At 41.8% G+C, this 144,179-nt stretch overlaps 5 protein-coding genes across 5 annotated transcripts; 3 read left to right on the top strand and 2 right to left on the bottom strand.

Annotated features, from left to right (window-relative positions):
• Window positions 1-59,267: 59,267 nt before the first annotated feature.
• LOC121405436 lies at window positions 59,268-64,631 on the bottom strand. Its single transcript, XM_041596105.1, has 2 exons — window positions 63,588-64,631; window positions 59,268-63,302 (listed from the first exon to the last, which is right to left on the bottom strand). Exons 1-2 carry the CDS (start codon window positions 64,629-64,631, stop codon window positions 59,268-59,270), a joined length of 5,079 nt encoding a protein of 1,692 aa, XP_041452039.1.
• An 11,898-nt stretch (window positions 64,632-76,529) lies between these two features.
• On the bottom strand, window positions 76,530-79,898 carry LOC111077308 (RNA polymerase-associated protein CTR9 homolog). The gene is made up of 5 exons (XM_022371526.2): window positions 79,779-79,898; window positions 78,166-79,709; window positions 77,646-77,862; window positions 77,131-77,588; window positions 76,530-77,077 (listed from the first exon to the last, which is right to left on the bottom strand). The coding sequence occupies exons 1-5, from the start codon at window positions 79,830-79,832 to the stop codon at window positions 76,639-76,641; spliced, it is 2,712 nt and encodes a 903-aa protein (XP_022227218.2). The 5' UTR covers window positions 79,833-79,898; the 3' UTR covers window positions 76,530-76,638.
• A 6,625-nt stretch (window positions 79,899-86,523) lies between these two features.
• On the top strand, window positions 86,524-87,050 carry LOC111077313 (the record flags this gene model as incomplete). The annotated part of the gene is made up of 2 exons (XM_022371532.2): window positions 86,524-86,610; window positions 86,675-87,050. Coding segments are annotated over 2 exons (456 nt in total), but the record flags the coding sequence as incomplete, so codon positions are not given.
• A 16,565-nt stretch (window positions 87,051-103,615) lies between these two features.
• On the top strand, window positions 103,616-105,062 carry LOC111077311 (actin-binding protein IPP). Its single transcript, XM_022371529.2, has 2 exons — window positions 103,616-104,262; window positions 104,330-105,062. The coding sequence occupies exons 1-2, from the start codon at window positions 103,648-103,650 to the stop codon at window positions 104,867-104,869; spliced, it is 1,155 nt and encodes a 384-aa protein (XP_022227221.2). The 5' UTR covers window positions 103,616-103,647; the 3' UTR covers window positions 104,870-105,062.
• Window positions 105,063-127,436: 22,374 nt separating this feature from the next.
• Window positions 127,437-133,219, top strand: LOC111077309. Its single transcript, XM_041596141.1, has 3 exons — window positions 127,437-127,555; window positions 132,416-132,480; window positions 132,546-133,219. The coding sequence occupies exons 1-3, from the start codon at window positions 127,542-127,544 to the stop codon at window positions 133,076-133,078; spliced, it is 612 nt and encodes a 203-aa protein (XP_041452075.1). The 5' UTR covers window positions 127,437-127,541; the 3' UTR covers window positions 133,079-133,219.
• Window positions 133,220-144,179: the final 10,960 nt, after the last annotated feature.

The following is a 144,179-nucleotide window of genomic DNA, read 5'->3' as shown; positions in this document are numbered from 1 at the left end:
ATTATATTATAATTATTAAGTTTATTGACGCTAAAATAACCAATATTAAAAGTAGAAACCACAATTCATAAATGCTTTCGGTGTGGTCAACAATTTGGATTTTATTTACCACATTGGCGTTTGGGTTTTCCACTTTCGACTGTGTTTTTCCCATTTTTGGTTTTTTTTTCTAACTTCTCTTAAATGTGGCTTATTAAATTTGTATACCCGTACTCAAAAAAGAGTTAAGGGGTATACTAGATTTGTGGTAAAAGTGGATGTGTGTAACGCAGAGAAGGAAACGTTTCCGACCCCATAAAGTATATATATTCTTGATCAGCATCAATAGCGAGTCGATATAGCCATGTCTGTCTATCCGTCTGTCTGTCTGTCTGTCTGTCCGTCTTGTTGAGCGCCTGATCTCAAAGACTATAAGAGCTAGGGCAACCAAATTTGGTTTCCACACTCATGTGATATCACACTGCTACAAGTGTATTTCAAAATTTCGCCCCGCCCCCTTCCGCCCCCACAAAGGACGAAAATCTGTGGCAGGCACATTTTAATCAAGAAAAAAAAAAAAAAAAAGGAGTGGGGGGAGAGCGCCCCCATAAACAAATCGCCGAATCTAAATCAGATCGGATCATAATTATAGCCAGAATGAAGAAATTAATTTTCAGTTGCTTCCCCTGTCCACCCTCGGCAAACGACAACGCAACTCATTTTCCTTCTCGCTCGCACACTCTGCCGCGTTCAGTGCGCGATCAACCCCTAGCGGAGGAGATGTAGAATCAAATGAACATGTACATTGTATCTATAAATATGTAGATGTAGATGAAAAAATTTTTTTTTTTAAAATTATTTATCCCGTTTATATGTACCGGGGCTCGGCCACCGGCAAGGAAAGACGAGATTACGTTTTAAAGTTTATTACCGGCACGACTGGCTCGGTCAAGTATGAGATTAATTCTGAAGTACAAGAAATGAAATATAAAATGATATTCTTAAAGTTGCCCCCCAGACGGCAGCGCTGCCCATGCAGCGGGCCGACGTTCTGCAACCTCAGCGCCTCGAGCCGACGGTCCGCTCTCCAGCGGATGTTTATGCAACAATGTAACTTGAGGACCCCCGTCCACTTGAGTCAGCATCAGAGGTCTTCCACTTCTGGAATTCCGCTGATACCCTGCAGCTGGTGGGGAGTGTTAACTACTCCCCCTCTTAAAGAGCGGGCGTCCTCGCTGCTCTCAATCCGTCTATCATCTCCTTGATTTGCCTCGCATCTCTCTTCCTATTGAGGTGGAATCTGAGGTAGATGATTCCCCCCAATGCTCCGCACAGAGCCATGCCCAGTCCAAACGCGTGGAGCGGGCTGAGCTTGGCCATGGTGGCCTGCTCGACCTCCTTGATGTAGTTGAGGTTGTCCTCGCTGAGCTGGTGTAAGAACGGGAGGCTCAGGATAGTCTCGTGCCCGGAGATGTTCAGAGCGGGTACTGATGCGATGCCTGGAAATCGCTGTTGGATGTTATTGCGATTTCGGAATCGGGTGCCATTTACGGTTGCGCAGTCATTGAAGGTGATGAGCTGCGTTCCGGCGGTCGTAACCACCGTGTCCGAGTCACAGCTGATCTTTGCCGGCCGGTTATTGACGATGATCATGCCGTCGTCGACGAGGGTGATGGGCTCCAGATGGCTCGGTTGCGAAAGGCAATGAGCGGTGCCCCCGGAGTGTAATCCCTGGGCACAGGAACCTCTTACTTCCTTTTTGCAGAACGTGGTGGTGGTTGTGGGGGCGCAGCTCGTGACGGCCCACACCTGGTTTCCGCACTCAGCTACAATGTTCTCTGTCAGCTGCAGTACCTTTCCGTCGTGCTCAACCGGGAATATCGTCACCTTTCTACAAGCTATGCTAACTCTAGGGTATTCTATTATAAAGTGGATTATGTTATTAGATTGTAGGATTTTAATCTTAGATACTTCTAGTAGGTTTGCTACTGTGACCCCTGTGAATTGGTCAGTGAGAACAGATTCTATGTCAGTGTGATCTAAAATGGCCGGGTTCACTACGTTGGCCTTTGCCAGGGTTATAGTGAGCATCAGGTTGCCTATTTCTGTAATAAGAATTCTGTTTCTAGCGAGCAAAGTCTCGTACAAGTGGGCTGTGTCGATTTGTGCCTTTTTTTCTATGCTGATGATCTTGTTTACCAAGCTAGTGAGTGAATTTAATTGGTTCTGAACCTTGGTGTTTATCTGAATTTGCCTATTGTTTGCTTGCACCAGTTGTGCTTCTGTAAACCTGGTGTTTTCTAAATCGGACGCGTCTGGCGTGCCGGCCACTACTTTAAGGGCGGTTCCCAGGAAGTCTAGACTTCTCGCCAGCCTGTGGTGGATACTGATATCGGACAACATATCTCTAATGTGATTGCAGTCCGCGTCTAGCAACTGTCTCCATGTGCGATTTTGGGAATAGGTCCGCCATTTTGGCGGTTTCCTCGACAATGCGACCATATTCGGTCAGATTTGCCGTGTGCTTGACGTAATCAAGCCCTTCCCATATCAGTACCGTTCCGTCCGTGATGGGAATGTAATTTGAGTTTGAGTAGTCGGTGACGCGAGCCGCGACTATGGTGAGGATGTGAAGTACCCAGATAACCCTGTAGATAAAAATACGTATGAAATATGGGGAATAAAACTAACACAACACCGCCACCAATCGTTTTCCTTAAGCCTAGTCGTAGTGTCTACCAATAACAGCTATAATTCCTTCACCAAATTAACTTATATTTAGTCGGGATACTCTATCTGAGGTTGTCCTTGTGGACCACCCTCCCTCTAATTAGGACTGTTGTCCCCAAGTCCGCTTCAATTGTTTCTTCGACATACAAGGGGGAGAGCTTATTCCCCAGGCGTCTGTTGGTTTTAACCAACACCTTCTCGCCTACACTGAAGTTTCTGTTTTGCCGTGCTTGGTTGACTCGATTGTTTTGTACAATCTGGGCCTTTTGCACTTTGTTCTGAACTTCTTTGTTACTTTCTGCAGCCACTGCATGCAGGATGTCGATGGGTCTTTTGTCGGTGACCGAGTGCACCGATCTATTGTATTCCGCCGTTGCTTGAAGGAATAGGTCTACCGTGTCGGTGATTCCCTTGGCCATTTTAAGGCACCTGGCGATTTCCACGAGTGTACTATGGAATCTTTCCACTTGTCCGTTCGATGTACTGTGGAGGGGTGGCGCGTTAGCGATGCGGACCCCGAAATTGTTGTGCAACAGCGATCTGATGGTCTCTGAACTTAGTGATGGTTCGTTGTCACAGTAAATCTGTTTGGTGTTGGGAAAAATGTTCATGAGTTGTAAGAGGGGAGTCTTAATATCCGCTATGGTGCGGGAAGCTATAGGCTGTACTATGGCAAATTTGGAGAATTTGTCCACACATGTCAGAAAATATTTTCTGTCCGTCGAAAATATGTCGACATGAAGCATTTCTCCCGTGAACGAGGGGACCGGTGTCGGCCCTAGCTCCTGTTTCTTAGGGTGCCTGTCGTATTTTGCTTTGGAGCAAATTTTGCAATTCATGACCACTTCGCTTGCGAGTTTCGTCATTTTTGGGAAATAGTAGTCGGACATGATTTGTTTGACGTTTTCTTGAGCGGCTCTATGGGCCCGGTTGTGCTCGACGTTGATAATTTCTCTTTTTTCATTATCGTCGACATGTCGGCGACAAGATTCCTGCAATGCCAGAATTTCGTCGCCGGAAAAGATTTTACTAGTTCATGCTGTATGAAAGCTAGAACTGGGAGTTCGCAATGGATTGCGTTCACAACTTGTGGGTTCACCAGAGACTTGACGGTCTCAATTAGAGCGTCCCTGTTTGGGAAATGTATTATGTGGCGCGTTTTTTCCCCAAAGAGCACAAACATTTGCTTCAGGGAAAGCGCGCCTCTTCCAGAATGATCTGGTTCCTGAAGCAGTTTACAGGTTTTTCAGACGATTCTATCGTGTAAGTCATTGAAACTTCACTGTGGATCGTTGCTGCGTCTGAGCGCGGTGCGCTGCTTCCCAGCGCGTAAATATTCTGCCGGGACAGTGCGTCCGCGACGAAGTTTTCTTTCCCCGGCTTGTAGAATAGCCTGGCGCCGATTTCATCGATTCGCGCCTTCCAACGCTTGATTTTTGCGTTGGGGTTCCCCTCTGACACCGCGAACGTGAGCGGCTGGTGATCAGTAAATACGTTTATTTCTTTGACGCCATAAATGTAATGGCGCAACTTTCCCAAGGCCCATACAATCGCTAACAGCTCTCGCTCGTTAGTGGCGTAGTTCAGCTCACAGTCCTTGAGGGTCCTCGAGATCATTGTGATCGGTCGACCCCCCTAGACAGTACCGCTCCGATGCCGTAAGCAGAAGCGTCGGTGGTCAGATCGAAGGGCTTTTTGTAATCTGGGTACATCAGCATTACGTTTTCCGATGCCAGAATGTTCCTAAGTTTCTGGAACGCCCGTCTTTGATCTTCGTTGAAGATAATGGGGGTTTTTTTAGACTTATATTTGCTAACTGAACCGTTTTCCCCTTTTAGGATGTTTGAGAGAGGGCGGGCGATCGCCGCGAAATCTTTCACAAAACATCTGTAGTAGCTTGCTAGGCCTAAGAATGATCTTAGCCCGAATAGCGTTGTTGGCTCGACGTACTCCTGGATGGCTTTCACCTTTTCCGGGTCCGTTCTTGTGCCTTCGCTAGTTACAATAAAGCCAAGGTATTCTACGCTTGTCTTAAAGAACTGCGACTTCTCTTGAGCCACTCTCATGTTGGCATCATAGAGGCTTTTCAGTACCCAGTCGACGTGTTTAACGTGCTCGTCCTGAGACTTGGAGAATATGATTACGTCATCGACGTAAACATAACATGTTTTGCCGATTTGTTCGCGCAAAACGTCATCGATTGCCCTCTGGAAAATGCTGCCAGCATTTCTTAGACCGAAGGGCAGTCGGCAAAACTCATACTTCCCTCCATTTACGGAAAAGGAAGTTTTTTCCCTGTCGCGTTCCGCCAAAGTTATTTGGTGGTACCCGGATTTCAGGTCAAGAGTAGTGAAGTACTTTGCAGTACCTAAATTTGCCAATATCATTGAGATGCATGGCATGGGGTATTTGTCGGCTATCGTTTTCTGATTGAGCTTCCGAAAGTCCATTACGAGACGTTTCTTCTTATTGCCCTTCTCATCAGTGCCTTTTTTGTCGACCACCCATATCGGGTTGTTATATGGCGACCTTGATTTCTGTATGATTTTGTCCTTCAAGAGGCTTTTAACCTCGGCATCGACAAAATCAGCTACACCCATCGGGTAGGGGTAAAGCTTGGAATAAATTGGTTCGTCGTCCACTGTGCGAATAGTGGCCACGACCGAAGTGTTATAGGGCAGCGACCCGTTAGGGTCGGCGAAGGCCTTGTTTCTTTTCTTCAGCATTTGCATGAAGCTTGCCTTTATGGCAGCAGGTGCGTCGATGTCAACAACGTTAGTATGGTTGACATCTGTGCACTCATGGAACTTGATTGTCTCGGTTGTGTTGCCGAAAGTGAGCGTTCCATTTCTCAGAGATAGCGTGGCCCCTACCTGCGTGAGCAGGTCCAGGCCAATGATGCCATCAAAGGTTGTTAATGTTTTTAGTAGAAAAACGGCGTGATTTTGCCGAATATTGACAGGGGACATTTCTGTGTAATGTTGTTGGACCCGTTAATAGAGTGAACGGGGAACGGTGATTCAACCGGGTAACGCCAGGAAGCCACATGAATGGCTTGATGTAATTTTTGGACGCACCCGTGTCGATCAGAAGTTTTATGTTGACCCCTGCTACTTTCCGCCAAACGAATGGCAGCAGGGAGCATCCCTAAAAAATTAACCGAGTCGCTCTCGTATCCGAGTTCGGCGTCGGCCTCTATTTCTGCGACCGCCTCAGCGGCGGCCTCAGTGTAGGCCGCCGGGGACCGGTCACTTGAGGTGGCAATGTGTTCCACCCTCTGCCGCCAGTTTCCTGACGTGCGCTCTGACGAATTTGGTTTTCTTCCGAAACCGCTGTCGCGCTTACCCGTCCCCCCTGGCTTTTGGTAAGCCGTGGCCTGTCTAAATTTGGAGGATGAAGGGTCTACGTCCATTGGCTCGGGGGCCTGGCCCGTAGCTCTTTGTTGTTGATTCGAGTTGCCCTGGCTCCTAACATAATGAGGGCTCTTAAACGAATTTGGGTCTTGCGGTCTGTTTTGCCTCCCGTTACCCTGTTGTGGCGCTTGGTAATTGCGCTCGCCTGTTCGGAAGGATTTTTCTTCTATGGCCTTTGCGTAGTTCGCAGCCAGAATGCTGCGATCTTCGCTGGATTCCGCCGACTGGGCTAAGGCCAGTGCGGTTGGCAAATCCTTTGGCCTCGCCGGAAAGACTGCTGCCTTCAGGGGCCTTCTCAAACCTGATATGAACACCTCTAAGGCGTCTTCCCTAGCTTTTTGGTTGAGCACATCCGCTGCTTCTGCGGTGCGCATCATCACGTTTTTGTTGGTGATGAGGGAGACCTGTTTCTCTATTGCGTCATAGTAGTCAGTTAGAGACAGGTTCCCTTGTCTCATGGTTGCCAGCCTCTGCTGGATCACCCCTACAGGCGTCTCTATCTGAATAAGAGCTGTCTAGCCTGTTTATTATGGCCTTAAAATTGAGCACTGTGTTGAAGGACGACAACACATTGTTCGCTGCTCCTTTAACCTTATTCCTAATGATGCCCGTGGCCATGAAGTGTTTGGAGCTGCCTTGGTAAGGCTCGAACACCGAATACGCGGCCATAGCTGCCTGGCGCCAACCGACGTATTCCAGCTGTTTGCCGTCAAAGTCTGGTAAAGACTTGACCATGTCCAAGCACTGATCGCATTGGACCCCGGGAAGAATTTCCGCACTCTTAAAAACCTCTACTACCGGCACAGATGGTCCTGCGCTCGATTGGTTAACTTGTTCCCGCAGTGCGAGCATTTCCGCACGAAGTGCAGTAGCTTGGCCCGCTAGGGCTGCAGCCTCTTGTGCTTGGGCTGCAGCCTGGTTTGCTTGGGCTGCAGCCTGGTTTGCTTGGGCCACCTCGTCTTGTAGTCGCTCTAAGTGAGCCTGAAAACCTTTGGCTTGATTATCTAATGCGGCCTGTAAGGCATTGTTGAATGACGTCACGTCCATGTCTTTTGGTTTTTCTTTTGCTGGTCGACTGTCCAGTGCTGTTAAATCGAGCCCCTCTATGAGGGAACTAAGGCTATCGTCACTGTCGCTGTCGCCCTCCCTATGGCTCATGTGGTGCGATTTGTTTCGGCAGAACTACCCTATAAAGGTTTATCTTACGTTCCTAATTCTTAAAAACGCGGGTCGAAGGGTGTTTGCTCATTCGCGGTTTACTTTAAATTTTGACCAAAATTTGCCAAAAATAGCGGATCTTTCGCTGTTATCGATACTTATTGCGTTATCACTGACATAGGAAATGTTAACACATGAAAAATTCACTTACATGTTCTCTGATTGTAGGGTGAAGGGAGTCTGATCTAGCCCCTGCCTATTGGTCTTCGGTTGAGCGTCGGGAGCCTTTCACGCTGAGATGGTTGGGCTGGGCGAGGGAATTCCCTGCAGCCCGCGTAGACTTTTGTTGATTTTTGGTAAGGTGAGGCGAGGGAGGGCCCTTCAGCCTATTTTTTCCTTCGTAGATATTGGGTGGAAGCGAGGGATTTCCCTACAGCTCCTTGTGTTTGTTCCTCTGGTGTCAGCTCCCGCGTAGTTGGGTGTTTTTTTGTAATTTTTTTTTTTTTGATTCTTAATGCTTGGTTGTAGCGCACATGAAACAGAAGTATTTTTCAGTAGCCCTTTTGGTTTTGGCGAAGAACAAAAAAAAATTTGCACACACTGATGTATTTTTTTGGGCGGGGGGGTTTGACAACCAAAACTTCTCACTTATTTTTTTCTTTAATTTTTCATTCCTTTTCTGTTGATTTGTTTGTGCCCACAGGGAGCTTTTTTCTTTTAAGGGCCACTAGGGTTTGACAACAAAAAAAAACTTCTCACTTATTTTCTTTTTTAATTTTTCATTCTTTTTCTGTTGATTTGTTTGTTCCCACCGGGAGATTTTCTTTTGGGCCACTAGGGGTATCTTTCTTATTTCACTGACACAAGTAAAAACATGAGATGCACTCGTTGGTATGTTTTCCACTTTTATTATTTATTTCGAATTTTCTTTTGATTGTTGAATTCTTCAGCACTTTTTATACTCGCGTTAACTTGGGTTCTTTTGACCCGTTGGGCGCCAATTAAATATTATTTATCCCGTTTATATGTATCGGGGTCGGCCACCGGCAAGGAAAGACGAGATTACGTTTTAAAGTTTATTACCGGCACGACTGGCTCGGTCAAGTATGAGATTAATTCTAAAGTACAAGAAATGAAATATAAAATGATATTCTTAAAGTTGCCCCCCAGACGGCAGCGCTGCCCATGCAGCGGGCCGACGTTCTGCAACCTCAGCGCCTCGAGCCGACGGTCCGCTCTCCAGCGGATGTTTATGCAACAATGTAACTTGAGGACCCCCCCACTGAGTCAGCATCAGAGGTCTTCCACTTCGCCCGGGCAAAAAAAAAGAAGGGGGGGGAAGAAAAAAAAAAAAAAAAAAAAAAAAAAAAAAAAAAAAAACGCGACGAAAAAAGCGACCCACACCTTCCTTTTCTTTCTTAAAAAAAAAAAAAAGGGGGGGGGAGGGAAAAAAAGGAAAAAACGAGGGAAGAAGGGGGGAGCAAGGAAAAGTTGGGAAAAAAAAAAGAAAAAAACAAAAACAAAAAAAGAGAAACCAAAAAAAAGTGGGGGAAAAAGGCCCAACGGCAACCGAAAAGGCAAACCTCAAGGAAATGGTGAAAAAAAAAAGAAAAGCCTTTGCCGACCCTAACGGGTCGCTGCCCATAATACTTCGGTCGTGGCCACCATTCGCACGGTGGACGACGAACCAATTTATTCCAAGCTATACCCCTACCCGATGGGGGTAGCTGATTTTGTCGATTCCGAGGCTAAGAGCCTCCTGAAAGACAACATCATACAAAAATCAAGATCGCCGTATAACAATCCTATATGGGTGGTGGATAAAAAGGCACTGATGAAAAGGGCAATAGGAAGAAACGTCTCGCAATGGACTTTCGGAAGCTCAATCAGAAAACAGTGGCCGACAAATACCCCATGCCGAGAATCTCAATGATCTTGGCGAATCTGGGTACTGCAAAATACTTTACAACTCTGGACCTGAAATCCGGATACCACCAAATAACTTTGGCGGAACGCGATAGGGAAAAAACTTCCTTTTCCGTAAATGGAGGAAAGTATGAGTTTTACCGACTGCCCTTCGACTACCCTGCTTTGCGTTGGAAGCGAGCCGTTCGACCTACAGCACTCAGTGTCGACATCAAACCAGCCGGCCTCATCTACCTGTCAACTCTGGAAGAGAATCGCTTTTCGTCACCGGTGCCAACAGCCTGTTGTCTGGGCCAGGTAGACCTCGAAAGTTTGCAGGTGTATGGATACTTCAAAACTCACAACACCGAGGCACCAACTTCGGGAACTGCTCCGAAATGCTCAACGGAGCAAGAAAAATCTTCCAAGCCCTCTCCCAGTACGAACCCCAACAACCAGAAAACATCGGAGTCTCGTTCAGTGAACAAAGGCCCGTCAGTCACGCGGACTCGGTGTACAGCGTCTGTTCCGTTACATGGGCCGAAGAAGTCAAACGAAAAGCCCGAGACGACCTCCCTGCCGCTCGACAAACAGATGCGTATAGGCGGTTCGCAGCAGGAGCTAAAAACACAGCATGCGCCACGATTGCAGAGTAATTGCACAAAAATTTCGATTCTGCCATACAAAATGTCAGCGACTATTAGTGACCTGCTTGCTTCCCTCACCCGACAACGTGTGCGTTTCGTTTCATCGGAGGAATTGCTGCAATCGGTTGACCATGTGACCGCCATCTTTTCACCTGAAATACCTATGCCATTGCCTTACCCAAAAGTCGTCGCTCCGCGTTCAACACACAAACGTTCGGGTTCAATTGCCAACCTCCAGCATTGGTACGACATGGCCTTCCCTGACGCAATCGGAGTTGATTACTTCCCATGACACAGACATCGTTCAAAATTCCGACATAAAGATAGCCGTTGAAAACATTGTGCTGGATTGTGACCGCGCCAATTACCTTGCTCCTCTTTTTGACGCGCTGCGACCATCTCTTCGAACAATGATGTCAGCTCGGCGCCCTGCCACTCAACTTGAAACGATCTTGGGGTTTTCCAAACGCAACGGTAACGTCCCAAAACTGGCTGTGGGTTACCTCCCCAATACATTGCTGACCAGTTGCTTGAAAATTACATTGAGAGCGTAATCGATAACCGGACCTTGTTTGAAGACTTCATCAACTACCCAATCAAACCCTCCGTGGAATCCCTTGACAACTGGATCGCCACACAAGACAACCCAGAAATTCTCCGGTTTCTGGCTCAGTCTGTTGAGCCGGTGGAGACACGCGTGTACAATGTTTTTAGCTACATGATAAAGCAAGCGGTCAAGGCGCCTTCCTTGAACTCAGACGCCCTCAAATACCAAAGTGTGCAGACGATCGCTTTCCAACCCAAAGACGTTAACATCATATTTTATCCCATCTTCGTGGAGTTGCGCAATCGTCTATTGTCCGTAATGAACCCGAAATTCCTGTTTTACACTGGCATGTCACCCGATGAATTCGAGACGGAAATAAATTCCCGTTTCGATGCCGAAACCTTGTTTTCCTATGAGAGAGTTATAAACGATATCGGTAAATACGACAAAAGCATGCCAGCGTATTACCTGATCTTCGAGATCGTGTTGTTTATGAAGCTCGGACTCGATCCAAGCCTTGCGAGATCAGGTACAACAGTCACGTTAGGAGTCTGTACACGGACCGTAGCACTGGTTTTGCCGCTGTGGTCGACTTCCAAAGACGTTCCGAAGACGCCAGCACCTTTCTGGGAAACACCATCATAAACCAAGCCGCTTGTGTCGCAATTTACAACCCGAAGAACATCGGTTTGTACGCCGGAGATGATCATCTGATCTTCGGACACTACATCTCGTGTGACACCGCCGGAATTTTCGCAGATCTGTTCAACTTTGAGGCAAAAACCCTGGCTACACTCAAGTACCCATACTTCTGTGGAAAGTTTCTGCTTCAGTCCGGCCCGTATGTATATGTAGTGCCTGACCCCATCCGAACTGTGACAAAAATGGGCAGACGTGACCTTCGGAACTCTGATCATGTCGAGGAATACCGCACTTCCCTTACGGACGTGACTATGCCCCTAAATAATATACTTGTTGAATTCTCTCTCAATAGCGCGATCACTGAGAGATACAAAACAGAGTATGCAGACATAATATACTCGTCGATTCAATCCTGTATCTTGTCGACAATCCGAAAGAGTTCCACCAACTTTACAACTGTGAAGGTCACTTTGTTCTTAACTTCGACCCCTCGCGCCACGACATCGACATCTAACATCAGCATGTCACAACTTGAGAAGTTCATAGAGGCCACCATTTATTTTGAATTATTTTATATTAATTATTATATTATGCTGTCGGTCGGGTCTTCTGGGATCATTCCAACGCTGGCATAAGCGGCAGTCTACCTCTCATGCATTTGTATTTAAATTTCCTTGTAGTCCAACGTAGGCAGAAGCGGCGGTCTGCCTCTCATGCATTTGGTTCTGTAGATGTTGATATGATTTGTTATGTTTCGAAATCTAACGAGTGTTTCTTTTTTGGAATGCCGAGTTTGAATTAAAATTTTTTTGCAAATATGCCAAATATTTATTTATTCGTACTTCGTCATCGGCATCTAAATTGCCAGTTATTATTATTTTTACAATGTTTCCTAGTTATTTGTTGGGATCAAGGTATTTATTCTTTGGGTAACTTGGTCTATTTTCTTGTGTAAGGTTAGTTTTAGATCTTCGAAGTCTTTACTGTCTATAACCTCAATTAACCTTCCTAAATTATCTTTTACCAATGGTTGGTCCTTGTCCAATATATAGAATATAAGTCGTTGTCCGTGCCCTAGCGTTAGCCTGTACGAAATAGTGTTTTATATAAGTAATCGCGGGACGGGTGTGTGTGAGTTATGTAGTATTCGGTTGTTTTGTGAGTCTCCCAATTTTTTTTTGTGTATTTTCTGTCCTTTTATGGTATGTAGTGTTATTCCGTTATCTTTTAGGACCTAATGTTTACTGAAGCGAGGTGTTATTTTATTTCTCCTATTCTCCTTCCGAAATATTTGGTTGCCTGTTGGTAAGTCGGGGGGGAGGTCTGCTCTTGATTCGTTGAGGTGTTCTGTACGTTTCCAAGTCGTGTTTACCATTTGTTCCTTAACAGTGGGGTAAAGTGAAGTTTGAAATTCGGTGAGTTTTTGTAAATACTCATGTTCGTTATTGAATTTGACTGTTTTGTCGAAAATGTGCGTACGTCCGTTGAAGAGTTCGAACGGTGTAAGGTTCGTGCTAGAGTGAATGGCATTGTTGTATGTTATTATGCTTTCTGAAAGTATTTCATCATGGTCTTGTGTCAAATGCAGTTCTCTCTTTAGTTGAGAACTATTCTATAGATTTCTGTCAGGGTTGAATGAAAGCGTTCGACTGTCGCGTTACTACTTGACTGTTGAAAGGAAGTGACATGAAGTACTGTAATGGGATTATATAAGATGTAACGCACTGGCACGTCTGTAGAAATGGCCATGGCTGTAATGGCAATGCGGTGAGTATAGGGGTCCCTCGCAGTCACCGGGGCATGTCTTCTTTAACGTTGGTATTTCCTTTTTCTCGGGTGGTTGAATTTTGATTATTATTTTATTTATATTTTGTATAGCAGTGTAGGTGGTTGTGTGCAAATTAATCCAATGCTGTCCCGCGTGGTCTCTGATGGCGTAGCTCAAGTAGATGACACGTCGGGTGCGTATGTGGACGTCGTTGATGGGCAGGGTTAGCTGCTATGTTGGGATGTTGGCAGAGTTATCTGCTGTGGGGTTTATTATTACGCGTGTTGCTGGCTAAGGCTCAGTCAACATCAATAACTTCAATAATTAAACGATTACGGAATTCACCGGAGTACGAACTTTTATTTGGCAAACGAACTGTTTGGTTGTATTGTGTTCTTAAGACTGAAGGCTACAGAAAATATTCGAACTTAAGTTAGCCCTGCAAAGTCAATGCATCACGCCATTCGCTCGAGTCGGCGTGCCGACTCAGCATTCTTGCGCAAGCAACACGGTGTCCGTTTACAGTTGCTGCGCGCAGAACTCTTAGTAGCGAGTCAGCATTGTTTACAAAATACTACTTTGTTGCTGAGGGCAAACAGAATGCTTAAGGCTGTGTGTTAAGTGTTGTTGTAATTTGTTGCTGAGGGCATCCAAATTACTTATGATCGAGTGAATGACAATGTATGACACAAAAGAGAATAACTTATGTACTTAGTTCTTAACTACCCCCCCTCAGAATGATGACCGTCCTCGGTCATATTAAAGTTGTCCAAAGCCTTCTGTATCTTCAGTGATGCTCGCTTTCTCCTTAGTGCCATAAAAAGGATGAATGAGCAAATTAGTCCGACGTTCAGGACTGCACCAACTGCGAACCAAAATTTAGGTGAGCCAGCCGCAATTACCTCCTCCTTGAAGTCCAGAATTGACTGCAAGTTGTTGATGTTCATACGATGCAGGAGTGGTATGCTTAGTGCCGGGTCATGTCCGATGATGTTTAGGAGTGGCGACCTCACGGTGCCAGGCTGTTTGCTTGGTGCTTTGCGCAAGTTTATGAACTCCGTGCCATTGATAGCTGCAGACCGTTCGAAAGTTATCAGGAAGGTTCCTGAGACGGTTACTTCCGCGCCATCGTCAGTTCTGACGCGCGCTGTCGCTTCGTTGATTACCACGACGCCGTCATCTATAGGCATTATTGCATTCAGGTGGCTGGGTTGAGTGTGGCAGTTGGCGGTGTTTCCCGCATGAAGGGAGCTAGCACAGGTTTCGCGCCGTGCCCGTTCGCAGAAGGTGTTATGCGTAGTCACAGTGCATCCAGTAACTGCAAATGTATCCCTTTCGCATTCCGCCAGCGTGTCCTCGTCGAGTCGCAGAATGGTTTGTTGATGTGAGACGGGGTAGACAGAGACCTTTTGGCATTTAAATTCAACTTTGGGGTAAGCTATTAATATGTGGATAATATTCTCGGACTGAAGGACCTTGATCTTAGAAGCTTCTAATAAGCTAACTATTGGGGTATCTTGTTCAATAAGTGATTTCAGATCGGCATGATCAAGGATTGTTGGATTTACTATGTTTGCTTTTGCCAACGTTATCGTGAGTATTAAATTTTGAATTTCTGTATTAAGTATTCTATTCCTTGCCAACAGTGTCTCAAATAAATGAGGAGTGTCAACCAAATCGCCTTTGCGGGAACTGATAATTTTATTGATAGTGTCTGTCAATCTGTTAATTTGCTTTTGAGTTTCGGAATTTATTATGATTTGTTTGGAGTTAGACTCCACCAACTGAGCCTCCGTAACGCGGACCTTTAGGAAATCTGAAGCATCAGGGGTACCAGCAACAACCTTCAAGGCAGTGCCTAAGAAATCGAGGCTTCGTGCAAATCTGTGATGCACTTGAAGAACGGACAACAAGGTTCTAAGGTGATCTGTATCTACGTCTAGTAATTTGCGCATATGCGACTGTGGAAAGGAATCGGACAGTTTTTCGGTCTCATCTATCATACTAATGAATTCAGAAATGTTACTCGAGTGCCTCAGGTAGCTACGTTGATCGAACACCAGTACTTCCCCGTCTAGGACCGGAATGTAGTTGGCATGCGAGAAGTCGGTGATCCGAGCATTTACCGCTGCTAGTACTACAAGTAAAGTGAGTGCAAACCTGAAATGGATAAACAGTATAAGACGTTGTTCTAACTCTAATTTGACTTACTAGCTAATTGTGGTGGGACACCTATTTCAGGTTGTCCTTATGGACCACCCTCCCCTTAATGAGGACAGACGTTCCCAGGTCTGCTTCGACCTTTTGCTCTGAGCATAAGGGAGTTAATTTGTTCCCTAACCTCTTGTTGTTCTTCTGGAACACCTTTTCTCCTACCTCAAAAACGCGGTTTTGCCTGGATGCATTGCATCTTTTGATGTTGTCTTGCTGTGCTTTAACTAGCCTGTCTTTGACGATTTCGCGACGATCACCGGCTGCTGCGTGAACAACCTCAATTGGTTTCTCGCGGGTTACTGAATGCAAACTTTTGTTGTATTCTATCGTAGCCTTTAAGATTAACTCTGTAGTGTCGCTGATTTTCTTGTCTAGCTTGAGGCATCTCGCAATTTCGGTCAGGGTGCTATGAAAGCGTTCCACCTGGCCGTTTGAGGTGCTGTGAAGCGGGGCCGCATTCACAATGCAAATGCCGTAGGCGTTCCGGAGCATCGAAGTGATGGTCTCGGAATTAAAAGCTGCCTCGTTATCGCAATAAATTGTCTTGGTAGCGGGGAAAAGGTTAACAATTTGTAGTAGAGGGCCTGTGATATCGATTATTGTTCTAGACAATATCGGTTGGACGATTGCAAATTTGGAAAATTTGTCTATGCAGGTCAAGAATTGTTTCTTGTCTGTCGCGAAAATGTCAATATGCAACATTTCACCAGTATAACTTGGTATAGGCGTTTCCCCGAGTTCTTGTTTCTTCGGGTGCCTATCATACTTGGCTTTAGTGCAGACCCTGCAGTTCGCCACCACTTCTTTGGCTAAATTGCCCATGTTGGGAAAATAGTAGTTACGGAGTACTTGCTTAGTATTTTCCTGAGCTGCTCTGTGCGCTCGATTGTGTTCGGCAGTTATGATTTCTAACTGGTCGTTTTTGTCCGTTACATCCTGCACTAGATTTTTGCAATGCCAAAACTGGGTAGCAGGGAAAAGTAAAATCAGGTCGTGTTGGAAACTTGCCAACGTGGGGAGATCGCAAAGTATTGCATTTACGACTCCAGAATTCACAACTTCTTTGAGCGTATCAAGAATTGTGCTTTTGTCAGTGTAACTGATGAGGTGGCGAGTTTTGCTGCGAAACAGCAACAAGTTTCGCTTTAGTGGAAAACGCGATTCCTCCAGGACAATCTGGTTCCTAAAGCAATTCAATGGTTTGTCTGTTGAGTCGACCGTGTAGGTCAGGGAGAGTTCGCTGTGAACGGTTGCAGCGTCCGAACGGAGCTCATCTTGTAGAGCATTAATGTTTTGTCTTGAAAGGGCATCCGCCACCAAATTTTCTTTGCCTGGTTTATAAAACATTTTGGCATTGTGCTGGTCAATGTAAGATTTCCATCTTTTAATCTTGGAATTTGTGTTCTTGTCTGCCACAGCAAACGTGAGCGGCTGATGGTCTGTGAAAATGTTAATTTCCCTAGAGCCGTACAGAAAGTTCTGCAGTCTGCCTAAAGCCCACACAATGGCCAGCAATTCTCTTTCGTTGGTGGCATAGTTTTGTTCGGCTTGTTTTAAAGCGCGAGAAATCATTGTTATTGGCCTATTGCCTTGGGAGAGAACCGCACCAATTCCACTGGCCGAAGCATCCGTGGTTAAGTCGAATGGTTTCTGAAAGTCTGGATACATTAGCATGACATCTTCTGATGCCAAAATATTCCGCAGACGGTGGAATGCATCGCGTTGAACTTCGTTGAATTCAACAGGGATTTTCTTTGATACGTGCTTGCTAACCGAACCATTTTCCCCTTTAAGTATGTCCGATATCGGACGAGCTATAGCGGCAAAGTCTTTAATAAAAACCCTATAGTAGCCGGCTAACCCCAAGAAGGACCTAACACTGTAGACACTCTTTGGTTCAGGGAATTCCTGAATGGCTTTAACTTTTTTGGGGTCGGATGTTGCTCCATTTTTGGTTACAATGAAACCCAGAAATTCAATGCTTTCCTTGAAGAATTGAGTCTTTTCAGGACCTACACGCATGTTGGCGTCGATTAGACATTTTAGCACAATGTTAATGTGCTGAACGTGCTCCGTTTCATTTTTAGAAAAGATTATGACGTCATCAACATAGACAAAGCAAATCTTTCCTATGTGCTCCCTCAGGATGTCGTCTATTGCTCTTTGGAATATGCTGCTTGCATTGCGCAGGCCGAACGGCAGGCGACAGAACTCGTACTTGCCGCTGCTTACCGAAAACGAAGTCTTTTCGCGGTCATGCTCCGCAAGGTAGATTTGGTGATACCCAGACTTTAAGTCGAGGGTAGTGAAGTATTTTGCCTTTCCTAGACTTGCTAAGATCATAGGGATGCTCGGCATGGGGTAACGGTCCGGTATGGTTTTTTCGTTCAGTTTCCTGAAGTCGATTACCAACCTTTTTTTTGGGTTACCGCAAGGGTCAGTGCCTTTTTTATCAACCACCCATGTTGGGCTGTTATAGGGCGATCTGGAGGGCCTAATTATGCCATCGTCCAGCAGTTGTTTGACCTCTTTGTTTATGAAGTCAGAAACACCCATGAGACTCGGGTATCTTGAATACACGGGCTCGTTGTCTACTGTTCGGATTGTAGCGACGACAGCAGTATTAAAAGGGAGAGCTTCATCTGCGTTTGAGAAAGCTTTTTTGTTTCTGAGTATCATGTCCCTGAACTGTTTCTTTACGGAAGGGGAACTACGATGTCGTTGACATCGGTGAAGTTCACGTCAGCACATTGATAGTACTGTAGCTTTTCGGATATACCCTGGTATTCCAGAGTATTTTTTTCCAAGTTCAATTTGACCCCGGCTTGTGTTAGCAAGTCGAAGCCTATGATCGCGTCGAAAGAGTTTAGGGTGTCGAGGAGAAAAAATGGGGAGGTATGTTTGAAAATATTCATCAAGCATTTGCGCTTGATTTCGGTAGACCCGTGGATCGAGTTTACCGAGAATGACTTGGCGACCGGCGTTATGGTTCTTAGCTCTGTTAAGGGCTTAACATAATTTTTTGCCGCGCCAGTGTCAATCAACATCTTCAGAGTTCTCCCAGCCAACCGCCGTTCAATGTACGGAAGCCGGGAGTGTTCCCTAAAAAATTAACCGAGTCGTCACCAGGTGCGTACTCGTTCTCACTCTCTAACTCTTCAACTGCCTCTTTGGCTGCCTTCTCGTACTCTGTTACAGCTTCTTTGGAGTCTGTTTGTACAACATTGTTAACGCGTTGGCGTCTTTGACCTGTTGAACGGTCTGACGAACTCTTGCGTTTTGGTGCGTTGGATTCGTTAGCCTGACGCTTGCTATAGTCGGTTTTTTGTCTATATCTGGAGGAAGAGTCAACTTCCATGGGCTGAGGAGCCTCGGTTTGATTGTCTTTAGGGGCCTGGGGCTGGGGACCGCCCTTTTGGCGCTTCACAAAATGGGGATTTCTCTCCTGATTTTGATCATCTTTGTTAAATCTGGTCGGTTTGCCTTGGGCACGGATTTTGTTACCCTCAGCAATTTGCGCTCGGTCCTGCAAGGCTTTAGCGTAAGAGTTGGCAAACATGCTTCTCTCAATGCTAGCTTCTGCTTCTCTGGCCAGGGCCAGAGCGGATGGTAGATCTTTTGGTTGTGCAGGAAACACAACCGCTCTCAATGACTTTTTAAGCCCGGAGATAAAGGCGTGTAAGGCGTCGTCTCTAACCTCCCGGTTGAGCAAATCGGCGCCTTCTTGGTCGTGAGACATTACGATTTTGTTGGTAACGAGCGTGAGTTTCTTTTCAACGTCATCGTAGTATTGCATGAGGGACATTTCGCCCTGCGAGACTAACTCCAAACTTTGTCTCAACAAACGCAAGGATGTTTTATCCGAGTATGTGCAATCTAACCTAGCTAGTATTGCATCGAAATTAAGGACAGTATTGTGAGACACTAGTAAGGCTCCAGCTGGGCCTTTGATTTTATTCCTAATGATCGCAACCGCTTGGTAGTGTGCAGTGCTCTTTGGAAAATTCTTGAATAGTTCGTACGCGTAGATGGCTGCTTGCCTCCACGCTACATACTCGTCCTGCGCACCGGTGAAATCCGGCACAGACTTAATAATGTCTAAGGGGATATCGCATCTAGCGGTGGGATCGACGGAAATTTTCTCGTATGTGATGATTTGGGGCGCTTCTACCTGCAAACTCTGTACTTGTGTAGCCAAAGCGGATATTTGTGCTTGAAATTGATTCTGTTGTTGCGCTAAAGCTTGCCTGACGGCACCCTCAACGAGAGCCTGAATTTGAGCTGGCTCCATTTCTTCAATTACAGCGGTGTCTGCTGGAGTAGGATCTACTGAGCAATTAACTTCCCCCTCCCAACTATCGTCACTATTATATTCAACTTTTACCTCTCTATAATTCCAACTCATTGGCTTATGGTTGGCACTTTTCAAAACTTAGGCCGATCGTGAAAGGTCGGCATGTAACACTGTTGGCAATAATAGAAAGTATTGTAACTTGGGGTATGCAGCAAAAAAATGTAGTGCTGCCGAAAGTATGCAGTAATTACTTGTGTAAGGTATGCAATGCTTTATCAAAAGAGCGCTGGTAAAAGTATGCAACGATTTTTAACAAAAGTATGCAATAGTTTTGTTTACGGTATGCAATGTTTTTTGAAAAATAACGCTGGTAAAAGTATGCAACAAATTTTAGCAAAAGTATGCAACGTTTAAAAATGAAATGCTGGCAGAAAAAAGGCAGCAATATTTACTTTACTTGTTTTTTGTTTTTTAAGATCACACGTATCGGTAATAATTTCTTCAAACCGAAATCACTTATGAACTTACATGACAATGGGTTCTTATTTATTGGTTGGGCGCCAATTAATCCAATGCTGTCCCGCGTGGTCTCTGATGGCGTAGCTCAAGTAGATGACACGTCGGGTGCGTATGTGGACGTCGTTGATGGGCAGGGTTAGCTGCTATGTTGGGATGTTGGCAGAGTTATCTGCTGTGGGGTTTATTATTACGCGTGTTGCTGGCTAAGGCTCAGTCAACATCAATAACTTCAATAATTAAACGATTACGGAATTCACCGGAGTACGAACTTTTATTTGGCAAACGAACTGTTTGGTTGTATTGTGTTCTTAAGACTGAAGGCTACAGAAAATATTCGAACTTAAGTTAGCCCTGCAAAGTCAATGCATCACGCCATTCGCTCGAGTCGGCGTGCCGACTCAGCATTCTTGCGCAAGCAACACGGTGTCCGTTTACAGTTGCTGCGCGCAGAACTCTTAGTAGCGAGTCAGCATTGTTTACAAAATACTACTTTGTTGCTGAGGGCAAACAGAATGCTTAAGGCTGTGTGTTAAGTGTTGTTGTAATTTGTTGCTGAGGGCATCCAAATTACTTATGATCGAGTGAATGACAATGTATGACACAAAAGAGAATAACTTATGTACTTAGTTCTTAACTTGTATAAGTAATTTTATATAATTATTATTACATTTTTTTTCTTATGCCCATGAAATGGTGAAAAAGAACCAATTGTTTATATTATATTTTCTTTATATACTTTTAATCTATTTTTGTTTACGTTGGTGGTTTTATTTCTATCCTTTAATATGTAGTTATTCCTATCGTCTATTCCTATCACCTTATATGGGCCCCTATATTGGTTATCTAGTTTATGACCTGTGTCATTTTTAACTAATACTAAATCTCCTATATTTATTTGTATGCTATTTAGGTTCCTGTCATAATATGCTTTTTGTTTTGTTTTTGCTTTTTCTAATAATAATTTTGATCTACTGTTTTTAATTATATTTTTCCTCCCTATGGTGTGTTCATGGTTGTATACTGAACTAACCTTACCTTCTTCTAGAAAGTCATACGTTTGTGGTTTTTTACCAAAAACCAGTTCAAATGGGCAATACCCATGTACTGTTGATGGTGTTGTATTGTAGCAATATGTAAAGTACTTTAGCCATTCGTCCCAATCATGCTTTTCACTAGAGATGTACGAGCGAACATACTCGTTGAATGTTCGGTGTGTACGTTCTACTGCACCGAGTGTCTGATGGTGATGGGCTGTCGATGTTCTATGTTTAATTTTTAATAACTGGCATAATTCGGAAAGAATGCTGTTTTTATATTCTGTACCCATATCCGTTATGAGCATCCTCATAGGACCAAAGATAAGAATAAAGTTATTAAAGATACTACTGGCTACGACCTTAGCATGCTTGCTAGGGTTCGGTATTGTAATAAGGTATTTAGTCAAATCGCATAGAATTGTAACGGCGTATTCATTATTATGTAGTAGACAGAGGACAGAAGAACCCGGGTAGTGTAGTACGCTTGGATGTTATAATTGTTATGATTGATTTTTATTTAAATGAAGCTTATATTTATACAAAATCGTTGGGGCGAGTTGCCTCCATGCAGGTGGGAAACAAAGCCCTGTTGCGTAAGGTTCCCACCGTCAATATGCAATATGAGGCGTCAGCTTTCGGTCAGCGGTGGTACCTGCCCAATGCCCGTTACGTAAGGTTCTCACGGTTTAGATGCAGACGCATCACTTTTGGGCAGCGACAATGACCGCCGCCGAAACTGCATCATATTGCAACTTGGCCTTGGGGTGGTGTTTAAATTGGTTAGGCCAAGCACACTGCATGAATACACTACAATTATTTTCTGACCTTGGTAGGGGTCCGTCCTATTGTGTCGATCTGAACCGTATCGAATGCTTTTGCTGGCGTTGCAGTTAATTGCATTTCTTCTTTGTTGTGTTTGAGAGTTTTGTTCTTCAAACATTTGTCACAATGTTTGATATACTTTTTTATATCCCTTGTCATATTTTCCAGTTGTATTTTTCTCTAATCTTGGTAATTGTACGATTGACTCCCTGGCAGATGCATTGGCACCCTTGAGATTGGTTTCTCCAAAATATTTGGTTTTTGGTGATTTCTGGGCTGATTTTGGGTGATTCTGGTATAAACGGTTTGGCTGATAAGCTTTCTTGTTTATTATATTATATTATATATCTGGCGCTATAACGCCGCTGATACATATATAATAATGGCAGGAGCGCCATGTAGTACGCTTGGAGGTCTTTCAGTTATAATTGATTTTTATTAAAATGAAGCTTATATTTATACAAAATCGTTGGGGCGAGTTGCCTCCATGCAGGTGTTCTATCGTGGGAAACAAAGCCCTGTTGCGTAAGGTTCCCACAGTCAATATGCAATCTGAGGCGTCAGCTTTCGGTCAGCGGTGGTACCTGCCCAATGCCCGTTACGTAAGGTTCTCACGGTTTAGATGCAGACGCATCACTTTTGGGCAGCGACAATGACCGCCGCCGAAACTGCATCATATTGCAACTTGGCCTTGGGGTGGTGCTTAAATTGGTTAGGCCAAACACACTGCATGAATACACTACAAACTTTTTCTCTTCTCCGAAGGGTTTTTATGAACAGTTGTTGTGCTTTTTAATCGATCGGTTTGGATTCGATCATCTAGTTGAGGAATTGTGAAATTCCAAATAGCAGTGTTTGCAGAAATCAGCCACAGCTTCAACTCAAATGGATTTCTAATTGAAATCGACGATTGTTTATAATAAGGCTGGGGTGGCCGCACTTCCAACTTAAGTGATATCAACGATTGTTTATATTAAAGCTGGGGTGGCCTGACTTCCAATTATGGGAAACCTAAGATTGTTTATAGCATACTATGGGAAGCCAAAGATTGTTTATAAATTGAATAATATCCTTTTAAGAACGGGTACGTTAACTTGTATGTATATATGGTGACATTTGCTGTCACGTTATGCCAAGTCCGAGTTAATTGTTACAGTTATGCAGATGATTATCAAGATTATATATATTGCCGTTACATGACGATATATAACCGCAAGTGCCGTTGATTCGTGGTTCTGAATATCTGCCAAATGGATTTGTTCAAGGGTTAGGTCACCTTTTGTCATTATTATCATTAATAATTATCTTGGCATTTATCATTGTTGTGAGTTTTATGTAATCTTCCTTTCCTTGTGATACTTTATCATCGTATATCTTGCCATTGATCTCTATTATGCAATCTTTGTATTTAATAATTGTTGACCCCTGGATCCTCATGGGTCCACCACATGTCGAGTTTAAACTTTGCTCTTTTGCATTGAACACGAAAATGTGACCAACCTCAGGTGTTAATATTATTTCCTTTGTACCTATCTCCCTTGACATGCATGTTGATGGTTGGTTCAGTAAGATGCTCTTCAAACACTCCTTTCCTTGAATGCCGACACTCGACTCTTCTTCCTCGCATATGAATATGTTATGTACTTTTGGACATTTGTTTTAAAATGAACTTATCTCATAATTATTAATAGCCACATATTGTGGAATTATAACATTTTTTGTGTAATTAATCGGTAACGGAATTACATGAAAAAATTTGTAATTTCTATTTCTAAAAATTGGGGCTCTAATTCTAAAGATTACATCGGTTTCATTTACTACTGCTTCCATTTGCAATAATCTATATAGCTGCTCATCTGATACAATCTCTATATATTGGTTTTTTATAAATTCCGATATCCTTTTTATTTCTTCTTCAGACAATATAAACCTAGGTATTATCTTTAATTTAGATAACAAAATGCTTTCTGCTACACTGTCTAAGTGCATAGATCTATTTTGAAGCTTATCCTGTTCATATATTGTAACATGTGAATCTCATTATGCTCCTGCGTTAGTTTTCCAAAAAAGTTGCTTGTGTAATTATTAATAAAACTTTTAATTAATAATTAATTAATGAATTATTAATATGTTCGGTGATGTTTTTGAATCTGTTTAGTATTTCTTGATTAATATGTTCCTGTCCTACGATCTCCTCTTCCATGATTTCAGTTTTATTATTTATAGTTTTAATTCTAGCGTCTATTTCTTGCGCATCTCCATCATCCATGTTTCCTGTTACTACCTAAGTTACGCATCCTAATCCAATAAAGATTCCTCTCTTTGACCTGTTTTTCGGCATTAGTGTACTTAGCCTTCCCTTTAACTGATTTAACTTTGCACTTTGCCTACCATTTCTCCTGAAAATTTTATGTCTTCAATGGCATCTAAAGCCTCTCCGATTTGTCCAATATTTTTCTCATAGTTCTTAAAATGTATGACATGGTCAAATATTTTTTCTCCCATAACGACCCTTGCCGATCCGAGGTCCATCTTTGCCACCGCTTCTTCCGGTTGTAACTTCCGAATGTCTATGCTCTGCCCATTACTAACGTCCAATCTGTAATGTCGTAATTGCAAAATTATTTCTTTCTAATTCTTTTTCTTATTTTTGATTTGTGTATTTTCTGTTTCCTTTTCGTAACTAAGGTTGTTCCCTTATCCTCATCTACCCTTTGGGTTGTGAATCTGGGCGTCTTATTTCTCCTATTTTCTTTAATACTTACTGTGTCATTTTCCTCAACCCTTATTGGCTCCTGCCTTTCCTCATTCAATTTTTCAATGTTGGCCGTTTTTCGACTGTTAATCATCTCCTTTACCTTACTGTACACTTATTTTTGGTACAAGTTTAACTTTCTCAAATACTCATGTTCATCATTGAACACTACTTCTCCCTCAAAACTATGTGTTCTCCCTAAGAATAGTTCAAACGGTGTTAGCTTAGTGGCTGAATGTATGGCATTGGCATTATACGTGATAAATACTTCATCCATCATGTTATTATGGTCACATTCTAACTTCATGGCCTTTTTAACCTTTTGGATAGCCCTGTATATTATTATTATTGTGCCATTGTGATATCGTGACTGGTAGATACCCTTGCGCGATGCAGTGCTGAAGCGAACCAGGATCTTTGCGCGTTGCAATTATCCCAGTCAAGAGCGGACAGTCAACGTTTTTTTTTTTATGTTTGCACAACTGAGACCAATGACCGTTCATGTTTCTCATTTACAATTTCTATCTTTCGCTTCTGCAACGATTACACTGCCTGACACATTTAATATATATATATATTTTTTTTTTCTTTTTCACTTCAAACTTCCACAATTATCTTTTTTTTTCTTTGTTTTACACTCATTACTGCTACTCATTAATCATTTTTATTCTAATGCATATGATCTTGGTACTTTCACACACCTCACTTCCACACTTTTATGTTAACCACTGTTTAATAACAATTAATATAATGATAATCCAGATCATGGTCCTTCTCAGTACTCCGGGTATCCTTTGTGTTGCTTCCTCCTCTCCTGATGTACTCCAGAATTACCAGCTGTCTAGTTTTTAGTTATTCCGGCTGAGATGACCGGCTGCGCCAGTTATGTTCAGTCGCGAAATAATAGCAAGTCTTCTTGGTATGAGTTTTGTCTTTCGACTGATTTTATTACCATTTAAAGCTTTTGCTTATGCCTTCTTATATCTATGTAGTTTTATATGTATGTATGTAGGTATATATGGTGATATTTGCTGTCACGTTATGCCGAGTCCGAGTCTGCCCCGCATCCGGCTAAATGCTGATGTTTCATTTCTGTTTGGAGCACTGAACTTGTGTTAATCTTCTGCTGTCGATTGCAGGGTAGCTCGAGGAGTTTTGGCCGGCGGGTGGCTGGGTACCGGTACGGTAACTCGCGCGAGTTATGATCTTTGGTTGGGGTAAGATCAGTGATCTTGGAATATTCCTTGTATTATTTTTTGGTCTCATTGTCACGGTCGCCATGTAAATACGAATTATTAAACAGAGACATCCGTCTCCTTCCTCCTTATAACTTTATTCAATGTATTTCTGATATTCTTACAGTTATAGCTTAAGCTAAGGCCGCGCAGCTGCGCTGCCAGGAATGCCGGCAGCGGAGCGGCCGCATTTATATGTTTGTTATATATGCCCAGCGCTGTTGATAGCGGGGGGGCGCGAGGGGAATATGCACATGCTTGTGTGGATCATATTCAAGTGCCGTCGGCTATGCTATACATGCCGACGCTGCACTAATGTAGTACCAGGCATATATGTGTGATCGTATTTCGTCGCACTGAATATGCCTGGGAATGTTTATTGCATAAACACTGCAACAAAGTGTTACAGTGTGTTCCCTTTTAAGTACTCTTGGTACAGTGGGTATTGGCTATATATATGCATACTACACGGTACATATCGCACCCACCAGTAGTACTCCGAGAGCTGCGTACGTTGTTGTAGCCTGTATCACCATTCCGGTTCGCATTCTTCCAATTTCCAAGTTAGTTTTGATGTCTTCCATCTTGAGTTCGTGGACCCCCAATTCTTGAGTTGTTCTGTTTTTCTTCATCAACCTTATCTGTGGAATCTCGAGCTTCAGGTGTATTGTATTTCTCTGCGGAATCATATATCCTTTGTCTCACACTCCGCTGCCTCTCCATTCATCAGACTTCTCAGACAACCTTCTTTGATTCTCTTTACAATCTTATCATTTCTACATGTATAAAGTTTCCTTATTTGTTGACATTTGTTCTTATAATAATAAATTTTGTTGTTGTTATAAGCTACAAAATTAGGTGCTATTACAAATTCTGTTTTATTTATGGGTAATGTTAGTATTCTTTTCAGTAAATACGTTTCGTTATTCAAAATTGGTAGGCTTATTGAAAATATTATGTCAGTACCATTCATTATAGCCTTTAGTTTGTAAATATAAGCTCCAGAGATTTTTAAAGAAAAGACATCCGTCATTTTTGATATAATTTTATTGAATGATCTTTTGTATGTTTCTTAAATTCTACTTGGCTGAGGGCCAGCGTAGCTGCGCCGCCAGCAACGCCGGCAGCGGAGCGGCCGCATTTATATGTTTGTTATATATGCCCAGCGCTGTTGATAGCGGGGGCGCGAGGGGAAGATCCACATGCTTGTGTGGATCATATTCAAGTGCCGTCGGCTATGCTATACATGCCGACGCTGCACTAATGTAGTACCAGGCATATATGTGTGATCGTATTTCGTCGCACTGAATATGCCTGGGAATGTTTATTGCATAAACACTGCAACAAAGTGTTACAGTGTGTTCCCTTTTAAGTACTCTTGGTACAGTGGGTATTGGCTATATATATGCATACTACATCTCCCTCCTTTTGAAAAATAACGTAATATTTATGAAGTTATTTTATAATTTTAATATGATAGTTATTTAGAAAAATATATTTAGAAAAAGAAAAATTTTTTTTTTTTTTTAATTAAATGAATTTAATACTAATACATACATATATATCCCATAGTTCAAAAAAAAATTTTTTTTTTTTGTGTTTTAGTAAAGAAAATTAAAAAGATTTGATATATTCCTATAGATATACTTATGTATGGCCATACTAATTCTATCTATGAGTAAAAAAGTTTTAGTCTATCCTTATGTACTTTTTGTTTTTTGTCTTTTATATTTGAAATTGTTATATTATCATTTTCTCCTATACTATCTACCTTATATGGTCCAGTATATTTAAAATCTAACTTATGACCTGTTTCATTTTTCAATAAAACCTTATCTCCTACTGCTATTTCTAAATCTTTTATTTTCGAGTCATATATAATTTTATTTCTTCTCTTATTCTCCTCGAGCATAGTTCTTGCTCTTTTATAAGCTATTTCTAACCTATATTTACTCTCTTTAGAGTAATCTTCTATGTTATATATAGGTGCTATATTATCTATACTATAAAATTTTGTTGGTATATTTGGTGTTCTACCGAATACCAATTCATATGGACAATAATTATGTGCCATTGATGGTGTAGTGTTGAAGCAGAAGACAAAATATTGGAGCCATACGTCCCAATCAGTCTTATCAACCGATATGTATGAACGTATGTACTCATTAAAAGTTCTATGACTTCTTTCTACTGTTCCTACTGTCTGGTGGTGGTGCGCTGTTGACGTTATGTTTTCTATTTTTAGATATTTACATAAGTCGTTAATGATTGAATTTTTATATTCTGTACCCATGTCCGTGATGAACGTCTTCATTGGACCGTACTTCAGAATAAATTTTTCAAAGATAGCTTTTGCTACCGTATTTGCGCTTTTATTTGATATTGGGATGGCAACTAGATATTTTGTTAAGTCACAGATTAAAGTGACTGCATATTCGTTGCCATTTTCTGATCTTGGTAATGGACCTACGGTATCCACTATCACCCTGTCAAAAGCATGTACAGGTGTATCAGTTATTGTTAATGGAGTTTTAGTATGCGTAGTTATTTTCGCTTTTTGGCATTTTGGACATTTTCGTATGTACTTGGTTATATCGCGAGTTAAACCTTTCCAGAAATAATATCTTTTGACCTTGGCCAAGGTTTTTGTTATGCCTGTATGTCCTCCTTGTATGGGATCGTCATGGTATGTAAACAGTATAGCTTCTTTTTCTTTCTCATTATTTATTTGGGTCACCGGCTTGAGTAGCGCTACTCTTAATGATTTTAGTATCTTATTGCCCATTATTTTAAAAGATTCTATTGAAATAGTTTCAAAGATCTTATCGCTCGGTGCCATCTTGAGTTGGCTAATTTTTAGTATACCGGCTTGTAATTCAAGCCTTTGGAAGAACTGACCTAAATCGAGAATTCCATTGGTGTACATATTGCCAACATCAATTCTTGCTATAACTTTTTTTCCATGTTTTAGCAAACATTTTGAATCTGTTATTCGCAAGGTCACTACCTTTCGTACTTCGTCATTTACAATGACTTCATATACGTTGGGCTGAGAAGCTTTATTTAGAGTTTGCCTAGGCAAATCTAATTTTTCTGTTCCTGCGCAGGAATTTTTCTGTTTACTTTGGTTTCTGGTAGTGACTTTTAGTATTGTTCCTGTTTTGTGTATTTCTTGTAAATCTTTGATGGTTATTCTTGATAACGCATCTGCTACATAATTATCTTTTCCCTTTAGATACTCGACTGTGAAGTCATATTCCTCTAATTCGAGCCGCATGCGTGTAAGTTTTGAGCTAGGATTGACCATTGAAAATAAGTATGTTAGTGGTCTGTGGTCCGTTTTCACTGTAAAGTGTTTTCCATAAATATATGGTCGAAAATGAGTAATTGCCCAATGAATTGCTGCTAATTCTTGTTCTGTTGTACTTTTGTTACTTTCGCCCTTGGTGAATGATCTGGACGCGTATGCAATTGGAAGTTGGAGATCTTTATGGTTTTGAGTTAAAACCGCTCCACACGCTTGCTTACTTGCATCCGTTATTATACAAAATTCTTTTGTGAAGTCTGGGTATTGTAACAAAGTTGGTTTGATGAGTTGATCTTTTAAGTGTAAAAATGCATTTTGGCATTCATCTGACCACTCAAATGGAACATTCTTTTTACATAATCTGGTTATGTGCCGGGAATAGTCGGCGAAGTTTCTAATAAAACGTCTGTAATAATTGCAGAATGCAACGAATCTTCTAGCGCTGTCCGCGTCGTGCGGGACTGGATAATTTTTGATGACGTCATATTTCTTGTCATCTGGCAAGATTCCTTTATCAGTGCATTTATGGCCGAGAAAGGTCACTTCATGCATGAAAAATGAACATTTTTGTGGATGTAATTTTAGGTTGTGTTTCCTACATACCTCAAAAATATCTTGTAAGTTTTTGAGCATATGTTTTTCGGAACAACCAATGACTATAAGATCGTCCATATATAGGAATGCTTGCGAAGCTTCAAGTCCAGAGAATGCAATAGTCATCATTCTCTGAAATGAATTTGGCGCTATTTTTAAACCAAATGGTAATCGCGTGAAGCGATATGAGCCATTGCTCGTTGAAAAAGACGTTATATTACGTGAACTTTCTTCTAGTTCAATTTGATGAAAACCTGACATTAAGTCAAGGCATGAGAAATATTTTGCTCTACCTAGTTGATCCAAAATGTCATCAATTCTAGGTAGTGGGAATTTATCTGACAAGAGCTTCTTATTTATTTGACGATAGTCAACTACTAATCGCCATTTCTTTTGTTCAGTGCCCGGAAGGGCTTTCTTTGGTACAAGTAATAGTGGGCTGTTATATTCTGATACGGACGGTTCGACTATTTTGTCGTCTATTAATTTTCCTACTTGCTTCTGGATCTCTGTAACTTGGCTATGCGGGCTTCGATAGTTTTTGATGTATACTGGTTCGTCATCCTTCAATCTCAATTTTTGTTTATAAAAATTATTTGTTGTTATTGATTCGGTGTCAAGCCCGAATATGTCACTATATTTGGAACATAATTCCGTTAATGGTTGTTTGAATGGAGCTGGAAAATTCTTTTTGAGCTGAGCTAGGACAGTTTGTTCCCTGATTTTAGAAGTTGTTTGAACTACATTGTAATTCGAAAGTGGTTCATATTTTAAATTATTTATATTAATTAATTGGTCGGTACTGGTCGTATTCAGTAATCGGACAAACGCATTTTGCGTGGTTGCAACTGTGTTTGCAACAAAAATACCAGTTTGGATTTCCTGGTTTGGAATTAGAACATTATCTTCACTTGAAGTTAGTTCTATTTTTCGAATAACTTGTGATCTTGCTGGTAGAAGTATTGTATTGTTACCAGAACTGTATGTTATTGGAACATAAATGTGAATGTTTATATTGTTTGGTCGTATTATAAACCAGTCTTCTGAAGGTTTTAGATCAATTTGACAATTTAATGCTTTTATAAAATCAATCCCTATTATTCCATCACATGGGATTGCGAAATTTTTGTTTACTAAATGGAAATTGTGAGGAATTATGTATTTATCTGTCTGTAGCTCTATTGGTGCAAGGCCTAGGGATTTTATAATACCTTCACCTATGCCTTGAATATCTATTTTACTATTTATTTGTATGTCGTTGAAGACATCTGAAGTTTCTTTTATTAGCGATATGTTCGCTCCTGTATCTACTAGGAATGTTAGATGTTTTCCTGTATTGGCATTGTTAAATGACACGAAAATGTTAAGATTGAGATTGATGGTTTGAACCTTTGCTTTTAATAGTTTGGAGTATCTAAAGGAGTTTGGGAGTTTCCCGAAGCCGTCTGGGTAACACGGACATTATTGTTGTGTCCTCTGTTCCCATTTCTGACGTAGTTTTGGTTGTTATGGGATGTGCCGTTACCACGGTTATTTCCTCTATAATTACCACGACCTCTATAATTATTTGGCTGATAATTGTTATTGTAATTGAAGTTCCTGTTTGAATTGCTGTTATTGTAGTAACCACGACCATTTTCTCTACCTCGATAGTTACTTCGGTAGTTACTACCGCGATAAGCTTGTCCTCTACGCGTGTACAATATTGAATTAGCATTGCCAGTCATCTCAGTACTACATTGTATATACTTTGCGACGGCGTCGTTCATGGTCGTAAAGTTACCTGCTTCTAAAATGGTTTTTAGTTTACCATGCTCACAATTTTTAACCATTGTGCTAATGGCTTCTTTTGTACTGAATTTATCGGCATGTTCGGCTGGTAGTCCTTCATCGATGTACGAAGCTTCAAGTAGCTTTCGCAAATTATCGATTTCTGTGGTAAATTGGGTTGCAGTATTTCCTTTTTGGCATACTTTTGCCAATTTTGCTTTGACTACGTCAGACGTTTCACCGACTATAGTGTCTTGTAATTTCTTTATAATTTCATTTATTGTTGTAAGTTCTTGAACTTTGTACAGTGTTGATCCTATAATCTTTGATTTTATTACTTCGATTGCTAAAGATTCATAAGGGCCTTTTGTTAGGTTAACTAATTTAATCGCTGTTATGAATCGCTGCAAATGAAGTTTTTGTCCGTTAAATTCAGGTATGGCGTGCGAAATATCTTTGATATATGCCCGTTGGGCAATTGTGTCGTCTGCCATTCTGATGTGTTTTTGTTCTATCACACTATTCAGTGAATCGGAATCAGACAATTCTTGATCTTGATATTGTGGTACTGTTAATACAGCTTGGATCGTTAGATCGTGTAGATCTTTTTCTTCCACTTCTGTTTCTTGATCAATTGATTCAACTTCTCGGTCAAGTTCTTGAGTTTGACTTGTTCCGGGTTGTTCTATGTCTATTGTCAATGGAGTATTCAAAACTGTTGGAATTGAAATATCCAAATTGAATTTCCTTTGAATCGATATCAAATTTGATCGAAGTCTGATCAAAAATTTTGATACCTGCGACCAATTTTGTTCTTTTATGCGTTCTCTACTTTCATGTATTAACTTACGTGCCTCGTTGAAACACTCAACTAATATGGTCGCATGCCTATTCACTGTAGCTCTTTGTATTGTCCTATTTTGTGTAAGTGATTTGTATGATTTGTCAAATCTACTTTTAGTTTCTTCTAATGATTTGTAAATTTCCTGCCATTCCATTCTTGGTTTTAAGTTTTAAATATTGCAAAGTCAATTACTCTGCCCAGTATCGAATGTTCATTTATTACTGATTTTACTACAATACCTGGAATGGTAGTTAACACAATTGCTTTTTGTGTTTTTGAACAGTCTATTAAGGGCGAAAATTCTAAATGAAATGTACTCATGTACATATATTCGAGCTCTAATATGCTCTTAGGGGTCGTTGAGACCAATTGTTGGATTCTAGCCGAAAAATGGGGGTCCCTAATGTGGACTTTTCTAATGGCCTCTAATGTTGGCATTATTTTGTTTGTTATATATGCCCAGCGCTGTTGATAGCGGGGGGCGCGAGGGGAAGATCCACATGCTTGTGTGGATCATATTCAAGTGCCGTCGGCTATGCTATACATGCCGACGCTGCACTAATGTAGTACCAGGCATATATGTGTGATCGTATTTCGTCGCACTGAATATGCCTGGGAATGTTTATTGCATAAACACTGCAACAAAGTGTTACAGTGTGTTCCCTTTTAAGTACTCTTGGTACAGTGGGTATTGGCTATATATATGCATACTACAAGTTCTAAAAATTCATACATGTGTTCCTCTGATGATATCTGAACTCTTTGGTCCTCTAAATTTTGTGTAATTCTTCGTGATTCTTTTTTATTCAATATGAACTTAGGAATTATTCCTACCCTTGCTAATAGTAAGCTTTCCGTTACTTCGTTAAGATTCAATGCTATCATGTCTATCGTGATTGAAATTCTGTCAATGTATTCTATCCTATAAATTCTACTATCTTCTTCCACAAATGTTTTACTTATCCCGTTTTTATAGTTGTTAATAAAAGAGTTTAGCCTAACCTATTCTTCGTTAATATGTTGAGTTAAGTTTTTAAACATTATAATGAACATATTGTCCATGTTCTGCTGTGTACTTATTTCTTCATTCAACTTTCTCTCCTCCTCCTGTACCTTTCTGATCTCCTGCTCCAATCTTTCCGCATCTTCTGCATCTAGATTTCCTGTGATTGCCAGTAGTAAACTGACCGTAATCCGTTAATCAACCCCGTCTTACTTTTCTTCTTGGGAGTTATCGTTTCTATTTTTCCTTTTACCAGGTCCAATTTGTTTTGAAGTCCTTTGTTTCGCTATCTTCTTGTAAAGTCCTGAGCGTTTGCTCCAAATGGCCAATTCCTCTAGTCGGACTGTATGTATGAAGGTTTTATATGTTTGTATTATCCTGGCTGATCCTAATGTAATTTGTGCAATAGGCTCGTCCTTTTTAAACTCCCTGATTTCAAACGTTCCTTTCGTCTCCATCACTGCAATCGATCTGAAATTATTATTGATCATTAGTCTTGGTCAATTTCCCTAATTTTCTCTTTGTGAATTTTCTGTGGTTTTGTTGTATATATCGTTAAATTATTGTCTGCTATTGTTATTATTGTCCCTTTCCTTTACTCTTGGGTATATTACCCATACAATTGTGCGTTCTTCCAGTGAACAGCTCGTGTGGCGTAAACTTTGTTGCCGAATGAATCGAGTTGTTGTATGTAATAAATGCTTCCTTCACTATATCTTCGTGTTTTATCTCTAACTTCTTTTCCTTTTTCTTCTTTATTATTATCCTGTAAGTTTCTGTTATTGTTGAATGCAGTCTTTCGACTGTTGCATTACTCGAGGACTGTTGAAAGGATGTTGTGTGAAATTCTATTTCGTATTGCTTACAAAAATCCTTAAACAGATTGGAAGAAAATTCTACCCCTTGATTGCAAACAATTGTGCTAAGGATCCCAAAAATCGCCATAAAGTCCCTGAATGATGTGACTACTGTAAGAACATACTCCAGTAATGATGGTTCTTTTAGAGAGAACATCCGTTCTCTTTAGTTATCTTTATTCAAATGTACTTATGAAATATATCTTAGAATTTACTTGGCTAAAGCCAGCGTAGCTGCGCTGCCAGGAACGCCGGCAGCGGAGCGGCAGCATTTATGTATTTAATGTTTATATATGTGTGTATATGCCCAGCGCTGCTGACAGCGAGGGCGCGAGGGAAAATGTATATGTATGTGTGTATGCATGTGCCGTCAAGTCATGGGAATATGTTGACGCTGCACTTATGTCGCTCGAGACATTCTTGGGCGATCGTAATACGATAGCTCAAGTTATGTCTGGGACTTTTTAATTACATAAACACTGCAACAAAGTGTTACAGTGTGTTCCCCTTAAGTAAACTTGGTACAGTGGGTATTGGCTATGTGTGCATACTACACTACGTTTATGCCATCCCTAGCTGGAATGTGTATCCCCACGCATACCTGGAGAATTTATCGATGACCGTTAAGACATACTTTTTGTTTACAAAGTATAAATCTATATGCACTATTTGCATTGGTTTGGCCGGGGTTTCTGTTACACTATATTTTCTTTTCTAAGGTTTTCTATCGTATTTCATTTTCTGACATCTGTCGCAGTTGTTAATCGTCTGTGCTATTATTGGCTTCATATGTGGGAAGTATAAGATTCTTTTGAGGTGGGTTAGTGTTTCCTCTATTCCCCTATGATTATTTTTTTCATTATTACTGCCTTTTCCTGCTGGTCTCTTTCTATTACTTCTGGTAGTATAACTGTGCATCTTATGGCTTTATAAATTCTGCTGTAGGCAAAATACTTACAATAAGCATTCTGTATAACTATAACCAGCTCGTCTGGTATAAAAATTGCCACCGTTATATTGGGCTTCAGTTATCCTCGGTCCATTTTATCCTAATCTTGTTCCTAATGGGGACTTCCTTCACTATTCTAGCTGGAGCTCCCTTTTTTACTACTATTTTAATATTATAATCATTTAATGGTTTCTCCGATATAGGAAATCCGAGGTGTAAGTCTTCGTCTGCAGAATGTATGGTTTCCCCGTTAGTCGCTACTTCTGACATGTTTTCCAGCATGTTAATCTCTGGCTGTATCCTACTTAAGGCGTCTGCCACTACATTGAGGGATCCTTTCTTGTAGAGGATTTCATAATCGTATTCCAGCAATTGCAGTTTCCACCTAACCAACTTTGAATCTGGTTCTTTTATACTCATTAACCAAGTCAGCGGTCTGTGATCCGTGACTATTATAAATCTCTGTCCGAATAGATAGTGTCTGAAGTGCTTTATTGCCCAAATAATAGCAAGCATCTCCTTTTCTATCGTTGCGTAGTTTATTTCCGCGTCTGACAATGTTCTACTAGCATATGCCAACGGTCTGTCCGCTCCCAAGTGTCCTTGGGACAGGACAGGTCCTACGGCATTATTGCTAGCATCTGTTGTAAGAATAAATGGTTTCGAGAAGTCCGGAAACTGCAAAATGGAGTCGATACACAGCAATGTCTTACATGTTTCGAATGTTTCTGTGAACTCTGAGTCAATTTGTACTGGTTTTTTCCCTTTAAGCTGCCTAGTTAGCGGTTTAGTTATGGCCGCGAAATCCGTTACAAACTTCCTGTAATATCTTAAAAGTCCCAAGAATGATTTTATTTGTTTCCTTGTCTTTGGGATTGGAAACTTCTTTATTGCTTCTATCTTCTTGGGATTCGGTTTAACTCCCTCTAAGGTTACTACATGACCTGAGTATTCTACCTCCTTCCTCAAAAATTCTGTCTTGTCTAATTGCAGTTTGAAGTTAGCGTTCTCTAATTTTGCGAACACCCTGTTCAAGTCGCTCATGTGCTCTTGTAAGGATGCGGGGTACACCATGATGTCATCCATATATACAAGTCAACATTTCCCAACAAGTCCCCGAAAAGGTTATTCATTAACCTTTGGAACATCGCTGGGGCATTACTTACTCATTACTCACATATTCAAAGTGACCTCCTTCCGCGGAGAATGCTGTCTTCGGTATACCTTTTCGTCTACCTCGATCTGATGATACCCGCTCGCCAAGTCTAGCGTCGAAAAATATTTTGCTCTTCCTAAACCATCCAATACATCATTTATTATTGGCATGGGGTACCTGTCCTTAATCAATTTTTCGTTCAGTTTCCTATAATCGACTACCATTCTCCATTTTCTCTGCCCTGACGCGTCCTTCTTCTTGGCCACCAGCCACACTGGGGCACTCCATGGGGAGTGACTGTGTCTAATGATCTTTTGTTCTAGCAAGTTTTCTATCTGTCTTTTCACCTCCTTCATACTTTGGTATAATCTCTACTAACTCTATGACTCGAATCGCTTCGAGTAATTTTGTTTTTTGTGTGTGCTAGGTTGGAGGCTGCTGGGAGCGCTTGGTGAGATCAACAAAACGAGTCCTTAGCGTAAAACTCAAGGAGAAAGCACCACGCGTTGAAACGTTGAGAAGTTTACTTATTGAGGCCGAAAATATAGTAAATAGTCGACCTCTCACCCACCTACCTGTTAACATAGATGACCTGGAGCCTCTAACGCCTAACTATTTTTTGCTCGGAACGACCAATTCTAATCAAACACCTGGAGATGTTAACAATTTCTGTCATCGTAAGCAATACCGCATTGCCCAGTAATTAAAGGATCACTTTTGGAGTCGATGGATTAAAGAATACTTGCCGACTCTGACTAGACAAACCAAATGGCATTCAAGGACCAAGCCTATCACCATTGGAGGTGTGGTAATAATTTGCGAAGATAATCAACCTATAGGAAGTTGGAAAAGAGGAATCATAGTCAGCACGATTCCAGCCAAAGATGGTCATATTAGATTAGTAGAAGTTTAAACATCCACAGGCATTCTTAAACGTCCAGTATTAAAATTAGCAGTTTTGGATGTCTTAGGTAAAACATCGGATTAGTTTTACGGTGTGTGGGATGTTGCTGGTTCATTAAATAATTCAAATTCAAATTTGTAATTTCAACGGTCACCATGCTCCTACCCCTAAACTTATAGGCCTGCTATCGATATTTCTGAAAACGAGTAAGAATATTGGCACGAAGTCGCGTCGCCGATCAAGTAGGAAGAACGAATAGGACAGAAAAAGAGAAAACGGCGGCACGACAACACAATTTAATAAATCATAGCTGTAGTGTTTGCATAAATAAATGTATTTCGAAGCATAAAGATTCTATTTGGTGTTGTTGTTGATTATTTGCCACAGGGAGTGGCAACAGTCTTCGTTTAGTATCAAAATCAGAATGTTCTTTTATTCAAATTGTTCCTCACTTGAATGCTGCAAAGCTTAGGGTCTGGTGCACATAATTTATTTGGGTATATGTTGCAAATCCCCCGAGTCAGCTCCTCGTCGGATGTTGGGTCCGAATATGTTTCCATTGGAATCTCTGGGCTGCAGCTCGTGGCGGATTGTCTGGGTTGAACGACACAGTTCAGTGAGAAATTGTCCGCGGGGGTTTGGGTGGGGGCGACGTAACCGCGGCGGCGGTAACTCGCGCCCGTACCATAAAGCGTCAAACGAAAATTGAACGAGCAATTGCTCCTCATGCAACATCTTGGTATTGTATAGTCTTTGGTACCACGCTTTATAATTTAAAATAAAAAAAACTGCCATTTCTTGCACGTCAAACAAAAAAATGAGTTCGGTACCTCTAGCAGCCGTCTGGCAAGTCTCTGTGACTGCCAGCAATCAGTTGATGAAAAAAAAAAAAATATCTGATTTGAATTTTTTTTGGTTTAAGGCCTGTCTCCAGCACCGTGGAAAATTCCTGCCAGGAATTTGCTAGTTATTCCGTGAGGGTGTGGGACAAAGCTAAAGCGGGGTTGATGAATCAGCTGTGATTTACAAACAGTGCTCTGTTGTGAAATTGTGAAATTCTACTAAAATTAAAAAAGGAAAAAACATGCACCCTGACGATGAAGTGATTGGGTTGGTGGCGACTCTACTTTAATACCCGTACTCAGTCCGTATATCAATTTTTTAGCTTATGATGTATGTAGAAATTTAAATTTAAAATACTCTGTAGGAGTGTGATATCACATGAGTCTGGAAACAAAATTTGGTTGCTATAGCTTCTATAGTCTCTGAGATCTAGGCGACAAACAATACGGACGGACGGACGGACGGACGGACAGACGGACATGGCTATATCGACGGAAACGTTTCCTTCTCTGCGTTCCACTTTTACCACAAATCTAATATACCCCTTAACTCCTTTTGAGTACGGGTATAATTATTATGGAGCTTTCACGAGCCCAGTCGGGTCAACCAAGGGCTTCCAAATGTCACTTCCAGTGTCAAACTTTCTGCTCCTTTCCACCCATACAAATGAATCAGCCACAGAGGGAGCTACTACTACTACTACAGTTTTATAGTTCCTGACATAAACCCACTTCAACAGAACCACTGTACAGATACCTTTAACATCAGAGACTTACAGTTTGTGATTCATATATTTTCTGTTCTTTATCAGCTACAAGCTTTTTATACAGCCGGATAGTTTATTTGATAACGATGAACTGCTATTTGTGCTTCCAAGCTTTTGAGCTAGCTTAAAGCCCACCTTCCAATAGCTTGGACAGAGTCTCCAATTCGTAAAGCTTCTAGTGGGGATGGAAACCGGGTTGCGTGGACTTAACGTTTAGAATTTTGAGCGTTGCTAACACTTTTGATAAGTGTAGGGCCCCACCACCTCCTTTGCAACTAAATTGCACTATGGGGAAAGTTCCAATTTTCGGGTATTAATTAATAACTTTTAAACTAATCAAGATTTTCGATGCTGTTTTTTATTAATGTTATGTATACCCCTAGAAACATTTTTGGAAAAGTGGGCGTGGCACCGCCCACATGGGAAATGGGAAACGACAGGGCCTTTACGCTTACTGCTTGAATCAACATTGAGACGTTGCACTCTTGAGCTTTTGATAGAGCTGCTGCTTGTTTTTTTTTTAGCTTATTCACCTTCTAACAATTAAGCCAACATTGGATGTCCAATTTTTCGATTATTGTTCCCATTTGATTCGCTTTTGTATAATTTTGTTGGGCTCAAAACTTTTTCAAAATTTGTTTGTTCTGGATGCATTTTTTCCATTTTGCATTAAAATTTGGGCAAAAAATTTGACTTTTGCTTTTTAAACATGATACATATTTTAAAACATTAGGGCTTTTAGTTAATCTCCTCCTAAAAAAATCCAGAATTGCATTTTATTTCTTGGAGTTGCCTTTTTTTCTTGCGCCTTACATCAAACAGCTCCGCGTTTGGAAACTCGCAATCCCTTGCAAAAAATTAAATTTCGCAGATTTCAAAATTAATAGCTCTACGACATACATTTGGACGTACACTTATGGACCCTTATGATCTTTTTATATGCCTCCACGAGCTTGAAATATCTTGCCAAGAAATAACCTTTGAGAACATTTACTACTGTTACAAATCAATAATAGAACACGCACAGCTACAAAGTATTTGTACAAAAAAAAAATGTTTCGCGTTTAAATATTGGCATTTTTTAAATAGGCTGCAGAAATATTGCAATGCTAAAGCACTGGCTTTTCGACAGGAACAGCCGACTTTAACAGCTGATAGGCTTAACATTGGTCTGTTATATAACATTTTTGGTATTGAACTTTACATTACATTACATACTTTATGTTTAAAGTTTTCTTTAGATGTTAACAAATAAAAAACAACAACACACAAATGTCCAAGCATCCATTGAACACATTCTCAATAACTGTCCATCCCTTAACACCCACAGACTTTCAATATTTACCAACAATAATCCGTTACAAACCTTCGCAAACCCAACTCCTGAAAACATAAACGCCATTCTTTTATTTTTGCAAAAATCTCATGATTACCACTTAATATAAGCTAAGATGTACAAAAAAAAATGTTATATGATTAATACTATTTTAAATTAAGACAAAATAAGACAATATATAGTATAGTAAATTTTCTGTTAATATGTTTAATTAATACTTTACATCAATTGGGACTGAAAACATTATGCCGGCGATGTTCCGGTAAAATTTACTATCTTGTAATTTTATTATTACATATGAGATTTATATAAATAAAAAAAAATAAAACTATTTGGGACTAAAATGACTAAATACCCAAAAAACGGTTCAGCTTCTGAACTGAGCGCTGCCAGATGTTTATGTGTGGGTGGCGCAAGATGATGAAGTTAAGGTGGTGTGATAACTTGTAATATGTGTTAACTACTCCCCCCTTGGGTGATCCCTGTCCTGGGATGCCCGATCTCCCCTGATGACATTCTGGAGCCTGATTGTGGAGTTTCTCCGACTCCAGTAATGGTGAAGAAGCATCAAGCCACAAAGCGCGAAACTGACGGCTACTCCTGCCGCAAACCAGATCTTGGGTGATCCGCCGGATGTCACATCATTCCTTAGCTCTTCTATAACTTGAATTTTGTGTTCGTTCATCCGTCGCAAGAGTGGTAGGCTGAGGACTTCGTCGTGCCCTATTATGGTGAGTAGGGGGGAAGCCGCGGTGCCTGGTACCTTGCTCACGGCTCCGTTGAGATTCACGTATGTGGTGTCGTTTATTGTGGCTTTGCTCTCAAATGTAACGAGATTAGCCCCTCTTGTTGTTACTAGAGGTCCGTTGTCCACGCTGACCCTCGCCGGCCGCCCGTTGATGATGATTATGCCATCGTCCACCAGTGTGACGGGCTCCAGGTGGCTCGGTTGTGTGCGGCATGAGGCTGCGCCTCCGGCGTTTATCTCGCGGGAATTACCAGTCCTGATGGTGGAGTAGATAGAGTTGTTGGTTTGTCCTGGAAGTGTTTCCTTGGTATTCTATAGTTGGTTTGATTTTTAGCTCAATAAATGATCCGTCTCGCTTGTGTGTCAAAATCTGAATGTAGTTTTATTCTTATGCCTCTTCACTTGAAGGCTACAAAGCTTAGGTCTAGTGTACAATATGTATATGTATATGTTGTGAAGCCGTTGAGTCAGCTCCTCGTCGGATGTTCGGTTGCGAGTACGTTTTCCTCGGAATCTCTGGATAGCAGCTCGTGGCGGATTCTGCTGACGCGGCCAATGTCTGGGTTGAACGACATAGTTCAGTAAGACAATGTCCGCGGAGGTTTGGGTGCGGGTGACGGTGACGTAACCGCGGAGGCGGTAACTCGGGCGCAAGTGCTGTGTGCGGCCTGCTTGCAGAATGTCGCGAAGTTGGTGACGACGCATTCGGTTACCGCCAGGATCCCCTCTTCGCATTCTGCTACAACGTTGTCTTGTAGTTGTAGCACGGTGTTGTTGCGCGCCACGGGAAAAATTAGGATATTCTTACATCTACTTTTAATCCTAGGATACTCAACTAAGACATGGATAGCAATATTGGATTGAAAAATGTTAATTCTAGATACATCCATAAGACTAACTATGGGGACCTCCGTGAGCTGTTCGTTAAAGATAGACTTTAGGTCGTTATGATTGAATATGATACGGTTTATTATGTTTGACTTGGCAAGTGTGATAGTCAGCATCAAGTTCTGGATTTCTGAGATAAGCCTTCTATTTCTTGCTAGTAATGTTTCATATAGGTGAGCGGTGTCTACCAGATCACCTTGTTTTTCTTTCAATATTTTGTTAACCGTGTCGGTGAGCAAATTGATTTGTCTCTGTGCCTCTGTGTTGATCACTGCCTGTCTATTGTTTGACTCTATAAGTTGAGCTTCTGTTAATTTGATTCTTTCGAGGTCTGATGCATCAGGGGTACCCGCAACAACTTTGAGTGCTGTTCCCAAGAAGTCTAGGCTTCTTGCCATTCTATGGTGTATCATTAGGGCGGACAATATGTTCTTCGCGTGTTCTATATCTACTTCTAACAGCTTTCGCATATGCGATTGGGGAAATAACTCGGAAATTTTTGCAGTATCGTCTATGATGTTCCCTAACTCGGTCAGATTTGTCGAGTGCCTCACCCAGCTTCTTTGTTCCCACACCAACACATCTCCGTCCCGTACAGGGATGTAGTTCGCCTGGGAAAAGTCGGTAATCCGCGCATTTGTTGTGGTAAGGAGTACGAAGAGTATCGCGGCCAACCTGTGGGAGTGATAGCTAGATTTGTAGTAATTGTTGTTTAGATTATCTCAAATTGCCCTTATGGACCACCCTCCCTCTAATGAGGACAGATGTTCCCAGATCTGCCTGCACCCGTTCTTCCGTGTACAACGGGGTTAGCTTGTTTCCTAACCTTCTGTTATTCTTTGGGTATACTTTTTCACCTACTGCGAAGACTCTGTTTTGTCTACCGGGGTTAATCCTGCCGAGGTTGTCCTTTTGTGCCCTGTCGATTTTGGCTTTAATTGTCAACTTAAGATCTTTGTTGCGTTTGTTGCCCTCGTAAACAATAGATTTGTCCTCTATCGCTTTTGCGTAGGATGCCGCGGATGCACTTCTTTCAATGCTGTTTTCGGCTTCCCGCGCTAGCGCTAGCGCGGACGGGAGGTCTTTGGGTTGTGCTGGCAGCACCAGTGATTTAAGCGGCCGTTTAAGCCCTTCAATAAATGCGTGGAGGGCGTCGTCCCTAACCTCCTTATTCAGGATGGTTGCCGTGTCCGCATTACGGGACATGACTATTTTGTTCGTGACGAGCGTGAGTTTCCTCTCGACTTCGTCATAGTATGCCATAAGGTCGGCATCACCTTGTCGAACCATTTCCAGATTCTGACGTGGTACGCGTAGGGACGTTTTGTCCGCGTATGTGCAATCTAGCCTGGCCAGAATTGCATCAAAATTTAACACGGTATTGTGGGACGTGAGTAGCGCTCGAATTACCAGTCCTTGTCAGGTGGTGTAGATAGGGATGATCCTGGTTCCTCCTGGATGTGTTACTTCGGATATCTACAGCTGGTTGTTGGTTTGATTTGAAGTTGGATTGAAGTTCAATAAATGATCCGTCTCTGTTCAGTATCAAAATCAGAATGTTCTTTTATTCCTATGCCTCTTCACTTGAAGGCTACAAAGCTTAGGTCTAGTGTACATAATGTATTTGGGTATGTGTTGCGAAGCCGCCGAGTCAGCTCCTCGCCGGATGTTGGGTAACTCTCGCGCGGTACCGCAAATTTTATTTTTCAAAATGGCCACAGCCTCGTAGTGTGGCTGGCTACCTACATAAATTTTAAAGACTTCGTACGCATCTACGGCAGATTGCCTCCACGACACATATTCCTCATGGTTTCCGCTAAAGGTCGGCACCGATTTCACAATGTCTAACTTAACTTCGCACTTTATGTTAGGGTCGATGGTCACTCTTTTAAAGGTTTCTACTTGAGGGGTTTCTATAGTTAGGGCTCTCACTTGATTCCTCATACTTTGGATTTCACTGCTGAATTCCTGTGTTAAACGCCGTTCTTGTTCGGTGAGGGCGCTGGCGATCGCGCCGTCTACCAATGCTTTTATCATTCCTGCATCCATTTCTGACCGATTTTGTTTCGGCTCTGGGGAGCGATATCCTAGGTCTAAGCTTTCGTCACTATCGTACTGTACTTTTTGTTCCCTATAATTCCAACTCATGGGCAATTACTGAAAAAAAATCAAACCACACAGCAAGATATCAAATGAACAAACTAGGGCGATCATTTATTTAACCACACAGACGCACTCATTCAGTTTCAAAACGAAAATTTATTGTATTGCGTGACGTTCACACTTGCACTGTCAGATATTTATACTTATTATATTTATATTTTTTTTTTTATATATGAAAAAAAATCTTTTAAATTTTTTTAATTGTATTTCTCTCTTTTGCTTTTTTCAAAATCTATTATCTTTTGCGAACAGTCACTTACATGGTTTTATCTTTTGGGAACGTGGATTCTCTTAGGATATTTCCAATCCCGTTGGGCGCCAATTATGTTTTGATGTGCTGCTGCGGCGGCGGCGTGCGACGGCAGCAGGAGGTTCTCGCGGGGCGAGGGTGGTGGTGGCAGCGACGTCTAGGTGGCTGCCCCTTTGTTGGGAGTGTTTTAGATCCCCTGTGGCGCTGGCCTCTCAGGCTCAGCTGGTGCAATTGATTTTACGACAGAGTCGGAGTTTGAAGGCGAACCACCGTTCGTTTATTAATTCCATTCTAAAACTGAAACTTAACTCCAGATCCCCAGCTCGCGAACCATTCATGCAAGAATGGAATTCGCTGACCCCAGCACATCCGCCAGAATCAGGCGACGGCCGTTGGCCAATGGAGTGAGGGACGGCCCAAAACAGCGTCGAGCTGTGTCAGCTTTCTGAACTGAGCGCTGCAAGATGTTTATGTGTGGGTGGGCGCAAGATGATGAAGTTAAGGTGGTGCGATAACTTGTAATATGTGTTAACTTATAGTCTTTGGTACCACGCTTTATAATTTTTAATCAAATAAACTCCCATTTCTTGCACGCCAAACAAAAAAATGAGTTCGGTACCTCTAGCAGCCGTCTGGCAAGTCTCTGTGACTGCCAGCAATCAGTTGATGAAAAAAAAAACAAATATCTGATTTGAATTTTTTTTGGTTTAAGGCCTGTCTCCAGCACCGTGGAAAATTCCTGCCAGGAATTTGCTAGTTATCCGTGAGGGTTGGGACAAAGCTAAAGCGGGGTTGATGAATCAGCTGTGATTTACAAACGGAGCACATTGTGAAATTCTACTAAAATAAAAAAAAAAAAAAAGGAAAAAACATGCACCCTGACGATGAAGTGATTGGGTTGGTGGCGACTCTACTTTAATACCCGTACTCAGTCCGTATATCAATTTTTTAGCTTATGATGTATGTAGAAATTTAAATTTTAAAATACTCTGTAGGAGTGTGTTATCACATAAGTCTGGAAACAAAATTTGGTTGCTATAGCTCCTATAGTCTCTGAGATCTAGGCGACAAACAATACGGACGGACGGACAGACGGACATGGCTATATCGACGGAAACGTTTCCTGCTCTGCGTACCACTTTTACCACAAATCTAAAATACCCCTTAACTCCTTTTGAGTACGGGTATAATTATTATAGAGCTTTCACGAGCCCAGTCGGGTCAACCAAGGGCTTCCAAATGTCACTTCCAGTGTCAAACCTTCTGCTCCTTTCCACCCATACAAATGGATCAGCCACAGAGGGAGCTACTACTACTACAGTTTTATAGCTCCTGACATAAACCCACTTCAACAGAACCACTGTACAGATACCTTTAACATCAGAGACTTACAGTTTGTGATTCATATATTTTCTGTTCTTTATCAGCTACAAGCCTTTTACACAGCCGGATAGTTTATTTGATAGCGATGAACTGCTATTTGTGCTTCCAAGCTTTTGAGCTAGCTTAAAGCCCACCTTCCAATAGCTTGGACAGAGTCTCCAATTCGTAAAGCTTCTAGTGAGAATGGAAACCGAGTTGCGTGGACTTAACGTTTAGAATTTTGAGCGTTGTTAACACTTTTAATAAGTGTAGGGCCCCACCACCTCCTTTGCAACTAAATTGCACTATGGGGTATTAATTAATAACTTTTAAACTAATCAAGATTTTTCGATGCTGTTTTTTATTAATGTTATGTATACCCCTAGAAACATTTTTGGAAAAGTGGGCGTGGCACCGCCCACATGGGAATAGTGGGAAGGGCAGGGCCTTTACGCTTACTGCTTGAATCAACATTGAGACGTTGCACTCTTGAGCTTTTGATAGAGCTGCTGCTTGTTTTTTTTTAGCTTATTCTCCTTCTAACAATTAAGCCAACATTGGATGTCCAATTTGTCGATTATAGTTCCCATTTGATTCGCTTTTGTATAATTTTGTTGTGCTCAAAACATTTTTCAAAATTTTATTTGTTCTGGATGCATTTTTTCCATTTTGCATTAAAATTTGGGCAAAAATTTTGCTTTTTAAATATGATACATATTTTAAAACATTAAGGCTTTTAGTTAATCTCCTCTTAAAAAAATCAAGATTTGCATTTTATTTCTTGGAGTTGCCTTTTTTCTTGCGCCTTACATCAAACAGCTCCGCGTTTGAAAACTCGAAGTCCCTTGCAAAAAATTAAATTTTCGCAGATTTCGGAAAATTCAATAGATAAACTGCCACATACATTTGGACGTACACTTATGGACCCTTATGGTCGTTTTATATGCCTACACGAGCTTGAAATATCTTGCCAAGAAATAACCTTTGAGAACATTTACTACTTTTACAAATCATTAATAGAACACGCACAGCTACAAAGTATTAGTACAAAAAAAAAATGTTTCGCGTTTGAATATTGGCAATTTTAAAATAGGCTGCAGAAATATTGCAATCCTATAGCACGTGCTTTTCGACAGGAACAGCTGGCTTTAACAGCTGATAGGCTTAACATTGGTCTGTTATATAACATTTTTGGTATTGAATTTTACATTACATTACATACTTTATGTTTAAAGTTTTCTTTAGATGTTAACAAATAAAAAATAACAGCACACAAATGTCCAAGCATCCAAGCAACACATTCTCAATAACTGACCATCCCTAAACACCCACAGACTTTCAATATTTACCAACAATAATCCGTTACAAACCTCGCAAACCCAACTCCTGAAAACATAAACGCCATTCTTTTATTTTTGCAAAAATCTCATATTTACCACTTAATATAAGCTAAGATGTACAAAAAAAAATGTTATATGATTAATACTATTTTAAATTAAGACAAATTTAACAATATATAGTATAGTAAATTTTCTGTTAATATGTTTAATTAATACTTTACATCAATTGGGTCTGAAAACATTATGCCGCCGATGTTCCGGTAAAATTTACTAGCTTGTAATTTTATTATTACATACATATGAGATTTATATAAATAAATAAAAAAAAACAATTTAATCTTGGGACTAAAATGACTAAATACCCGAAAAATGGAAATTTTCCCCATAATGCATTGTATACATGTACATACATATGTGTACATATACACACACTACTACAAAACGAAGCCATGACTTATGTAGATCCCAAGTAAAAGTAAATGTAGGTTGCCCGCTTAAAAATTATATTTTGTTGCTTTATACATAACAGATCCATCCTAAACTCGATGGAATATGAGATAATTTGTGTAACGAAATGTGTGTCATTTGGGAAACTCCCATAGCCGGGTATATTATGCCGAAGCCGCCTCCTGCTGCTTCTACAGCTGATGATGTGTATGTCGCCATGATGATGTTGCTGGTTCTATGGCTTCTGTTGCCATCGCTGTTCCCGTTGCCTAATGGCAAATTCAATGGTGGCCATAATCGTTCGTAACAAGACGCTGCCACAGCAAAAGACCTGCAGAAAGCTGCAGCTGCCACTGTAGCCCAACGACAAATGTCAGTTGAGACGGAAGGATTTCCTCTTCCTTTGCCCATTCTACGTTTAACAAAGCGAAAGGAGGAAAATCATTGCGAAAAAAGTACCCACTTGGCTGTCGGAAACGCTAAGAATCCTCCCTGAAATAAAGAAATGGGAAAATAAAAATAGTTGGTGCCCACACCATTAAATTTGACTTTTTGTTTATATTATCTATTCTTAATGCCAATAATAACCTATTATTAACAAATATACCATTTTATGAATATCATAATTGGAGAGAAGTTGAACTTTATAAAAAGCCGTAAAAGTACATTAAAAATTAAAAAAAATAAAATTTCCCGCCAATTTTCATCATTAAAAATCGATTCCTAGACGCCTTCGATACTTCGATGCCTTCTTTTGATCCGAAAATTATAATTTTCGTTAGGCTGATGTTTTAAAACTAAAAAAGGCAGTTGCTTCGAATTCAAAGCTAAAAGTGCAAATAGTCTAGGCAATCTGTATACATTCCTCCATATATATCCATCCTTCACAGATCATTTATATACGTACAAGCTAAATGAAACAGGCTGGGCATTAAGTGTTTATATAAAAGGCAGATAAAGCACTAAAATTTCCTTGTTAATTGAAACTGTACTATTTCCATGTATCTATAAGCATCTTTATATTATCAATGCACAATGTTCCCAAAGTCGTTTTTTTTTGGCCTAAAGTCTAAAAATGTAGATACAGACTTGAAACTTTGCATATCTGGTAATATTAGGATTAATATTATATTTATTATATTATTTTATATTATTGTATATTATTATATTATTATTATATATTATATTATAATATATTATCTTATATTATATTATTTATTATATATATTATACTATATTTTTTATCCGAAAATAAAGAAAATTGTATTTTCTTAAAGATAATTAAATTTTAAACTTTGTGATAGAGGTTTTTTGGGAGTAGAATATTACTTACCCACAAGGAAGAAAAACTCAAAGGTTTTCGTTTTTAAATATTCATACCTTTTCAGATCGATAAATCAACTAGAACTCTGTATGGAAAAAATCTTTAAGTTAGGGCTGCTTACGCTTTACTCTTTATTTAACTAAAATATGTTTTACGCTGTTATTTTTAAATTTTCCAAACATAAAATCAACTACTTCATCAGCTCTGCGATCGTTATTGCAGGGCTTTACGACGTTTCGTTTCATACATTTTTTGGAATTTTTTGCCAAAAAAATCGAATTTGGGACCATTGTGCAATGCCAAATTTTTTATTCAAAATTTCTGAAAGCCTTTAATTTTGTCAAAAACGGAATCGGAGAAATTGAACAAAGAAAATCCGAGTAATACGAAAAAATTGCATATATTTTTATTATTATCTTCAGCTATGTATGGATCAGACATAAAATGTGCCAAGTCCTTTTAATTCAGTTGGAACTGAAACGGGGAGCATCTCTCCATCCGCAAGCAGCATAAGCTGTCCCACACTTGAGTGGTAATGTCATGAGAAATTTCTTGAGAATAATGTTTAATGCCAATCGATATGCACCTAAAGGCTGTGTGCATAAATCGATAGCGACGGTGATTTTCCCGCAAAATGCGGCAGCTTTTCCCCCTTTTTAAACCCTTGGGGGTGTTTCTCCTTTTATATGCGTTTGCTCGAAAAGCACAAGGGCATATTGTGTTTGAGAGCTTCTATGTAACAGGTATGCATATAAGTAAGTATTTACATACTCGTACATTTGTATACTATTGATCAGCAGCAGAAGCCAAATCGATGTAGCCATGTCCGTTTGCATGCCCCACAGCATTCACTTTAAGCAGGGCTCCTTCCGAAAATTGTTTAAATGAATATATAACTATTATCTACCGATACTCAGTGGTACTTCTAAAAATGTGTATTTAGCTGTCGCCAGCTGTTGTTTGCTTTGCCATTTATTTTCAGACTTTTTTTTAAGATGGTTGGATGGATAGTGCTTTGGTACCGGGTATCAAAGATTCGAGATGTTCAATATACATACATATGTATGTATGTACGAGTACATACATAGTTTTCTTACCTGTTCTCTTCTTTGAGTGCGCTGTAAAATGCGCTCGTTTACACCTCAAGTGGCAATCATTTGCCATCGCCCCCAGTGACGTTATCGTGAGAGCTTCCCGGGGAAGTCTCTCTCCTCCCACACAGCCCCATTTCATTCCCCCTTCTCCTGCTGCCTGCTTTACCGCTAATCACCAGCTGTGAGAGTGTCTTGAGTAGGGGAGACAGAGAGAGAGAGAGAGCAGCAGCGTTGACTGCTGCTGTTGTTGATGATGATGAAGTGCCAGCAATGTGACAGTTACAGGATGAGACAGAGACAGCACGAAGTGGAGAATGGGATGTGTGTGTGGGTGTGAACCATTGTAGCGACTCCAGACACCCACACACACACACACACGCATTTGCAATAACGGGACAGCCAGGAGAGCCTATGAAAAGGAAAATGACAATGACAAGGAAAATGGCTCCAGAGTGGCAAAAGGAATTTCCACAAAACGTCAGTTGTCTCTCATAATTCCCAATCGCACCTACTCGTTCTGTTTCCCCAGCCGTAGCTCTCATTATCCCGGCCCAAAGTAATTGAACAGTAATTACTTTGTTCTTTAATCGGTGGGGTTGGCGGGTGATGAGGGAAAATATCCTAAAAATGGAAACAAATCTTAATGTTGGCTTTGAAGCGGACAAGGATAGAAATATATGTATAAAGAGTTACAGAGGGAGAAAGAGTGAGGTCGATAGACCGAAAGGAACAGCAACATTGAAGAGTGCGGTATACATGTGTACATTGTACATACATATGTATGGATGTGTGTATATGTAGAGTAGAATTTTTGACTTGAAGGGATATGGGATATGGCTATACTGCCAAAGAGAGTATTCCCGACTTTCTCTATGTGTGCAGATGTATTGGCATCATTTATACATACATACGTACTTGTGTATGTATGTATGATGCCTGTATACATACATACATATGTATGTATATCGCTTTATATTTACAGCTACTAAACTGTAATCGGGGCCACACACCGGAAGTTGAAATGACTTGAAAATTTATTGCATTTGCTGCACAACGTCGAAAACGCCGGGCATGGTATGTTGTAGTTGTCGTTGTTGTTGCTGGAGTGCAAACGCTTGGCTGCCTTTGGTGTTGCCATCGCCATCACCATCGTCAACGAAACGGAAGTGGCGCGGCAGTCAATTGGGAAGACAGGCGCAGGATATGGCGGGGACCAAAAGTGCCGGCAAGCGGCGATTGCAAAATTGAATAAGCCCACAGAACCCGATCCCCGAGCTGAACCAAAACGAAACGAAGCGAACCGGTCGGTGAGACGCAGACGGATGGAGAAGGCAGAGCACAGCCAGAGGCCGGAACACACTGACTCTACTGGCCATCCTGCCGGCACCGGAGACGCCACAAATTTACGGCGATTTTGCCGTCACTGGCAGGACATATTTTCCCCCCTCCTGAATTTCCTTTTTCGGCATTGGCTGTCCGTCATTCGGGACGTCGAGCGAGCGAGTGAGTGAGTGCATTCAATCCTTGAAGCGTCCATAAAAATCCATTAAATTATTCAAATTGCATAGCAAAAACAGTTTTCCCCTCTCCCTCCACCCATCTTCCGTACAGTTTTTTCCATTTTGTTTTTGTTTTTATTTATTTTTTGTTGTTGTTTGCCGATGACGTCCACCACACAAGCCGAGATTTCTGCCTCTTTCTCTCTCGGCTTTCATCTGCTCCGTTCTTCCGCTCCAGGTTACCTTGGCCAGGTTTTGTGTTTGATTTCATCCCATTTCTCTTCAACTCCTACCTTCTGCCTTCTGCATTCCTATTTCGGCGTTTTTCCGCGTTGCCTGCTTAAAATAAAAGACAGCCGCAGGTTGCAGCCAAACCCAGGACCAAGGAGGAGCTGAAGCAAAAGGACCACGGCCGGAACCAAGCCCAGCCAGGCATGCATCAACAACAGCAAGAACAAGGAGTAGCAGCAGCAGCAGCAGCCGCCAAAGCAGCAGCAGAAGGGGGAGCATATATGCTTGCGCATGCATGCACTTGACTGCCAGTGGGGCTGGGGCTGATGCTGGGACTGGTGCTGGGACTGGGGCTAGGGCCAGGCCAGGCCATAGCCGGGGCTTAGTGCACACCACGTCAGAGCCACAGAGTCGACCAAACCTGATCCGACCAGACCAGACCATACCAGAATAGAGGGGCATGGAGAAGGGAAGAGTGGAGTGCAGTGTGGTGCAGGAAGGTATCGGTTCCACACTGAAATGCAGGCGGAGATGCTCGCCCACTGGCTTACGGCCCCTCCACGTACAGTTGTGTTCGATGAAATAGTAGTGCCGCACCTCATCAGTTTCAAAACTCTTTTTGACACACTTCCAGTTATCCAAATTAAACAAATTATACCTTTTTTAATAGACTGGACTGTCAGCATTAGAAAACCGAAGAAATATCCATACATTTGAATTCCATCTAGGGATGGGTATCGTCAAGCTATCGTACCCTATCACAAGATATCAACGGAGTGGATCGCCAACGGTCGTTTTTTCGCTTATATTTTATAGTTTATGTTTATTTACGTTTTTATATTTTACTTATATATTATGTTTGATGGGTGGTTCCATTTATTACCTCTTTTTTTCAGACTAGTTGTGGATCCTTTTTGTTTTTTTTACCTATGTTTGCTAACACGTAAGTTACTCAATGTTTTGTCCATCCTTCCGTCCAAACTTTCATGTGCATTTTTCTGGCTTGCGATTTCAGTGTCCGCCAGCAGCGTGGTGTGGCTGCGTGCTCTGGGTTACTCGGCATTTGGGTGACGTTGGCCCTACTGTGGGGTCTTTGGCTGCATGCGGTCTGTGGCTTTCATCCCTTTCGTGATTCTGGGTTGCTGTTTGGGCTCAGTCACCATTTGCCCGGTTGTTGTCGTCCGTCCTGTTTTCTCTGTTTGCGGTGTCGTTCGTGTATCGGTTTTCGGTTTCGTTTGTCTCGTTTTGCTTTATCGCATTTGTCGTTCGTTGCCATATCGATCCCACCCTTCCATCTTCTTGTTTTACATGACATAAGCCGGATACCTATAAAATAGTAATGTTCTTTTTTAGAAAATTGAAAAAACAACGAACCTCAAATAAAAACATATACATGTATATCATGTTCTTCATGTTTCTTGAGCTTTAATATTTAGTTTTTAATCAATTTGAACGAACATGGGTCCTTAATCTCTTGCCAACGCTTCAATAGGATTTTGCTCTGGTTGACGGATTTGCAGTTGCAACAATGTATTTGCTATTCCAGCATAAGATTTCGATGAGTTGGCCAAAATCAATTCCTAGCAAGCTTTTCTGGGTGTTTCAAGTCATAATCCGGTTAAAATATCCTTTTAACAGGAGTTTTTCAACTGTAATATAAATTTAATGTATTCTAAAGTATGCCTACATACACAGTTTCGCTCAATGCCATACTATACTCAAACGCCAGGCTAGAAAGTGCTAGCCCATATGAGCTGGGCCGCATAAGGCTCAGATTAGCATGTCCAATGCTAGTTTTTTCATGATTTTAAGTGGTAATCGGATTTCTGTGTATGTGTATTCTTTTGAGTCTATCTTACCATATAATACAACTATACTATCATCAGTCAAACGCATTTTTGTCACTATGACACAGGCCACTCCACATCCGTTTTTCCAGCCTGTACTCTCAGACCCAATCCCGGAGTTTTATGGCACTTCTTGCATTAAAAAATTGTTTAATCAACAGTCTATGAACTGTCACATCACTGACAGAGCAATTTAAAATTTGTTTCAACATTTTTGAGGATACTTAAGGCCTGGTCTTGCCTTCGACCATCGCCGACCATCCTCTAAAAGAGAAGTTTTTTTGTATACAAAATCGATTTTCAGTCTACTTCTTATAGTTAATTGGGTTAAATACAATGGTTAGAGTGCATACAACTTGGCTTTCAATCCCATTATACATCCTGCCTCAAGTTTTTAGTCTAACTCTTAAGTCTGCTCTTCTGAACCGAGCAATGATTTCTTCAACGCCTCAAAATCAAAAGTACCGCTTTGTCCAAAACTTTCTTTCATAAAATTATTCGATATCGAAATTGAGCTTACGGGTGGTGGCTTATTTAAATTAATTTGCTTTGCTTTTCATTTTTAAAAATTAATTTACCCCGCACTACTATTTCATTGAACAGCAGATAGCATGGGTAGTTGTCTAAAGTCATGAAAAACAAGAAGATGGAATGCAAATGTAACGATGTTTCTTAGAGTTTCTAATGCTTACACTCCAAGCTTTCCGTAAATGTATCATTCGTTCAATTTAAAAGACTGGAAATATCTCAAAAAGAGCTTTGTAAGTGATGAGGTGCGGCACTACTATTTCATCGAACACAGCTGTATATGTAAGTATGTATGTCTGTATGTCTGTATGTGGTATGTGTGGGCGCGTGGGTACAGTGGTCTAGGGCTGGAGTCACCAAGGAGATATTTCCAAAGGATATGGTGGGAGGCTTCGATAAGTTGGGTTGGGCGCTGTGATGCAGGGAAGAATGGTGTCTGAAAGAAGTTGGTAAACTGGTAAATTGAGGAGTACTGCGGTGAGATTTTTGGGTGCGTTTTTTGGGTGAAGTTTAAGTTTTACATAATAGCAGGATCGAGTTCAATATCGGTAAGGTAATTATTTAGCTCCAGTTTAATCAGATTAGGCTCTACGGTTCATTCTCCCACGTTGAACCACTGTCTGTGGACCCGTAGGATGAGCTGCTTCTCCGGCATATCTTTTGTGTGTGTTTAGATGACTCGTGCTTGTGTTTAGATTTCTATTCACAGTCTGGTAAGCCCAGCGGCATATCTAATTATTTACCCACACAGTCGCACATACAGCCGCCGTTCCTGCATCCATTTCCGCTTCCCTCTCTTTACGATCCTTTGTAGGTCTCATTATGGTGGATAGAAAATATAGAAAACAGATTTTGTAGCGCGGACGCCGCCACAGCCACAGCCGCAGACGCAGCCACATGAATAAACATAAATTTTTTAGTAATTACATATTTGCACTGTTATTACCTTCAGAGCGCCCCATCCTGCAGCTACCGCGCGTTCGTCTGCTTTTGTTCTTTATGTATCAGCTGGTGGAGCGGATGGGGGGGGCAGACCTTTGCATTACATATTTAAGCGAATATGAAAGTGTGTAATGGATGCGGGCATAGGGGCTGTCGAGGGAAGCCGCAGACCATGCAAATGGAAATGTTCACATCCAGCATGGGGAAACGGTGATCACGCTTGTGCATAGAAAATTGTATAAGCGGAGCAGCAGACACATGGAGAGAGTAAGAGTTCCATTCAACTGCATGCAGCTGTTCACCTTTCACCGCCAGAAGGCAGTGACATCCCCACAGACGGAAAACTGTCAGGACTGTGGTCACTTCCTTGTTCTTTTGTCGTCTTGGCTTGTGACCCATCGACCGTAGGCAGATTGTGATGCTGTTTCGCATTGTTTCTGTTGTCGTGATTATCCGCTGCTGGCATTTTTATGTCCCTCTTACTGTGCCCCGTTGATAGCCTAGATTTGGCTTAGGGTAATTCTGTCGTTTGGCTGTCCAAAAGGCTTCCTTCAAGTCAATTCTCAGTTGCAGTCCATCTCAAAGTCGCACTAACGACATTATTTTTGTGAATTTCGTTCTCTTTGTGATCCTATCGACGAACGCATTCAGCGGATTAAAATTAATTTTTCAAGCTGCAAATCGAGAAACGCGCTTCAAATAAAATGTATATTTTAAATAAATGAATAAATAACATTTATGCAGTGCTCAGACATATGCCTGCAGACACGTGTGTGTGCTTGCTTGTGCGGATAGAATTACATCCACGTGAGTGCAGCTGCAAAACAGTCAAAGTATCATTCAATATGTGAAGCATAGTATTAACGGCTAAAGAGGGGGAAGGCGACTATGCGTTGCTCTAGCAAAGGGGGATCTGTGGGTATTGTGCTTGGACTTCATCCAGAAAATAATCCTGGTGGGGCGAGAGGAACTTGTGCCACCCTCGAATATTGAATATCAATATGAATGGATGTCATCCTGCTGGAATTTTACTATGAAAGGCCCTAATAAATTGGGCATTACCAGTGTTTTGTGTTGGCACACAAGTGGGAGAAATGTCTTCGAAGAGACATCGGAAATCGGTTCGAATTGGCAGCCCCTGATGGCATACTCTCTTCTCTATTACATAACCAGCCCATATCGCAATGCTCAATTGTCAAGTGCCCGATTTAATTAATAGCCAGCAATTGCAGGTGCCCAGCCAATGCAGTAAATAATCGATGCCTACAAACATACGCACTCGTAGGCATATTCATATATCTTTTTTGTCACGCTGCCATTGGCTCAATTTTAATTAATTCTTTATGAACTGCGTGCGTCTCTCTTTCAATATCCCCAGCTATGTGCACCTTCAGCAACCGTTCCTGCACTAGTGACGGGATTCCTGCGGAGCACAAAAGAAGCCGAATGATGAATGACTGCAAAATGAACATGTTTTGTGTGTCGAGTGGAATTGAGTGGAAAGTCAGGCCAAAGATGGGAACGTCGGAAATTTTCAAATATAATCGAACCGATTTTGTTCGAGGGCTTCCAAATCAAAATACCTTCAACGAGTAGACATCGAATGAACATCAGAACAGTGGGGCTGTCACTGTACCTGATTATTGATGACACGCCAACTGACAGCCAACCAACCAAACAAAGATGCAGCTTACAGGCTGCCTTTATGTAGGATTAGGCATCAACCCAGTCTCAGCCTGCCCAGCCTGCCCAGCCTACCCGCCCTACGCCTCAGCTTCGGCCTCATATTCACTTCCACTCCTCAATCACTTTGAAAGGGAATAGCATTTGCCAAAAATACTGATGATACACATACACATGTAAATGCACACACTGGCAGCTGCAAACTTTTGTTGCATACTTAGTAGGGCAGGACAATGCGCCACTGATTGAATTGCATGTAAATTAGCTTGCTGATCCGATTAGAGCCGTGCAACAACAAAACTAATATCCAATGAGTACACTCACACGCGCACACAGCTCAATTATTTTCATGTACACTGACAGAATAAATGGCTAGAAGGAAAGTTCTCCTCCACTACCTATGTACGTCTTAGATTACTACAGTGTTACGGGGAAGGAGATGGAAACAAAAAACATACAATACATACTACATATACGACATACTAACATTCGCTTATCAGATACTATTTGCTATGTGAGTTAAAGGAACTTGTGATCAGCTGGAACTTCTTGCTTTTCTTTATACAATAAATAAATGATGTACTTTACCATGTATATAATATTATATTCAGCAAAGAACATCTAAATTATGATTATATGTACATATTATGGATTAAACCGCAAGAAATTACAGTAGTAGCTCTGATAGTAGCACTTACCCCTTTTTTTTGCGGTGTATATACGTGAGTCTGGCTGGGTGTGCCGCAAAAAGTGCCCGCAGGTAAACGGTGAATGAACACACACATGCGCGCACACACACACTCGAACGCATGAAGAAGCTGAGCAAACACACTCACAGGGAGTGAGTCCTGGGGCAATTTCATTTGCGGCTTAGCTCTTACACAATTGAAATTTTTGTTGCATACTTTCGAGCAATTTGTTTGCAACTCAAGCCACCCTTCCACTATCCCCCATCCACCACCATTCCCCTTATGGCAGGACCCAAAACGAAACCCAAAACCTCCTTCCTTTCCCGACTCTTTCATCCCAACTTGGACTCGATTTATTTTGATGCACTTTTTATTTTTCTATACTACAAAGCCAGCAAAGGATGCTGGATTGAGCAGTGTGATGTGGGTGTATGGGATTGGGGGACTGGGGGGTAATAGCTGGGAGCGGAAAAAAACTTTTGCATACTTTTCATGGCATATTTTCAATCTGCTGCTTCTTTTTCGTTATGAAAGCAGAGAGAAGGCTGCGTCCACAGTTTGGCTCCGTCCAGTAACTGCCATTCACCCTTCAGCTTTCCTCCAGCTATCCACACTGTTCGAGACTGTTCGAGACTGTTCCGCCCTTCCACAGCAGAGGGATATCTCCTGACCACCTCCGACATAAAATGAAAGAAAAACTGTAGACGAACTTATTTATTTTCATACTTAGAGCTTTGGTTTTGGTATTTATTTTTTGTTAGCTATTGTTTGGGTTTGTTCTCCTTTTATTTTTGGGTTTTCTACAGCATACGCCCCTTTGAGGAAAGGCTCTGAGGAAAAATACGCGAAAAGCGCAACCAAAATAAAGAGTAGAGGAAGTAAAAATCTGCTGAAACTGTCTAATTAAAATGGGAGCACCGAAAACTTAAGTCAAATATGTACTTGTAATAAAATCATTTAAAGGCGGGAGAGTTGGTTGAAGAGTCATCGCGGGTTTTGTCGTTTGTCCCACACAACATTATTTATGCACATAACAATGATGCGCAGGGGGACAAGGAAAAGCGAAAGGATGCCGTGCGTGTGCTCTCGGGATCTCTTCATTCCAGCTGCTTCATTAGCATAATCGCCAATTCATAATCTGCCAGGGCCTGGCCAAAACGACCAGACGCAGAAGGGAATACCAACTTTCACTTTCACTGGGGCAATCACCAAGGGGCAGATACGAAAAATACAAATACACCAGCCTTCAGACAACACACACTCGTCCACACTACTATAAGACACACAAAAGCCGTTCCCATCTGGACTTTCTCTGTTGGAATGAAATTTAATGAAATGTGTCCCTGCCTCGTTTCCATTTGGAATCATTTGAGGAATCCCTAAGAATGCTTAAACCGAGAACAGGCGCCAGCCCAACACACACACACGCATGTGTGTGTAGGCTCGTAGGGGGAAAAGGCAATCGAAGCCAGTTGCCTTCGAAAATGAATTCAGTTTGTGACTTGCCGCCCAACAGCAACGGCTGCTTGGTCAGGCACTGACTTCAATGTCGTTCTAATGATTTCAGGCCTTTGGTCTCGAGCAGACACAACATGCCGACAAACACTACACTACACTACACTCTTCTCGGGCGTAGTCTTGGGCGATGACTTGAAGGATGTTGGATAAATCCCGAAATGGAAGCGGGAAAGAAATAATGCAGTGTAATCAGTGCAAAGCCACTGCTAGGTTTGTGAATTACGACCTATTTCATTATTAATGTGTGGAAACCCCTAAATGAAAATGGGAAATCGTTTTTAAAACTTAAGTGTTAAGTGTTAAGTGTTTTTCAGCAGTATTGGAAAGCAATAAACAGCAGCCGACTGATCTGTGTCAGTGTTGGTAAATATCCGAAAACCAAGCCACATTTAAATCTGAGGCTATGGCTGATAGAATAATTTCTATACCTGTGTGTTTGTAAGGGTATCCCTGGTGACGAATAAAACCCTTCGATGTTCATGGAACACAAATGCTTTATTTCCAAAGTGGACTGTATCAAAAATTCTTCTTTTTTTACGCAGCCAACATGTCCATCATGTTCTGCTTTTGTCTTAACACTTTTTTTTCTTAACACTAAAAAATCTCAAAAGTGCGACGCAGCGCGACCAGAAAAAAAATACCAAACTAATGAGGGAAAATTAAGTGTTCAAAAATAGAAAACGAAATTTAAGAAATTCTTTAACGGCTGCAATGCGTTCGTCAACATCCCGGGCCGCCCTGAAACATAGTTTCTGAATTAGGTAGTACTGCTAGCTTGCTGATGGGTCGGGTCATTTCTCCGGTAGATGTCTTAAGCTTCACGGCGCGAACAAGTCCATCTGGTCCAGGATGAGCTTCCAATACACGGGCTAGAATCCAAGCTGCTGGTGGGAGATTGGAGTCCTTGACAAGTACCACATTGTCAACTGAGATGTTGCGTTGCTTGTTGTTCCACTTGTGACGTTGCTGCAAGGATGTTAAATATTCTTGATGCCAGCGCTTCCAAAATCCTTGGTACATTGCTTGCAAGTGCTGCCAATAGTCCAAGCGATTGATTGGCAAATGAGATAGATCGCCTTCCGGGATTGTTGTGAATGGGCGACCAATTAGAAAATGGGCTGGCGACAAGTATGTGAGGTCTGTGTCTGGTGTATAGCATAACGGTCGAGAGTTCACAACCGCACTAATCTGAACAATTAGAGTTTGCATTTGTTCGAAGGTTAACGTCGTCTTTCCTACAACGCGACGAAGGTGCAGTTTGACGGAACGCACGGATGACTCCCACTTCCCTCCCCAGTGTGGCGAATGTGGCGGTATGAAACTCCATTTGATTCCATCGTTGGCCAGCGATTGGGCTACGGTGTGTTGATGCTCCTGCGAAGATAGAAGTTGCTGCATCTCATCTAGTGCCCGTTTGGCACCAACAAAATTTGTTCCGTTATCGCTGAAGATCTGGGAGCATTTTCCTCTGAGGGACATAAATCGACGAAGACAGGCCAGGAAGGTGTCGGTGCTCAGGTCGGCGGCCAATTCCAGGTGTATGGCTGATGTTACAAGGCACACAAACAAACATATGTAGCCCTTAGTTTTTCGAGGATTGCGTCCTCTCCTTTCCTTTAGTATAAATGGTCCAGCGTAGTCACAGCCTGAGTGCTGGAAGGGCAGAGCTTCGGTGATACGAATGCCTGGTAAATCGGCCATGAATTGGTGCTCTGTGTGATTACGTTGGCGAAAACATCTTATGCAGTTGTGGACTAGATTTCTTATAAGATTACGCGCACCAAAAATCCAATATTTTTGACGCATAATAACAAAGAGAGCAGAGACGCCTGGGTGAAGGTTTGATGCATGTTCATGTTCCAAAATCAGTATTGTGATGCGGTGCGATTTCGGAAGCAGTATAGGGTGTTTGACATCAGCTGGTAATTGAGAATTGCTCAGTCGTCCACCAACTCGTAGGAGGCCATTCTTGCATACAATCGGTGAGAGCTTGAGCAGCTGAGAGCGGCTCCGAAGTGGCTTGTTCTCCAGCAGCAGAATTCGATCCTCTTTGAAACATTCCTGAGCCGTTTGTAGGCAAAGAATGCGAGCCGCCTGGATCTCCTCGAATTTCAGCATTTTGCTACTTGCCAACATGCCTGATTTAGGGGCCCTGGTCCCTTGGATGAAGCGCAAGACGTAGGCTACAATGCGAACCAGTTTTGTCCAGGACGAGACGCGTTGCACCAGTGCTTCGAGCGGTGAAAATGAGTCGTCTTCCTGAGTTGTCAATGCGGTGGTCTTCACTTCTTCGTTGCCATAGTTTTCCGAAAGGGAAGAACAGAATTTTGTAGAGCTCAGCTTTACCGCGAGTTTTTCTGGATCTTGCAGCCATGAAGGTCCCATCCACCACAGGTCGAAATTGAGCAGTTCTGCAGCGAGCATGCCTCGGCTGGCGCAGTCAGCAGGATTTTCCTTTGTATTTACATGATGCCATGCATTGCGTGGTATAGCATCGAGTATTTCTGACGTTCTGTTTGCAACAAATGTTTTAAGCTTCGATGGCTGCTGTGAAAGCCAAGCCAGAACTATAGTTGAGTCGCACCATGCATGTATGTCAATGTTCTTATGCTGTAGAGCAGCCTTGATAGATACGATCAGTCGGCTCAACAACAGAGCGCCACACAGTTCGAGGCGCGGTAGTGACTGCTGCTTCAGCGGAGCAACTCTGGTTTTTCCTGCGATGAGTGAAACAGATACGGTGCCATTTGCCTGTACCAATCTGCTGTAGACGACTGCGGCGTATGCCTTAATGGAAGCATCTGAAAATCCATGCAGTTCGATGCGATCCTCCTTGTTGTCAACAAATCGTGGAAGACGAAGTTCCTGGAGTACATTTAGGTCGTTACGGCATTTCTTCCACCAATCCGCAATTTTCGGAGGAAGTTCCGTATCCCAGTCGAGATCGAGTAACCACAATTCCTGAAACATAATTTTAAATTGCACCACCACAGGCGACAGAATACCCAGTGGATCGAAGATGCGTGCCACGTCCGACAGCACTTGTCGTTTGTTGCTGTCCGGATTCGATGAAAGGCAAACGTTGTACGATAAATTATCTTTTTCTGGATCCCAGTGAATGCCAAGAACCTTTGCTGTAGAATGGAGTCCCTTGCCTGGAGTATTGGTTGAAGTAAGAGTTCCGACAAAAATGCGTGATGAATTGGAGACCCATTTGCCAAGCTCCATGCCTGCACGTTCCATTAGCTGAATTAATTCATCTCGCTTGCAAATAAGCTCTTCCTCTGTGTATGCTCCCGTGAGTACGTCGTCCATGTAAAACTCCTCCTTTAAGATTTTAGCTGCAGTGGGAAACTCGTGTTGATGGTCGTGAGCAAGCTGATCCAGGACCCTCACTGCCAAGAATGGTGCGCTAGACGTGCCGTATGTTACTGTGGAGAGCTCATAGTGCTTGATAGGCGTGCTTTCATCTTCTCGCCATACAATGCGCTGGTAACTGCAATGATTGACAGCCACCCAGATTTGTCGATACATTTTGACTATATCTGCAGAAAAGACGAACTTAAACATTCTGAAACGTATACAAATTGAGAATAAGTTTCGCAAAATACTGGGTCCAATGTGCAGGGCGTCGTTCAAGGCCTTTCCGCTAGTATCCTTAAACGATCCGTCAAAAACCACCCTTAATTTTTGTGTAATTACGGGATGATGTGGCAAGTAAAAGCATGGCTTCTTGTCAATGTCTTCTGGCGATAGTTCTCGCATGTGACCCAAATTAAGATAATCACGCATAAACTGTACATACTGTGCGTGCAGGTCGGGATCTCGCTCCAAGCGACGTTCAACACCCCTGAATCTTGCGAGTGCTCCGTGTAGTGTATCCGAAAACTGTTGATTAGGATCTTTGAACGGAAGCTCGACGATGTAACGCCCCTTGGAGTCCCGAGTGTGTGTCTTCATAAAGTGTTGCTCAACTTCATCGTCCTCTGGTTCCCGCTGAAATTCCTGGTTGACATCCTCCAGCTCCCAAAAGCGTCGAAGCGATGCGTCAATGTCAATAGCCGTGTGCATTGTCATTGTAGATGATGAGTTGCTGGTCGTAATAGAAGTTATGACCCATCCAAAAATTGTCGAAATGGCAATGACGTTCCCGTGGCTGTCGAACATCTTTTGGCCGGTGAACACGGTCCACACATAATCGCTGCCCAAAAGAATATCCACTGGCGCTAACGATTGATATTCAGAATCTGCGAGATCGAAGCCATCGAAAGCCCTTAGTGCTGCAGCGTCAATATCGTGTCTTGCCAATGTAGAGGTGATTTTGCTGAGTACGTGAGCGCGTACCTTCATTGTGTGCTCTGAGATCCTTGACTGCATGTCCAGTGTGCTGCAGCCTCTAGTTGTCTCAGCCTTTATAGATGAAATTCCCGAGACCAGAATACGTGATGGAAAACGTGACAGGCCAAGTGCCTGTATGCACCGTTCCGAGATGTATGACAGTTCCGAGCCACTGTCCAAAAGCACCCGACAGATAGTGTGCGATCCCTTTGCGTTTCGAACGAACACTAGAGCTGTTGGCAATGCGCTTTTCCGAAGCCCGTGTGGCTTTGTAGCAGTTGCTGATCCGTTGTATGAGGGTTCAGCTCTTGGAGTAACTTGCGCACGTGCGACGTGGCTGATGGCCACTGTTGCCTCTTCGGGAGTGCTGAGGATGCGCTGCTCGTCACTTCTTGGCTGTGCCCTGGTTGCAGCAGCCTGCGAAGTAGAATTTTCTATATGTAGTAGAGAATGGTGACGAGTATGGCAAAACTTGCATGTGAATTTTGATTCACACTTTCGTGACACATGCCCAAGCTTGAGACAGTTAAAGCACAATGACTTAGCTTTAACGAATGTTCGTCTCTGCTCGACTGATAAGTCACCAAACTGCGGACAAATGTAGATCTTGTGTTCCTTGGAGTTACATTTTACACAAGCACCTTCTTCCAGCGATACCATAGCGTGTGACGATCGCTTGGCTTTGTTTTGTTGTGCACCAACCTTGAAGTCTGTGTCAGTCTCACTTTTGCTTAGCTCAAATTCCTCGCAGCGCCGGTCTAAGAACTTGAGTAAGTCGTTTACAGTTGGCGATTCCAGCTCGCGACTTCCTTCAATCCATTTGCGTCGGGTTTCAGCGTCAATTTTGGCCAGCATGAAATGTATAATCCAGCAGTCCCTATTAGTTTGCCCTGCTGCATCCAAGCCGCGTACAATCTCCGTTGCTCCATCTGTCACCTTACGTAGAATTGAAACGTCTGCTCTGGATGTCGAAGGTAAATTCACAAATGTGTCCAGCAAAGTATTTACAATGTGACGTGGTCGGTTGTAACGCTCCGTTAGGCAAGTCCAAGCAGCAGTATAAGCTGCTTCTGTTATTGGCATATGTCGTATCAAATCAGCTGCTTCTCCAATAACATATGTTTTCAAGTAGTGCAATTTTTGAATGGCTGTCAAATGCTGATTGCTGTGAATCGTACTTTCGAAGAGGTTCATGAAAGCAGGCCATTCCTTGTAGTCACCATTGAACTGCTTGATGTGTATTTTTGGCAATTCGCTTTGCACCCTATTTGCTGTCGAATTTGCGCTCAAAAACGTGGTTTGTTGTTGCGCCAATCGCTCGTTCAGCTCTTGTTGTTGTTGTAAAAAACGAACAAAGTTTTCGTTTCCTGATCCCGATGCTTGTGATCCCCATGGGCTCTCACTGTCGTTATGGTTGCCGCTGGCGATGTTTCCTCCCTCGTTCTCCCTTAGCATACAAGCGCGTTTTAGCGAGTGTAGTAATGTGTTTGCACGCAAGTACTTGTCTTCGTAGGTCTCGTTGTCGATGGCTGGATCAACATACCCCTCCTCCTCATCAAAAAGGGCCATTTTGTCGCTAAGAGTCTCAAACTCCTTCCAAACGGTATTGAGCCTCTCCAATAACACGGTTATTTGCTCCAATTCCAAGTTTGATCCCGCACGTGGATCTTGTGACGCCGTTAGCAAACGCGTGATGCTTGCCTTCGCACGGCTTCTTGCTGATTTCACAAGCTTGAAGTCTTCCATTTTTAAACAATAAGCTTATCCCGGTTGAAGGACCAACAATATGGTGACGAATAAAACCCTTCGATGTTCATGGAACACAAATGCTTTATTTCCAAAGTGGACTGTATCAAAAATTCTTCTTTTTTTACGCAGCCAACATGTCCATCATGTTCTGCTTTTGTCTTAACACTTTTTTTTCTTAACACTAAAAAATCTCAAAAGTGCGACGCAGCGCGACCAGAAAAAAAATACCAAACTAATGAGGGAAAATTAAGTGTTCAAAAATAGAAAACGAAATTTAAGAAATTCTTTAACGGCTGCAATGCGTTCGTCAACAATCCCTCTCAAATCGTTTGCCTCACCTCTAATCCCAATCTTCTATTCCTGCGCTGTTTGCTTCGTTTTGCGGTTTGTCATGGGCCTTTTTGGCCTGTTAATCGAGACTACATGTCCCCAGGTGCTGTCCACCCATCCACTGCTTACCCTTCTGTTGCATCAATTATACAAATGGTATGTCTCGGTGCTTCCGGGATGGGAATTGACTGAATGTGAGGGGAGGACGAAAATAATTCGAGTTAATGTCCGTTCCAAATTGGTTGACTTGGTCCCCGGTCACCAGCCAGCTGATAGGAGCCGTTTGCCTCAGGATAGTTGCATATTGAGTGCCAAGTGCGCAGTGTCCAACTTGGATACGGTCACCGACAATGGACTCCAGAGAATGGATAGCAGAAATCCAATGAAATTCATGAAGTAAACCCTAAACCTTTAGCACGGCCATAGGAAAATCTCTTTATTTTCCTAGTCTCTCTCCAGCCCAGACCACCGTTCCGTCTCTCGTCACTGTCTTATGCCTCACACTTCTCACACTGATAAATACATATGCAGTAGGACCAAATGAGATGGATTTGTGCTGTTAGGTTTATGGCCTAATTCTCATATTTTGGTTAAAAAATTCATAAAACGAATCAGTTTTGCGGTTTAAGTATTGGTTTGGGGTTTGTTCTCCGTTTCCAAGCGGCTGACGGCGCCCATCCAAGTCAGAAATCACAGCACCAGGAATAAAACGGAACTCCACCTAATTTAAAAAATTGGTTCATGGAGAAAGGCTGGTTGCAAACGGGGGGAATGAGGGGAGAAACAAGTGCCTAAAACGAGAAAAAATTCAAAAAATCAACAAAAGAGACAGGGACAACCGAACACGCCCCCTTTCGACCACCCACCTCGTGTTTGGCAACTGACACAGAAATACGGACATGCCCCTGGTGGTATCCAAATTGTATGCAGGTTCTATCCCATCCCGCTGGATATGCCCCGCCCCATCGAACGGTTAGCCAGGCAAATAACAACAAAAAATACGAGAAGAAGTAAAACAAAAATGGTAACAGCGGTGATGACACTCACTGACACAACAAACATAAAAAAAAGAACAATAAACAAATGTTAGTAGCCATGTTTGGAGATTTCGATTCCCTATTTCCGCAACGCGTGCACAAAATCGCATGCACGATAGCCAGAGAATGTGGCATGATTTGCACAACAAATTGGTGTTTTCTATAAAAAGGTTCCTCAAGAAATAAAACTTAATCAAAAAAATCTTAAATTTGGTCTAAAAGTGTGTGTTTGAACGAATATTTCATTTCATTTTGTGACATTCTGTAGAACAGAACATTTTATGATAGATTTTGTTTTTATATCTTTTTGTATGAATTGTTTTCTGAAAAAATTGCAATTGTGTAAGTATATTTGTTGCTTTTGATTATCATTGTTTAATTTCGATGAATTCCTAAAAATTAAATTTATTAAGTAAGCAGCGTAGCGCGCGGGTCTGCTAGTTCGGAATAAAAAGCAAATTATTAGCTAACATAATCTCCTTTTGGAGTACATGTTATTCAGATTCTTCAATACTGGCTTGTAAATGTGGGAAATTATGGAGAAAAATGTGGGTGGGGCACCAATTTGGTCAGCTTATACAATTTTGCTTATTAGCAGTACTAGCAGTAATACAAAGGGTAATGTCAGTGGTGCAGCAGTACAGTAAATCCCTCGTATGGTTTTCCATTTTCATGAATGCGCTCCCGCACGGCAGTAGCCTGTGCAGCAGCTCTCTCGCTTCTTCGTTTCGCACCTTGCTTTCTTTCGCCGTCGCTATCACTCTCTCGATCTGTTGCTCTCTCACTCGCATTAGAGCACGGCCAATTCGGCCAGTCTGCCCTTGAATAGCCTTGATCTAGCACTTACCTCTTGCATATCATGGACCTGATCTTCAATCTGACATGGTCTTTAACCGACCCCGCGTCTTCAATCGAACCCGTCTTGAACCGATTAATTGAACCATCGTGAACTCTCGCTATTGCATCCGCACATCTTTCGCTATCGCTGTCTGTCGCTGGATAGTTTAACATAATACAATTTATAATACTGAACAATCATCGTCTCTTTAACAATCTGACAAACTACGCTACTGAAGAAGCTCAGTGGCTCGACATATGTATTGCTCATTAATACAGAGATGTTTTAGATTGGTCGTTCAAAATTAAAAATTTCCTATAATAAAAGGAGTCGTCCAAGGGCGTACCCAGGGTTGCGGTATTTATTTTACCAGGGAAAACAATCCGGCCCCCCTTCTCAAGATTCTTGGATAAATAACTGGTTTGATGTTAGCAAACATTTCAGCGTAGCAACTAAAAAAAATGAATTTCTTCGCTCTGTCTTTAATATTAATCGAATCTGATCCAGATTCGGCAATCGTGTAGACATTGGCATTGTTTCTGTATCGTTGCCTACGTACGTTGGAATTCAGAGAATGAATTTTAACATGAATTTTGCATCATCGTTTCCTTCACAATTTTAATATTTTTATACTCGTACGTGAAGAGTTAAGGGGTATATTAGATTTGTGGTTAAAGTGGATGTGTGCAACGCAGAGAAGGAAACGTTTCCGACCCCATAAAGTATATATATTCTTGATCAGCATTAATAGCCAAGTCTCTGTCTGTCTGTCCGTCCGTCTGTCTTTTTTGTCGCCCAGTTGTTGGAGACTATAAAACCTAGAACCACCTAATTCTGTTTGTTGTTGCCCCGCCCCCTTCCGACACGACAAAGAACAAAAATCTGTGGCATGGACAATTTTAAAGGTACGAGAAAACTGAAAACGCAATGAAGATGTAGATTCAAAATTCCACAAAAATCATAAGCTGCCATGCAAATATACTGACTACTCAGTCGGTAGAGCCGCGGCAACAGAAGCGACTGACAATATTTCTCATCGTTTGTAATATGTTTTTTCGAAGAAAGATTGATAATATTTTTTCGAGCATTAAGTTACTTTATGTTTTAAAAATCTTTTTTATTATAAAGCTAAGGAATCCTGCTGTCAGCCGGACCTCAAAACACATTGGGAAATCCAAAATTGATAATTTTTTGCGGCATTCTTTTAGTCTAAGTCGTTATTATATCTTCTTTAATCGGTGTTATAGGATTCGGTTTGGAAGTGATTTGCTTCAAAGATCTGCTTGAAAATCTGAATTATAATTATTTTTTGATGTTTTTCTCTCACTCTATTGATTTTTAACACGCTTCTCTCACGCCTAAGCATCCATGCCCCAGGTCGCTGTGATTAATTTCGCAAAGTAAGCTAAAAGTTATTCCAACCAGAAAGCCTGACCACCTTTGTACGGGATTCGTTCAGGTGCTGCTTGCATCAGCATTGGAGTTTTAAGTTAAACTTTTAGCCCACAAAACATGCCTGGCCGCCTCGTGGCTGCTGAAATTGTGACACAATTTTTGACGAATGTCAAAAACTGAACCGTAACAAGTGGATGCACAAAGTGGTGCTAGTGGGGGGGCCAGGCAGAGACTAAAGACAAATAAATGAGGGAAAGTGCTGTAAACCCGCATCAACGCAATTGGAATTTGATGGATAAGTTTTTAGACAGACTCCGGTCCCGGTCCCAGTCCCACACCCAGCACAACACCCATTCTAACACCCCATCTGGGAATTGGGAGAACTATGTTCCATATTTAATTATTCATGAGGCGACAGAAGTGTTCTAGGAGACAGACGCCACAGACATAGCGTCCCCAGCGCTTTTGATTAATGAAGCAGTTGAGGCAACATCAGCAATCAAATTAATTTCAGTTACATGAGCGGATTATAAGAATTAAACAACAAAATAACCGAAACGGAATTTGAGTCATTCCAAAATGTCGACCAATGGAGTACCCTGCATTAATTCATATTCATCTTGTCATATTTAAAATAACAATTTGACAATCTTTAATGCGAATTTTGACCAAATCTCTCAAAATTGCATTTGCGTTCTGTATGTTACTGTTCCAATGGCAAACATTTGAGCGAAAACATTGGACAATTACTTGTAATTTTATTCTCGTTTTGATTCTCCATATTCCTAGCTATGGAGCTAAATTCCTGTCCTGTTGTACCTCTGCCTCAGTTCCAACTTTCTTTAAAATACGAAATCCTACAAATGTTGCATTTCTTATTAAATGTAATGGAATTGAGTAACTTAGTGAATATATTTTCTTACATATTAAATATTGAGTAGTTCTGCTAGATATTTGAACACGAAGAGAGATTTCACCAAGAATTGAAATCGGTGGAATGCCTGTATCAAGGCGTTCGGCATCACTATATGATGGGCAACTATTTTTGGAGTATCCAACAAAAAAGGAAGACAGTCATGAAACCTGAACCAATTTTAAATTACTCATCAGCCACAGAAAAAACGAAACTCATTACATATCTTGACAAATCCGTTACAACACAACTGAATAAAAAAATCACATATTTACTGAATACCTTGTACGAAGTCAGCTAATACCTGAGTGGGATTTTTCCATTGATTGAGACGCGACCTTCGTATCGCCATGTCTAGCTATAAAATGCTATATGTAGGTCTGGCTTAATAAAATAATTATGTGTAGGAATATGTAAGCTAAAAGCATTCGGATTGAAATTTTTTTATACCCGATACTCTGAAAGCAAAGGGATATATTTTAATTATATGGTTGCTGTGTGTAACATGCAGTAGGAATCGTCTCCGACCCCATAAGGTATGTACATATATTCTTGATCAGCATCAACAGCCGAGTCGACATAGCCATATGGCATTATTATTAGAAGGATTAAACCCATTTGCAATGGCTACACTACCCATTCCACGAGAGATGGTGTCGGTAGGAGAAAATAGAGAAAGGAAAAAACATATGTAGTGGAATAATAAAAAATGGAAACAAATAAAATATTCTAAAATATTAATCAAGTGGATCAATAGGTTACATATAGTTATTGGACTGCTGTATAGACCTATACCCTGGACTGGCTTGGCCTCTGGGCAAAAACTAAGAGCGAACAACGGGGTCAGTCTGCGGCGACGGGTGTTGCAAAAGGAAAGGGAGGCCATGTTGTGACAGCAACAAATCGCTTTGGGGGAACAGCAGCAACAGCATGCAAACATTTTTCACAACTAAATGGAGTAATTTAAAATAATTATCAATGCTAATTTAATGAGGCCTGGCCTGGCCTGGGCTGGGCTAGGCGCTTCGGACCAACAGACCAGACCCACCAGCCCCCGGTTTTCCTCCACCCATGTGTTTGGGTGCTTCGTGTTCCTCTCATTCCTCCCATTCTCCGGTTCAGTGTTTGTCTGTGCTCGTTGGTACTCGTAGCGGTGCGGTAATGCGGGGAAATAAAAGTTTCTTTGGCGCAAGCTGTTTTTAATTTATAGTTTTTTATGTCAGAGTACAAAATGCTGGAAAAAGAAAAGTGGCAATTGAAATGCATTAAGCGGTGGGCGTAAGCGTGGCAGTTGCAGTGGCAATGTTGTGGCCAGAGGTAGCGCCAGGGGCGGATACAGATGCAGGAGCAGGAGCAGAAGAAACGAGCCACGTCTAGACAGCTCAGGGCCACACCCACACACAAATTAGCTGAGTAAAATTGGCTGCCACTTGGCGATGATGAATGGTAATGGATGGCAGATGCAAAATGCTTGTGGGAAAGGTATGGGATTTCCACAGCAGCCGGGGTAGGAGCTGTGTGAACTGCCAAATGCACTGGGAATCGTTTGCGCCGACAAGTACGCAACATAAATTATACAAGCCGCTAACGGTAATTGTCGCACAACCAACTGACGTATGCGCGATATTTGCCTAGTTGCAAATGAGGCTGCCTCCCCTCCCATTATCCCTTATAACCCTGCATGCGCTGCGTGCTCAAGCGCTTTGAAAATGCCGCTAACGATGACGTTGACGTTGCCGGTTGCCGTTTACCGTTTACCATTTACCGTTTGTTCCGTTTTACCGTTGCGCCACGTACCTCCGCTGCCATCGCACTCCTAAAAGCATGCAAGAGCAATTTAAATTTTGTGCGCATTCAATTTGGGAAGAGAGAGAACAAGCGCATGCCAACAACAACATGAAAACTGCAGCTCGGCAATTAAAACCGTGAGAGGGATAGCCAGGGGTAGCAGGACCAGTTACAGCGACTCTCGCCAATAAAACAGAATAAAGCTTAACTATTTGGATTATCGTTGCAATATTGAATTGAAGCAAAACAGCTGTAATCAGCTGTATACTGGAGACTTTGCCCTCACAGGATAGGCTGATACAACATATGTGAGTAGGCGAAAATATTGAACGCGGAGAAAAGTGTCCTTATCCTCTTTACTCCTCAAAAATCAACCAGGAATGGTGAACGGCTATACGAATCCAATAAGATGTGCTATCACCAGCTCTAATGAACTGGATCTACATCTCGGTGGTGCAACCAATTCTGCTGCCTAGAAACCGAAAAATAACTGCATAAATTTTAAGTATAGAGATGGGACAATCAGGACAAAGAGGTTTATCAGGTCGAAGAGGTCGTCATAGTTCTCTTATGAGAGTCATTGTTGTGCATTAAAACTATTTACAGATGTACAGTAACATATCCATAGTGCGCTACACCCACAAACGCATTACGTATACGTATTACGTATACGCACTTTGACATATCCATGACCACACCCACACCTATACAAGTTATGCATATGCCCAGCACTCACCCTTACACCTATTTACTCGTATATATAAGAAATAAGATAAACTTATGCGAAGATACCTCAACACATGCATAAACAGAGCATGAGTCATCCAAGCCGAAATCAACAGGAAGTCTCATGCAACCCAAAACTCTGGAATGCAATCGAACGTCGCTGAACAAAAAGCCGTTATGTTTGTTTCTGTTTTGTGTTCTTTAATTAAATTAATTTTCAGGTTTTGTTCTCTTAGATCTGGGTAAATGGTTAAATGTTGTAATTTAAGGAATGTAATTGTGATGTCAATTAGTACTAAGTAATAATAGTGAGGAATCATTGTTGTTTTGTGACGCTTGGTGCTGTCCGTAGGGCTGGGCGTCACACTTCTAGGGCAGGGTCGTCAGGTTGATTTCGTTGCTTGGAACCAGTCTCCAACTCTCACGTCGCCAGATCTGCCTATTTTGACCCAGCATGCCATGTTTGGCGTCTTCTCGCCCCACAGCTTGAATCGTCTCTGCTGGTGACCACGGCGTTCGTTTACTGATTGTTTTACTATATCCACTTGTCGCTGTGTCAGGTCGCATCCACGGGGCACCTCCCAGTGGTCTGGTATGGCTTTTGTAGTTTTGCTTGGAATCACTATCGGCATCAGTGTTGGCCTTTGTTTTTTCTCCCTTCCACTGATCAATACGGTACTGTTTCCGCACGTAATGATGGTTCCTGCGTCCCTTAAAAAGTCCATTCCGAGTAGTGGAGTGTCTGGTACACCATCCATTATTAGAAATGATAGTGTCGTCTCCTGGCCTCCTAGCTCTACATCGGTTAGGAACTTACGAGTGGTTTTTTTTGTACTTCCGTCTGCGAGTCTGATCAGTCTCTCCTCTTTTTCTTCCTTCCCGTTGTTATGCAGTATTCTTGCCATGTTCTCGTTCAAGATGCTCCTTGTGGCTCCCGTATCTATTACCACTTCCATCCTCTTCCCGCCGATCCTGGCCATCCCTATGAGTTGGTTGTCCTCGTATCTTAAATCTGTGGTGTTTCGCTCCTGGGCTCCGGGTGATTTGCGGGATTGTCCCGGGCCCTGTGCGTTTTCCAGTGGTTTTCTGCAGCAGTCTATCATCCTTCTCTAATGCAGGTCCAGAAAATGCGCTCCGAGAGAGAGATGCGTTGCGGAGGATAATGCGCTCCGTGAGAGAGGAGGAAAATGCGCTCCGAGAGAGAGATGCGTTGCGGAGGATAATGCGCTCCGTGAGAGAGGAGGAAAATGCGCTCCGAGAGAGAGATGCGTTGCGGAGGATAATGCGCTTCGGGGAGAAGTAGACGTTGCGGAGGATAATGCGCTCCGTTGCGGAGGAAAATGCGCTCCGAGAGAGAGATGCGTTGCGGAGGATAATGCGCTCCGAGGAGAAGTAGACGTTGCGGAGGATAATGCGCTCCGAGAGAGAGATGCGTTGCGGAGGAAAATGCGCTCCGAGAGAGAGATGCGTTGCGGAGGATAATGCGCTCCGAACAGGAAGGGAGGACGGAGGAAAATGCGCTCCGAGTAGGAAGGGAAGACGGAGGAAAATGCACTCCGAATAGGAATAGGAAGAAAAACCGCAAAGATTAAAGTGTAGAGGAATCGTACACAGTAATCAATGCATTACAAATGGACGGTATATAGCAGGGATAGTTGTGTGCTAGAGGAATCGTGCGCTCTAAACACCACAACAGTCAATGCTTACCAAAGCCTCGGGGATCGCGTCCACCATTGTCCAAGACAGGAATGATCCGGATGGATCTGGCGTGGCTGCTTTTATTGCCAAAAGTCAGCTGTTGGCTCCCTTCTTTGGCACTAGCGCGTTACCATGATCAGCTGCTAGTGTGGCCGTTTGAATCTGAGAGCTGGGCACACTGTTTGCGGGTGGATTCAAATGTTGGAGTGTGGCCGTTTGTAAGTGATCGCTGGTTATATCGTTGGCGCGCGGTTTTAAATCTTTGGGTGTTCCTTAGTGATCGCTGGTTATATCGTAGGCGCGTGGATTTAAAAAGTCGTGATTTTGTTTCTGTTTTGTGTTCTTTAATTAAATTAATTTTCAGGTTTTGTTCAGATTTTTAGGTATTCATAAATATTTATCAATATCATACAAATATAAATTATATGCTAAGAATTTTGGAAACCAGGACTCTGCAATGACTATAATTAATATAGTTAATAATTAATTAAATAATAAAAATGAATAATTAATTAATTAATAATGCTCGTGTAAATGGGCATCCTAATTAAAGAGCTAAGTGGCTTTTGGGCTGTTTTCATAATGTTGACTGAGCTATTTATACATCATTCGTGCGTTTCCTTGGCCTTTTCTTAAAATTACTTAGATTTTGTCAGTCCTACCCTCAGCCAAAGCCGTCACTAATTAACGAAAAGCCCTACACAAGGCTGCCACTCATCGACCACACCACCCGCCTCCAGCCGCATCTCCCCGTGTGCCTGTCTACGCCCATATATGTTGCGCAACTTAACTTTGGGAATTTTGTTTGCATTGATTGGCTCCCGAGTGCTATGCCCGCTTGGCTTTCCATTGTTCTCGGTAGGCTTTTGTTTTATGTTATTGTTATGTTTTATTCTCTATGGCCTCCTGCTCTTGAAAAAGTATCATGGCTCTTCTGCGGGGTTGCGGTGTGGATCAGCTATTTGGGGTGGGCGACAAGTGTGGGAACTGAGAGATAAATGCCCGAAACAGCTACATTTTTGCTATTATTTTATTCCTGGAACTTTTGTTTGCTCTTTTAGCAAGCAATTAGTTTGACATAACGCATTTCGACCTTATAATCAGATTACAACCTATATCACAACATGCATACATATGCACATACATAGATACAAATGTATCTCAAATCCAATTCCCTTTTTAATTTTTCTTTCTTTTTATTTATAATAGAGGGCTGTTAAAAGGTTTCTGATTGCTGATTGACTCCTCTTCCGGTCGTTATTTCAGCCCCTTTTTTTCCAAGAACAAATCGATCTTCCATTCAAAAGAGAAACCAGCTCCTTCGTGGCTTGCCAAATTTCTTACATTCGAATTCTCCTCCTCTCCGGGCGAACATCCTAATTAGCAAGAACAATGAAATCGATGCAACATAAATAGGTACATAGGTATATGCATATGTATTAACATATATACTTATAAAGTGGCCCACAGTTGCTATGTAATATGGGAACTATACCGCGACCAGCTCTCTCACGATTCAGTCTGCCATTCTGTAATGTATTGTTTCCTCTGCCATTGGCTGGCTTTAAACTTCGACAGTATTGTCTGTGCTCCCCCATTGTCCCTGGCGCGTTTCGGGGGCGCTTACACTTTTTAAGCGGATTTTTATTTTTGGTCCACTTGAACTCTTAATGTGCGTGCTGTGGCCGCTGTCCAGCCCGGTTTTGTTCGAGGGCCAGCTTAGAGTGCTGTTTTCCTACTGCACTGGCAGTGCAGTCCTGTCCGATTTATAGCTCGCAGCCCCAATGGCATTGCCAGTGGCTCTCCACATTCAACCTTCCTTGCCCCCGCACGACCCCTTCGAAAGCCATTACATTCAAGTTTTAATGCCACGCGCTGCTGAAATGTTTCAATCAGCGAACAACGGCAAAGGGGATCCACGGTCATCGCATCGCAGTCAGAGAGCGACGTACAGATACATTCTCACCAATTTCCCAAGACAGTCATGGGTCTTATCGTGTTTTCTCTTCCCCCATGCACGAAACACTTTGAACTTTCCGGTTCTTGTCGTGACCCTATTCCTGGACAAGCTATGGTCAGTGGGCCCGCGTGTGAGGGGAGACTTTCCACAGGAAATGGTATTCCTTATAAAATTTCTGCCTATAATAATGCTTCGACTTAATCAGAATTCTATACTCTCTGAGTACCGGGAATAAGCACACCCCCCTGAGCTTGCATTCAAAAGTAATGGCGTTCTGGCTATAGTTCCAGCTCAGAATTAATGTGCTACAACAAGAATGAATAATTTGTGTTTATTTGAATCACTTGAATGTGGTCTAGAACCTTTAACCTTTAACCTCTCTGATATACCACTCAGCACTCTGCTCCAGGATCAACTCACACCGAATAATTTGAGTTGATAATTATTATTAATTATAATTCAAAGCTTATATATACATAGTATATTTTGTCTTATGGTCATATTTATTTTCCAATAGATTCTCATTTGGACTTTCCCCATTCTTATCCCCATCATTGTAATCAAGCTCTTAAGCAACTATTTTTATCAAATTAATTGTATTTTGCTTAAATATACAGGTACGAAAGCCATGCACGATTCATAAATTTAAGAGAGGACGACCGGTAAGGCACAATGAATTTATTTATAGTTGTTCCATTTGATTTTGAGCAGTACGATTGCTTAGTAAGACTGAAGTTGCTTAACTTGGAGTTCAGAGCAACACCAACAATTCGAGGATGGTAATCAAAATGGAGAGGAGCAACTGATCCCGGATCAACGAACGTAGTCGAGGTGGTGGCGACTAACCGTGCAGCCGGCTTGGGCTTATTGGCATCCCTTCTCATCTAGAAGGGATTATATTCTTTTTTAGAATTGACGGAATGGGCAGCCTGAAACTCTGACTTAAGATCCCGATAAAGGCTTTCAAGCTACAGCTTCAGTCATTAGTATCGTATGTTTTCGACTGCCATAAAAAGTTAGGCATTTGTTAGATTTGTTAAAAGTCCAGTGTGCAGGGATTCCCTCCTGGCGGTGTGGGCGAAATGTAACTGCCGGATGATACTTCGATGGTGAAGAGAGAGAGAGAGAGAGAGAGAGGAAGCATCTAAAATATGTACATACATATGTATGTATATGTACTTATAACATAAATAATCATATATATTCGACGTACAAATATGTATTTATAATTATTTTAACTTGGCTCGTTTGGGCAATTGATCTTCGGTTAATAATAAATCATTTTCAAATCTAATTTGATCTACCGCTCTGCCACTGTGCTAGTCTGAATTAATGGAGAACGATTGTGGGGATGTATTTGGGGATGGTGATCTCATTTTCTTTCGGTTCGGACTCTCCTGCTCTTTATCGTCTTGTTGGGAACGCTTTTGGGGATACTTCTTGAGTGTCTTAGAGCTCTGCTCGTTTGATCTTTTCATGTACTCCAGGATCTCATTCCGCTTAGCTTGTTGGGTCTCCTTGAGCAAACGTTGCTCCTGATCCCGCTTCAAACGCTGCCGCTCCAGATCGCACTGGTACATCTGATAGCGCTTCTCCAACAGCCGCTGACGTTCCGACTCCTGCGCCGCCAGCTCACGGCCACGTATCAGTTCCTGAGGAAGATTTGCCAGAAGCCGACGACATGACTCAACCTGCTGTTGAGCTTCCTCAATGTCGATCTGTTCCTCGTTCTCGAGCGTCGACAGGTGCTCAAAGTGTCTGCGGTAGAAGACAGCGTTCGTTCGTATCGCCTTTTCCAATATTGCACTCACCTGAGGGCCACTTTCAGCTCCAGTTCGGCCAGCTCGAGCTGGTGCATTTCTGGTTGGGACGAGTCAAAGATGGCCATCGTGTCCTCTTTGATGGCCAGGGCCAGATTGTAAAGTACAACTGGATCATCGGGTGCCACAAGGCGAGCCTTCAGGAGCCAGATCTTGGCGTCGCGCGTTTCCTCCATCATATACAACGCTTGGGCCAAGCCCTGGATTACCTCCACAGAATTCCGGTTGCCCTCCTGCCGCATACAAAGCTTGTAGGTCTGTGACGCCTCCTTGTACTGTCCTCGCTGCAGGGAGACGTGCGCCAAATTTAGGATCGCCTCTGGGCACCTTTGACGGGTCTCCAGGATCGTCTTGAAAACCAGCTGGGACTGTCTCAGAAGACCAAGAGTGCTGCACACGGCTGCAATACCATTGGCTGCGTGTTGATTTTGTCTGTTATATTTCAGGGCCTGGGAAGAGCATCAATATTGAATATGACCAGTAAAAAATCAGGAAGATGGACTCACAATCCGATATGATCGCAGGGCATTATTTGCATGACGGTCGGCATCAGTAATCTCGCCCCTCGCCAGGCAACTTTGCATGCTGCCGAAGCTTAAGTTTCCCGCCACGACCATGCAGCTGTCGGCAAACATTTTGTCACAGCGAGCCAGGATCACATTACTGTTCTTCAATGCGCTGTGGTTTTGGCCCATCTTCGCATAACAGTTGATCAAGTAAATTCTGTAAATAAATACATACATACATGTATGTATGCAAGTATATATATAAAAGTAATAGAAGTAAAAGTATATTTTCTGTTTTGATTTTTCCGCTACATTGCAATGAATTGGTAGCGCATAGAAGGGGTGGGTTAGCCATGGCAAATGAATATTATCAGAATACGATAAATACACACTAAACTAACCCAAAATCAATGTACTTCCGGTCAACTTTGTAACTTAAGTCCCATACATATGTATGTACTAAGCCTGTGCGCAGCATTTAACCAAGTCAGAATTAAAATGAAAATAGTAAAGAGTTTACCTAGCAATCAGCTGGCCCGACACATCTTTGCCGAAGGCATCTTTGAAGTGCTCGACGGCCTCATACCATTTCTTTCTCTTCGCCGCCATTATGCCCAGCCTCACAGAGCAATCGGAGTTTGCGGGGTACTCCCTGAGCAGGGCGTTGTAGGAGATCTCGGCCAGATCGAATCTGTGCAGCTCTTCCAGTGCACGGCTCCGATTGAGTAGGAGAGTGAACCTAATGATTTCACAGTCAGTTCCTCTGTCCAGAGCCTGGTCAAAGGTGTCGATGGCCTCCAGTGGCTGCTTGTTCTTCGTTTGGGCGTTTCCCAGATTATTCATCCACTCAATGGGCACCGTCAAGCCCTGTGCTAAGCAGACGTGGATGGCCTGCTGGTAGGCACGGACGGTCTTACTCCAGAGCTTCATCAGTTCATAGATCTGGGCCAGCAAGATCCAGCTGTCATAGTCATTTGGGTCTTGGTTTAGTACAATGCCAAGCATATCAGTGGCCTGGTGCAGCTTTTTTGGTGACTTATCCCTCAGGTAGAGCGCGGACAGCAGGCGCAGTGTAAATGGGTGCTCTGGCCGCAGCTTCCGCAGGATCTCAAGGATGCGCTCCGACGTATCCGCTTCTCCCCGGAGCAGCCACATCTGGGCCATCCCTATATAGTTGGGGGCCAAGGTGGAGGCGACTGGGTGCGCCCGAACTGATCGATTGTAGTACTCTACCGCCTTATCAAACATGCCGGTGGCATGGCTGCTGCGAGCAATCTGGTAGCAGATCTGGGCCAGCAGCCCGGGGTGGTCGGTGAGGTGCAAGGCCTTGCCGGCCAGGGCCAATGCCACTTCGTGCCTTCCCACAAAGAAGAAGTGACGGGCCAAGTAGCTCAGCACTGAGGGGTGTTCCATATTCAGTTCATGGGCTGCGCTCAACAGATTCATGCCCTCCTTCATGGCCTGGGGCTCACTCTTCCGCAGCTGCAGCAGGGCCAGGCCCAGTACAGCCTCCTGTGAGCGCCCGTTCTGCACGATGGCCAGCTCAAAGAAGCGCCGGGCCTTTTTCAGATCATTCTTCTTCAGGAAGCAGTGGGCAATCCCCACCCGGACATCGCACTGCCCCCGCGGTTCGTACTCCAGCACACTCTGGAAGAACGCCAGCGCCTCGGAATAGCTCTTCCGATTATATGCCAGACAGCCGCGTCCGATCAGGGCCGGCACACAGCCGCCGTCCCGATGCAGCACATTGGCAAACATGTTGTCGGCCTCCTGGGCGCGGCGCGCTGTCAGCATCAGGCCATAGCCATAAGTCAGCAAGTATTGGTAGTCGCTCGACATGAGGTCCGTGTCGACCATTTCAATCAGGTTGATGAATTTGGCTAGCAAAGCCGGCCGACCTTTTTTCATCTCCTTGTGAGCTTCACGGATGACTTTGGCCGCCAACAGGATGTACGACCTGCTCAGATCGTACTTGTAGTTGGAGTAGGGCACTACGCACTTTTTGATGCCTGTTTCGAGCGTTGAAACAAACAAACTTTTGTCGCCACTCCTATAGTAATTCACCTATGGGAAGGAGCCATCGGTCAGCGCACAATCAGTCCAACAAGTAACGATCTAACATTCTCAACTTACGGCTTCTCCCACGGCCCATCGAAGTTTCTGTCGCTCCTCGTGATTTTCGTCCATGCTGTCAGGAAGGAATAAATAGTCAAACCAACCAATAAAGAAATTGGGAAATTCACAAAAAACCGAATTGAATCGAAAATGAAAAAATGACAAGTAAATCTGTACGTGGTTGATCGATGAGGCTCTTTTTTTAATCTCTGCTCCGTTCTGCTGTGGACAATCGAATGAATGTCAGAAGTTGAACACCTGGGCTTCTTGCTCTCTCTTGTTCCCTCTTTCTTCTCCTCCTTTCCTCCTTGTGTCATCGGTGTCTCCGTTTTGGCTTTATGTATGTCTGTTGCTTAGGCAACTCCAGCCACCTACTTAACAGTGGGGTCTTCTCTTATATAGCCCTTTTACACTGGGCGCGTCTGCTATCGATATCGGAATAGACGCAATGAAGCAGAAAAGGGGCTTACATTGGCAGACGTGCGTCTTGAATTTTGATTTGGGTGCTTGATGACAAGGAAAGAATTATGGAATACAACAAGAAAATGGACGAAAGAGAATTGATTCTCATATTTATTTATTTTTTTAAGACATTTCTTTGAAGAGTTTGTGGGAGTTCTCTTCAAACTATGAAAACCATCGAAGTTCGTCTCCAGCAGTATCTAAATGGCATCAGGGGGTCACAAAAATGTCGTATGATAATAATACAATCAGTTTAAAGTATTTTATTTAATGATTTTGTGTATATTTTCACCTTTTTGCACAACCATACATTTTTAGCGCCAACATTTGATTTTTTATCTACAAGTTATTATTAATTGTCATTAGTGGCGATAATTGCGCTGATAGGCAGAAAAGTGCAAAAATGAAGCGCAAAGCAATCGAATATATCGAATAGACGCAGAGACCGACGCAACTTTTTGCCACCACTAGGGCCCTATGCTTAACCTATGTAAACAGACTATTATATAGTGTCCCCGTTGGACATTAGCTAAGTTTCAGACATTTTGGGAAGAGAGTATGTAACTCGTGTACCTTCTGTTTTTGGGGTCGCTGAATCCGAATCAACTTAACGCTAGGTCTCTTGTTGGGAAATGAGTTGCCTAATTTACTTTTTTATCGCCTTATTACTTATCATTTTTTATTTTTTATTACTTTCCCTAATACAGTCGACTCATTGGCAACGAACTCTTTACGCTGACTACGAATTGGAAGTCAGTTATATTGTTTCAAGCTGTAATGAATTCTTTTTATACCCGTACTCAAAAAAGAGTTAAGGGGTATATTAGATTTGTGGTAAAAGTGGATGTGTGTAACGCAGAGAAGGAAACGTTTCCGACCCCATAAAGTATATATATTCTTGATCAGCATCAATAGCCGAGTCGATATAGCCATGTCTGTCTGTCCGTCTGTCCGTCTGTCTGTCTGTCTGTCTCGATGAGCGCCTAGATCTCAGAGATTTTAAGAGCTAGGGCAACCAAATTTGGTTTCCAGACTCATGTGATATCCCACTGTTTTAAGAAATTAGAATTTCGCCCCGCCCCCTTTCGCCCCCACAAAGAACGAAAATCTGTGGCAGGCACATTTTTAAAGATACGATAAAACTAAAAACGCAGTATCGTAGATAATGCCCATATCTACCAGACTGCCGAATCTGAATCAGATCGGATCATAATTATAGCGAGAATGAAGAAATTAATTTTCAGTTGCTTACCCTGCCCCCTCCAGCAAACGACAACGCAACTCATTTTCCATCTCGCTCGCACACTCTGCCGCGTTCAGTGCGCGAGCAACCCCTAGCGGAGGAGATGTAGAATCTAAATGGTACATGTATAATCTACATGTTAGATGTATAATATACATTGTATATGTAGATGTAGATAACAGAAGTAGCAAAAAAATGTACAAAATTTTTTTTTTTTTAATGCTAAAATTCTAAAAAATCATATGTTCAAAAATGTAAATACTGACTGAGTACGGGTATGCGCCCCCCCAGAAGCGACTCACGTTACCTCCCGTTTCCTTATACAATACATACATATGACTGTACATTGCACAGGATCAATTCTGCGGGTCATTTTTCTTTTCAGCATCCATCAAAAAGCTGCCATCATGTTTAAGTCCCACCTTTCCTGATAGATAGCTCGGATGACTTTCATATCCTTAAGGGAACGTTCATCTTGATGGACAGATAAACATAGCTTTATTTGCTCACCTATTGATGCTGATCAAGAATATAGAATATATACTTTATATATTCCTCTGGCTGTTTCCGAGAGAGGGAGATGGGAGATTCATACAATGAAACCATATTCAATGTTATTTGATTGGTCCGTACTCAAAGGCAGCCTACGTACTCTATATCCGATACTTTATTTCCACTTCACACAGAATTGGGAAACGGCTTAAAGTTGTTTGCGGTTTCACCAATAAGAAGGGCTGACAAAAGTGCGCGGCCGGATTTTGGGGGCAGTTGCAACGGACTGTGGGGCTCGGGAGCTGATGAGGCAGACTCCGGGAGTGGAATAAGACAGGAAGGAGGTGCACACGGCACCACGACTATTAGGTGAGCTGACAGTAATGTTGCACCTCGAAAGGGGCATGTGGGAGGGGGTTCAGTTGTATTCAGTTTTAGGGACAAGAGGCAAGGCTAAAGGGTCCCCTCCCTCATTCTAACCCATTCCAGTTCCCACACCCACTTTGACTTCCAGGGCCGCCCTTCTTCCCAGCCCAGTAACAGCCCACTCCAGCAACTGTCCAAGGACAGTTTCAGTGTCCTGGGCTCCATATCGAAATCCAATGCTGTCACTTGTCCGGGCACTTCACGGCAGCCAGTGATCTCCCTCGAGTGCGTTGAACATAAGGTCCTTATGGCTTTGTGCATGTGTATGTGTGTGTGTGTGTCCCGTCCCCTGACCTGACCCCTGTACCGTGTCTATGGCCTGGCCTGTGTCCGGGTCGTGCCGGGGCTTATACAACCACTCAGTGACACAAATAAAAGTAAACATGATAAAACCATTGAAACTTTTTCCATTTTCACTTTTGAGTGTGTTTGTATTTTGCTTCACTTTGGTTTTGTGTTGAAGTACTTCCTGCTCTTGCCCGGCTCCTCTTGGCGACAAGTCCAACCAAACACACACACACACACACACACACACACAGATGGTTGTACACCAACACATTCACAGCTGCATCTGTGTCCAAGTTAATCTCAAGTGCAGCCGAGAGCTAAATATTTACCATTGGCGTTGACTCTGCGAGTCTCTCTGTACACACACCAAGCTGTCTCCCTCTTCTCTCTCTCTCTCTCTCTCTCACTCTCTCTCGCTCTCAGCACAATAACCCTCACTGCACAACTATCCGCACGTTCCCGTCTTGACGCTGACTCTTTTAAAGGCAGGCCGGGCCCCACTGTCCACCATTTTGTGTTGACTTCTCGCTTATCATCGATGGTGTTGAGGTCTCTGCAGCCAAACAGACAATCAAATGACCCGCACTTTTCTTCTCATTCTCCCTCCCTCTGTACAATTTCACTTCTTCACTCTGTCTCTCTCTCTCTTTGCCTCTTTCTCTCTCCTGGCTTGCGTCTCTCCGTGTTTGCGCTTAGCCAACAAACCCAGCCAGAAGTTGTTAAACTGCAAGCCGGAGCATGCTCTTCCTTCGTAACATCTCTAGGGGTGTTTCCATCTTGTCCAGAAAGAATATCCCACTCTACAAAGATAATACGTTTCTAAACGCCAGCTGCCTTGTTTAGCAAATTTCGTACAATTTTTCAGAACAAATTCGGACTCTCCGATTCGCAGGGTAGCCGAAACAGGAATAAAAACAGAACTTGTGAGGCTCAAGGGTTATAAATAGCATTTATAATGTCGTATCCTTTCTTAGTCTGCACTTTTGACTCTTTGACTTGTCTTTTCATACATTTTGAATACGTATTTGTCTGTGAGTGTATTTAAAGCTTCGAAACTCTAAGATCATCTTATTTTCCACCTATTTCTTTTCCTTTTCGGTTCTCTTCCCTGCAAAGAGTTGAATTTGTTGCGCATAAATTGTTCATGCTGCAAATCCTGGACTCTGGATTGAATTGAATTTAAAGAAATACACTTGAGCTTGGATTCACATGACGGCCAGCCTACTTTTCTGCTCTTACTCTACATATGTACAGATGTAAAATTCCAATAGCAATAAGACAAGTGAAAAATTGAAATAAAAAAGGTAAATGCATCTGCCCCGCCCGCTATATGTATGCATGTTTTTGAGTGCGTGTTGACCGCTGGCAATCTGCTGCTCCTCCGCTGATGCTGTTATTCATGAGTCAATCACATCAGAAATCTCTCAAAGCCCGCAGATGGCAATGTGTTCCTCCCCGCCTACAGTTTGTTTTATTATATGATGCACATACATATATACATACATATAAACGAATATGTTTTTCTTTATTTGCCATGCAAGGCGAGTGGGATGATTGAGAGGGGAGTATTACAAACAGACAGGCCCACTTGGCCCGTGTTTAAACGAGTACCAAACGGTTTGGTAGAGTGTAGGGTGTAGGTTTGAACCAGACAGGTTGCTGTGCCAACCGACGATACGTCTGCTTGCGACGATGATAGATTTTGGAGTGCCCTCTGCTACGCAGACGAGCCGCCCTCACAGCTTTCGTCGGAGGAAGAACTTCGAGACAGGGCAAAAACCTTTAAAAGCGCGGGGCAGAAGCAAGTAGGCAATGCTGGGCGTAAGAAAAAGAGACAAATTTCTTGTAGTGAATTTTCATAATGCATAATAATTATGATTAAAATTACAAATAAAAGGGGGATTTCGTAAAATTAAAGCAGATCGTCAGATGGGTTTATATTTATTTATTTATTCCAAAATTTAAAAATCAACAAAAAGTCATGTACCAACGAAACATTTACATACATGTATCTACCTAATTAATGTGGTCGGAAAAAGGGCACAAAAAATGTTTAAATTTATGGCTAAAAACAAAACAAAACAAAACAGAACAACAGCGCATTGTTGCATATCGAAGACGTTGATAAACGTCACTCAAAAAGCAGTATAAGGTGGCCGTGCATTCTGGAACAGATGTTGCGTGAAATTATATAATACTTTTCCATTTGTCGTAGGGGCACTAAGTCCATTTATGTATAGACTGTTCCCGTTTTTAACATCAAGTTTCAATATTTCAGCATCACCCAAACCAAACCCCAACACACCCTAACACAACCTTTGCAATTTGTCAGCATTATAAAGTGGCCGATAAATGGTCTGGGGCGTGGCTGTGGGAATGGCGGTTGCATTGGCCTGGTGGCGAGTGTGAGTGACCTGCATTGTGTTGTGTCTGCAGCAATATGATACGCTTGGTTGGAGTCTCAATAAGTGCCGAACGGATGCAGGAGCCAACCGAGGCTGGCAATCGAGGCAATGATTGCTTAAAGCACAGTTTTGCTCGAAGGCTTTCCGGGGATCCGGGATTCCGGGATTGTCAGCAAGTGAAGCTGACAAATGTTTCATGAAGATTTAACGCACTCGGCGATCCAACGGGGCGCCTCATTATGAGCCGGATACGGATTAACTTTGGCGGAGGCGCACCATCGCGTTCCATCCCTTCGGAAAGTGCACGTAATGATGTCTTAATTAAGCTGCGTCCCTTGCATCACTGGAATCGGTAATGGCAGTGACATGAGAATGGAAAATTCTGCTGTGCTTAACATGAGTTCCAGTGAGTTGGCAGAATTCCAAAACAGCTTGCCATGCTCCCCCCCTCCCCCCCCACCCCACCTCATCCGCTAAAGGGCAGAAGTCAATGCTCCCACGCTTCCAGATATCAATCAGATGGTTCTCGGTAAGGGGAAGTGGCGGTGGATGGGGCAGGGTAGGGTAGGGTGGGGGTGTTGATTATGGCTGTGCTCTGTGACGGCGCGCTCGGCAATCATTTACAGAACAGCTTTTGGCTTTCACTTTTAACACATCCCGCAATTAATTTCCGTTTGATTGTTTGCCTCCATCTGTCCTTTGTCCCCCTTTCCAGAATGTCAGTTAATTGCATTGGGGCTTCTGTTGGTCCGCTAAAGCTCCCTCCTCTTAGCGCTCTTTCTATCTCGCTCTGTGCGATGCATTTTCCGCTATAAATAAAGTTCTGTGGAAAGGAATACAGTTATCGGCGGGCGGCAGTGGGGAGGCAACTGCCATGTCAACAACTTTTGCGTTGCAACTTTTATTTCGTTTTTAGCAGGCGATGACACCCCTGTCTGGGGGGTGCAGTGGTGCAAGGTGGTATGCTATATGCTATATATATGTATGTGTATTGCCAGGCAGTGTTGCCAGGCAGCATCTGCAAAGTTCCTAAGACACGCCTTAGTCCCGCCAGCTGGTTCCAGGGGCCTGGTGGAGAGCAACAAGTACTAGGGCATCTGTGACCTGGCTTGAATCATCTTTTCCTACCAGATGGACCTCGGAAAGTCTTTACTTTCTAGCAGAAAACGAACAAAGAAAACAATTTTAGTATTATATTAATATCAATTTTAATAATGGTACCGTACGGTATTATTATGAATAGCTTAAACAATCCTGTTCAATTTTATTCCGTATGTATGTACATCTAGTAGCCAAGTACAGGGCATTCAGGAAAGATACATAGACATATTTCTAACACAGAACACGACACACAGAACTCACAAAATATATTAAGATAAATAGTAATTCAAACTGAAAATCAATATCGGCTCACCGCACCACACACGGCAGTAACACACATTGATACACATTGAGGACTCATCGTTCGCACCCATCAGCTGAGGAGCAATTGAAAAACAATTGGAAAACCCTTGTAGCAGCTTATTCTATTGAGGTAAGCCAATCGCTGATTGTCTTCAGCCGCGACTTGATCACAGTGGCCTTTGTTCGTCACTCAGCGCTTTCAGAATGGTTATAAATCTGAATCCAGCCACCCAAACCGATGCCTTTGGTATCAGCCTGCCCAGCGGCACAGCGGCAACGGCAACGGCAATGGAAACGGAAGTGATAACAATAACTGGGAAAATAACGGCAGCATGACTGGCGTCGTAAACAACATGATGAGCATCTTCAACCACGCCGTAATCGATGGGGCATTGTACTTGCATGTATTGTATGTCGGTGAGACAGGCGACAAGTGGGTAACCCTGGTGGAAGCCATGCACTTTTGCTACGAAGCGGTATTTGCATATGCCCAGCTACAGCTGGCACTTTTCCAGAATTTCGTACTGGACTCGCTCGAGCTTAGTTCTGAAAATCCATTGTAATTATTAACAGAATTAATTGACCCTCGCCGGTCGCTTTCTCGAAGAGGTCTACCAAAATTTCCAGTTTCGATTCTCCGAAATTCTCTGTCAAGCAAATATATGTATGAACAATCGCACCAATTAAATGAGTTTAATTTTGTCATTTGAATAAGTCAGAAATATTGTAACAGACAATAGCTGCTAGTGCGCCAAATATCACAGAGTACGAGAGACCGATAGGGAGACTATATACAGCTTTGCTTTCAGCAACAATTTGCATTGAACACAACCACTTCATGTGTCCCTTTCACGAACATCTACACCTAAAGTTTTAAGGGACAAATGCATAATGCGACCAGCTCACAGAACTGCCTTTTGTTACGGCTGAGGCATTTCAATTGCAAATTAGCCAAAAGCCTACGTCAACGGCAACGCCTATCCAAAACTAAATATCTTTGGCTTAGCTATGTACGTCTGGCAATTCCAACCACTTTCTGGGCGACCTGCTCCTCCTTGTTCCCTGTTCTCCTAGCGTGGAGACCACGCTCGACCACAGCTGAAGTGTTCCATGTACATTTGCCTGCCGCTTTTTGTGTGTGGCAATTTGAATGATTTATGTTGATTGCGTATAATTGCATGTTGTTTCCTTGTCCTCCTGCTTGTACTCGACACGCCTAAGCAAGTCGCACGCCACGTGACAAATCCATGCTCCCATTCGCATGCCTCACCTTATACATTTTGCGGCGCATTGTTGCTGTGGCTGGGGCCACAGGATAGGCAGGTTGCTGCCGCCTTTATGACGCTCCATCTGTCAGCCGCTTGTTGTGACACTGTCACGGGCCAGGAGGGGCCAGACACCAGGCTGCTTATCTAATTACGCGCCCAAAAGCACGGATGACAAAAAAACCAACCAAGTCGACCGGCGAAGTTGTCTTTTGCGGCACGAAGCTTCATTTGTCTGAAACCAGACGGGCAGGCTGACTAGGAGGGAGTGGCGCGGGACGGCTGACTTTCGCCAAATGGCAGGCCCGCGAGTATTTGTTTCGCTTGCAAACGAAAACGAGCCCAATTTGCAATTTAAACGCGTCCGTTTCGCGTGTGCCTCCCCTCCCGCCCTCTCTTGGTGCAGATTCCTCCTTTGAATGAGTCTCGTCTCCATGGTCGCATGCTACCGCCAGCCATTTGCAATTAAATATTTATTTGCACTGCAAGGGGTCGGGGTGGGGTCTGGTTGGGTGTGGTTGCGGCTGTGGTTGCGTGTGGCACAACAACAAATATGCATTCAGCAGCAAACAAAAAATGAATCAAATCATACAACACAAAAGGCACACGACACGTGTCCAACTGTGTAACATTGTGATCGGATATGAATATTAATGGCTATAAGAAAGACTGACCTTTTGTTCCATATTTTTCTTGCAGCAAGTACATACATCAAGTGGCATGCCACCGGTTCTACCTATTAAAAATGCTACAGGAGTATGCGAAACTTTTTGGCTTTTTGCAATTACTCGCTTAAGTTTACCTGAGAGAATGGAATGGAAATTTCAATGGGAAAATAATTGTACTTAGTATTTGTAGTTGCATTCAAAAATATTTCATTACAATTAAGGGCAAACAATTCCATATAAAAAATCTTACAGACATTACATTTACAGACATGTCAGCCGTTTAACGGGCTTTTATCGATATCAACTATCGATATGGACAGTGCATCATAGGCTATCGACAACAGTGTAAATTTGAATTCGTACGACGTGTGTTACGAATAAAGATTACAAACCCATGGGACTCGACGACTTATTAGCTTTCGGAGCGGATTTATACTCTCCTGTATGGAACTCACGAAGGATTCCTATACCAGTATACATATCCATTAAATTTCTTAAGCATACATAATTTGGAACAAACTTTTTGTACTGCCTAACATGAACTTTATTTTACAGTGCACTGAACCCAAACAATATTTATATTTATATATTTATTTTTATTATTTATTTATTATTTATATTTATCTCTATGCAAATTATTTAAAATGTGTCCCAATTTGTCTGTTCTTTGGACCAAACTACTGTCTTCAGATTATAAATATATTTATTGAATAGACTTTGAATTATTATCATCATTATACTCGGTAATCAAACAGTAAAAAACGAAAAATAGTACAACAGACAAAAGCAAGCGCTACCAAGTCCATATAGTTTATTCCAAATAAGCAGATCTGGATATTAGGGTCTAGCAGGCGAATTTTGCATCCAAGCTCGCATTTATTGTTGTATAAATTAAACAAAGTCAAGGTATTTCCTCAGGGCAATGCCATGTTTTATGGAATTGTGTTTTTATACCCGTACTCAAAAAAGAGTTAAGGGGTATATTAGATTTGTGGTAAAAGTGGATGTGTGCAACGCAGAGAAGGAAACGTTTCCGACCCCATAAAGTATATATATTCTTGATCAGCATAAATAGCCGAGTCTATACAGCCATGTCCGTCTGTCCGTTCGTCTGTCCGTCTGTCCGACTGTCCGTCTGTCCGTCTGTCCGTCCGTCCGTCTTGATGAGCGCCTGGATCTCAGAGACTTAAGAGCTGAGAAACCAAATTTGGTTTCCAGACTCATGTGATATCACACTGCTACAAGTGTATTTCAAAATTTCGCCCCGCCCCCTTCCGCCCACACAAAGGACGAAAATCTGTGGCAGGCACAGTTTTAAAGATACGATAAAACTAAAAACGCAGTATCGTAGAGAACGCCCATATTTACCAGATTGCCGAATCTGAATCAGATCGGGTCATAATTATAGCCAGAATGAAGAAATTAATTTTCAGTTGCTTCCCCTCCCCCTCCCGGCAGCGACAACGCAACTCATTTTCCTTCTCGCTCGCACACTCTGCCGCGTTCAGTGCGCGAGCAACCCCTAGCGGAGGAGATGTAGAATCTAAATGGTACTTGTACAAACTACATGTTAGATGTAGAATATACATTGTATATGTAGATGTAAACAACAGATGTAGCAAAAAAATGAAAAATGTAAAATTTTTTTTTTTAATTCTAAAATTCTAAAAAATCATAATCTCAAAAATGTATATACTGACTGAGTACGGGTATAAGTAGAGTCGTGTCCCCAGAAGCGACTCACACGTTCCTTCTCGTTTTTATTAAAATCCAATTTCTTGGGTTCTGTATTCTGATGTATGTATGTACCTCAGGGAAAGAAGTATATGTGCACTTTTTAATTTGCTTATATTTTCTATGAACGTTACGGTATATTTTTTGTAGGTATAAGCTTGTACTCTTACTATTATAAAATCTCCCACTCCAATGTTCCTCTTTGCGCTTCATTCTTTGTACCGTTTTAAATAATTGTGTAACAACTCGTGGTTTTCAAAGGCAATAAGTATATGTGCAAGCTTAGATTATTGTGCTACGCGTGCGGGTAAGCTAGAAGTGTGATCCAAAAAAGTTATTTAATCAGCAAATGTAAGTAAACTTGTTTTTATACGTTTGGAGACATAAATGTTTGTTATAATTTTGATTTTACGGCAGAATGCCACGTGGAACACATTTGTCGGGGAAGATCGCGGTCTGATCAAAGGGCTGGCCGAATCTGGCAGAATACTTCTTATATGCCGTCAGACTAAATCGGCATAGAAACACAATAGCAAACTTCTCAAAAATCCGGAAATGTATGGAAAAATAGCGAAGCGGCAGACCCACTGAAATCGATACGCGGTGCAAGAGGCAAATTCGTCGTCTAGCCGTTCAAAACAACAGTCTTTGGAGATCAAAGGTCAACTGAAGCTTGACATATCCAAAAGACGTATAAATCAAATTTTAAACGAAATCGAAATGGTTACATATGCTTCCCGCGACGCTGTACCGAGGTTATTGAAGCGCCACATAACCGCTCGACTAGAATTTGCTGAGAAGTACAAATTTTGGTCAGAGGAGTTCACTAAAGTTATATTTTCGGATGAAAAAAAATTTAACTTGGACGGTCCTGACTCCTGCCAAAAGTATTGGCGCGACAAAAGGCAACCACGGCAGCACTGCCATAAACGAAACCACGGTGGAGGACATTAATGGTTTGGGTGTATTTGGGTATGCTGGGAAGTCCCCACTTTGTTTTATCCCACCAGAACAAATGCAGAAATGTATGTAGAGTTGTTGGAAACAATACTCATTGAATTTGCTGGAAACCTTTACGGGATAAGTGGATCTTCCAGCAGACAACGCGCCCATCCACTCGGCACGGAAAAAAAAACTTTTTGCAAGCTAGGAAGATTCCCTTATTCAATGGCCAGCGATCAGCCGGACCTTAACCCCATAGAGGATCTTTGGGAATATTATCCAACAAAATTTATAAGAATGGGCGCCAGTTTGATACGGTAAATGACCTCAAAAAAGCATGCTCCAGGAATGGGATCAAATTAACCCTACAATTCTTAAAAACTTGGCAACCTCAATGCCCACCCGGATAAACAAATTTTCACTAAAAAGGGAAAGCATATAAACTATTAATAAGCAAAAATAAAAATTTTAAAAAAATTATTTCATTAGTATTTTTAATTTTCATTTAGAATGCACATATACTTATTTCATATGAATGGAAAGTTATTCATTTAATATTTAGTTATTCTTAAAGTTTATGAAAATAATATTGTTATTTTTTGTTAATATATACCTTTACTATATATATAAAAAAAAGTTTAAGTCATTCTCTTTGTTTTTAATAGTTTTTTTGTAAGTAATATCAATGCACATATACTTCTTTCCCTGAGGTATCTACCTATATATGAGGTAAAAACTAACGACTGGTTTAATTTCAATTTTGGTGCATAACTGAAAGGTCTGGGCTGTCTCTTTATGTGATCTGGTCGCAATAATCAGGCAGCATAGCATTTTCCAGAGCGGCGAGGAGAGAGGAGAGGACACAAAATAAGGACGGCAGTGCAGCTCCAATCCGAATGCAAAAGGCAAGCTAATAAAATGTACTTTATGCCCGAACGTGCGTGGACTCTAAAAGCAGCAAAAATAACAAAAAGTAGGAGAGAGCGAGTGGGAGAGAAATGTACCGATTGGGGGAAGCAGTGGCCATGCCGTGCCATATCTCTTTCTTTCTTTCGCTCGCGTTTCGTGTCACGCAGCAACTGCCTAATTATAATTTTGCATTGTGTGCTGCTGCATGCAAAATTCACGAGCGCCATGAAAGTGGGGACGGACGCCCTTAAGATCCAGGGCCAGGCCCTGACGTTAACATAAGGAGAGCTCCAGAACCTACGGATGTACCGGACACGGATGCCTTGATTGGGGGGTCAGATGGGTTCATCCCGTGTTCGGGGCGATCAAAGTAAAACACATAAACGTTAAGCGTTTTATGGCCAAAATGTGTGTGTTCATTCCGGACTGCCACGCTCCAGCAACCAAACAGAAATGGAGCCACTGTTGCCAGTAAAAGCCCTCGCTGCTCATATTTTTGCGCTGATTCGCGCAAGTCTCGCTGCCACTGCCACTTCCGCTGGATGTCTGGATGTCTGGCTGGAGCCCAGCTGCCTTTTCTGCAAATGTTCCAAATCTTCGCGAAAAACTTGTCGTAAAAATATTTCCATCAGCCAGAATAAAGTAGAAGCAATGTGGCCGGGGATGCGAATGAAGATGGAGCTGCTTCTGGAGCAGGGCAGGAGCTGCTCCAGATAAGCGTCGCACTCGCAATGAAGCAATGAAATTGGCAATAAACAAATACAAACGGCAACGGATGTGGAGAAAAGGCAAGAAAAGAGGAAAGCAGCAGAGCAGCAAAGCAGCAAGGAGAGAAATGCCAGCTGTAGCGGATCGAGGCTTCGGATACCCTTGTCCTTCACATCGATCGATTCGTGTATGGAGTAGGTGTGTCAAGTAGACATCTTTAGATAAAGTTGTATAAGCCCAAAGAGGACATGTGTGAACCTATATATGGTCTTGATCAGCATCCGTCCGAAAGTCGTAAAAACCTTTGCAGATCTCAGAGACCACAAGAGCTGGAGCAACTGATTTTGTGTACAGACTGCTGTGAAACGACCGTCAAACTGAAACAAAATCATCTCAAATTTGAAGATACGAGAAAACGAACCAATCTACTAGATTTCTGCATCTGCATCGGATCGTCCACGGCCGAATCGTTGATTACACTGCGTGGAGAGGGAGAGTTAACAGTTTAAATATTGATCAGTACTTGGACTGAGGATGGGAATGTAGGAATACTGATTACGGTTTATTATAACGGTATTATGGTGACTCTCAGCGTCATCACTGATGGAAATTGGGATGGATTACACTAAGAGATATACATATGTGTATACGTATACGTAATACTCCCTGCCCGGGAAGGTTGTGTGTTCATTTAAATAAAATATGTACCCACGAGTACAGATTACTTTTTTTAGAAGATCTTGAAAATTAATTTAATAGAATGGGCAATACTGTAATAACTGTAATACCCTGTGGAAGAGTATTGTCGTACCAAAAGTTCATAGTTTCAACCACGGTGGCGCAAAATGCCACCGGAAGACGATGCCGTGGCGCCAAAAGAAGACTGGCTGATGAAGGGGTGGGGGGAAACGACGGTTTATTGGGCAAGGGGTTGCAGAATGGATGTGGAAGAAAATGGAGACGAATTTATGAAGCATAAGCTGCATAAACATTAAGATTACATAAGCGTCGACGGGAATTCCACGGCATGACAACGGCACGAGGCCGGGAAGAGCTGTACAGTTGTGCGCTGGCAACGGGAACGGAACTAAGAATCTGACGGAGCGGAGGAAGTGGCAGTGGCAGTGGCAGAGACAAGCCAGCGTAGCTTGCAACATTTTAAGTGTCGATAATTTGGTAGTGGGTAGCGCTGCCGGTGCCTGCCGCGAGGTGTGGCCCTGCTTAAGTCTCATGCATATGCATAAAGGCAGACAGCAGATTACCGCGGAGAAAGCGAGTGGGAGAGAGAAAGAGACAGACATAAAGAGAGAGGAGAAAAGAAGTGAGAGCTGCAACATTTAAGCATTGCGAAGTGCAGCAGAACATTTACATGTCTGGGCCAAGGCAAATTAAATAAATGGAAATTTTCTCCAGCACCACGAAAACTACAATAGGAACGAGTACAATAGAGAGAGAGAGAGTGAGAGAGGGTGACAGTGAAAGAGATGGAAGCAAAGGGGCGACTAAGAGAAATAATTAAATTAAAAACTCTACGAGCTTAAGGCTGATGGAAATTTTAGAATTTAAAAAATGTTAATCCATGCTAATGGATTCCCATCGATATGCCACACTACTCGTATCTGATGCCGTGAGTGACTCGCTTCTCTCTGATCTCTGTGCTGGTCTGAAATTTCCGACTGCTAATTACAACATCAAGTCCCAGGGATTGATGTATTCCGACAACCTCGAACCAAACAGTTTGACTGCAATGACATGTTGTATTGGAAGCCTGTAACTATCATCATCAATTCACAATTCAATTAATCCGACAGAAAAGAGTGGGTCAATAGCAAACATATCTGCGGAATTTCACGAGTAAGCGAGTACATAATCAATTTTGGATCTCAAGTTCCTCTCCTCTCCAGGAACTTCCGGAACTAATATATCCAGGAATCGGGATTCAGCCCACAGTGCAGAGAGAGACTCGAAGTGGCCGCCAGTATTGAGCGAGATCAGTTAGAGCAGGAGGTTTTTGTAGGGTTAAACGAGCGAGAGTCAGCGTCAGTCGGGGCCAGAGCCTCACACAAACTACACATTATCCACACAAATCACAAACTACACACATGCAAATACACATAATCATAAGCCAAATCCATATAATATTAAATAAGCGTTGCCACAACTACAACTACCATCAACTAACCTCGTCTTGGGCTTTAGTTCACATCAGTGTAAAAAACCCTGGGCCACACATATATGTAGTCCTATTCTCGTTGAGTATCGGCTATACAAATGCAGTGTGCGGGCTGTGTGAAAAGTAAACCTTTTCTGACGATAGAGCAAGACAATACCTGATTGTCTAGCCTCCTCTTTTGCATGGTTTTCTGAACTGATCGCAGGTACCATTACCCTCAATGAAATTTAATAAAAATATAATGCAATGGTGTCGACTTGGGAGCCATGTAATGGCCTTGCAACTGCTGGCATCAGAGGAGGTATAGGAACTCGGTTGGCTCTGAGGCTGAGGCACTGGTGAGGAATGGACTGGGCACTTGCTACGTGATTTGTTTGCCGAATCGTGGCAGATGTGTGAGTGAGGCGCCGTGCACTGTCCCTCCGTGTGCTGCTGTTCTTGTCTGTGTGTGGAATCAACTCAATTAGTGTAACAGAACGGCACGGCGAACGGGAGGGGGAAAGAGTTGAATTCCCAAAGCAATAGCTTACCGCCAGCTTAGGTCCGCGTCCCATTCCCGCTCCAACTGAACCGCACACTTCCGTATTTGGTTTATTGAGTTTGCATGACCCTAATTTAAAGATGATTTAAAATTCCCGCAGCGAAATTAACCAAACAAGCGCCAATCAGGGGGCGGACTTGGCTGTGGGTGGGGGAATTTATTGTTGGCCGCCATTGGACACTAATGCGGAGAATTTATCATGGCCAGCAGCGTGCACAAGTAAGGGGACCAGGAGGAGGTGGCGCTAATGGTCGCCACTTGGCCAACATAAATTATGGTTAATCAGGAGCCACCACCACCAGCACCAGCACCAGCGCCAGCACGAGCATCGGGGGCCGGGGGAATCCTTTAATCGAAACAGCAAGCCACAGATACATGGCGTTCATCAGATACAGACACGAGGCAAAAATGCAAATTGAATGCGGTCTGATGATAAATGTTACACATATCTCGTATTGGGTGGAAAAATAGTGAGTCTCCAATTAAGTAGTCGGGGTCTGGGAGCTAGAAAAAGCCTATTTGTACAATAATCTATGGGAGAAATAAAAGAAAACAAGGCACAGAAAATGAGGCTTAACGTATTTGCTTTTCTCAAGATAGACCCTGCCCAGCTATCTCAACCAAATGGTGCTCAAACAACATTTAATGTCAAGTCTCTCAGTCTGGCAGTACAATAAAGACAAGCATAAAAATATGAGGGGATTAAACATTAAACTAAGCTGGCAGCCATATGGCAAACTAAGTGACGAAGTCTGCACCAGCCGCTAAGAGGATTCGCTAGCCCCTCAAGACAGCAAAAATCAAGGCTCATTCCATGCCCAGCAGCCTCGCAATGCAGCTCCTTTGATTGCCGCAAGCTACGCGCATGCAACATGGCAAGTCAAGACAGGACCGCGAAAATGCTTGCAGCATATCCTTTCACGTGGGCGTGGCATCTGTCATGCATGCTGCCAGCCAAATAAAAACAGAGATGAATGGCCAGGGAAGCAGACAGGGGCACCAGTGCAAGCAGCGGTGTGAGAAAACTTCAGGAAGAGGCAGTCAGGGGCAATGATTTAAGAATGAGATGCAGAGATACAACGCTGCACCCACAATGGATGGTTGGAAAAGCAGAAAAAGGCAATAAAGAACAGACTGCATCCCATACTCGCACAAGCAAAAAAAAAAAGCTGCAGAGACACAAAAAATGTAAACTTTACTTACGAGGTTTAATTTTTCAGCAACGAAAGTGTTTCCATTTCTCAAATCTACTGACAGCGATAGATAGGTCCCTTTTGGTCCCTAATTCAAGAACTACATCGATTGGGAGTGATAAAAAAAAGATGGTGCTTGCTTAGAGCCTACATAATCGTATGTGCGTAGTATGTGTATACATAATAAACCATTTATTACTGACTACTCCATCTAGACTATGTGCCATTCGCCAGCTCATAATGGATGCAGTTGAGGACAGATTTATTGAAATCTATTAATTGCAAAATTATAATTATACGATATTGGGATAGCTACTTGCTTGAATTTGCATATTGCCATCACTAATTCACTGCACATGGAAGTCGGTACTGGCCGCTCGGCTGGGATGTCCCTGAATATTTAGTTATGCCGTTTTCGGGGACCCAACTATTCGTAGATGTTGTGTGAAAACTCAAACTCAAAGAACAACAAAGGGAGCCATGAACAAAGCCGAAGCTAAATTCGATAGCGCACGCCAGTTGTCCAGCCCAATCAATATGTAGTGGAAAATGAATGAAAATAAAATGTGAAATCCAGCTGTACTCAGTCCGGCGTACGTACTCGAATATTTCATTCTACATGCACCTTGCCAGCTTTGTTCGGTTTGTCCTTCGTTCGGTTCCAGTCCTTTAGATGCGATAGAGCCCCTGGGGTATGCTTTCATTGCGCAATTTATGAACGCGTTTTGGCCTTTTGCCGGAGTTTGTTTGGGTTTTGTTTGTGTTATCTTTTCGCTGGATGCCAAGAGCGGCGCTGAGAAGGGAAATATCAATTTATGAATACGAGTATACCCTATCTCAAACGATGCTAATTTGCCTAGGGAGTAATCAAAGGCAAATCTGGCTGGGATTATTTGCTGATAAGCTTTATTTCTGTAGTCAATTGGAGGGCCTCCAATTAGACATCGATGAGCGCGATCTAAGTAGATTCTGCAGAAGCTTCGAGTAGGAGTTCCATTCCCGGTTAGCCTCCTTGGAGCCCCTTCGTTATTGTGAAGGGTATTTCCCATTCTTCAGAAATTTTACTCTTCATTCTTAAGCATTTTTGTTTTCTCCCTTTTGTCGAATTCCTGGAAACAGAGTAATTTATAGCCTGGAATTTTGTGCGCCGTTGCCAAGGCAACAAAACGGAATTGACGATGGGTAACAGCACGAGAAAAGGAACAAGAAGCGGGTAGGAAAATGAGTGCTCGGGGGTGAGCGGCGAGAGGCGAGCGACAGAGAAGAGACACAGAAACGGAGACAAAGGCACTGCGGGCACGTATATGGAGGATGACAGTTGAAGCGATGTCGCAGAGGGCGCGTTTTAATTACGCCAGATTTATTTATTGCGCATACGAAGCGTTGCCCGTGGCCCATGGAAACCATTCACTTCCCCCTTCCACCTACACTCAAACTCCCACTCACAGTTTCTCAAGTGCAGCGGCTAATTTGCAATGAACGTCATCTGGCCTCCAAACTGAACCCAGACCCAGTCCCAGTCACAGTCCCACCCAGACTCCCAACTCCATCACACTTTTACCTGACGCCGGCCATATCCAAGGCGATAAATTGTCATTAAAACGAAACTGGCAAAGGAGACGTGGCTCCTGCCTCTGTTGTTCCTACTGTTGGTCCTCCTCCGTAGCTGGTTAGCGGGGCAAACGCTAAAAGTGTAATTAAAATTTAATTGCTCGCCAGCAACATGAACGCAGATGGAAATGGAGATGGAAGGCTACGGCTAACAAACACAGCAATACGTAGATGACTGGCAGATCGGATTAATCATCCTCGGTCCAAGAATTGAGCACAGTTCCAATTCTAGTTCCAGTCCAGGCCGGACCAACATGGGAGTTTGGGCTGCATAATTTATATATTAGATATCCTCCAGGAGATGCTAATGGAGATGATGGATGCGGCTAACAGCACCCATCACCCATGTCTTGCTCGTCGAATTAAAAATCCTCAATCCACAGGGCAACGAAGAGCTGCACACCCTGCATCATGGTGCGGATTGCTCGCTGGAGTGTCCTCGATGGCACTCTCGGTCGAGCGTTGCCTCTTGTTGGCGAATACGATGTACATTCAGTTCAAGGGCGCTCTCCCAAGTTAACGATCTACAGAAACTAGATCTCGAAATACGAACTGGGAAAAGTTAAAAAATACGTTTAATTCAAAGATCGCGACTCCGGGCTCAGTGAAATCCACGGAAGGCATAGACATCCCTAAAGATCGAATCAACTAAATAACTGGATGCATTCCCACGCATCCCACACACCCTCAAGTCAAGCTACATAGTGGACAGTGGACAGAGGGCAGTGAGGGGCCCTAACACCATTAATGCAATTGACCAAAGAGGCAATCACCCCATGGCTTTCTGCAATATACTTGGCATGTCTATCCAAAGGCGTACCTCGCGTATTGTCTTTCTCCCAAAGCTAGGAAATTGCAGCCATATGAGCCCCAGGGATTATAGACCGATAGGCCTCACTTTGTTTCTACCTAGCACTAGGAAAGCTGCTGGATCTACACATCCGGAAGGGGAGCATGTCCATCGACCATATATCCATATTGAAATTAACACTCAGGGAGATATGTGAGTGGCCGGAAGAAGTATAGTTCAGTATCAACGCGGATATGACGGACTTCAGCCTCATTAACAAGAGGTAGATAGTAACGACATGAATTCCCCTCGAAAATTTACCTCAAACATATACAAGTCAAATAACTCGGACAGCAAGCTGAAACAATATAGTGGAGAGGGTAAAGAAGACCACCACCGCATCCAAGAAGATGTCGTAACACCAGCTCTAATACACTGGATCCACATCGAAGAGAAGACGTGCAACAAGCTTTTGGAGGAAACTGAGCGACAGGTGCTCTCCGCAGCACATGGCCACTGAGGTCGACGCCAACAAAAGCACTCGAAATCATACTACCAAGGAAGAACTACAGAGTGTCACTGGAATACTCACAGGTCTCTGTCTGACTGACAACAAGGCATCACTAACAGTGCGATGAATCCAGGGCCAAACCCTGAAATATCTTATCTGCAACAGCCTGGCACTCTTGCGGCCAAGGAGAAGATATCTCCAAGAGGACGCCAAGGGAATTGCTTTCCTTTGTTAAAAACACCTCGACTCTCGAGGACCTCGAAACCTCATAAGTACACTCGAGACGGTAGTCTCGATAGGACAGTCAGAGGTAGAAAACGGGTAAAATCTTAAATTGCTCACCAAATATAGGAGCGAGCAGAAACAGCATGGCGAAAACTCAGTTGGGCTCCATGTAAACAGACCAATTTGATTTTAATAAAATTTAATGAAAGTTGATGAAACAAATCAAAAGTAAATTTCAAATAGCCTCCGGATCTGTAGCGCCACAGCCCCAAAAAGCAAAATCAAAGTCGGGGGTGGACTAGGGAGCAGGTAAGTCTGGGACAGAGACAACAAAAGAGTCGGTCGAATCATTGCATACCCTCCACCAAAAAGTTTCGATTGGAAAACCATTCCAATGATGAGAAGTTATCTCCGTGTTCGTTAGCTCGCCAGTAAAAGCCATGCATGTACATATGTATGTATGTATGTATCGATTGCCATTGCGGTACATACTGCACTCGGATGATGAAACTTTGCCAAGTGGTTGTTATTTTTGAAACAAATCTGAATAATTGTGCCCTAGAGGTGCAACCCTTCCTGAGCCACCCCACCCCATTGGCTTGGAGAACTTTCCCACTCATCCCCTGCTCTGGCCGATGAATTGATTTATGTGCTTGTTTGTCAGTTGAACTGCAGCTTGTGCATAAATTTCAAATTGCACTGCGTCTGCCTGCCACATGCGTCACCACGCCAACGTCCACACTCACACCTCCGCCCTCAACTAAACGCAGTCCCAACCACCTAATACAATGTCAAACTTCGTTCAAAGAACTTGGTAGGAAGAAGGATTCGACCTGCTTGGTAGCCTCCTTGCTCGAGTACTGTAAGAAAATGCATGTTTTTTATGGCATTCTGGAAATATACATATATGTTTGACATAAATTTGTTGTATTTTAGCTTAATAAAATGTTAACCCATATATTTTCATATTTATAACATATGAAATACTTCAGCATGTCAGCACGTACAGCTGTGGTCATGGAAATAGTAGAGCCGCACCTCACCACTTTCAGTACTGTTTTTGAGACACTTCCAGTACTCCAAGTTAAACGAGAAGGAGCGTGTGATAAGCTTCTGCGGACGCGACTCTACCCGTACTCATTCAGTATATAAATATGTGAGCTTATGATTTATGTAGAATTTTAATTGCTACATCTCTTATCTACATCTACACTGTCGATAACACATCGAAAATGTAGATTCTTCATACACAATGTAGATTCTGCATCTCCTCCACGAAGGTCGAGCATTGCAGAGGGGAGAGTGTGTGCGAGCGAGAAAGAGAATGAGTAGCGTCAGCAGCGCCGGAGGAGGTGGGGGAAGCAACTGAAAATTATTTTCTTCATTCTGGCTAAAATAATGATCCGATCTGTACCAGTAGAGTTGGAAAAACATCGATGTTTGCGTACTTCGATGTTTTTCGATGTTTTTTAAAAAAATCCTCGATGGTAACGATATATCTTGATTTAAGAAATAAACAAAGTCAAATTATATTATATTATATATTTTTTAGCAAAAAATACAAATTAAGAATATCCGCTAACATAAAAATCCAACAAAAAAAAAAAAAAATATGTTTATATATCAAATGTTAAAAAAAAATATATATATATATATAGATCTTGCCTAAACTTTATATCGGAGATGCATTCGTTTATATTTAGAAAAGAAAAGTGTCGACATGCTTTGCATCTAAAGCGCTGCGTTTCTCACTTAAAATATATCCAGCTTTGCTAAACATGCATTCGCTTTGTGTGGATATTGCTGGAATGCACAGATACTTTTGGCCAAGAATTGAAAAGCTCTGTCGCTAGTATCACACTGAAAATAAAATAATTTTATAATTTACCAAAAATCCAAAACTTTAATTATACCATCTTCCGAAATTCCAAGGCATCTGAGCTTGAGTCTATATTTCTTGTTTCAAAATATTCTCTTAAAGTGAGCGTAGCACTTTTTGTTGGGTTTCGGTTACTTCGTACCTTGTCAGTTTTATTTCTTTTGAGAAACTCAAAAAGCGGTTTGTTGTTTTTCGGTGATGGCGTTGACGGTGCCAAAGAAGGGTGAGTATCTATTCCGTATGTATAAAGCCCGGTGAGTTCGTCCTGTAACAACTTTGAAGCTTCTGTTGCATTCACAGGAAAGCGGAATCCTTCCTTTTTAAAGCGAGGATCAAGCAAGGTTGCTACTTTAGTGACAGCACGGGTTTCATACGGCAGAAGCTTTTTTTTAATCTTTTCTCCAAGAAAATTACACGCTTTCAAAACAAGTGACATTGTCACAGCGCAACCAGACGATGTCTGCACTATAGCATCATCAAACTGAGATACTCTTGTACAAGTGCTTCCATAATTGAAATGTGCTCAGCTGTCAAAGGCAGAGTCGCATCTGGGGTGGCCAGAAGGATCTTTCCAATAGCATCCTTTGTCTTTAAAATGCGGTTAATCATTTGATTCCCACTATTCCACCGTGTAGGCACTTCCTGCTTTAGGCTTTATGGTTTTGGCACATCCTGGGCCTGCTTGAACTTAGAGTATGCTGTGGAGCATAATTGGTTTAATTTCTTCTTGAGCAAAAAAATCGTGAACAACCAAATTCAAAGAGTGTGCGAAGCCAGGAAGATTTGTCTTTTCAATGTTTTTGCAAGCTCAAAGCATATTAGCGGCACTATCTGTAACAATAGCTATCACCTTATCAGACATTTTCCACTCCTCAAAAGTCGAGCGCAAGGAATCGCTTATGTTTAAGGCAGAGTGATTTGTTTGGTCCTCCAATTTTTTTGTCGCAAGAAGCACAGTGCGCAAAACAAAATCAGAGATGACAAAATGGCATGTTACTGATATACATATAACTCTCGTTTGCACGAGAAGTCCTACAGTCAGTAGTTACAGAAAAATTATCTACATCGTTAAGTAGATCCTGCAAATTACATTTCATTGAACTGGGTGCATTTTTTTATGTGCACATTCTGTAGTGTGGTTCGACTTGGTAGCACATAGCATGTATCGAGCTTCGTAGTGAATTTCTTAAAACCTTTATTTTCAACTACAGAACATGGGCGCAAGTCAGAAGAAATTAAGTACACTAGATAATGATCTAGACTGATCCAGACTTTTTTGCGTGCAGATCCAGTTTCAAATTTCTGCTGAAAACATGTTTCGATTGTACCTACAGGTGGTTTTATGTTTTCTATTGTTGCAGTTGGGTGCAGCCTTTTAAATGGACCGACAAATTGGTAGTATTGCCATTGGTTTTGTAGACTTTGCTTCATAAAACACACTGAGCATTTTTACCCGGCAATTTTGTAAAGAACTCCCATACTCTCGACTTTTCTGTCTTCCTTCGTTTCAAATAATTTTCGTCGTCCGAATTGGTTGTCGCTCCGGCGTCTACACAAAACATGTGACAATAAATATCAAACGAAATTCACAATAGTAGATTAATTACCCTCCTTGCTTAAACCTGCTAAAAACTTGTTCATCCCATCACCATCAACACCAACACACAAAACTCGAACAACACTTCTAGAAGAAATAAAGATTAAATAAAATAAATCAGATATTTGCACAATGTTGACCTTTTTACTGCGCAGCAAGATACATATGGTAAAGTAAGTAGTCATGGCTGAAATTCAATTTGTACCACTTTCGAACTATCGGGGAAAAAACCTCGCTAGTCGAATCAGTGATGTCGCCATCGACATTATCGATAGTGGCTCGATGTTTTTGCAGCTCTAGTGCATATTAGAGCCACGCATTTAAACAAATTAACTCTGTACGTGCCTATCGGAGCATCCAAGTAGCCTGATTCTTTAACTTCAATCAGATACAAACACAGACATTAAGAGTGAAACTTCAAATGGCCGCTGCCATGGATCAAAATCCAGAAGGAACCGATTCAATAGGGTGGGCCCGCACAGAGATAAAGTATCACGCAATAGTCCCGATACCGAAGGGCTTGCTGGCTGAAAAACTGGAGAAGAATCTGCAAGCCCATAATGTTCAAATAATTGTTGGGGACAAGATCTTCTTGTGCAATCACTCGGTGCTGGTCGCCTATAGCAGGCACTTTGCAAAAACTCTCGAGGTCGGTGATACCATCAAGCTGACAACTGGAATGACAGCCACCACATTCGGGTTGGTCTACGCTTGGATGATTAACAAGGATCCCCTGTGCCCTAGCGATGAACTGGTCTCCTTGCTGATCTCCGCTTATTTCCTGGAAAGCCGCCGATTATCAAGGAGCATCTTGGAATCTTTCAATGAAGCGCGAAACTTTACGGCGAGAGAAGACTACTACTGCTACCTCGAGGCCGTCGAAACGGGCATCGATGGCCTGGCCAAACTGTGGCTGGCGCGTGCTAGCCAATATTTTCTGGTTCTGGTAGCAGCCCCGGGGTTTCGTCAACTTAGTGCGCATCGTGTATACGAGTTGTTGAGCTCCAACCATTTGGGAGTGCACTCAGAGATCGAGGTATTTCCATTTCCCATTTCCTTATTCCCATTCGTCCTTGGCCTACTAATTGTACCCCCTTTTTCAGGTCTTCTATGCTGCTGTCATTTGGCTCTACGATGACTACACGAGTAGGAGGCAACACATCAAGCATTTGCTCAGCGCGATTCGCTTCAATCTGTTGCCATCCTACCTTGTGCTCCACTGGGCGGACAATGTGGCTGAGCTCAAAGAAGAGATGGCACAGGAGCTGCGTGTGTGCCTAAAAGAGACCATGTTACTCCAAATGGAACATCGCGCGGTGCCCTCTAACGATTGGCCAACACCCCGAGTCTGGATAACAGATCCCATGTGTCCGTACCACAAGGACGCGAAACTCGATGCATACATTTACCTGAGTATGCAGCAATTCATCGGTTATCTAAAATTACTTCAAACTTCGGAATCAACATTTATAAATCGCATTAGGATATTGCCATCCAGGAAGTCGCCTGCAAACGATAATGAGTTCACAGAGCCCTCGCGAAAGTTTGAGCACTACGAATCTTATGACTTTATTAACAAATCGAATAACCCTGCAATTACGCAGACGGGGAAGAAACCCGATCTTCGATGGAAATTTTTTTAGAATTTTAAAATTATTTCACTATAAATTCCCTTGAATGGATTACCTTCCTCACCTGATCAAATCTTTTGTTAGGCCCATTCAGTCATCTCACGATTCTGAATTATTATCAATCCCAACATATGCACGACCTGATCTTGAGAAATATGCAAACTATCCTGTTAAATTATAAGAATAAAATAACATTCACAATCGAATTAAAAAGTATCAAAAATACTCGAGGTGTCATAAACTTAGATTTTCAATCAACAAAAATATATACACGAAGATAAGATAAGGTAAGGTAAGATAGGTAGAATATAGAATGCAATCGCAGTCTCCTTACAAATAAAAATATATCGTATGTGTTTAGGGTGGTAGCAGCTCTGGCGGGGAAACAGTTCTGTTAGCGTTCCAGCCTGTTGCCATGCTCTCGATCTCGCGTCCACGCTCACTCTCCCGGCTCTACGATATAAAAGGGCACCAGGAGCGTAAAGGCATTAAGGCAGCACAGTACAGTCGTTTCTCCAGCAAACATCAGCGCCCCACAATGCTCGCCAACTTTCATTAATCCTTTATTTTGATTAGAGGAAGACGCCATTACCTTACAATTCGTACTGTAGTCGGGTTGATCAACAACTTCGGCTTCAAATGAAGTCATTTGAAAACCGTTTCTGTATTTTTGAGTATTCGCCAGAAAATTTCGTGATTCTGGTGTTTCTGTACCTTCTTCCTTACACCTAAACATTAAAAGTATACTGATAGACAAAAATTTTAACTTACACAAAACTAACCTATTTAATTTTGAAACATTTTTATACCCGTACTCAAAAAGAGTTAAGGGGTATATTAGATTTGTGGTAAAAGTGGATGTGTGTAACGCAAAGAAGGAAACGTTTCCGACCCATAAAGTATATATATTCTTGATCAGCATCAATAGCCGAGCGAGGCCATGTCTGCTGTCCGTCTGTCCGTCTTGTTTGACGCCTGGATCTCAGAGACTATAAGAGCTAGGGCAACCAAATTTGGTTTCCAGACTCATGTGATATTACACTGCTACAAGTGTATTCAAAATTTCGCCCCACCCCCTTCCGCTCCCACAAAAGACGAAAATCTGTGGCAGCCACAATTTTAAAGATACGATAAAACTAAAACTGGTGACAATGCCTATATCTACCAGACTGCCGAATCTGAATCAGATCGGATCATAAATATAGCCAGAATGACGAAATTAATTTTCAGTTGCTTCCCATGCCCCCCCCCAGAAAACGATAACGCAACTCATTTTCCTTCTCGCTCGCACACTCTGCCGCGTTCAGTGCGCGAGCAACCCCTAGCGGAGGAGTGTAACTAAATGAACACGTACAATCTACATGTTAGATGTAGAATAGACATTGTATTTGTAGATGTAGATAGTAGATGTAGCAAAAAATTAAAAAATTTTTTTTTGTCCAAAATTCTACAAAATCATAAGCTGTATATACTGACTGAGTACGGATATAAGTAGAGTCGTGTCCCCAGAAACGACTCACACGTTCCTTCTCGTTTAAAAATTATTTTAGCAATTAAATTCAAAAATAGGCCACCGGGCGCCTACCTCTGAAAAACGCTTACAGTGCAAGTAACTGTCGATTGAACGTGTGCAGTTTCTTTTCAGTACTTTCCAATACACAGGCCACACTACTAGCACTTTCTCATGCAATGGGAATGCCACACATTTATTAGACAGATGTGGCGTCTGCTCCCCTCTGCCAACGGTCCCTTCTCTAGCTGCGGTGGCAGTCAGCCTCAGTGGCAGAAGCAGTGGAATTAGTCGTACAAGGTGGAATTTTCCCACTTTCCCCAGCAGCCAGCAACGCATAAATGTGCCCATACGAAAGCAGATGGAACCCATTTAGGCTGCCTGGTGCTTGTTTGGAGAGTGGTCGGAGACTAGTGGGGGTTGGAGAATACAGTTCCTGTGCTCGTACTTTTGGCCTTGCTTGGCCCCGTGGGGCCAACTTCAATTCAAAGCGAACAAACTAATTTCCAATGCAAATTGAATGGCAGTCAAGTGTGCGAAGTTCGAGATAAATTTGCAGAAAATGCTTTTAAAAACAACCCACTGCCCACTGCGGATATGCGGATACACATGTGGCACAAGAGTGTGTCATGATCTGGAGTGCTTGGCTTTTTGTACGGAAATTAAGCGAAAGCTGCCACAGCCCCGAAGCTGAAAGTGAAGCTGCTTCTGATTCTGGCGTTATTCTTTGCCTAAATATATACATATGATTTACTTTCTATTTTAATTAACAAGTTGTTTGTGCCAAGCATAACGGGCGCCAGCCGCAAAGGGCACGCCTGACACCGGTAAGATCGTCACTTTACTTTGTGACTGCCCTATGTCCAATAATATGAATACATAATAAACGAGAAGGAACGTTGTGAGTCGCTGCTGTGGCCGCGACTCTTAAGAATATATTTACGTTATGGGTTCGGAAACGTTTCCTGCTCTGCGTTACACATATCCACTTTTACCATAAATCTAATACGAATATACCCCTTAACTCTTTGACTTTGGATATAAAAACTAGTGTTTCTGGATATGCCATAAAAGTTGAAAGTCTTAGGGAGTTCACGTTTCAAACAGCACAGATATGTATTTGTAAATGAATAGCCTCAAAATGTTCGCAGTTTAAAAAATTGTATTATTTGTTATGGGTTTTTTCAGTGGTAAGCTTGCTTTTTTCCACATATCTTGGCTACACCTAATTTTAAAGGACTCCCCAATTCTAAAAAGTTTATGAAAAGTCATTATTCGTCACGAAAAACTTTGTAGATCAAGCTTGCCACCTGGGACTCTAATTAAATGTTTTTCGGAAAGCTAAGTGATGTGAGGGTTTTTTTTGGCTGTTGAAAAAGTGCTGAAAGCAGATTATTCATATGCATCAAAGTCGGTGTAGTTGATTGGAGAAAACTAAGTAAAGCAGTGGAAGCTCAATGCAGACACTGCGTTAAATTTCTGTTCGGTGAAATGTTTCTTTTTGATTTAAGCCCAGAACGCTGCTGATATTCTCCAACCGCACAACAGGATGAATTCCAAGTAGTGCGTGTATGGAAGTGACTATATGCGCTTAATTTTTTAATTTTTTCATCATTAATTTCTCTACGTGTTTCAGCTTCTTTTTACTGTACATTCATAAATATGTGTGTATCCATATAGGCAATGCTTATTCACACATACATATGCAAAGAGTAGTAAAACAATTACAGCACTTAAAGCCTAAACTAAGTTATTGAAACTATCCAACAGCGAAGGGAGACAGGAAGAGAGAAAAAACGGTACCAGTGTTACCAGTGGAAGGCGCTACAAGGCACCACGGGCACCGCTTTGTCTCTCTTTCTGTCTTTCTCGCGTTAGCATACCATACTATCGTTCGCCTGGCTCTCTAAAAGTTAATATCAGATCATAAAAAGTGAATTATGTTCTCTCACAGCCCGGCCAGGCGGCACAGCAGCACAGGAACAACAGCTGCAACGAACATTAACAACAACAAAATCTACAGAAGGACAAGAAATTATGAAACAAAATTCATATGCATCAAACTCTCTACCGGACAAGATGAGTTGGTATGAAAAAATTATTTTTACTATTGATTCACACGCTAACCAGTTATCTGGAAAAGTAAAAAAAACATCCAAAAACTCTTAAACTTTTAATATTTCATAAATCGGTATATTTAAGTCACTAAGAAAGAAGTTACCATCCATTGAGGTATTTGGGTATAAGGGAAACATTGAGCCTGAAGTAAGCGATACGTTAAGTATACGCAATTCCGGAAGTAAAATTGGATGGATAAAATGCATTTTGTTAAATTCATAATTCATTTATTCAAATTCATAGAAGTTTTCTTTATTTTGAAGCTTAAAATGCAATTTCTAAATGCTCAGGCTCTGTTCGCAGACTTAGCATGGAAAGCTATTATAATATTACTCAAGCTTATGTATGTATCATACGATACAAAGCAATTTTGTTTGAGGATCTTAGCAATGTTAGACGTCGCACTTAGAACATTTAGGGCGAGGATATCCTGCCTGGCATAGTAGTTTTACATGTAGGAGCTGGAGATGCTTAAATGAGTGCGACATTTGTGACAAATCCCGTCAGTCGAAATTAAGTATAAGTTATGCTGAAGGAACTTGAAGGAATTCTGTTCTTGCTATGAAAAAGTTCATTATCAATATCTAATTGAAAATGTATTAAAGTCATGTGGCGGTTATTTTCCTCGCTGCTAGCCAAGTCTCTTCGACATAGTAGGCAACTATTGCCCACTAAAAGATTTATACACGTAAATACTATGTGTATACTCCTCTTATTGGAATGGTGATCTATTTTGTAAAGTTCCAATAGCATGTCCGACAAATCTACGCCGAAAAAGTGCTTATTGTAACACTCTACACTCCACTTATGTGACTTTTTTTGAAGGTATTGCTTTGACCTGCAAGCAACAAATATTAATATGAAACATACCTTAAAATAAAATCATTTGCTCTCATGGTTTTGATAGTCCTTCAAATTTCGTCATCGAAGTACATACATATGTATGCAGAGTCCTTAGTTTGATTTAAAGAACTATAGCGGTTTATTTAAAGGTATATAGTTTATTCCGTTCGACTTAGTTTTAACAAAAGGGTTGTGCTTCTACGAGATTGCGGCAGCGACTGAAAAGGGCGGTACGTTGCCACCTTTTCCACGTTGCAACTGAGTCCGCACTCCTACGATATTTTAGCGTAGAGCAGAGGATAATGGTGCCCGCTCTGGGACAATACCCTACACCCACATCCACATGTATGTACATATAAAAGTATATACATACATATGTACATGTAAATATAAAAGTATATACATACATATGTACATGTAAATATAAAAGTATAAACATATGTACCATGAAATTGTTATTTATATGTTCCCCATCTCAAATTGTTTTACTGTTTTATCAATGCTCGTAAATCTGCTATGATTATCTTCACCTGCACTCCTCCTCCACTCCGTCAGCAATGCAACTTAAATAATGTCTCCTTTGCCAATAACATTTTGCATTGAGTTTTTTATATAGTTTAATACTCGGGAACAATTTGGCCACAGGCAACGCTGTCTGACGAAATTAGTTTAGACATGTTTCGTTTAAAAATTAGTTTTTCATACCATATTTAATCCACCAAAAATCTGTTTAAAATCTTGCTTAAACTCAATTATAAATTCAGTTAGTTCACAATTTTTTTTCAATTTATTCGCACTGTTGACTCACACTAATACTTACAACTCCAAATAGATAACTGGCGTTACGTTACAAAGCTTTGCAAAGCTTCGAGCTAATCAAAGATACAAGAAATACCGAAAAAGTACAATTACAAATTACAAAAAAAAAACGGTAGAAGCATAAAAGAATTACCATATATGTATGTATACCAGATTAGTTTCCAGTCGCCCACCCCATCAATTTCAGCGCTGCAGCGCTACTCATCCTCTCTTTTGCTCACACACGAGGCGGAGTCGTGCAGTGTGCGCCCTCTGGTGTGAGAAGAGAGAGAGAGAGAGATGTAGATGTAAATGACTGATATTGGGAAAAAATGGAAACAGAATAAAATATATAATAATATTCTTTAATCTGACTGACTGAGTGCGGGGTATAAAAGTAGAGTTGACGAAGCTGCCGCGACTCACCACATTCCCTTTGGTTAGTATTTTTTAGCTTAGGATTTTTTTGTACACTGAAGTCAGAACAACACTGGCAGTTGGCCAGTGAGAAGGTATCAGTTGCCGGTACTGAATGCTACATACTTGCACATGTTTTTCCAACTCATCTACTCCCCGTAATTGTTACAGCTTTTTATAACTTTTATTTCTATTTCTGTGTGTTTAATTTTTACTGTGCTAATTTTTCTTTCTTGTGTTCTTCAATTGCGTGGTCGTTTCTCTTCCGAGCTGTGGGTGTGTCGGTGTGCTGTATCTACGTACGCATGCTCTCCCAGAGCTACTTCGTATTACCATTTCATATTCACTTCATTGAATTGTTCTTTTTATGGCCTGCACCCACACGCACTAATCCAATTCCACACCCGGCAGATATTCCTTCTCTCCAACACAAGCACCCGAAACAAACACACATGTGCTAAAAGGGACACATTCATTGCATAACTTTGACTATGCATCGCCAGGCTCTTTATTATCGTACACTTTCAGAATAAACTCGTATGTACTTATAAAGAGTGTCCACAGCATCAGCATCAACAAGCGAGCTTATTTCCGCTTTACCAAAGTAAATCAAAATAGGATATCGATATATCATAAATCTGCCATTGTTTTGATGGATCTGCAAGTGTATCAAAAGTTTGGGTATTTGGGGTCGGCCGTCATTTATTGATCTTTATTGTCATTGCCTCTGCCAGCCGCTTTTGTTTTTGAAGCTCTCCATCAGGTTCATTCTGCTCTGCATCATATTTGCTCATATTAAATTTTATTGCTCGTGGTATTCCTTAATAAACATTTTGGGTTCCCTGTTTTTCCCCTCTCTCCCTGGGCCTTTAAAATTTTGGATTGCATTGAGAGGGGTTCGTGTAGGGGTTAGCCATGGTGTTGGCTTATTGCTTTGGTCGCTGGCCCTGGCACTGTGCTGGAAGTTTCTGCAATATTAAACAGGCGTGTGTGGGGACTGACACTGAAATACGCAGCACAGAGAGACTAAAAAAGAAATGTATATATGGATGGAGTGTGAGAGAGGGGCAGACTGACAGAGGCAAGCGAGACTCCACGAGCACCATTCTCATTTGAATGAAGAGCAGAGAGCAGCAGCGAGACCTCGCCGTTGGGGGTGGCTCCTGTGCATATACTGCTTGTCCAGTCACCAGAGTCCCTATGCTGACATCAGGACTCGGCGCAGCGGAAACGCAGTGGGGCTGGACCAAACGGTACCCTGTTGGCAGGGAAGGGAAGGAAACCAGTCCTAACGTTCGCAATTTAGCAATATATTGGTAAATGTATTTTTATTCTATGCATTATTGATTTTTTCTTGTGGATTCCACAATATTTCGTGATTTTAGGGGTAGAATTTGGAGGAACTTGATTTAGTGTGGATGAGTCTGGAGTCTGCACTCAATATCCGATATCTCTAGCTCGTATAGTCTCAGAAAACTAGGAGCCAAACGGAACGCAAGGACTTAGCAGTGTAGCCGAACAAAAATAACGCCAGGCTAATATAATTCCTCAAGCTGAAATAATTTCAAGCTTTGCTGGTTTTACTCATCCACTTTACGTCCAATAAAGGAACCTTGTGCATCCATAAATGTACATACATATGTACATGTATAATGGTAAACATTGCTTTACCCGGAATCACTTATTGTGCTTTGTTCGTAAAGAACTAGGGAACTCTACTTGATATATGAAGAGCTCTGTTAGAGAACAGGCTTCAGGGATAGATATTCTGTTCCCGACTTTCTTTTCTATGGCTCCCCCAATCCTTAAGAACTGACAAAACACATACACCCCTTATTACCGCGTGATTCCAGTTCAGCGAAAATTTTTGCTGGCCTCAAAGCAGGAAAAATTTGCATTTTTTTTTAGTAATTCAATATTTTCCTTTATGATTTTTCAGCGGCTGCTGCCTTTCCCTTCTGCTTGCATGCTTCCTATCCTGGATATACTGGATGAGAATGTTGCCAGGGTTTGGGTCTGGGTCTGGGCCTGTGCTGGCATATCATGTGCATAGTTTTTGCTATGATATTAAGCCAGCACCAAGTCGAAGACAAACACAGTCTGCATATAGGACACGGGAACCGGAACACATACAGAAAAAATCGCAGGCAGCGACAGGGAAAACAGGATGCGCTTGTCATTGGCCTGGACTGACAGTAGAGGGGCCTCCTGCCAAGTCCTTTGCCAGAGCTCTCTGTATTCTTTTCTTCGTTCTGTCTGTAGCTGTCTCTGTCTCTGTACCACATCAACGGGATATCCCTTCTGGCAGCAGCCTTCAGTCGTTGTCTCTGGGTTCGAGTGCCTTGTGCCTGATTTCGGAAATTGGTTTGCATTAGAAATCACTTAAGCGCATAAAGTGGTCGTGAGTTATTGCCGCAGGATGTGCAGCAGGACGCCCAGGATACACTCATACTGTATAAATACAAGTACAAGTATGTGTATGCCCTCGTTCCGTTCCGTTCCGCTTCGTTTTTTTCTATTGCCACCCGAGGAAGTAGGGCTTCATTTTGGCTTTGTGTCTGGCTTGGATTTCGCTGGAATTTGGCTGGGTTAAACGCATCCCCAACAAATTAATTATAATAGAGGTTCTTGCTGGATCCATAGCTGCTTCAGCTCCTACCACTTCATCGTATGCTCCGTCCTTACGCCTCGGCGTCATCTCATTTCAGTAATTAAGACATTTTGCTTCATGAACTTCAAAGAAAACATAACTTGCATGCTCCACTGGCTCGCCAGATGGGTGCTCGAGATGGGGCGTGACTGCCGGCCCGAGTAGTGACTGATGGGGCGCCGAGTGCCAGGGCTGAAACCTTGCATCTTTTGCCAACACAATGCAGCACTGGCCCTGGATGCCTTTTTGTTCGCAACTTGTTTGTCTTCCCTTTGGTTCCTGCTCGCTCTGGCCATAAAACTATTCTTAACCAGTTTTCCCCCTCCTGTCCAAACCCTCTTTTGTCTGTTGCTTCGCTAATTTTCTTCATTAAGCAGCTCAAGCATTTAACGGCAACACAGGACTAAATTTGTTGCTCGACGAAACATGGCATGAACGACAAACGACAAAAGACAACCGCAGCAAGAGTCCCGTGGTCCCGGGACTAGTAATGGACTGGCACAAGGATCCTAAATGGGAACCAAATTTACAGGCTTCCTCAATTAAATATATCGACTAATCGAGTGATTGATTTATTAAGCAATACAAAACTTTAAACTTCTGCCCGTTTGGCGAATTTCTTTACTGTAATTGATGGTATTTACTGCTCAGGCAGGACTACTTGAAGAACTACTTGAAGAACACTGGGGATCAATCCAGTGATAACAATGAAACATTATGAAGTAAAATTGTTGGCATTTGTATGCTGGAAATCTGAATCTGAATTGAAAGATTTTGGATGTGGACTTCCAACACAATTCTAAAAATATCAAACAATAGGAGAAAGTACTTTGAGTGCAGACAAAACACATTGTGCCATTGAACAATGGATGGTTGGCATTACTTTAGCAATTATTTCATTCTCATTCAGAGCCACATGCGGGGCTTCTCTCAATTCTGAGTCTCCTCACTGCGACTGGGACTGCGGCTGCGGATGCGGATGAGGCTTGAGCACACTCATTCGTTGCCAGCCAAAGTTCTCAGAGCTCTCAAATTAAAAGGAATCCGGCCAACAAAATCAAAATCACATGTCAGGTCCAAGTTGTATGTGTGCGAGGGAAAAGTTTGCTTTGTGAATCAATATCAGATTACGCATACGCCACGTTGTCGCCTGACTGCTGCCGAATTTAACGAGCAAGAAAATCACTCAAAGCGAGAGCCGGCAATGGGCCATCCTCATAGGATCAGTCATTTGGAGGCGCACCATGGGGTGGGAGCCAACCCCTACCCACCCCCGTACCCCAGTGCCTGATTTATAATTTAATTTGTGTGTTGGCGGAAGAAGTTGGTAAATTCCTCTCTCGGCTGCGGCTCACAACTTGAAACTCAAATAGAGCCGGGCGAAAGCTGCTGCTCGAGTCGCCGTAATTCTGGCCAGACCGATGCGCGGCAGAACGGTGCGGAGCTGCCAACTTTGTCCATTAAAACAAACTTTTCGGGCAGGTGGAGAGCAGCGCATCGAAGCCGATGGCTTCCCCCTTTACCCAGCTCGCCACGACTCAAACTGCAACATGGTAACCAAAAACTGATACGCCAAATGCAGGCAACCAATTTTGTAATGTGAATTTAATGCCAGTTCTGCGACAGGTGCGCTGAGTGTGTTGGGCCCATTGGTTGGGATTGCGAAAAGGCTTTCCACTCTGACCCTCTCTGGGGGTCCAGCTTAATGCATTGCATTTGCAGTTATTGCCAAAGTTTTGTTTTGGACAGCACGGCAATAGCAGTCCCAGTCCCACTCGCATGCTATTCCCGGCGACAGGCAGGGTAGCCAATGCTTTGATTGAGATTTTTTGGTCGCGACTTTTGGCCGGGTGCCATTTGAGATGGCATTTCCAATCATTAATTACGCTTAACTACCGCAGGCGTCAATTCGATTGATCAGGATACTCGTCTGTGGAAACAACGGATTGATATCTCCAGACTCGACTGCTGATACCGGAATTGATTGATGGGTTTTAGGGCAATTAAGAATCACTGTCAAGATTCTTAAACCATTATTAATATTTAAATGTAAATTGTAAATAGTTAAATTTGTCTATTTTGGTCCCAACCGGTGGGAATCGTCTCAAAAAAAAGCAAGCTTTTAACCATTTTCATTTTAGCCCTATCTGCTCCCCTCGACTGTTAACTGTTATATTGTTATCCATTATGCTGGGGGATGTCAAGTCAGCTGACCAGTCCACCCCCGTAAACATTTATTACAGACTAACAATGGCACAAGGACGGGACGGGATGGGACGGGACATCGAAAAATGGTTTTCTGACAAATAATCCTCTCGAAATTTAATGAAAATTAATGACATGCACTTTGAGTGATTATTGTAGGAGTTCATTTTGCGAATGGATTTGGGGCTATGAGGCCCCAACTGTGGTATCCCATCATATTGCTGGTATATGATCCCCTCTCTCCGTTTCCCCCTCTTCTGGCCGACCGCCCTTCCCTGGTATGTCCCTGGCTCTGTTTACCCGCCGGATTCCGTTTTATATTTGGTCCGCTCTGTTTGCTTTTGGCATCGTTGCACTTTCTTTGCGTTAATATTGAAATTGGGTTAATGAGTTTTTGTTTATGGCGCGAAGGTACAGCCTTACCTTTATTTCAATCCACCCACCCACCACCCACTACCCGCCACGGCCCGCCACCCCAACACAGGTCTCCCATATTGATGGTATCCGCATCCGCATTCGCATCCTCACTGCCATTTGCTCTCAGCGCCTGACTCAGCTCATCCCTTCTCATCCACGTCTGGTTAATGCAAATTTGCCGAAGCTCGAGCTGGGCCGGATCTGGGCTGGTGCCGGGTATGGGTCCGGGTCCCGGGGCTGCTTGCTGCCCGGTAGGCGTGGCCTGCCTTTGGTACTGCCACCATCAACATCATCATCATGGATAATGGTGCTGATGACGATGCTGCGTTCGTGCTGCTCCTTTAGAGTAATGAAAACCATTTTCAGCTTTGACTATGTGATGATGCGACGCAGGGTTAATGTTAATTAAAGTGCAACTGCAAGGAGGAGTCTCCCCACAAAGGTATGCCCACTACCACCCATCATATCGATTGCTCTCCTTCATTTGCAACTGCGACAGATACTCATTTGTGCAAGCAAAGTATTGCAACGAAATTCGATTCACATTTCTGCTGGTAAAAGATTCAATTACTTATAATACTGGCAAGCTTATCTCGCTCAACATAATAAGCACTACAAGAAAAATGTCTTCACACGCGGTGCGAAGATTCAGATGCTTCGAGTACACCTCAAAGGTTTTTACATAATTAAACTGCAAATTGTAGTTCGATCTCAAAGTGCCTTTTGTACTCGGTACTTAAAGAGTATAGGGTTGGGTACATTAAGTTCGTGTAGATGTAACAGCCAGAAGCAAGCAGTTGCGATCCCATAAAGTAAATAAATTATGGATTATCATCAACAGCGGAGTCGATATACTCTGTTTGTCCGTCCGTCTTAATATTATATCATATTGCAATGTCTTTTTGAAGTAGGATTATGTGGAAGATGCCTGTTTCTTTAGGCTTTTAATGGAGTTAAGCAAACCCTTGGCTCTTTTGCACCCCCTCAATCTTCTGGAATTTATTGAGGTGATACCTCAGTAAGGCCTCTGTAAGGTCCGAATGTCAATTGTATTCCAGTTTGGGGAATTCTCATTCTTCTCTGGGATGATACATTTCTCGGGCTGCCTTTGGCCTACACTGTTGTTCCTGTGTTTCGTTTCCTCTGTTTTCTCCCATTTCCCGATTCTTTCCTGTTTGTGTCAAGCGATGGCATCTGCCATTTCTTTTCCCTGGTGACCTGGTACTAAAAGCGCTTCCTGGCTCTATGAGGAAATATATGTAGATGTGAGTAGGTCTACATCTCAGCCTGGAAGATAGTTGTGGATTTTCCCATGGCATGGCATGTATCTAAATTGTCGTATTCGTCCCATCCATGTGCCAGATCCGAAATCCGCCTAGTGCGCGGAGAGCAGGCCCGTGCCAATCCCTTCTGCTCTCATGTTGTGTGAAAGTTTTCGCTCTGTTCTTGGTCGTTGGAGACTCGCAAGATTTGTGAATCCCTAAGATGTTCAAGGACCTTCACATGGCCTGTTGGGTCTCTACTTTTTAGTTTTGGAGACATTCTGCAGTCGTTATTCCCTCCTCATCAGAATAGTATATCAGAAATCAGTAAAGATATACTCGTACTTGTTACTCGTACTTCGCTGAACTTCAATGCAATTTCAGTATGCCGCGCCCACTTTCTCTAAATGCCCCACGGACCTATTAGGGAGCAAATTCAATTAATGAGCGCATACAAATATAAGTACACACAAAGATGCATATATGTACATATGTACATTGTAACAGCTAACAGCACGAACGCTCTTTGTAATTGAACAGAAATATTGGTGTTTTGTCTGCTGTTGCTCCAGCTATATTTTCCACTCGCGCGTGGCATACTTTCGGGCTCAATCGCTGGGGCATGTTAGCCAATAAATAATGCGAAATAATTAAAAGTTGGCTGGGCTCAGCTGGGCGGATCCGGCAAAACTGTGTGGAGCATCGTGCCTGCAACAGTTGCTGGCGCAATTATGATTTAGTTGCCTCATTTGTCACTCCACGTCCCTGGAAGTCTAGCTGAATAATGGAGGCCATGGGCTGATCGGATCTCCTAATTCATTTCTTTGTTGCCTCCCATTTCAATTTGTTTTAGGGGATTTCACTTAATGAGTGAAGAGGATTGATATCGAAACATTAAAAACAAGTAAAAAATACCACAAAAAGGCGCGTTGTTAAATGAAAAATGTGATAAATGTCAAACTAAATTGTGTGCTATACAAGCAAAATAAAAGCCTTGAATGGCAGTCGCTGGTCAAAAGCCAAGATTAAATCTCACCCAATTATGGTGTGGAGAAAGTAAGCTCTTGGAAATTACATTGTCTTCATAGAAATAGAAATTCCAGTCCAACAAAGTTCAACAAATTCTTATGAGCTTCCTCCTTGAGAAACTTATTGAGTAGCGCTTCCCAACGAAATCCCCATCGAATTCGCATCGACATTTTGCGTGCCCCGCCCACTCAGATAGCTCCAGCGCATGGTCCCACCGGCGGGGGGGGGGGGGGGGGGGGGGGGGGGCGGCGTTTGCCTGTGGGGAGGCAAGATTCGGGGGGGTGGCTGGCCCCACGGGGGGCCGCGGGGGCGTCGCCCAGCGATTCGGGCGCAGAAGTTTTTGGACTGCACTTTGTTGCGCTTTCCATCATTTTCAGTTTCACTTTCCTCTTCACTTGAAACTTTTGCTATTGAAATCTTTTTGGGGAAGTGGATGCCAGGGGAGAGCGAAGCATATTTCATTTACAGCTCCGTTCTGTTGTATTTTCGTTTTGTATTTTGTAGGTTGCAATTCATACATTTGGCACTTTTCCTTGACGCATTGACCTAATTCAATTTCATACAAGACCGCAAAAGAGGAAAAAACGGAACAGAGCCGAGTGGAACAGAACGGATGATATGGATAAGGGACATGGGAGATCAGAGGAAAGGAAGCAGCGAGAAGAAAGGAAAATCAATTTAACTCAACTCAAATATTGTGTGGACCCCGCCCCGCCTGCCTAGAGCAGGCTGAAGGCGTTGCCAGGCACAATCAAAATTGTTGGCAAAGGAGGTGGCAGGGGTGCAGGCAGCGACAAGCCGGTCTAAATTATGAAATGTAGTCGCTGCCAAAGAAAAGCGCAACTGCGCGACGGAGCGGGAAAACTTTGAAAGACATTGCTGGCTGCAGATTTTTCTATTAACTGCCAGTGCAGGACCAGCGCAGAACAGAACAAAACAGAGCTGAAAAGAAGACAACTAATGCAATAATAAAGGAAAATTTCGAAAAGAAGTCAAACAACAGGAGAGCAGAGGGCTGGGCATAGGGGAGAACGACAACTCTCAGTCCTCGCTGCAAGGAGTGGATTTCCATCCTTTTCGCCAGCAGTCGCCTTGGCAATCGACATAATAGCGACAGTCAACCCCGAGTGTCCCTTGTATTAGACAATTTTTAATCATAAAGGACAAGCGACAAGGAGACACGGAGCGGAGCCCGCTTCCTGCTCATTATGACCTCAACGGCCATAAAGCAATCGTTTTAAATGCTTTAATTAAGGTTTTCGTTAACATTCTGACTCAACCTCTGCCCGCTGCCATCCTTTCTTCCATAATTTGGAACAATTCAAATTTCACAATCATCCAAGGATGCAGGAACAGGAACAAGAAAGCGTTTGAACCAGTCTCGAAGAGAGGTGTAACCGCAAAGCAAACTAAGAATGCTCCATTCGATAAATAGCGTTTATTACTTTCAAAAGCCTGTTTCTAGGACATGAGTCTAAGTGGTAATGACCGTTGCCCACGTATGTACATAGATGGGCCAGTTCATACAAGGCAACGATCGCAGTGACTTTTGCGTGGAGAACACCTTGGGTATCGGCTCGGGTGTTTTATTCGCTCGGCTCGTTATCCTCACTTCTGGCTTACAACGTCACGCGAGCCGAGTAAGTTATTTATTTCACGATCCAAATGTTTTTGTTCAAGAGTGTTAGCATCTCAACGTTTTTGGGCTTTAGCGATGCTCTTCTATCGCTAACTATTGGGTCCGATTAGGTTATCCTGAACTTTCTTCGAAGATCCCAACCCAAGGAAATCGCCTAGCACGTCCATAATCGGCACTAGAATTTGTATTATGACGGTCGTCAGTTTCTGCCTACCGGAGATGCTCAATCCTTACGACCGTTTGTAAATCGCTCGCAAGCTGTCGCCTCGAGCTATTCTTATTGAGGAAGGTCTGGATCATGACTGCCAACTCGTCTTAAATCATAAAGACAAAAAATCTATGGACTTCGGTAAAAAGATCCGATATTTTTCCTTTTTACTCTCGTTTTTAGGTGATCGCTAAAATTTAAATATATACATTTCTTTTCGGAAGAAATGTGCGCAGCGCAATAAAAGAAATATAAATCACTTTAGCATTAGTATCGACTTGTGGGTTTATATAAAATAAATATATAAATATACATACCTTCCAAGATTCCAAAAGGATTTTATTCTTGTGGAGAATGTGCCGCTAATATATTGTATATTGGCGTAGCAGCTCACTTATAGAATCGGTTCGATCTGTTTTCCCCATATTGGCTATATTTTGCCTGACGCGGCTGAATTGATTGGTGAAGGCACTTCAAAAGGCATGCGTCGATTCATAATACACTTAATTAAAAACTGATGAAATTCGATACCTACTGGAGTTTATATGCTTGCTTTGACGCTATCCAATCAATGCAGAAACCCAAACGAAATTGATATTATCAGCTATATTGTAGTTGAGACACCTGACCAGATCTGACGAGTGGCAACCTCAAACGGTTGGAGCAACAACTTTCACTCATTTAACATATCGATTTCTTTAGCTGTTAACGATGTTGATGCCTTGGAAGTACTAAGCAGAATTTTCCCCATAGTAAACGCGTTATCTGCGTTACACACATGCACTTTTACCACAAATACAATATAGCCCTTAACTCTTTTTGAGTATAAAAATTGAATATACATATATTCATATTCCTATTAGATCCACTGGAATCCACTGTTCTTATCACTCTGTAAATGGAAATATTTAGGTTATTATGCGCGGATTATAATTCCCTCTACCATAATTTATCTACTACTAGTTACCTTACTCTTTTTAAATAAAATAAAATAAATAAATAAAAAATAAACGTTGTGTGCTTAAGCACGCAACTTCTTGTTATGATTTGTTTAATCACAATTGTGAGCTTTTTGAGAATAAATTTGGCATGCTACTCTAAAAATAGCTCAATTATAATTCATGTGATATTGATTCTTGGTTGGTAGTCGTAGATAAAGGCTGAGTGAAATACAATCTGAATAATTTTCAATAATGAATATATGTATGCATGTACATATCCAATTATTTAAGCTGTGTATGTGTAAGTTTTATTCCAAGTGAAAGAGACGCAGCATCTTCCGTTCCGTAGAATGTTTGCAAATTACTTAAAGGAATCGTTATTATATTTGGGCAACATGCTATACGATGATTGCGAAAGAGGTGAGAGGTGAAAGGAGAGGTGGCTCTTTGCGCTTTAATTGTTCAAGTTTTCAATATTTCTTTGTGTGGGACATATCGTACTTTTGTTAGTGTGTGTGTGTGTGTGTGTGTGTGTGTGTTTGTGTGTACATTTGTGTTTTTATGTATTTTGTGTGCATAATTGCAATAAATGCTACAAACAATACATAAACGCACATACATACATATATGTATATGTATATCCGAAGAACAGTTCAGCAAATACAGCGCTAAAAGCATAATTAAAATGAATTAAGTGCATAACAGAGATAGGCTGAGATAAAGGGAGAGGTAAAATTGCAAACGAGTGCAGTGTACAGCGTTACAAACGGTGCTCCTGCTCCATACCATACCATACCATACCATCCGGTAAATCCATCTTTCTTTCCCGTCTGGCGACTAGAAGTTTTCTTAAAATATCACATAATAAAAAGTGAATTATGCTCCTGTGCGGCCTGTCCAGGCAGCGCAGCGGTAGTTTCGAAAACAGCAAAGGAGAGCCAGAGGGAAAAAGTACCAGATGGAGAAGAGAAACCAAATGGAAACATAAACAGCAGGATTAAGTATGTACGCAATATAATTGCAATTGTTTGTCTGGCAGCTAGTTTTAATCTTTACTGTAATTATGAAAAATAGAACAAGCTTCAGTAGAGCAAAGGAAGGGCCAGCGTAGAGCTATGTACATTAAAGTGGAACGAAAGTCGGTGATAGAAAGTTTTGTTAAGGAATTCAAAAATGAGGGCGTTAAATCAGTTAACGTTTTACCCTCGCGCATCGAAGTCAAAAGTCAAAAATCGCTTTTGGCCAAGTCTTTCAAAATTTGGGTATATGTTAAATTGAAGAGAAAGACCGCGAACTATAAAGAATTTAGGCGCAAGAACTATTTGTCAAACGGGTATGGGTTTTTTAAGGGAATTTGTTCGTTTTTTCCATACAAACTGTTAGAAAGAGCAGTATTTGTGTATCCTTCTTAATCTGCTTATATTCAGGCGCGTACGCCTATTCATACACCGATAGAAAAAAGCCCTGAAATTTTAATATTTTCACTTAGATTTTAATATTTATGCCATTGATTTTCATCCAAAAGTTATTGTATTAAAATTGAATATTTTTCACTTTAATTTTTACATTAATATGAAAATATTTAAATTTAATATATTTTATATTTAAGTTGAATATATTTCATATTTAAATTTATTATATTTCATATTTAAATTTAATATGTTTCATATTTAAATTTAATATTTAAATCTAATATTTTTCATATTTAATTTAAAAATATTTTATGCCTAAATTTAATATGTTTCATATTTATATTGAGTATATTTCATTTTTAAACTTATCGATTATTATTTTGCCTACGTGGACTACATTTCAAGTCCTCATGGTGTGAAATTCACCTAGTTAAAGTTTGCAACTAGAAATAATCGCAACATGAGTAGAACTGCATTTTTTTGTGATTATGACCCTTCGCAAAGATAATTTAAACTGTGTATTCAAGGCTGCAGCAGCGTGAACCAGTTAAAAATTCGAGGGACATAAAAAAAATAACATAAACATATTTAAAATAAATACAACAAATATTTAATTTCATTTAATATGGAATATTTAAAATAAAAAGTTTCCATTTGATTTTAAAACAAAAATTTTAAAATCAAGTCGTAATAATATTCAATTTAAATATGAAACATATTAAACTAAAATTTTTAATATATTATATTTATTTGAAAGTGTTTTGTATTAAGATTAAATATGACCGTATTAAAAAAGCCATTTTAATACAATTATATTTGAATCAAAGTAAATTCTATTTAATTTTACTATGTTTGTATTTAAAAATCGCATTTTAAATTCAAATATGATTGTAGTTTTTTTTACTATGCCTTTTTTCTATCAGTGTACTATTTATATTTATGTTTATATGTACCCTGCCACGCTTCGCTGTTGCATATCATGGTTGCACGCATAAGAAATAAGGAACACAACAAAGCATAAGTATTGAATACTTTTCATTTTGTAATAGTTCTCCATTCTGCGTGTTAATATGAAGGCTATCTGGTTTACCGACACGGGAACAGGCAACATACAATTGTCCGAGTCTGTACGTGGATATGCAATGACCGCACCATCAAGTAGCCCAAGCTGAAGCCTGTTACGCGCGGAACCCAGAAACGCAGCCTCTTGCCCAACCGACCGAGGGGCGCTGCAGCATGACGCGCGACGCGTGTGACCGAACCGATCGCCAGCATGCAGGAAAGGTAGGTGTTAGACTAAAATTCGAGGAATATTAGAGCTAAGCACAAATCAACGAGCTAAACATACTAAGATAGCTAAGAAATAGTACTAATTACGGCAAAGGTATGTTAGTATAAGTGATTTAAGAAGAGGAAAGGAATTAGTAGTGGATAATATTTGGTAGAGGGAATTGAAGTCCGAGCATAGGACCCTAAATGGTTCGTGCAAGGAATAATTTGATCTATAAAGTGGAAGGAACAAATAATAAAGTTTCTAGTAGATCTAATAAGAATCGTAAAGTTTATGCGGCTCAACAAGTCAGGGCTATCTTCATGACCCTTGATCAGGTTGTGCATAAATGTCAAATTCCATTCCAATTTTCCATCGTCAAATTCCATTGACCACCTCTTTATAAACCCAAGCACGCCCATGGATATACCTCTATAATTTTTTGCATCAGACTTGCTGCCTTTCCTTCCAGATTGGGGGAAAGCATGAAGAAGTAATGGATATGGTGAATTGTTTAAGCAGGCATATATAGAGAGCATCGGCACAGTATCTGAGTACACAGTCGGGAACTCCGTCAGGACCTGGTGAAAACACCGGCTTAACTAGTCGAAGATCATGAAGCAGTGAGCTTTCATTTAATAAGTGGATGAAAATGCCGATCGACCTTGGTAAAGTGTTTGGATACGGCTGACCAGAGTAGCTTTCATGAGAATATGTTGTTTGGAAAAATGTTGCAAAAAGAACGTCAATTGCCTGATTATTGTTTGCTGACATATTGAGAAATGATAGCGAGGATGGATGTGCAGAAGAGGTGGAAAACATTGATGTTTGGAGACATCGATGTTTTCGATGTCAAGATACAAAAAATATCAAAAATACATGGTAAACTGCAAAGATATGATTAAAATTATACAAAATAACAGTTTTATATCATTTGAGATCAAAAGTTAAAAAAAGTATATTTTCCAGATTATATCTTAAAATAAGTCTTGATTCTTGTTGAGAAATAATAATTGGTCCACCACTTCCGGCTTAAGGCGGCTACGACGATCGGAAATAATTTGCCCACCCTTGCTGAACATCCTCTCTGACTCGTAGGATGGGCATAGCGACATATCTGAGGGCGACAGGGCCTGGCAGGCACTAACGACATATCTCCTCGCGGATTTTGGCATCATATCTCCGCCCAGAATTTAGCGACATATCTCCTGCTGAAAAATGTATGACATATCTCCTGCTGAAAAATGTATGGCAGGAGATATGCCGCCCGGAGATATGTCGTTACTCCGTAGGATGTTGCCGGGACGCACAAATATTTTTGGGCTACAGCTTTAAATGGCATCAAGTCGTCTGTATTTATCTAAAAATGTAACCATTTGAGCTTGATCTTCTTCTCTCGTAAGGTTTTCTTTCATAGAGACGACAAAAACATAAAATCAAAACATCGATGTTTCGCCAAAAAACATCGATGCTTATAAAAATTTTAAAAAATATCGATGCATCGATATAGGTAATTTTTATAGCATTGAACGCCAAGAACGGAAAAATATTATAAACAATATTAGTCCAGTGAACCTAAAAAATTTGGAGTACTGAAGAAGGTCACCATCATTAAATATATAAGATGTTATATTATTATAATGGTTGGTCACGCAATAAGGAGAACAAAACAACGAATGCTACTGCCTACACTATTGCTTGGTTTGATAGAAATTGCGGTATCCTTGTGCTCCTTGCATTTCGTTAATAGTCCGGGACAGTTTGTTGACTGCCATAAATACAAACGCACTCATAGAAAACTTGTGCATTTGAGTCTGCTTCAATTTTTGTTGTCCATATGTTTGCCTTTTGAATAAACTTCAAAAACTTTATTCAGTTTCCGTTATTTATTCCGTCTTGGAGATCAAAGTATAAATATTTGGGAAAATGCCGAGGAATAGAGAAATGTGCCCGATTTGCTTGAACGGGATGCGGTTTAAAGTGATAACGTCTTGCAAACATTCGTTTTGCAGAGCCTGCTTACGCAAAGCCATCAAATACAGCTCGAACAATGGTTGCCCGCTGCTGACTGTAATAGCTTATTACACTGTAAGTAAAGAGTTTTATAGAGAAGCTACACGCAGATCCTCTCCATTCTAACGAACGCTCTTCTCATATCAGCGCAAATAAAGGGTCTTCCATGTTGCATTCTCACACTAAGTACATACATATAGACACACTTAGACCAATTAGTAACAAGAACACTTGGCAAGCGACTCGCAACAAATTCGCAACAAATATAATCAGACTCACACTAAGTTCACACTACAATCCCGCACTTCTGCGGCTCCTTTGGTTGACAGCCGCACCCGACCCACGGACTTGCGTCACGAGGCTCCTCGTGGATTTTCGACTCGCCAACGAAGAGAAGTGCTCAAGGAACAGGAAGCAAGCAATAAAATATCTTTAACATTTCAACAGTTGTCCTGTTTATCCATTAAATGAAAACATTGTTAATAAAAAGGGCATTTTCTCTGCATTTTCTCTACAGATTTCATTCACAGTACTTAGACGTACACTATTTTACTCAGAGAATCGTTCTTTTATCAAAGATATAACCGACACAGTAAATGGATCTACCATTGAACTACAAAAATATTAATTGGAGTTCCAGGACCTCTTGGCATTGTGACTTTGACTGAAATATCTTAAGATCGGTTGATAAAGCTTTTTTAGTACAAGCCCACCCTAGCCTTATACGATCGCTTTTTACATAGTACGGTTGGAAATACATATGTATATATTCCACATGTTATTTATTATTTCCACTTCATTCCACTTTATCTATTTATTTATTTATTTAATGTTTATCCTAATGCTATAAGTATAAACTTATTTGTATTGCGCTAGTCACTCGTGAGTATATATAGTTCATTTTGGATGTTATCTACTTAAATCTAATACTTATATATTCACATTTTGACAAGAGTTAAGTACTTAAATCTAATACTTACACATTAAAATTTTGTTTTGATTTAATTTTTTTTTATTTTTATACCCGTACTCAAAGAGAGTTAAGGGGTATATTGTATTTGTGGTAAAAGTGGATGTGGGCAACTCAGAGAAGGAAACGTTTTCGACCCCATAAAGTATATATATTCTTTATCTTTAGCCGAGTCGTTATAGCCATGTCCGTCCGTCCGTCCGTCTTGATGAGCTAGAGCAACCAAATTTTTTGTACAGACTCATGTGATATCACACTGCCTCAAGTGTATTTCAATATTTCGCCCCGCGAGAGCGAGAACTATAGAAGTTAAATTAAATATATTCTGTCAGTAAATGTGAGTACATAAGTTCAATTATAAATATAGCTGTAATTACTCCTAAATGTTTCTATGTATTCTGAATAATTAAATGTTAATAACTATTACAACTGTTGTGACTAGCGCCCTAATTTATGGAAAATACAATACAAAAAATTGCTCTAAGACATCCGTTTCAATCTGTTTGAACAGTTGCTCCATGGAGGCGCCTACGAGTAGGCAGAGGGTGTAGTCCATTTCCGATTCCCCCCACTAATTTACTTAAAATGATGAGGCTGGCTTTGCAAAAAGCCGACTATAAAGTAGCAGCGATGGGCGCGATGTAGCATCGGGTGGGTTAAGGTTAGGGTTAGGGTTTGGGTTAGACATTTTAAACTTAAAGAATTTGTTTTAATATTTATTTTAGGTTTTTGGGTAAACTGACAATATTGCCTAGTGATGTCTGGAATGCAACACACAAAGGTTTCTTGGGAGTCACATAAATTGAAAAATTATATTTGATCATTTGCTTTTGTATTCAACAGTCAAACCCAGGTCCTTAGAAACAAACAAAAAATTATTATTGCGATAGAGAGCAAACAAGTAACAACTAGAAACTAAAAACTCACACTCGTCGAAAAATAAATTTAAATTTAACAAATTTTTCTAAAAGTTTAATATAGAATGGAAACCCCAAAATCAAACGTCTATGAATCGGTGCTACCGCATATCATTGCGATATTGAATTGCGAGCCACGTCAGAGTGAGTAACCTAAGGGCCAAGTGTGTGGGTGCGAATCACTAATTGATTTCTCCTCTTGCTCGCAGGCACCACTGTGGACGATTTATGCCACAAATTGAGGTCACTGCCCAGACGGATGATTTTGTGATGCAGCACATCAGTGCCTTTGAGACCCTTAAGACCGCTGTGAACTATGGCATAGCGTTGGGCACTGACATGGCCTACTGGCCCACTCAAATGGCAAGGTCCGCCTTGTCAGCAAGCCGCCCATACGCAGCCTTTCGAGCGAGCAGCCTCAACGCGGCGTAGAGGGCGAATACACTGATCTTCGCCGCAGCGTCGAGAAGGTGGAGCAGCCGCTGTTGAAGGAAGTCGACGAGGAGCTCTTGTTCAGCGACGAGAATGGCCGCCAGCCTTACAGCGTCGATGAGCCCCTCATCCCTGGCATGGGTACTACGCTCGTCAAAGAAGTTAGGGACAGGAAAGGTGGACACTCGATTAACTCACATACCATTGACGGACCAGCTGACGGAACCACTAACGGGCAAACTCAGCAGGAGAACTCCAATGGTGAAACCCAAACGACACAGTGGGGGCTGACTTAGCTCCAAATTAAATTTTGTTCGCTATATTCGATATAATTTACAATCAAAGCATTAATAATGCTACACTCTTTGGCATTTGCCACAAATACCTGTCACACCTTTTTGCTCTCTGATCTTCTGAGCATTGTTTAATAAAGGATTTGATCTGTACTTGCCAGAGTTTAATGCATTTGAATACGAGCATTGTCTTTGGTGTGAGACCTCGGAAAGGGCTCACATTTGGTGGCTGATTCGCTCTGATCCACTCGACTAAGCAGATAAGCAGAAGAAGGCTGGAAGTGGGCCAGCGGGTGAGAAGAGGCTAATAGGAGCCGCGGAAATACTTCGAATATATCCTTTTCAGAATTGGCTTGCCCTCGTAGGAAATATGCAAAATGTCATTAAACAGGGCGAAGAGATCCAGGGATATGCCCACAATCATTCCAAATCTCACTGCTTCCTTGAGGTCACTGAACGAGTGAATGTGGCGCAACATTTCTAAATAAATCAGTCGGAAAAACATATGGAATACCTAGATCGCTATACATAACGAAAGACTTTTTACCACTGAAAATCAAACAAACAATTGCAACAATGTACCTCATACCCGTACTTCTTTATGGTATCGAAGTCTTTAGTGACTGTAACTCCGCCAGCCAACGAAAGCTGAAAGTTGCTTTTAATAATATCACGGGATATATTAATAATAAACATAGAACTGACCGTATTTCTGACGTAATGATTAAGATACTCGATATTCCACCTAAATCCTGGAAAAACCATAGGGTCTTAACATAATTGCAGAAAATTGTATCCACCAAAGAACCTTGGTACCTATTTGAAAGACTTTGGTTTAGCACGTCAAGAAAGATCAGAAACATTATGACATTTAAATACAAGTGCTCCTGCACAATGCGGAAATTCTTTGTATATGCTGTTCGCATTTGGAACCCGCTCCCCACGGCCTTAAGGCCATAAGTGGCTCGAAGCAATTCAAAATCGCAATGGAGGAACATCTGCGCACTGCCTAACTCTAATGATTTAAACTTTTTATACCTGTACTCAAAAAGAGTTAAGAAGAGGTATATTAGATTTGTGGTAAAAGTGGATGTGTGCAACGCAGAGAAGGAAACGTTTCCGACTCCATAAAGTATATACATTCTGGATCAGCATCAATAGCCGAATTGATATAGCCATGTCCGTCCGTCTGTCCGTCCCTCCGTCCGTCCGTCTTGATGAGCGCCTAGATCTCTTTCGCTACCACACCGAATATCTGTGGCATACACAATATTTGAGATCATTTGAGATCAAAAGTTCAAAAAAGTATATTTTCCAGATTATATCTTAAAATAAGTCTTGATTCTTGTTGAGAAATAATAATTGGTCCACCACTTCCGGCTTAAGGCGGCTACGACGATCGGAAATAATTTGCCCACCCTTGCTGAACATCCTCTCTGACTCGTAGGATGGGCATAGCGACATATCTGAGGGCGACAGGGCCTGGCAGGCACTAACGACATATCTCCTCGCGGAGATTTTGGCACCATATCTCCGCACAGAATTTAGCGACATATCCCTGCTGAAAATGTAAGACATATCTCCTGCTGAAAAATGTATGGCAGGAGATATGCCGCCCGGAGATATGTCGTTACTCCGTAGGATGTTGCCGGGACGCACAAATATTTTTGGGCTACAGCTTTAAATGGCATCAAGTCGTCTGTATTTATCTAAAAATGTAACCATTTGAGCTTGATCTTCTTCTCTCGTAAGGTTTTTCTTTCATAGAGACGACAAAAACATAAAATCAAAACATCGATGTTTCGCCAAAAAACATCGATGCTTATAAAAATTTTAAAAACATCGATGCATCGATATAGGTAATTTTTATAGCATTGAACGCCAAGAACGGAAAATATTATAAACAATATTAGTCCAGTGAACCTAAAAAATTTGGAGTACTGAAGAAGGTCACCATCATTAATATATAGATGTTATATATTATATGTTGTCACGCTGCCACGTGCTACTGCCTACACTATTGCTGGTTTGATAGAATTCGGGATCCTTGTGCTCCTTGCATTTCGTTAATAGTCGAGGGACAGTTTGTTGACTGCCATAAATACAAACGCACTCATAGAAAACTTGTGCATTTGAGTCTGCTTCAATTTTTGTTGTCCATATGTTTGCCTTTTGAATAAACTTCAAAAACTTTATTCAGTTTCCGTTATTTATTCCGTCTTGGATATCAAAGTATAAATATTTGGGAAAATGCCGAGGAATAGAGAAATGTGCCCGATTTGCTTGAACGGGATGCGGTTTAAAGTGATAACGTCTTGCAAACATTCGTTTTGCAGAGCCTGCTTACGCAAAGCCATCAAATACAGCTCGAACAATGGTTGCCCGCTGTGCCGCACTGTAATAGCTTATTACACTGTAAGTAAAGAGTTTTATAGAGAAGCTACACGCAGATCCTCTCCATTCTAACCAACGCTCTTCTTATATCAGCGCAAATAAAGGGTCTTCCATGTTGCATTCTCACACTAAGTACATACATATAGACACACTTAGACCAATTAGTAACAAGAACACTTGGCAAGCGACTCGCAACAAATTCGCAACAAATATAATCAGACTCACACTAAGTTCACACTACAATCCCGCACTTCTGCGGCTCCTTTGGTTGACAGCCGCACCCGACCCACGGACCCGCGGTCATGAGGCTCCTCGTGGATCTCCGACTCGCCAACGAAGAGAAGTGCTCAAGGAACAGGAAGCAAGCAATAAAATATCTTTAACATTTCAACAGTTGTCCTGTTTATCCATTAAATGAAAACATTGTTAATAAAAAGGGCATTTTCTCTGCATTTTCTCTACAGATTTCATTCACAGCACTTAGACGTACACTATTTTACTCAGAGAATCGTTCTTTTATCAAAGATATAACCGACACAGTAAATGGATCTACCATTGAACTACAAAAATATTAATTGGAGTTCCAGGACCTCTTGGCATTGTGACTTTGACCGAAATATTCTTAGAGATCGGTTGATAAAGCTTTTTTAGCACAAGCCCACCTAGAACTTAGATTTATACGATCGCTTTTTACATAGTACGGTTGGAAATACATATGTATATATTCCACATGTTATTTATTATTTCCACTTCACTCCACTTTATCTATTTATTTATTTATTTAATGCTTTATCCTAATGCTACAAGTATAAACTTATTTGTATTGCGCTAGTCACTCGGTGAGTATATATAGTTCATTTTGGATGTTATCTACTTAAATCTAATACTTACACATTAACATTTTGTTTTGATTTAATTTTTTTTTATTTTTATACCCGTACTCAAAAAGAGTTAAGGGGTATATTGTATTTGTAGTAAAAGTGGATGTGGGCAACTCAGAGAAGGAAACGTTTCCGACCCCATAAAGTATATATAATTTTTATCGTTAGCCGAGTCGTTATAGCCATGTCCGTCCGTCCGTCCGTCTTGATGAGCTAGAGCAACCAATTTTTTTTTCCAGACTCATGTGATATCACACTGCCTAAAGTGTATTTCAAAATTTCGACCCGCGAGAGCGAGAACTATAGAAGTTCAATTAAATATATTCTGTCAGTAAATGTGAGTACATAAGTTCAATTATAAATATAGCTGTAATTACTCCTAAATGTTTCTATGTATTCTGAATAATTAAATGTTAATAACTATTACAACTGTTGTGACTAGCGCCCTAATTTATGGAAAATACAATACAAAAAATTGCTCAAGACATCCGTTTCAATCTGTTTGAACAGTTGCTCCATGGAGGCACCTACGAGTAGGCAGAGGGTGTAGTCCATTTCCGATTCCCTACCCCACTAATTTACTTAAAATGATGAGGCTGGCTTTGCAAAAAGCCGACTATATAGAGTAGCAGGGATGGGCGCGATGTAGCATCGGGTGTGTTAAGGTTAGGGTTAGGGTTTGGGTTAGACATTTTAAACTTAAAGAATTGGTTTTAATATTTATTTTAGGTTTTTGGGTAAACTGACAATATTGCCAATTTGCTTTTGTATTCAACAGTCAAACCCAGGTCCTTAGAAACAAACAAAAAATTATTATTGCGATAGAGAGCAAACAAGTAACAACTAAAAACTCACACTCGTCGAAAAATAAATTTAAATTGAACTAATTTTTCTAAAAGTTTTATTTGATATCCATTACTATAGAATGGAAACCCCAAAATCAAACGTCTATGAATCGGTGCTACCGCATATCATTGCGATATTGAATTGCGAGCCACGTCAGAGTGAGTAACCTAAGGGCCAAGTGTGTGGGTGCGAATCACTAATTGATTTCTCCTCTTGCTCGCAGGCACCACTGTGGACGATTTATGCCACAAAATTGAGGTCACTGCCCAGACGGATGATTTTGTGATGCAGCACATCAGTGCCTTTGAGACCCTTAAGACCGCTGTGAACTATGGCATAGCGTTGGGCACTGACATGGGCCTACTGGCCCACTCAAATGGCAAGGTCCGCCTTGTCAGCAAGCTGCCCATACGCAGCCTTTCGAGCGAGCAGCCTCAACGCGGCGTAGAGGGCGAATACACTGATCTTCGCCGCAGCGTCGAGAAGGTGGAGCAGCCGCTGTTGAAGGAAGTCGACGAGGAGCTCTTGTTCAGCGACGAGAATGGCCGCCAGCCTTACAGCGTCGATGAGCCCCTCATCCCTGGCATGGTACTACGCTCGTCAAAGAAGTTAGGGACAGGAAAGGTGGACACTCGATCAACCCCACATACCATTGACGGACCAGCTGACGGAACCACTAACGGGCAAACTCAGCAGGAGAACTCCAATGGTGACACCCAAAACGACACAGTGGGGGCTGACTTAGCTCCAAATTAAATTTTGTTCGCTATATTCGATATAATTTACAATCAAAGCATTAATAATGCTACACTCTTTGGCATTTGCCACAAATACCTGTCACACCTTTTTGCTCTCTGATCTTCTGAGTATTGTTTAATAAAGGATTTGATCTGTACTTGCCAGAGTTTAATGCATTTGAATACGAGCATTGTCTTTGGTGTGAGACCTCGGAAAGGGCTCACATTTGGTGGCTGATTCGCTCTGATCCACTCGACTAAGCAGATAAGCAGAAGAAGGCTGGAAGTGGGCCAGCGGGTGAGAAGAGGCTAATAGGAGCCGCGGAAATACTTCGAATATATCCTTTTCAGAATTGGCTTGCCCTCGTAGGAAATATGCAAAATGTCATTAAACAGGGCGAAGAGATCCAGGATATGCCCACAATCATTCCAAATCTCACTGCTTCCTTGAGGTCACTGAACGAGTGAATGTGGCGCAACATTCTCAAATAAATCAGTCGGAAAAACATATGGAATTCCTAGATCGCTATACATAACGAAAGACTTTTTACCACTGAAAATCAAACAAACAATTGCAACAATGTACCTCATACCCGTACTTTTTTATGGTATCGAAGTCTTTAGTGACTGTAACTCCGCCAGCCAACGAAAGCTGAAAGTTGCTTTTAATAATATCACGGGATATATTAATAATAAACATAGAACTGACCGTATTTCTGACGTAATGATTAAGATACTCAATATTCCACCTAAATCCTGGAAAAACCATAGGGTCTTAACATAATTGCAGAAAATTGTATCCACCAAAGAACCTTGGTACCTATTTGAAAGACTTTGGTTTAGCACGTCAAGAAGATCAGAAACATTATGACATTTAAATACAAGTGTCCTCACAATGCGGAATTCTTTGTATATGCGTCGATTTGGAACCCGCTCCCCACGGCCTTAAGGCCATAAGTGGCTCGAAGCAATTCAAAATCGCAATGGAGGAACATCTGCGCACTGCCTAACTCTAATGATTTAAACTTTTTATACCTGTACTCAAAGAGTTAAGAAGAGGTATATTTTGGGTGGAGTGTGCAACGCAGAGAAGGAAACGTTTCCGACTCCATGTATATACATTCTGGATCAGCATCAATAGCCGAATTGATATGCCAGTCCCGTCTGTCCGTCCCTCCGTCCGTCCGTCTTGATGAGCGCCAAGATCTCTTCGCTACCACACCGAATATCTGTGGCATACACAATATTAAAGATACGATATAACTAAAAACGCAGTATCGTAGAGAATGACCATATTTATTAGAATGCCGAACCTGATGAAGATCGGATCATTATTGTAGCCAGCACAAGACCACGCTACTCATTCTCTTTCTGGCTCGCTCACTGTGCATCGTTCAGTGGGCGAGTGCACGCTAGCGGAGAATATGTAGAATCTAAATGGTACATGTATAAACTGCATGTTAGATGTAGAATATGTAGCAAAAAAATGAAAATTTTACATAAATATTAAGATCAAAACTTTATATACTGACTGAGTACGGGTATAAAAGTAGAGTCGCGTCGCCAGAAGCGACTCACACGTTCCTTCTCGTTTTTGTTTTTATTTTCTACGTTTATTTTTATTATTAATGATAAGTTTATTTATTTTGCTTATTATACCCGTACTCAAAAAAGAGTTAAGGGGTATATTAGATTTGTGGTAGTGGAGTCGCAGAGAGGAAACGTTTCCGACCCCATAGTATTAATCTTGATCAGCATCATAGCCGAGTATATAGCCATGTCCGTCTGTCCGTCCGTCTGTCCGTCTTGATGGCGCCTGGATCTAGAGACTATAAAGGAAACCAAATTTGGTTTCCAGACTCATGTGTATCACACTGCTACGTGTATTTCAATTCGCCCCGCCCCTTCCGCTCACACAAGGACGAAAATCTGTGGCACAGTTTTAAAGATCGTAAATGAGTACGTAGAGATGCCAGTCAACCCCTGCGGAGGAGATGAAAACAACATGTACAATCTACATGTTAGATGTGAATGACATTGTAGATGAGATGTGATACAAATGTAGCATGTAATGTCATTTTTTTTTAATTCTAAAATTTAAAAATCATTCTCAAAATGTATATACTGACTGGTCGGGTTGTGATCGTGTCCCGAAACGACTCACACGTTCCTTCCGTATTTAATGGTTTCCTTAATGTTCTTTTATTTTTATATTGAAATTGAGTTGCACCCCGAATAGATTTAAGGTGATGAGGAAGACTGTTCCATAAGCGGATTGCATTGACAAAGAACTGCCTCTTCGAGCAAAGCGATTGAGTTCGAGGGCATAAATAGTTTTTAGGTGTAGGGTTAAATATTTGCAGTAAAGGTAATCGGTTCTTGGGTGTACACAATTTTATGAAGTTCTAAAGTCTACCCAAGTGGTCAAGTTAAGGGCAAGTATTTTATTAGTCAGTGTCGTGGCACCCCTGTATATCATATTTTGATAGGAGAGCATGACTTTATATTTCTAGTTTGGACAGTTGTTTATGAAGCACAGTAGACCAGGCTCTGTTAATCTACATCCAGTGTTGTCGGAGAATGGAATTCTATTTTTATATTAGTACTATTACAAAATGAGTTCACAAGCAGGAAATCACGATCACAATCTTGACGGAAAATATGACAAATCGACACGGCAGATCGGACAAAAGATGAAAATTGAAAAACCACAACAAGTGGGAAGCACATTAAAGCAGCAGGATCACAATGAAACTTTCATCGATTTAAAGACAAAACAAGGCTGGCAAAGAAAATACAATGAACCAACTGGTTATTGGATTGGAGGAGCTATAGGTGCAAAGGCGGCGTCCGAGATCAGCACTGTACGAGGAGAAAATGTCAAATCTGGATTGGACCGTAAGGGAGTAAGTGTCGTAGAAAAGCGAAATGGTATCGGTGCCCGCTCTTTGGGTTCACTACAACAAGCGGCACAAGAGATGGAGCCCTGCCCCAAGCCGGGTGCTCCGCTTATGGGAGGATGGACTCGCCTCGGATCGGATGTTCTAAAGCAAAGCCCACCATCGCCCCAACAGGGCGAAGAGCAAAAGCACTGCAGCACCGAAAAGTTGTTCGTCCGGCAGCAAAAGCTCCCTACTAATACCCGTACCAAAATTCCTCCTAAAGCCAAGATCCAAAGTATTACCGATAACCTGGGTACTCCAATTAAGGTAGGATGGGCTCGACTTGGATCGGATGTTGTGAAGCAAGGCTTCCAACAGCTTCAGCAGGGCGAAGTGCAAGATCAGCAACAAGGTCATGCTAATACTCATTCGATAATCCCTCCCAACGACAAGGCGCGTTGTGAGTGCAACCAATTTTCCGGGCCGCTGACAAGCAGCGACAAGAAAAATTTGTTGACCCCAACAAAGCCCCCAGTCTGGGTCACACAGCGCGCTGGCCGTCAAAAACATCTCAAGAGCATTGAGTTCAACTTTTTCGATGGCGTTCAAAGCCCACATGACGACACTCTCTGCGGGCTCGATTGCCCCAAGGTCGATGATGAAATCCAGTTTCCAAATCTACACTAAGGTTCTTCCTCGCCCACCTAACTCTGTGAAGCGATGACAAAATTCAAAATATATGCTGCCAAAAATAAAAAATTATGCAAGTGACCGAATGCCAAAGGGTCCGTCTACACATCTGCACGGGTATTAAGAGCCTTGCCCTCTAATCTTCCATTACTTCCTATTTCCAATGAACTTCTTTTATTCACATGTACCCATATATTTATCAATTAAACGACTTCTGTTCCCATTTATCATCACAAGATCTTGGATAAGTGATGTTCCTTTTCAGTTTTTCCATTTCGTGTGCTTTTTGTTTTGGGAACCCCGCCTTAAAGCTTTTTCATATTGCTTGGCCATCAATTGCAGCGATGGGGAAGAGCGCGAGTTTTCTAGCTGTGTTTTATTTTTTTACCTCCTCTCTTTCTGTACACCTTTTTGTTTTGCCTGTTTTTGCCTGCAATGTATATTAAATTGAACAACTTCTGGATCTCATAGTGGGATGGACTGAGAGGGTGTAAAAGAAGCGGAAAAAGTACGTCTGAAAACTTTTCTGTGTGACCTGCCTTCCGTTTCCATCTCTCTGTCTGTTGCTTTAATTACCGCTAGTAACACACGTTACCTGTCAAGTCCAGAAAGAGACTGCGCTTTAGAAAGGCAGTGAAAGGCAGTGCAAAGGCAAAATGTTCCGGGGATTGCAAATTAAATGAAATTCTAGAAAGTTTTCCAGTATGAACCTTTCGGAATGGGGGAAGACTGCTCCCCCAAGTATCTATGCCTTGAACTGGAAACAAGTCGGCTAAGTTTCTATTGATTATGACTATGTAGCACCCACCACTGGCACCTTGATTAGGCTGAATCAGAAGCAAACTGTATCTAAAAACCAAAAGCAACCAATTAGGGAGAGGTAGGACTCGGAATTTTGTTGACATGATGAATGTATCAAGAGAGGGGGGTCGGAAAATACAGTTTCAGCTTGTTAAAATTGATTGCCCGGGCCCAGAGCGAAGAGCCAGACGAACAACTACTTAGGCATGTCACCTTTTACTGGTCTGGGCTCTGGAATCAACATTGATTTATATTTGCATTGACACTTCGGCCAACTGACCCCCCAGACAACCCCAACCCAGACCACACACAACTCGATCCGTTTGACTGTCGCACAAATTTGTCCTTGTCATTGTTTTACAAGATGTCCTCCTCCGACCCACACAGAACCATTCAGCACAACCCAAAAAGGGGTAGAGAAAAGGCAGCTGCGGAAAGAGAAAGATAAAAACAGAGAGCTTTCGAAAAGAAACGAATTTGGAGGAGCTCCAGGTGCAAACCTCAGACACTTCGTATATATACGAAGAAAAAAGCCCTGAAATTATAATATTTTCACTTAGATTTTAATATTTATGCCATTGATTTTCATCCAAGAGTGTTTGTATTAAAATTTAATATTTTTCACTTAAATTTTGATATTAAAATAAAAATATTTTAATTTAATATATTTTATATTTAAGTTGAATATATTTCATATTTAAGTTTAATATGTTTCATATTTAAATTTAATATATTTCATATTTAAATTTAATATGTTTAATATTTAAATCTAATATGTTTCATATTTAATTTAAAAATATTTTATGCCTAAATTTAATATGTTTCATATTTATATTGAGTATATTTCATTTTTAAACTAATCGATTATTATTTTGCCTACGCGGACTACATTTCAAGTCCTCATGGTTTGAAATTCACCAAGTTAAAGTTTGCAGAAATAATCGCAACAGAAAACTGCATTTCTTGTGATTATGGCCCTGCGCAAAGATAATTTAAACTGTGTATTCAAGGCTGCAGCAGCGTGAACCAGTTGGGAATCCGAGGGACATAAAAAAAATAATATAAACATATTTAAAATAAATACAACAAATATTTAATTTCATTTAATATGGAATATTTAAAATAAAAAGTTTTCCATTTAGATTTTAAAACAAAAATTTTGAAATCAAGTCATAATAATATTCAATTTAAATATGAAACATATTTATTTACAAACTTAATATATTATATTTATTTTAAAGTGTTTTGTATTAAGATTTAATATGACCGTATTAAAAAAGCCATTTTAATACAATTATATTTGAATCAAAGTGAATTCTATTTAATTTTACTATGTTTGTATATAAAAATCGCATTTTAAATTCAAATATGACTGTAGTTATTTTTACTATGCCTTTTTTCTATCAGTGTACCCTTTAAAGAAGGAAGTAGTGCCTTACCATTAACGTATTGCCAACTGAGTAGATTTTGGACTGTCTCTAGGAAAATTAATCACTTATTTTTAATAATTTCATTTCTGACTTTGAGGGGTCCGAAAGTTTACGATTAGAGATTTAACAATTATGTAGGTACGTACATATATACATTTGTATGTAAATCCACTTCAAAGAATAACATTTTATGTTTTACTTCAGCAATAAAAGCTCAAGTTTGGGATATGCGTGGCTTTCCCATGGCACTCGCTCTACCCCGAAACAGCCTTTAAACATATATATCCAAAACTATACACCATATCATACGCAAAATACGCATTTTACTTCACTCACGTGCACAGTTGTTTATGTAAATGTACATACATACGTATACATATGTACTTATTTGCACTATAGAGAGATAATGTGAAGGATAAATATACTTTTTTGGGCTTTGGTCACGCCCTCGGACAGACAAGTCACACTTGAATAGTCTCGTTTCCGTGAACTGAAATAATTTCAAAGTTGACACACGAAATTACCATTGATAAATGCAGGAAATGTGCTCCATAGACCCCATCAGAACGCTCCATCCACCCCTCTGCCCATTCGGCCCGGCACAGTGCGGTCAGTGGAGGAGGCGAAGCCGGAGCCGGAGCCGGAAACCAACTGGCTTACAGCAGGAGGAGAAGCTCGTACACAATAGCCATGCAAATTGGACACGGCTGCATCAAACTGTTCTGTTCCCACTGACGCAGCCGGCTCATGTTTGTGTGGTGTGTGTTTGCTTAACTTGGTCATCAAGTCAAAAGAAGAGCAAACTGGTGACCGACAAAGAGAAAGAGAGAGAGAGAGAGAGCGAGAGTGGCTTCCTGGCTTTCGCATGAAAAGAATGACCTATAGAGCAGGAGAGACTATCCCATGAGCTGACTGACTGGTCTCTTTACGCTTCCACTGTGGTTGGCCATAATTTACCAAGGACTTTCCCCAATGTAAATTATGGGACGATTGTTAATCAACATAAGCTCAGATACGGTGTAGATCGCACAGCTTTTAGACAGCAGGGCATTTTTATTCACCATTAATCGCATACGAGCCTGAGCCCGAACCCTTTGAGTATATTAAATTGTTGATTCGCTTATGCAATTTTCAATGGAGGTTCCCCCACCCACTGGCTCGTGTAGCTTAAAATGCCTGCGTGGTCCAAGTGCAATTTAATTAATTCGAGTGTACGTCAAAAACGTGCCGCACGTGGCATGACTACCCCTCGAAAAACTTAGTCCCAATTCAATTGCACTTTTCGACATCTTCCGAGGTGTTAGTGTTCGCCATTTTGCTTGCCCGAGATGGGGCAATTTTATTTATAGCTTCCATCAGCGACCGATGGCACCAAGTTATTTTTGACGTGTCGTCCCGTCAACGTCAATGGAAAGTTGACATGCGAATGGCAGGGAAACACCTGTTCCAGGACCACGCTCAATGCTCCATTTTCAATTGACATCTTCGAGTGCCTAATGATGATGGCGGGCATCGTGTTTGCTTATCTACCGAGTAAGTGCGATTTTAATTAAATTTAAGTCACATTGTCAACGCTCATGCACCAAAATGGAGAGGGGCTCGTAGGATGCCAACAAAACAGCAGCAACCAAAGGAAAAAGCCAGGAAAAAGACCGGATTTCGCGTTTTTACATACCCTACATACCGACCACAAGCTCCGAGGTCTTAGCTGTCTCGGAAAGGGAATACAAGAGGCTCAAGTAGGCAGCCATGCAATTTTCTCCACGCAGAGACGCAGCGGGGAGGCCACCACTAGCGCCAAATCCAACAAAAAGGTCTGCAGCAACAACCACCCTTGAGGATGGAGCCAACAGCCAGAAAAACAGCAACGAATATTGCTTTCGCATGTTACGCACACTCCCTGCTGCTTCAGCGACCCAACCACAAATAACCAGTGAACCAGATATCCAACGAAGCCAGAAACAGTCCAGAGCTGCAAAGCAATGGCAAAAACTTCTACATATTATTAAATAATTACGTTATATTCACTTACATTTAAGAGCAGCACGCAAGAGAAAACCACACTCCAAGAAATGAGACGACAATTCCAAGGTAGATGCACACATACATATGTGCATGTAATTCTTTTATTAAAATTCTTCCTCCGATGATATACCAAAAAGGGAAAGATTTTAATGGATGGAGAAATGGCAGTTCTCCAGGCAAGCATACGAGGGTGACACGGGTACTAATCACGGCAAGACTGAACGTGTGGTTTATAAGCGACTATGAAGACTATGACATTCAGGACTTCTGGGACCAATGCATCCAGGTCGAAAGAGGCTGTCGGGGAAGTTCTACCTGGTACTCGATTAATGTAGCTTATACAATATATTCCTGAGCTCCGTCTATCTTTCCTCCTAATGACAAATTTCATAGCTGTTTTCATACCGCACATTCTGTTGACGTTAATCTCTCACTTTCCACCATCGAGGTACCATGCGGCAGTCCAACATATCTCACTCACTCCGACAGGGCCGCTAATGAACTTTTTGGTTCTGAATTCTCGATTCTCCCGCACATTCTAAATTGTGGATGTCACTTTATGCAGTGTGATGTCAAACGAGTCTGCACACAAACTTTTCTTGCCATAGCTCTTACCGGGCAGACTATTTCGACTCGGCTCGTGATATTGAATATATATAAACATACACAAAATATAACTAACTAGGAAAAACACAACATAAGCGTCTGAAAATGGTTTCGTTATTTTGAACAACATTCTCCAGGAATAGAAACCCTTTTTTGCAGCATTTGAACCCATTTTCACAACACTTTGGCACTCAAAAAGAAATATCTATAAAACAGCCCTTAATCAGCGTTTTTCGCTTTAAAACATCAATACCGTCGATTATTGATTTTGTTTCGATTAAATATTTATACATTCATGATTCGTCACCTATATTGTTAGTAGTTGTTTCTTTGTTAAGTTGTAAGAGCCTAGGCAGCTATGGTACTATGCTACGGGCCGCGAACGATACCGGGGGGGGGGGTAGGCACCGCTTCGTTATTTCAAAGCGTGCTTGCAACATTTATTTCATCTGGAGAACCCCATCACAATATAGATGTTAAACACATCTTTTAAAGCACCACGATCGTATTTTTGGAAAATTTTCGATTTTTCAATTTTGTGGGTCTCCACGCTAACACACCTTTTCCACCACGAGGTGATCATGGAAAATCTTATTAATGGTCGCCATACTAATGCCCAAGGATACATCAATCTCACAGTACAGTACAGTGTGACATGACGATCTTGCTCAATCATTTCGCGCACAGCATCGATATTTTGTGGCACAAAAATTCAATTTAAACAACCGTCACGAAATTCGTCCTGCAACGAAGGACGTCCACGGTTGAATTCGCGATACAAGTTTTTTAAATTGGCAATGCATGGTGCTCCATCAATAAAAGTTGAACTCAGCGGGTCTAAGTATTCTTGGCTTAAAAACGCACCTCAAATATAGTAGAAAATCATGACAAATGCATTTTTGACTGAGATGTGTTTTTAATTAATCGTTAATCGATATCAAACGTGGTCGTACATGAAAATTTTGTATGTAATTCATAAAAGTCCAAACTTTTTTGTGAAACTAACCATTTGGTCGTAGCACGACTAGAAGTGGCCTAGGCCAGAAACATAAATAGCACCCCTCGTATTCCTAAACTCTTTTAGAACCGGATATAAAAAATGCAATAACTGGTAAGTAGTATTAAGCTCAACCAGCTGACAACTGCTCTCTTAAATACTTGTCGATTGACATTGATTGATGCATGAAATTCTTCGTTATTGTATGTAGATGTATATATGCATGTACATACATATGTATATATATTCTAGTCTAGTCTCGTGCCATAAGGTGTAGACTGTCCACCTGCCTGGCAGAAAAACTCCTGTCCAAGGACCCAAATCGATACTGACGATGAATACGAGCCAGTCCAACGCCAACAGAGCGTTGCCAGGAGCGATAAGGGAGCCTCATAGACGGAGAAATTCCGAGATGTCTTTGTGCACCTCGACTCAGCTGTTCGTTCCTCTCGCTGCAAGAGTCATTTCGGCTGGCTTCTACAAAAAAAGGCATGCGGCATTGTCATCCTTTATATGCCGTCAAAGTGAAAATCCATGCGAGAAATTATGTGTCAAAGTTTCACTTTTGATATGCCAAAGCATCTTGCGTGAGTCTGGGAAGAAGGATGGGTGAGTGTGTGGTGAGTGGTGAGTGGTGAGTGGGTAGTGTGGATAGTGTGGGTAGTGCGGGTAGATGCGGAGAGTTGGGAGTTTCCCAGCTCATGATGCTGGCATTGCAACGCGACACGCTCCACTGACGCACTGACAAAGACACATTTGCGGCCTCTGCCCCTTCCCAACACAATCAAGATGAGAAATGACACTGGGTCGATGGATTCCGTTGGTTGGTGGTAGGGCACTGGGAGGCGACTGACTAAGTGGAAGTAGTGGGGGTAGTGGGGGTAGTGGGGGTAGTGGGCGTGCTACCAATTACTCGAGTTACTGGCCCAGTGCATGTCCAGGGTACGTAGTCCATAGGATGTCATTGAAACGTATCCTGCCTTTTAGCCTTTCTCCATTGGTCTCCCTCCTCATCTCCCATCCACACACACACACTCTCTCAATTAGTTGTGCCTTGGTTTTTGCAAAAGACAATGTCTCTCTGGTGCTTCTTCTTGCAATTCGACTGTTTCCTTTTCTGCTGATATTTCCTTGGACCGGCGCCAGGTCCCGGTCCCTGCCCACGACTTCATTTTCCATGGGGTATATCGAATTTAATACTACGGAAAGTTTTGTGGTTTTTCCTACACATTTTCCCAAATACCAACACATTTACTTTGGATTTTATTTCATTCCAAAAACCGTAGAAGACACCTTTCGGTACATGTGGTGCAAATTCAGCAACTGAATAACTGAATATTTTTTTTATCAGATAAATGACCCTCTAAGAGGCATTGAAGAGGTCGAAACTCGCTCGCTCTTTCTTAGCCGGACCATTTCTGGCATCTGTACTCGCTCGCTGGTGGCACCATCATGCAAAGCAATGTAATCTACCCTACTTTACAGTTGACAACCCACAGAACGTGGCCTGCCCTGCCCTGCCCTGGCCCGACCCGCCACTGGCCGCCACTGGCCGCCATTGGTCGGTTGCGGTTGCGGCTCCAACCTCAGCTTTGACTGCGGGCCTGGTACTGTTGCTGGTCCTGCCTTTTCTCGCTCTTTTGCGAGCGGCTGCACTCGAGGCTGGATTCAACTGCAGTTTCGGTCCAG

This window comes from Drosophila obscura, unplaced genomic scaffold, assembly GCF_018151105.1.
Source record: "Drosophila obscura isolate BZ-5 IFL unplaced genomic scaffold, ASM1815110v1 contig_96, whole genome shotgun sequence".
Taxonomy (NCBI): Eukaryota; Metazoa; Arthropoda; class Insecta; order Diptera; family Drosophilidae; genus Drosophila; species Drosophila obscura.
The sequence above is the reverse complement of the archived record's forward strand: the minus strand, read 5'-3'. Positions and strand labels throughout refer to the sequence as shown.

Bases quoted from the DNA above. Each gene is read 5' to 3' on its own strand.
- LOC111077311 (XM_022371529.2), top strand. From the start codon at position 103,648: ATGGCCGCTGCCATGGATCAAAATCCAGAAGGAACCGATTCAATAGGG. The intron at 104,263-104,329 runs GTATTTCCATTT...CCCCTTTTTCAG, and splicing joins GAGTGCACTCAGAGATCGAG to GTCTTCTATGCTGCTGTCAT.
- LOC111077308 (XM_022371526.2), bottom strand. From the start codon at position 79,832: ATGGACGAAAATCACGAGGAGCGACAGAAACTTCGATGGGCCGTGGGA. The intron at 77,863-78,165 runs GTAAACTCTTTA...ATTTATTTACAG, and splicing joins TCGGGCCAGCTGATTGCTAG to AATTTACTTGATCAACTGTT. The intron at 77,589-77,645 runs GTGAGTCCATCT...TGCTCTTCCCAG, and splicing joins CCCTGCGATCATATCGGATT to GCCCTGAAATATAACAGACA.
- LOC111077309 (XM_041596141.1), top strand. The intron at 132,481-132,545 runs GTGAGTAACCTA...TCTTGCTCGCAG, and splicing joins GAATTGCGAGCCACGTCAGA to GCACCACTGTGGACGATTTA.
- LOC121405436 (XM_041596105.1), bottom strand. From the start codon at position 64,631: ATGGAAGACTTCAAGCTTGTGAAATCAGCAAGAAGCCGTGCGAAGGCA. The intron at 63,303-63,587 runs GTTGGTGCACAA...TCTACTTCGCAG, and splicing joins AGACTGACACAGACTTCAAG to GCTGCTGCAACCAGGGCACA.